This window comes from Hydractinia symbiolongicarpus, chromosome 7 (assembly GCF_029227915.1).
Source record: "Hydractinia symbiolongicarpus strain clone_291-10 chromosome 7, HSymV2.1, whole genome shotgun sequence".
Lineage (NCBI taxonomy): Eukaryota > Metazoa > Cnidaria > Hydrozoa > Anthoathecata > Hydractiniidae > Hydractinia > Hydractinia symbiolongicarpus.
The window spans coordinates 16,754,685-16,898,863 of NC_079881.1; the positions used below are offsets into that span (position 1 = coordinate 16,754,685).

Here is a 144,179-nt window from a genome sequence, read left to right on the forward strand (position 1 = left end):
GTTGAATGAAAAATATTACCTTATAGGGGAAGTAAGCATTTATGCTAACATATTTCCGTACACGCAGCAATTGACTGCTAATATTCACATGGTTTGTTCAGAAGTTAAATTATCTGTTTCAACCATTTCTGTATTGGGTTTAAACGTAGATCAAGAGAATGTATCAGTTTTTGTTCTTAAAGAACATTTGCAGGCATTTTCAGAGTTTTTTTTATGACATTATTAGTTGATTCAGAACCGGGTGGGTTCCTTTGTAATAATTAATTTATTAATTAATGTATAAACATCAAATAGTTATGTTGTCATTTAAAAAGTGTCACAAACAGGCCACAGACAGAAAAAGGCACACTATGCAAGTCTAACTAGAACTTGCATACAAGGTCTTGCAGTTATAATTTGCAGAACAACTGGTTGTAGCAAAGCATAATAATCCGATAAGGTGTCTAAATTGCTCTCTAGAAAGCACACCTATATTGCACATAAATCACCTACCAAATCTTAGTTTTATATAGAAAACACTTTTAACTTTAATTTTAAACATACTAAATGGACCATGTCAGAAGACTTTGAAAGTACACTTTGTTCGGACAGGCTGTGACACATGTTGACCTTATGATTTCATGCTTTTGTCAATGACCGCACTTAGTCTTAATGGCCAGAAAATAATCTTGTATCCAAGTTAAAATATGGCGATATCAAGGTGATATCCTAAAAGTAGCTCTCAATAATCTTTTTATATATGAAATGTGTTTTTTTACCCATTTTGCAACGTGTTACTGTGTGTTTTTGCACATTTTTAATGTCTTTATAATGCAAGATCAAATGTATTTAGTGAGCATTTAATAATTTGAATTTTTACAAAATTGTGTTTGTCCACAATAATGTATATTTATTGTCAACTTTTAATCTTATTGGCTAAAACGATGCATTTTTTCTTTATTTTCGAAAAAAGGTGCAATAAAAAATTTGAATTAAAAATTGTAGAATACGAAGGAACGCATTTTCGAATTTTACAAAAGCAAACGAAATTGTAAACAAATGAAAAGCCAGAGTGGTTAAAATTAAACAATATGGCACGATTTGCATCATTATAAAGTGATGAAAGCATAAAACTTCACAAAAATATGCACGAAACACTACTGAATCGTTATTGCATTGTACTGCAACCCTTTTGAAGCCGTTACTAGTTTGATTGCATTCCGTTAATCAGTAGAAAACACTTGTGGTTTGTCATCACACTAAGATGTCTCCTTCTCTATTTCTATCCTTCTAGATATAGCTTACAGTTTTTTAATTCGTGTGTATACAAATATTTACGAAATCAATTACTTTGCCTATAAGAAACCTCAAGATGGGTTTCCACTAAAATGAATGCGATCGAACTGATTGATACCGGTTACCGCCAAAACTTACATCTAATTATACCTACGTGATATAATTTAACTGATTCATACGGGAAATTGGCAGTGATGATTGGACAAAAAACCCAACCTAATAGCAACCATAATGGTAGCAACTAGTATAGAAAGTGTTGCGGAGAGGTTGCCAAGGCAAAGGCATTAAGCACGGCAAAGTCACGGCAAAGGCAGCCAAGGAAAGAGGAAGAGGAATCAGCAAGGCAGGGGTAGGCAAGGCATGGGAGGCACAGGCAAGGGCATAGTAGGCAGGCACCAGAAAAGGCATGGGAAGGGTAGGCAAAGGCATTAAGCACGGCAAGAAAAGGGCACGGCAATGCACGGCAAAGCAGGCAAGGAAACAGGAAGAGGAATCAGCAAGGCAGGGGTAGGCAAGGCATGGGACGCACAGGCAAGGTCATAGAAGGCAGGCAACAGAAAAGGCATAGGAAGGGTAGGCAATGGCAAGGGGACGGCAAGGCAGGGGCAGGCACGTTAATAGAAACTCTCTCCCCCTACAACTCAAAGATATACTCAATGTAAAGTATTACATTTATATAAGGTCAATATACAGTGAATCATCTTAGCAGAATTATGTGCCAATATAATACAACCTGGTTGTTGTAGGTGCAAGATAATAGTTTTTCATGCCCTGTCCAGGATTCGAACCTGGATCTCTCGTTTGCAAGAGTGTCATAGCCATTAGACCAACAGTGCGTAATAATGATGTAATTTTGTTAATTACATATACTGAAATGTCTAATTAACTAAGCTTTTAAAAAAGATTGGTCATTATCCATCCATTATCCATTATCCAGGTTCACCTTTCGTTTTAACGGATCGTGTATTTCAGGCTTAATCCCAAAACTTGAGGTGAAACTAAGTATGTCTATAGAAAATTTTCCCAATGTAAAGGAACGACTATTATCAGAACAAACTACCTTATTCCATGAAATTAACAAGTCAAGAAACTAACCCGAATTAAATTAACAATAACATTACGGCAACAGTCGAATCCACGGTAGTGAAGCGGTCTCCTCTATTACAATGCGGTTTGGAAATCAAAATAAAAGTTTTTGTTGTTTGGAAAGACAATGTTAAAAATTTTTAAATTTTGGAAGAAGAAGTGGTTTTATCACTTGGATCAGAGTATGAAGATGATACAAAAGCTATTTAAAAAAGATCTCTGAAAAAAAAGAACACTGTTGAGCTATCGTCCAATTACCTTTGGTGTCGGTAACATGTGACCATGTCAATGTCTATATAAACATTGACAGGAAGTATTATATGTGGAAAAATTAGCGATGTTCTTTTGTTGATTTTGCTAAGTTTTTTTAGTCATTCTTTATATACATTTAAAAAATTTGTCAAGAGCCAACACATTTTGTGGAGCTGGATAAAACTACAAAGACAGATTTTTGAGAATTCTCTTATGATGCTATCTTCTAATCATCTAGCATAAGAGAAAACTTAATAGGCATTTTTATGCTAGTTAAATTGGTAGTTTTATGCTAGCTTAGCTGCTACTGTTGTGCTAGATAGCTTTAGGTGTATGTAAGGGGTTTTCACAACCTTTAAAAAACAGTGATCATACCCTCCACTTCTTTCTTGAAAAATCTCATCATTTCGCTTCTAGCTGGCTGACTACGTTTAGCACCATCTTTAAAACACAACAAAAACTCCATCGCCGTGCTAAAAACACGTTGTCTCGCTCAATCAGATATTTACGAAAATTTACCAACAAATGACCAGATAAAATTACTGGGCAACACTGATAAAATGGCAGAATTTTTTTATAAATTTGATGTATAGGGACGAAATCGTATAGAAATCCTATATACTCTCCACCGTGCTTACTTTTCACTTATATTTGGCTTATTTAATGAGGAAATGGGCTTCGCTACGCTCCGTGTGCTAGCGCGCACTCCGCTACTCTCCGCAATAAATGTAAAAAAATAACATTGCCAGAGATTTGTCAAAACATAACTACCTACATCGAAAATCATATTGCAGTAAATTTCGAATCACTTCGCTGAAACGGCTATTTCAATTCTTCTTTACAACGAAGAACATCCAATTCATGGTTCTCAATTAAGTGGTCACAAAAATATGTAAAGTTTAAAATCATATTACACGGCTTCAAAAGTAAACAACAAGATTACTTGTCGTTTTTACCACGGTTGCTCGAACTGATTAAGTATCAGTTCGAGCAACCGTAGTAAAAAAGTCCTCCGCAAAACATTAAAATACTGCAGCAATTTCTAAATGTTGATAATCTTAAATCGACGCACAATGGTGCACACATGAATAACTGCGTTTTTAATATAGACATTCATTAACAAAAGGAGTATCAAGGAAAACGCTTCAAAGTTGTGGGATAACTCTTTTTCTGAAGAAGAACAAATTTTGGTTTCAAAAACGTTTAAAAAATTTCTATATATGGTACTCGAATGTTCTGTTTTTTCTTTGTTCATGTATTCAAAAAATTGATACAATGAAAATCAAATCAAACTTTTTCTTTCGTTATGAAAACTGGTTTTTACAACCTTGTCACAAAAAAATCTAAAAAAAATAATCCTGGTTTCTACAAACCAAAACAAACTTTTGACGTCGAGTAATATTTCTCGGTATAAATAGACAAAACAGTTTATATTGTATATTAATAATCAAAATTATATATTAATAAACCAACTGAAGATTGTAATTGTATGACAAATCATTGATAAAAAGAAGCAATTTTCCCAGTAGTTACATCTTTGTAACAAAATTTTCTACAGAAAACGCAAAAGTGCCTCTCCTTTTCTGTAATTTTATGTTTATGTGACGGATGTACGCAAGATGAAAAACATAATCAAGAATGATGCTTCTTAATTGTAGTCTCAATCCCTCATGGGTGTCTGGTATTCTCTTTTAGTGCAATATTCTTAACTGTATCTACATTTTTTTCTTTATTTTAACCGGTAAATGTTAAAAATGATTCTGGCATTCATGGAAATTTTTTCATCATTTATAAACACAAGTGACGGGGAGGAAAACAATGATATGGTATGTATGTCCTTCACTTGATAATAACTATCACATTTTCTGTTACCATGTTAATCGCACATAAAGGGTTTGAAGTGTGTACTACTACACATTTTGTTGGAAAATGGCAGAACATTTTTTTTGCAGCTGCGACTACATACAACTTCGTGGAACTAATATTTATGTTAAATATTTGAATACTAGTCTATCGATGATTCTGACTTCAACGAAGTCAGAACGAACGAACGAAGTCGAAGCAACAACAGACACAGAAGTTTCATCAGAGAAATATGAAGATGGGGATGACGAGCCAGATACACTTCACCCAAATAAGAAAGCGAAGACATCGACCTCCGAACCTGTTGTTAAATCAAAAAGGTTAGAAAAGAAATATAATTCAACAAAAGCGAAAAAATATTTTCATGAAATGCTTTCCTTTGTTGGTGATTTTTAAAATTGTTTATGTTTGTTGTTTAGACGATTAAAAATGAATTTGATTAATGCCTATTTTGTAAAGTTACCCACACTGTTTTTCCCTTTTTTAGTCAAACTTTAAGAATATTTAAAATTTTCGCCTGGTGGCCTTAGAGTCTCTGCATTTAAAGAGGCTTTAACAATAAGTCTACTAAGAGCACGCACAAAACATGCAAGAAAATAAGGCAATGTGCAAGGTACAATTCCTTTAATCCGAATAAAGGAATGTAAAAAAAGTCTTCGTGACAAACTTTTGTGAGTTGAAAAGACAAACCTTAATTATTTTAATACATATTTATTCGTCAAAAAAAAAAAGTTTGTAGTTGCAAGTCCATTGGTTTCGTCATTTTATTGCTTTAGTTATCACTATACAGACAGTGGCCAAAGGTCTTGATGGAAGTCGTTTTTATGATTGTGTACATTGCTGTTACTTCTGTGGTAAATTAGATACGGAAATCGGAAGGCACTTGTAGATAGTTCACAAAGACGAAGATGAGATTACAGGGTTGCACACTTCCGATGAAAAAGAAAAAGATATAAAGCTTCGTTTCAGAGTTAAAAGAGTTGATTTTATCCAAAATGAAAAAGGATGAAATCTAACAATGTGCTTCCAAAGATGTTTTAATAACTACATACGGTTCCTTCCGAATGAATTCTGTTGCAAAATTGAACGCAATCTTAAACAGAATGAGAGTGTTAGCGAGTATTCGTAAAACTTACAAAGGAGGACTGGTAGTTATCACGTATTATAGCCTTTCTCTGCATTATTTTTATTTTGCTTCGATATTACTATTGCTCATTTTGAAAATATATCTTACATAAAATATGGCGTTTCTATATTTCTATATATAATCTCCTGCATTTTGTGAAGGCTTACCAGCGCAATATTTCGGAATTTGAAGATTGTTTTAGCCGATCTAAGGGGCAAAGCTTGAAAATTTTCTTCGCCCGTCGGCCTCAGCCATGGTCGGGCCTTCTGTAATACTGAATAATTTAGCCCCTCCACTTTCAAAATTGCTTCGGCGCGCCTGCATCAAAAACAAATGGTTTTTATTTAGAAGAGCTTTTTTCGCTTGATCTTGAGACGTCTGCCATGCTTTCCAAAGAAACTGACCCCAGGCGGTTTCACAAAAAGTTGTTTTTACAACGACAAATATGTCCAATTAGTTTTTTTAGTTAAAGTGATATTGTGTGTCGATTTTGATGGCTTAACATGATGTGACACATATGTCCCATCGGACATTAAGGTTTCAAATTTTAAGTTTTGCAGGTCATTCACATTTTCCTGTATAGTTAGTATATAATGCACTTTAAGCAGATGATATAAGGAAATAAAGATGTCAGGGTTCAGACTCGCTATCTTTTATGCTACAATTTTAAACAAAAATATGCTCGCTTGCATTTTTTCATTCTGTTTTCCCGAAGTCTGATTATAGAAGGGTCGATGACATGCATTACTTTGTTATTTCTTTTATTTTGGATGTAGTTCATGTTAGGGGAAAGAGGGGGAGGCAGGTACCCGTGTTTATGGAAGTGGATGTGCTAGCTGCAATGGAAGCATTGGGGAAGTATAATAAAAATGCACTTGGTATTTGCCCTAAAAACAGTTATTTATTTTCAACACCACAAGATCATCTAAACGCCCTTAAAGAGCCATTGATTGCATGAATAACGTGTTAAAATTAATTAAAGACCTTCAGTATGCCGAGCGACTTCGATCAACCGAAATTTGACGTGCGCTGAATATTTTTGTCAAAAGGTACGCGAAAATTAAACTGCGTGAATTAAAAAAAGACAACAAAAAAAAAGGAGTAAAGTGATTTAAAGTCTTTTGATAATTTTTAGATAGTATACAAGGTCGATAAGCTTATAAAAACAAAGCAAAAATTTTAATTTCGTACACTTTAATGTGTAATTATTGATGTGTTGATAAAGCTTCTTTTATAATTTTCTGTTAAGATTGGCAAAAAAGATGCACAATAAACTCGCGCAAAATTGTTATTAATGTCCTCGATAAAATTGGCGCATCTGGATCACGCTCACCCTCAATTTAAAAATGAATTGTCCGATAAATTAATTTCGCATTTTTTAGCCAAATTTGCAAAATTAGGTTCCCGCAAGAAATTAAAGATGTGAAATTCGCGAAATTAGGTTTTCTTAAAAACTAGCCTATTTCGAACCTACTGACAAGAGAATACAAAAAAATTAACAGTTTTCGTTTAGTCTAAAGTCTTAAAAGAAGTTACAAATTTGTTTTGTTTCTTTTCTTGATCATAATAAAATCAAAATGGAAATTAAATATTTTTCCCGCTTTTTGTTTTTTAACCATTTTTGACTTTTAATGCCCCTCTATAACTCCCCCCCCCCTCTGATTCCGCATAAGTCAGTAATGAAGAAGAAAAACTTGGCAGCGGTAGCGACAAAGAAAGTATTGAAATCTCTAGCGTAGCGAAACCAGGTAATTATTTGTGCTTGTGCACAATAATTATTAAAATTGTGCAAAATGTTTAAAAATTTAAATTAAGGTAAATTTACTTTGGCTTATTCTCCAAATTTTTAATCCACCGTAATTTTTCAATTTAGGACATCAGTAGTACCTGTGTCAAACCTTCAAAAGTAAATTACAATTAGTTGCATTATTTAGAATTGTCAGATGCAAGTGAAAACGCGAGAAGGAAATGGTCGTCGGAACAATGCGAGCTTGTTTTAAGAGTATTCCACAAGCACGTTATTGAAAACTCACTGCCCGGAAAAGTCGAATGTTTGAAGTTGCTGTCGAAGAACCCTTGTTTACGTGACAGAAATCACCTACCGCCATTAAACTATCCTCCGTATAGGATACTTTGAAAAAATATAGAATGAAATAGGCCACCTAGTATAAAACAGTTTTACATTTTTTTTTATATTTTCTAATATTGAAACGATATTTATGTTAATTTGACTGGGAAAGCAGGTTTGTTAAGGAGTTCATTTTTGTAATAGATAGCTGAAATGACCTTAGTAGTTCGCAAGAATAACCGCAGTGTTGTGTTCATTTCAATCCTGATACTAAAGTATTATCTAAAGAAATTTTCTTTACGAAGTTTTGTTAAATGTAGTAGGATCTCAACTGGGCGGAAATTGTTATGGCTGAACTTTTTCTGCAGTTAAATGACTGTTGGGCACAATATCTTTCGTCTAGTTAAGAGTCGCGTTTATTGGTTTTGAAAAACAGTACTTTTGTAGCAAGTACAAGGTTTTTTTTCACAGCCACGACGGACCTTTCGTTTACTTTCCTGTTGTTGTGTTTGCAAAAGCTTTTACCTATTGCAGTCAGAAAGCTCGTGTTACTTAAACTTTAAAGGTTGTTCTGCGTACGTATTTTTGCCTCTTCGTGCAGAATTGTTGCACCTTAACAGAACGATTTTTAGTAACTATATATAAGCAATTTTATTAGTTGTGTGTCGGCTTTTGTCTACCTACTTTGTCTACAGACTTACTTCAAAGTCATGTGGGAAAAAATCTTGTATCATATGCTCAACATTTTTTTACTCCAGTGCAGTTGTTAACCCTATTCATACCGTGCCGCGCTGTTGCAGCACATATGGTTTTTAAAAAGCCGCCATTATTTTTTGGGGGCACCGTTCATTGTGAAACCGCCTGACTTTTATTTTTTTTATATTTAGAACCGGTTTCTGGTAAAAAAAAAGAATTTAAATAAAAAATGCTGCTAATTTTAACGGTTTGTCTTGACCGGTCAGAAATTAAATTTTTTGAAGATTTTTGTTGTTTTCGGGCGACTCTTACATACAAAATCTTCAAAAATATTAAGCATATGCTCTTCCAATGTTTCAGTGACTCTTTCTAATATATTTCTAACTGTTTTTATATATATTCATTACAATTTCAGTAATAAATTATAATAATGAAACGGCAAAAAATATCTGCTCAAGATGCAGTAAACAACATCCTGCAATTTGTCTACAACGATGAAGACGCAGACGACACTGATGATGAAGATGATCTAAATGGAAATGAGAATGAAGGTATATCATTAATTAATCAATCTGTCCATATTTACGCTTATTCATTGCAAATTTTTGAATAGAAATAAGTAACCGTGCATGGTCAATATTCGCAGGCCACATTTTCTATATTTCTCACGGTATAACTTTGTATATATATATATATATATATATATATATATATATATATATATATATATATATATATATATATATATATATATATATATATATATATATATATATATATATATATATATATATATATATATATATATATATATATATATATATATATATATATATATATATATATATATATATATATATATATATATATATATATATATATATATATATATATATATATATATATATATATATATATATATATATATATATATATATATATATATATATATATACCAATTATACTTTATTTCCAATTATACTTTTAGACTTACAAATTCCTGAGGAAGGTGAGTCTGATGAGGAGCAAAATATGGTAGTACAGAACAACGACAGCGATATTGATGAAGAACTCAACCCCAACCCACGTTACCCAAAAAGAATGCTAACTTATCAAAGAAAAGTCCATTCCATAGAATCTGCTCTAGATGAGTCCAGCTACCAGCCAATGAATATTCCTGAAAAGGTAAAAAAAATGAAAGGGATCATTGAAAATAAACAAGATAAGAAGAAAACACTTATATATAACTTTTCAAACCAGAAACCAGACATTATCGGTCGACAGAGAAGGGCTGACGTTATAAAAGACAAACCAGGTCCAGTGCCCAAGGCTAGAAATACTTGTGAACCTGTTGATGCATTTCACATGTTTTTTACCAAAGAAATGTTTGAACTAATACTAGAAAATACTAACAGAAAAATTAATAACTTACGTGCATCGCTTTCGGAAGAAAAATTGCAGTCGTTTACGAAAATCACGATAATCGACGAGATTCAAGCTTTTGTCGGATTGATGTTGTATAGGGGACTTTTCAGCCTCAATAATTTCTCACTCCTAAAGCTCTTTTCGGATAAATATGGACCACCAATATTTGCTGCAACCATGTCACGTAACCGATTCTTTTTTCTTTTACGGTGTTTTTGTTTCGATGACGAATCTACACGTGCGGAACGCTGGAAACAAGATCGCTTTGCGGCTGCACGAGAACTTTTTGAAATGTTCAAGTCAACGAGCAATGCATGACATCTATGATGGCAACAGACTTTTTGTCCTTGGATGAAACTCTGTATCCTATGCGAAGCCAGGTCGCCTTCAAACAGTACAATCCAAATAAACCTGCAAAGTACGGGCAACTTTTCAAGTCGTTGAATTCTGCTCGCTACCCGTATACATATGTAACTACACCATATTCAGGCAAACCACAAGCTGGAGATGGTGAATTTTACCGTCCAGGTACAGAAAATGTAACCACGTATCTGATCAATCGACTTGACAGCAATCAAAAGCTCGAAGGTAAAAACATCTCATTTGATCGCCTTTACACAACATTTACCCTTGCGACATGGCTTCTCACTGAAAAACATGTGACTTGCATTGGTACCCTGATTGCAAACAGAAGGGGTTTACCGAAGGATATCAAAAATGTTGATAAGCGGGAAGTCCTTTCGACTGAATTTTATTGGGATGACAAGAACGATCTCATCTTGGGTTCGTATGTTGTTAGTACCTCGACAAAAAAAAAAAGAATGTAATGATCCTTTCTACCTACAGACCCTTTCTTGGCACCACTATTGACGATGGGAAGAACAAAGCTATGCTGTACAAGCTTTATGATTTTACCAAAGGTGGGACAGATATAGTTGACCAACGGATGGGGTTTTACACCAGCAAATTCAAATCGCGAAAATGGTCAATGGTTGCATTCGCATACATTCTCGACATGGCACGCGTAAATTCATCTACTTTATTCGCGCTGAATAATAAAATTAATCCTTTGAAACAGGATTCTTTTGATTTTGGAATGTCCCTTGTTTTCGGTCTTGTTGGTCCTTTCGTCAAGCAACGTGATCCGGCAAACCGAAAGCCAGGCATCAAACAGAAAATTGCATTGAGACTTGCATCAATGGGTATCCCGAATGCCGTGACCCCAACACCGGTCAATGCTAGATTTCCCGCCGTAGGTGAAAGGAGAAGAAGATGCAAAATTCGTATTGAAGGGATGGAACATGGTGTAACTCAAGACAAATTACTAAGTCAAAAATCGTTATGTCAATCGTGCGGTAATAGTACATGTCAGAAACATCTTGTCCGTATTTGCCATAGTTGTATGGACTAACTTTTGAATGCGCAATTGACTTTTTTCATCCAGTTGTCCTGTTTTATTTTATTTTACTACTTTAGGAACTAGTTTTACTAAATTCCTCTGCTTTTTATATATTTTACTGATATATAGTATGGAAATTTACTTCGTTTACCCTGATTTTCCTACTTTTTACGTATAAAATTTTGGAAAATGTTGATTTATTTGATAATTTTTCAGACTAATTTAGCTTTTTCTGATTCTTGTGGTTTCATTAGGTATTGTGAATACTTCATACAAAATTTCAGATCAAGAAAAATATTTTTTATTCAGTTGTAGGCCCAATAGTGATGTACCTCAACCGTGCAATATTCATACTTGACCGTATAAATTTTTTCATATTTCTCGCTTTTTCATGAGAGATTTTGGAGGCCTAAAATCACGTTTTCTTGAATCAAATTTGATTTTAGGGTAATTTAGTATATATTATTTGCCTAGAACCAAGTTATATTATTTTTTCAATTTTTCTCCATCCGTCCCGTTGATTTAGGGACGACATAGATATTTACTGTTTTCGGCTGACCGCGATTACTCCCAGGTCATTTTATGGATAATTTTGTAAGTTTATATGCTTTTTATTATCTCAAAGGATTCATTTTATGTTAAATAAAGTGTATCCAAAATTTCAAATCAAAAGGACTTGTCGTTCCAGAGTTATGGCATCCGTGCTGTTAGAGCGCGGCACGGTACCAGTTAGACCCCGGCGACACGGTATGAATAGGGTTAATTGATTACTGATAAAAACAAAAAATTGAAAAAAAATATCGTAAGTGATATGTGCAAATTTGTCCTTGCAACTAAATTTGTAAAATGTCAGTTTTGTCCCCAAAACTCAACACAACCTCTGAAAAACATTATCCATGGAAAGAAATTATGATGACAATAATGCAGATGAAAATAATAAAGATATTAATAAAATGTACTCTTCTAGTAATCAAAGTGCCATATTTTCATTTTCAAATGCTATCACGAATACATCCACACTTGTAGAAGGTTCATTCTCAGAGAAACTATCCAATCTGAAACAGTTCTTTTCAATAGGCACTGTGCCAATTGCTTTAAATATCCGCCGTCGAAAAGTATATTCAGATACTATACAGAAACTTAAACTTCATTATAAAAATAGCATGACCTCGTTTCAAGTAAACTTTATTGGAGATGACTTGACTGATGGATATGGCCCAACAAGAGAAATTTTTTTCTTTGTTTTTTAAAGATTCTAAGAAACACATTGTGGGCAAACAAACTTAGCAGCGGTTACTGAAAGTGTTTAAAAATGTGTCCTACACTGTCAGCAATGAAGGCGACGAGATTGTTGCTGAAAAAAGATCTACAGAAGACGATATAGTATACAATTTCACAAACTTTGTTGGGAGCTTAGGTGCAGAGGACATGTGCGTAAAAACCATTGCAATCGATTCAGACATTCATGAAAATGCTTCTAACAAAAAAGTTGTTACAAAAAATTTGACAAAAAGAATCTAATTGATTACATACAGTTCTGCTCTGGTTCAAAATTTGTGCTTGAGTCTATAAAAGAAAAAGGAACTGTTACGTTAATGTACTTGGACAATGCTTCTCGTGGTAAAAGAATTGTTATTAGCACTTGTGCCTTAGTGATTTAATTCCCTGTGTCCGCCAGATATTATAGATCACCAGAAGATTTTAATGAGCATTTCTGTGACGATATTGTGTCTTCACTTGCTTTTGGAAAGTTTTTAGTTTTAATCTTATAATTTGTTTAGGAAAATATTAATTTTGTTTTTTACTGATTTATTTAGTTCGAAATGCCGAGAAATCTGTTTTTATTACAAAATAGTTGTATACTGGCTATCAATTGCTAATTTTATATTTTGTTGGAAATATTTTTGTTTCTGTCTTGAGTGTCAACTTTCTAGAGTTTTTGTATTTTTGTTGTATACAAGATAATATGATGATGAAGTGACAAAACAGCTGGCTGTTGTGATATAACTTGTCAAATGACGGCTGGTTAATTATTATAGAGGTTTTAACCCTCCGAAGATTCTGCATAATAGCAAAACCCTCCATGTTAACAGGGATTCTTATAGGAAAAATACATTGACCATTAAACAGGATGCGTAAAACAGTGGTAAAGCACAAAACACAAATAAAAAAACATAAAAAGACTACAAACAAAACACGTAAAATAAATAAAACTTTAAAAAATTTTGACGAAACTATCCTTAAAAGGATTAATCTTAGAATAATTCCTACTGGATAATAAGAATAATGCCTCCCTACTAGACTGGTAACAAGTGGGACCGCCAAACCCAAAGACCAGACAAAAAGTCTAGCTCCATTTCTATGCTTCTTACAGGATCTCAAGAGAGAGAAGGAAGTGAACAAACTCCTATATCACAGTTAACTAACTGGCTAAGGATTAGATGGGGTAAATTGGAAGCACTAGAGAAATTTATTCCCTTCACCAATTTATTTTTATGGCATGAAGTTAAGTCATGCTAAAAATTATTGTGTAACATGATGAATTGTTTAAGAGAGATGAATTGACTTCTGAAACGCAGCGGTCGTTGCACTTGAGCCAAGTGTTTCGCTGATCTTTAATAAACGCCCAGTAATGTCCTGCTTTTAAGGTACCTGAATGATTAATGGTGGCGACTAATCTGTACTTGTTGCTAAAGGAAATTTCATCAGTAGGGTGAGAAAGCACAATTAGGTCGTCGTGTTTCGTTGCAGACAATTCACCGATCTTGTATCTTTGAAAGAGAAACCATTAACTGAAGCACCTAAGTAACTGAACAACAAGGATATCGCCACAACTGGGAATTTTTGTTTTAGTTGTTCTCTTCTGGTGAGATGAACACTGACGGCAAAACCACCTGTCGTCGCCTACAATCTGTTGCGACTGCGAAATTGCCTTGAAAGAGTCCCCTATTGTTTTGCATGTTGGCAAAGTAAGAATTGCCTCCTTTTGTTCTTTAGAAGAGGAACACAAACAAGTGTTACAAGATATTGATGTTGTTAGACTAACAGAGCGGAGATTGCTAACCAAGGAAAAAGATCCAATTAGTTCGTCAATGACTACGTGGAGCGTCTCAGGGACGTCTTGCTGATCATTGTAATGATCCGCAAGACGTATTATTGCTGATCATTGTTTAGAGTATGCATTTTGTTTTGCAAAGCCCGTAGGAAATTGGAACGATCGATAGGTGAACGGGAGAAATGTAAAAGGGGCATATTTAGGACTATTGACTTCACTAGTGGCGATAACAAAGAGGACTTTGATGGCAGTTGAGACTTTGAAGTCTTTGAAGAACAGTTAACACTTTAGGAATGGAATTTGCATAGCATGTGTTATCTTTGTTTATTAAACCGGCGTGGGCGTTGTTAGCTTTTTGCTTGGATTTGGTCTTTAGGTCAACTGCGGGTTTGGGCAATGATGTGGCTGGATACGGACTGTTATCGACAAAAGAGTTTGATGCCAAAGAAGACACTTAAAACATATAATCTTTTGAGGTTGTGGATGTTGTTGGAATCCTTCTTGGGACCATTGCAGAGAATCTCTAGCAAACCAGATGCAAAATGATTTTTTTATGCAAGTGTCTCAAAGTTTGCGTGCAGTTATAAATGCAGATTTGTTGAAAAAACTAAGAGTTTCTAAACAACATACATTGGACCTAGAACAGTAACCTCTAGCACCTAATTGAACAGCGTAGAGATATGGAGAACAATCCTTACTACGTATCACTTCGACTAAAGAGGAGTATTCAGAAAGTTTGGTACAGTGCCAGGACTCCATATTCTCCTCATAAGGACAGGTAAGTTCAACGAAAATGGCAATTTTGGAACAGTTGGAATACATTACAATGTCTGGTCTCAGTGATGTAGCAGCTATACCAGGGGACACAAAGACAGACAGTATCACGCAGTCACTGGCGTGATGGAGTAGACCTGTTTGTTTTGATCATTTTTCCAGAGGGTATGACCTGCTTTAACAAATGATATCTTAAACAATTTACTTTTCTGAGATGGTGTAAGTTCTGACACAAATTTTTCGAGGCTTAGAAGAAGCTCACAAAGAATAGAATCATGTCGGAAAGTAAATCTGCCTTGAGTAAGGGCAACCTTGCAAAAACTAAGACATGTGGTGTGGTGCATAAAAGTTTTCCACACAAGGAACAACTGGATTCAGTGCAAATGTTCCCAGGATTTAAGTTGCTTGGTGATGGTAAAACGTCATAAGTAGAAGCTAGGCAGAATGAAAGCAAGTTTGGTGGCATGGCCAGAAAGGATTTCCAGGACAGGTCATTTCGGATGTAATTCATCCATCTGGTTCATTGCCCTTGTACGTGCAACTGCATGGCTCTACTCATGTTTGCTTCCTCGTTTTTATATCTAGCTGTGTTGGTTATCAACTTTTTGTAAGCGTAACACTGTTTGGAAGTGGGAACCTTCAAACTTTTTTGGATGCCTAGGTCAGCTCTACCCAGTTGGGGAGTACCTATCATGGATGGAACTGTCACTTCTGTCTCTGCCGTCATAACTACGTCCTTAACCTTACATTTACCCGATTTTAAAGAGTGGACACTATATGAGACTAGTGGGTCTTTAGAGTCCTTTAAAAGCATATGGCAGCTGATTTTGTAGCACTTCAGTAGTGATGTCAGACTTTTGATTGGTAGGGGACAAGGCGAACAGGATCTGTACAGACAACATCTGTCTGTACAGCTCCTGTTCGCCTTGTGGATGGTTAAATTGAAAGCCATTTTGTGATAAAAGCAGATGTCTTTTGTGCCAACCTTGAAACCCGAGATATGGGAACGTCGTAAATAAGCAGTGGCCATTGGATTCTAGGGAGAAGTAAATTTTGTAGAATTCAGAGTTTGCCTTTGAAACAAGAACTATTAATTATTGTTAGCCCAGTTGTTAACTTATTCTGTAGTTCCCGGATTGATTTTGCGTCAATAATGCGACCAAAGTCAGTGGTGTAGATGGAGGGATAAAGAAAACGGGTTAGTGTTATAAGTATTATGCTTCTTGACTTGCGGGGACAGAAACTCATCCTGGCCCATATCAAAGCAGTAGAACATCGGTTTAGGAGTTTTCGAGTTTCTGAAACAAAGGATGACATGAGGTTGATATCGTCCATAAAAGCTTTAATTACTGGTAGAGATACCTTCTTAGAAGTAACAAAATTGGATGCATCAGATAGGGGAGTGTATTCAAGGATGATGTTTATGCCAGCGAGAAACAAGGTGATGGAAAGAGTGCACCCCGCAAAAATGGCACACACGTGCCTGTGCCAGTTGCTTGGTGAGGACAAACTAAAGATTTGCTATAAATACCGATATAATAAATCTTGATGAACGATATCCAGCTTGGAGCAACTCCATATCTGATAACTGTTTATCTATATTTTTTGGATTTTGAGCAAGTTATTATGTTGTATATATTTATCTTATAATATAAATAGGTTTATAGGATGATTTTTCACCAGAATTGCTTAAAGATTGCCCTCAAATGCAAAAATCCTACTATTTTGACGTGAAAATTATCTTTTCGGCGATGTCCCGGAAATGAGGTTTTTGAGCTTTGAGAAAAGATTGTGACTGTTGTAGTCATCCTTTTGAGCTGAAACTTTCAGGAGAGGTTCAGATCAATGTTTAGATTGTTCTAAATGAAGGAAATTCCATTTAGCAACCGTTGCTAAGGAAAATTTTTCCCTCATTCAGAACAGAGAACTATCGATAGATACATAACACTTAGTATATATGTAGATATAACTTAAGAAACATTTTCTTGACCAAAATCTATTGTTTCTATTGTCATCACCCTATTGTCATATTGGCATGGCATGTCAAGTCAATTTTTTACTTTTTGAAAAGCCAAAAGGTCATTCTATCATCATGTGAAGTTTCAAGTAGCAAACTTTTTTCTTCATTGAGTTATGTTAATTTATGTGAAAATTGAGGGTTTTTTTGAAAAAGGTATAGAGCCACCCTAAAATCGTGTTTTCTAGCTAGCTGTTTACATGTGCGCTAGTTCGAGTTAGACACGCGTGGCCTGGATAAGAAATTAGACACGTATCATTAGATACCACAGAAATCAAGAACATCTTAAAATACAAAACATAAACTTTGCATATAAGAATATAAAAAATCAAAATGATTACACAGCCAGTTATTATAGTATTTTTATCTTACTTGTTCAGAGCAACAACAGGATAATAAAGCTATACCCTTAAACATCGGTAAACCACGACGACGACCAACGGTAAGGAATCAACAAGTTACAAGAATAAGTTGAGCTGTTGTTGGTCCATTATTAAAAAGGGTAAAACACGTTTATTAAATTAGGGTTGGCAAAATTTCAACGAAAAAAAAAGTATGCAACTGTCAAAAGAGCCGGCGGAGCTCAAAGTTTAAAAATGCAGAAGGATGCCAGTGTGTTTGATGTTATTATTGTTGCCAAGAAACACTTCTTTCTAAATGGAACAAGTGTCCTTGGACCTTAGATAGAATTTGTGTTCAAATTAGGCAATTTCAGCTGTGACATAATTAACGATGTCAATGAAAATTCTTAGCAACAGTTTGCACTATATTGAAAAACACAAACTGACACATACGACTGTATTTACTTTCAAAGAAAAAAACATTAGTGACTTAGTTGGTATCCGTGATGATGGAGACGAGATGCTCCTTTGATGAAGAGATGACCTTTTGTAAGTGTGGCCGAACCATGGAAGATGGATATTGCTTGCTGTGTCAACAGGATTTAGAATTTCAACGCTCATTGGAAATTGATCAAGCTAAAGTGAAGACTTAATTTCCGCCAATGTGGTTGAATTTGAAGACTCCAGTGATGAAAATAATCCCGAACTTACAGATGCCGATCCCCAAAATGCAAACGTTCGCAGTTAGATATAGACGCTCAATTTGATCATCTGATACGCCGTCAGCTGACACAACACCACCAGAACCATCAGGATTGGCTCTTTCTACACCATCAGTAGTGTCAAACCGCCCGGGAACGCGAACTATGACAAGAATGAACATAAATTTGGGGATGAGTAAATCAATAGGAGTACACAGTACCAAAAGACCTCTCTGAACCTGAGCAAGCAGGTGAGAGTTTTTTATTAGAGGCACGAGCATTGTATAAAGAGGACCAAGATAAACAACAGAGAGTTGTAGTTGTTTAACGTGAATAACGGAGTTTCATACCGCGCCGGTCTGGGCGCTAGCGAAGCGCTTTGTAGGGACAAATTTTTGGCTTGTTTACATTTGTCTCGATAGCCCAAATAATTTTCATGGTCAGTTTTTCACAACTATTCTGGTTAGTGCTGCGAAAAGAGGCAGAAATGCAAAATCCTGCCTGATGTTTCTTCAACTATTTACTTTAACTGACGTTTTGCTTTTTAATAACACGTTTAAATGGTTTTGCTAACCCTCTTCGTGGTATATTGACATGGGTAAGATGTTGGAATTGAAAAAAACCTAATAAAATTAATGACTTTTATAGAGAGGCAAGAGAAGACATATTGTTGATGTTAGTTTTAGGGGTTAGCTTCCTGAAGTTGCAAGCTACATATACCATACATTTTGTGTTGTGAGGAATAGAGTAATGGTTAAAAAGAAACATCATTATCAGTGCACTTTGGCAAGAAGAAATAAAAATTACAGCTAGCTATAGAAAGACTTAAAGGAAGTTTTTTTACAGTAAGCTATAGCTAGCTAGCTATATATAGATCTGCAAGTTTGACATGGATTAACGTGGAAGAGCATTTAATAAAGGATTTATTTGCAAATTATAGCCAACTATTTATATAAAAAAGAGCACAGATGAAATCGACTGAAAATAAAATGCACACTTCAATGATATAATGACTAGCTTTGACTTTTCCTTCGAAATTATTGATATAAATATTACATAACTAGCTAGGAAGGGATATATATAATAGCATGTTACACTGTATTACTGTGTTTTTAATTTTGGTAAAATGCAAGAATAAATTTAGGCAAGGTCCACTTTTACAATTTCGTGATAGCTATAGTAATTTTGGTACATTGCCATAAGAAAAATTTGGCAACCGAAAATATTTGACGGAAAAAGTTAAAGTCACTAAATTTGTTTAAAAAGTTATTTTCCATTAAATTTGTTTATTTTAACGAAATGTTATTTTATTTTATCTTTCGCAGCAGTCGAAACTTTGTACTTTACAGATTAAAATTATTCCAATGCAAAATTGAGGCGTAGCAATTTTTAAGGCTAAGTTGGTGTTTGAACTGCACTGTTAAGTTGAGTGATATTAGAATTGAGTTTTTATGATCCTATTTTTAGCATCTGGGCACTTATCCACCCATATATCTGATTACTGCATGAATAAGGCTACGATATATAGGAGTGACCCAGTGTGACCCCTAGCTAACAAGAACTACAACGGGACAGATACAGCCAGCTTTTTGACAATTTTTAATTTGGTGTATAAAAAATGTAGGTAGCTCCGCCCTGGTTAATAATGACATGCTAGCAATCCCTCTTTGATCAGCACTGTGATATTTTTAAGACAATATTAAAACTTGTGATGTAACTAACTACTAAAATAAGGTTTCTTTCTCTTTTGACTGCCAACTTTTCATGATGAGTGTACCCCACAACTTGAGGCAATTAAATTAATATCCAAGTTTAGGCCTTGAACCTTCATAATATACAATCTTATGTCAATACTGAGTATCCTTCCTTTAAATAATTGTAAAATCAATATATCGCACCAGTTTAAAAAGTAAAAATACAAAGAAAAAAGTGAATAATTCTCTTCGTACTGCATGCTTTTCTTAGCAAATGCCTTACGCTCTGCGGGGGTTATAAAATTTGTCCCTACAAGCACTTCGCCAGTGCCCAGGCCTGCGCGGTATGAAACTCCGTAATAGGGATGTTTTTTGAGCATTTTGTTTCAAAGCTTTAATTTATCATTACGTCAATTACTGGTTAGATTCGCCGGAGTTACTGCTGCCGATACAGGTGTACCTTTTCATGAATTTTTAATCTTATGCATCTTTTTGTGATTCGATATGTATTGGATTTACAGCTGACCATGATGATGTTATTCAAAAAACCTACTTTAAACGTGGACAATTATGTGGACTTTCAATTATCGAGATTGGACGCTGTCCAAAATGTGTACATCCTGTATTGATAACATTGATCAACCAGATGAAATTGAACATTGCGATGATCAAGTTTTAAAAAGGGTTCTTGCGCAAGTAAATTATAACAACTACGATATGCTGCTACATTACAACATTATTCCTGCTGGACACAATCGCTTACATTATAAATCAAAGCTTTTTGGCAATAGATCACTTCAAGAGAGGTTTACATTCGATTGTGCCATCGCTTGTTTCAAGTACAAAATTTACAGTAAAGAAAAAGTAATAATAATATAGCATATTCGTTTGGTGACATGGTGAATATTTTGTCTTACCCACAAAGAGTCGAATGAATGGAGGTGATCGGAAAAAAATTATATTGAGATTGAAAATATGTCTTTACCAAAAGTTTGGTTTTGTGGTTGAAGTGTTCAAGTATCCTAGGAAAACATAAAACAAAAGTTTGTAATTGCTAATCAGTTTGGGTCAGGATTTGTAAAAATTTAGACTGTATATTACCTGACATTTTTCTTGAAGAATTATTCAAAAAGAGATATTCCTTTTGATTCGGTATTTGGAAAGATTTCAATTATTATGTTGTTATTAAGAACAATACTACTGTATGAAAAACATATAAAGACCTTGATCGCGGAGGTCTAGGAGATAATTTTTCCAGCAACCCAGTGTGTCTTGTTTCAAAATTGACAACCATTCTACAATTCTCTGGTTACTTGTCGAACGGCTATAATGTCTCTCTCCACCAAACGGCGTATATATTTTCGCACCCATTTTTTGTTCCACGAAAAGTTAAAAATATTCTTCAAAGTGTTTTCCAAAGGAGTTAATAAGTGCCACTCTTGATACTGAAGAAAAATATCATACCTCTTACATACTTTGGAATTAATTTCATGTCTTTAGCAAACGTCGACGTATATAAGTATATAAGATATTGACGATAACGGTATTATTGAGGGCGGACGCATGAATATGAGTTTATAATCGGAAGTGAAATATTTATTTAGAAATGCAGCGACGTGACGTTAAAACGGAAAGAAACACAGCGCAAGATTACTAGACTTTGTTGCTGACATATTATACTTAAACTGTTCTTTCATTATATACCAAATAAAAAAAATTATTGTAGAAGAACTACTTTGTTCATCACTAACATACTGCCTGGCAGTGAGCGGGATTCGATCCGCGGTCCCCAGAACTGGGAGCCGCAGACGAACCCACTACACTGTGTGCAGCTATATGTCAGTAATGAACTCAGATAGTTTATCTGGATGGTGTGTATACATATTTATCATTGCACATCCGTATTTCATTCTTAACAGAGAATACTTCACACCGATCAGACCTCTGATCATGACGGGCGAGTATAATGCGTGTAAGTGAGTATAACGCGAGTATAATCCCTACAGAACTGACGTATAAGTGCGGTCGTTACACCCAAAGACAAGGCAATTGCCAAGCCCCCTTGCTAAGCTTCTTATAAGTGCTTTCTAGGAAAGCGGCGAGTGAGCAAACTCGTGAATAACGGTAAACTGTATCCAAAACTCACAGCAGGGGTAATTTCAAACCGCTAGGAAAAAAAGATCCCTCCCCCTTTTGACAAATGTGCTCCCGTTTTAGTGCGAATTCACACTATTTAAATTTTGACAAAAAACAAACAATTTGCATCAGATTCAGATTACATATTTTATGCATTATCAGTAGTTCAACAAAAAAGATTCAAAGTCGATTACCATTGCAATGAAAATTGTGATTGATAATGATGTGACAAAACAGCAAGATGTAATGATACTACTTGTCTAAAGACAGGTGGTTGTGGCTACGTAGAGGTTCTACCCTCTAAAGATTCCGAAATAATCCAAAATCTTCCTTGTTGCAAGGATTTGTCAAATTATACGATGATCACTTTGACTAACATTAAAATAACACAGAACACAGGAACAAAGAAGAGCAACCTTCGAATACAACAGAAAACATTAAACAAAACAATGATGAACAGCTACAGTTTAGAGACAATAAAAACAAGCATTCATTGTATAAAATAAATAAAACTTTTTAAAGTGAATATCCTTTAACGGATAAATTTCAAGGGAATTCGTTACGAATTCGTAGATAAGAAAAAGCAGGCAACGATCTGTGCGCCAGAACTTATGACTCTGGCAGTGACTTTACACGTGTTAATGAGCCCAACACTCACCCTTACACAGATCATTGCTGCAATGGGTATGTTATCTAGCAATTTTCCAGAAACTGTAAAGTCTTTTTTTTCAAAGATAATGCCTATCAGTTCATGAGTACTGTTAAAGGAACTCCAGCTTATTGGAAAACTTTCCTCTTTGAAGTTTTAGCTATGGCGAAACAACTCGGTTTACCAACTTTTTTCATTACATTTAGTTGTGCAGATTTACGTTGGAATGAACTCATCTCTATAATAGTTGAGTTAATGAGTGAAAGTTTAACTGATGATGATATAATTAATATGGATTTCTTCAAGCGTTGTAGATATGTTGATTTTTTCTTTCAAACCATCTTAGTTCGCGGTCTACTTGGTAAAGTTCAGTACCATGTAATTAGAGTAGAATATCAAGACAGAGGTAGTCCACATATCCATTCCTTTCTTTGGGTTATTGATGTACCTGTTCTAACAGAGAGAACCATTGATGAATATGTTGCTTTTGTTGACAGTCTAGTAAAGGCAACTTTGCCGAATATGTCTGCTGACAAGGATTTATTTAATTTAGTGACTTCTTACCAAATTCATTCACACTCAAAGTCATGTCGGAAATATAAAACCCAGGCATGCCGATATAACTTTGGAAAGTTTTTTACAGATCGTACAATCGTTGCAAAGCCTTTGCCAGAACAAATGACTGACGAAAAAAACAAGTTGTGCTACAAAAACGAGAAGCAATTCTTTCGAATGTTAAGGAATGAAAAAGGTTTACAATACAGCAAGCTGCACTGAAGTATCTTGTCTACAGGGACGGTGGTTATCAAAACTGGGATTCGGCTCCTAGAAGAAGGTGCTGAATACACTTTATTGCTTCTTACAAGCATGAGTACTGTCCAACTTGGACCTAAAACTATTTTTTAAGAAGATCGTAAAGAGAAAAACAATCTTTCTATCACAAACAATACTACACAAGACAGAGCTATATGTCAAAAATATATAGAGACGTACTTAAACCCTCACAAAAGGAATATTATTGATTCTTCAAAAGAAATTTTCGAAGTTATTCCTTGCATTTCAAAAGTTTAGAGTTATCTGAGGCAGATTATTACAATGCACATAGCATTTCAAGTGATTCTGATTTTCAAATACATCTAAAACGACTGCCTAATTCCTATTTCGTATATAATCACTTTGATGAAGGATTAGGATATTGGAAAGCAAATATTAATATTCAACAAGTTTTTAATCACTACAAAGCTGTAACATACATGTGTTCATTTTTTCAAAGCGGCAGATAAAACCTCTCAAACCATGAAGCAAGTTGCAACACAACCTCATCAGTGCAACAAAAGCCATTTCGAACAAATGAAAGCAATACCTAGAGCGAATGTTACAAAACGCGAATGCTCAGTTCAAGAAGCTGTCTAGTTACTCATGTCGGAGTTGTGGCTCAGAAAAACCTTTCCTTGTATAATATACGCAAATAATAATTTATCTGAAAAGCGCCACAGAATATGTCGTTACAAGGAGGAAATTGATGAGCTGCCAGAACACAGTACTGACATATTTAAACGCAATATGATTGATCGTTACATGGATAGGCCAAACCCCTTTTTTAAAAAAGGTAAACATAGAGTCCTTGATAGTTTTTGTTTTGCCCAATTTCAGTCTTATTATTATGTTACAAATAAAACAATTGAAGAAAGTGAAAATGATTTTTAACCTGTAGTGTTAAATGATAATTTATTAGAGTTCAACCATGCCGATTGTAGTTATCCCAAACTAATTCCTTTAATGTCTTCAAAAGAAACATTACAATGCAGAAAAGTAAAAGCAGTTTTGCGATACCATGTACCTAACAAAAATAAAAAAACAAAATAATATGCTCATCACTTGCTCTTCATGTTTTTTCCTTTTTGAAACGAAAATGCATTGAAATCTGTTAATGGTTCGTACGTTGAAAAGTTACAGGAGCTTGGAGTTAAGATGTAGTTGATCATAATAAGACAATACTTGAACCACTTAGTGATTTAGTGGACGGTACTTTGGTGAACTTACAAGGTGATCTTCATAGCAACACTGATGCTTATTTACAACAGGAAAATGACTCTGTTGAGCAAGAATAATTAAATACTCTTGATGAATTAGTTGACGAAAATCCTTCTAAAGATGCAGTAGTATTTGACGAAGCAGTGGACATGTCTCGTGCAGACCCAATTCTTCTTTCTGATGACGAACTGAATTGCAAAATTAGATCTTTGAATTATGAACAAAGAAAAATATTTGATGTAATCTATAATTGGGCTGTAAACAAACTAAAATACTTAAACACATTATCACCTATAAATATAGCCCCTCTCCCTTGCATATTTTTTTTAACTGGCAATGCTGGATGTGAAAAGTCTTCCTTACACGAGTAATTTATTATTCCTTATCGAAACTATTTTCTTACAAAACTAAAAATTTTAAAAATCCGAACGTCCTACTAAAAAATTGAGGAAATTTTGAATCGTAAACAATCAGAAACGGCTGGCCTTGCTACAACTTTGAAAATCAAAGTAGATACCCGTGTCATGTTTACAGTAAACATCGATATTCAGGATAGATAAAACAAATCCTTACAGACAATGGAACTGTTACCAAAGTTTACATAAAATTTGATGATCCCAAAGCTGGCAAAAAAAAAATAAATGCCGATCGACTTGCAAGACAACATTCTGCTGTTTCCATTGAAAAGGAGGAAGCTGATAAAAAGAGTAAGGAATCATCTCCAGTGATCAAGGGAACACAATTTCCTTTAGCCTTGAGTTATGCCTGTACATGTCACATTGTCCAGGGCTTGAGTTTTAATGAAGCTGTCATAAGTTTTGATCTAGTAAGGCAGAGAAATTTCAATTATACGCAAATGTATGTAGCTCTCAGTAGGGTTAGATCGTTAGAAGGACTGTACCTTATTGGAAAATTTGATGTGAATGCCATTAGATCTAATCCTAGAGCCAATACAGAGTATGACCGTATGCGTGCAGAGTGGCCCCTTGAATTTCCAGATGAAGAGAATTTAGCTTAAACAAAGCTTTGCCTAGGTCTTTTGAATATAAGGTCGTTTAATAAGCATTTACCAGATGTTTCTCTGTGGGCTAATTTTATATCATCTGATGTTTTATGCTTCACTGAAATTCAACTTTTATCTAACCAGACACCACAGAATGCTGCTAATTTTTTGCATTACTTTAACAGTTGTCATAATGCTTGTAGTGATAGATATCAAGGTTTAACTTTTTGCCACTGAGAAAGCATTAATGTAGTGGAACACTATTTTGGCACAGGTTCAGTTATACTCAAGTTCACTAAGCAATTGCTTTCAAGCAGTCTGTTTAGTGTATTGTTACTTTACAGAAAAAAGACCGTCAGTTTAGCTCAATTTCTCAGTAATCTGTCAAATTTAGTGGCTCCTGAACAGTTTGAAATTTTTCTATAATAACCACACAAAATCATTCCGTCATATTAAGAACAGAAATGAAACGGCGTTATTTAAATTAATTTGGAGCCTAAGTATGAAAATAAAGCAATGATCTACGGTGGAGTATAGCTACATGTGCTTCCCCATACCAAAATGATTCGAAATCATGTGATTTATGTTTAACGGAAAAGATAATCATCGTACGTGCTGAACATATGGGATTACTAAATAAACAAAATGAACTTATAAGTAAATGCCGTCATAAAAATAAATTCCCACTGAAAGTTTATATATCCAAAACTTCTCTCTGCGAAGAGGTGCTGACGCGTCTGTGTAATCGATCAACGTAACTTCACAATCATTGAGGAGTCCCGAGTGACCCTCGCTAAAAAAGTGTCAATGAAAAAACGTTTGCATCTTCTTTGAGCTGCTTTTCCATTTGTTCCATCGTATATATGTACTTGTATAATATTTGTATATGTATAAGACATATGTAAATCTTCTATGCAGTAGTAATTCCGTAAAAAGTATGAATAGTACTCTCTACATACTCTTTAGGGATATTGCTAGTGCACTCTTGTGATTTTTAATTACACACATACGTAAATTTGCTTGTACAGTTGCTCAATGTGTGCTACAACAGATGGGTACATTGTTGCATATAGTATCAGTAATTTTCAAAACCAAAACCATTTCAATCGGACACAAAAAAGAATTTTAACTAACTAGTATGTCACAAAGTGCATTAACTGTACTGTCTGCATGTTCTTTCTTACCCTTTCTAGATGCAATTTCTTTACTTTAGAGAATTTTTAACTTACTTCAATAACGACTTCCAAGGAAACTCCTGCAACCCCGGAAAACAAAGAAGATAGTAAGTCTACTTTGTATTATATTGCTCTGATAATTTACTATAAACTATCAGATTTTTTTCAACATAACCTTATGTGATATTTGGACACCTAAGAAACAGTTTTAGGGAGGGTGTGCTTAGATAATTATTTTTATGAAAACTTCTTATTCGAGGAATCTGCTTCTTCAAGAAGGACGCTTATTCTGGGATTTCCGGTAGTTGTAAACCAATCTCAAGTGAAATTTAAGCTGTCTAAAATTTTGGGTAGAGAAAGGTGTAGAAAAACTGAAATTTAAATTTAATAATATTCCTTTTTTTAACTCTCATTTGTGGTTATGTGTCGGACGTGTCACCTATAAGAAGAAGCATTTGGGTTTCACCAGAAAAACATGGATCCATTTCCCATATGGCCAACACAATATCAGCCTGTGAAATTAAAAAATTCACGGAAAATGGTTCATACGAGCTTCTTATTGACTCTTATTGACTTCTTATTGACTACTCTTTAGTAAAGAAGACCAAACTCGATTTTGAAATGAAAGTTGAGGAAGGTGATATTAATTGAAAATATCATTAACGAATGTTCACTGTTTCAAATTATCAACACTTCAGGTCTTATCATCAATTTGTCAAACCAGTTCTCCCGTCAGAGTAATGGTGATGAAATCGTATTACGCACTGCTATGTTAAAGGATAGCACCAACAGTTTACCAATTACATTTTTTGGCAGCATGGGAGAAACATTCAGCACGGATGCTGTGATGCGCAACATAAGTTTCAAATCAGTCGCTATCTCCAACAGCCGCAATTACAGTCCACAGCATCTTCGACTGTTCAGCTCCAACTGGAACATGAAATCGTTGTACAAGAAGAAGATAAAGAAAAACTTTTGAAAAACGTTTGTGGTACAATAGTTTATGTAAATATAAAGTCTTTCCAGGCGATTCACTTCTGTAGACGGTGCAAGGGCGTGGTGAAAAGAGATGAAGATGTGGCAGAAACATTGTGAAAATATGTGCGTGGTAGAAAACTGCATCACCGTGGCAAGTGTCCTGTTTGCTGTCAAATGTCTGAATTGAGTTTAAGGCAAGTCACACAATCGTTAAAGATTGTTTTGGAATCGATGTGACAGAAAACGCAAGATTGGCAAAGGCGATGTTGAAATATGTGGTTAATGTAGTATATGATGATGTTGACTTTTCGGTGATTAGCATCAACATGGATATGTAGTCATTTAGTTTTTATTTTCGATTCTGTTCATGTTTTTTATGAAAGCTGTAGTGAAACAGTTTTTTGTTATCTGATGTTTTTCAGCTTCTTCTGTTTTTACACAAATGGTGGTTTTTCTATGAACCAAAAAATGTTGTTATTCCAGTTTTTGTACCAATGATGTATTTTTTTTGCAAATGATTAGATTTTTTGGTCTTTGTCCCCGACTTCGAAATGAGCATGTCAGGCTTAGTGGTGTCCATGCGCAAAGATCCGCGTATAGTTTACCGCTTTTTATTTTTTAAGCCTATCAGGATGCTTTTAGAAAACTTTTTTTTATTTATTTTGAAGGTATTTATTTTTTATCTTTCCGGTTGACGTCAAAATGTACATAGTTTTTAATTTTTAAATATCAAAACTGAAGAATTCATTGTTTGTTCTACGATAGCAGCATCAACTGTAAACATGTAGGCTACTGTAAACCAATCTGTTATACTTAATGAGCGATGACAATTCTGCCATATTGTAAATGCTTACGCGTTTTTCCATTATACCCACCTAGATAAAAAACAAATTTTGTGTCTGTTCATGTGGAAAATGTTTCAGTGCCAAGTAGGGGCACATGTCGGCATGTTAATTAAATAATTTTAATCTATTATAATGGTCAATTAAAGCGTGTACGAAATATTAGGAAAAATGTGCCCTTATCCAAATGTCAGGAAAGGTGAGTTTGATTATGTTTCTAAATCTGATAATTTCAATGGTTGGAGTAAACAGTAAATAATGTCCAGGAAATTCAAGACCAAATTTTGGCTCGAAACTCTGACTTGATATGAACTAACAGAATGTGTTTGCGTTCATACCGTCATCACGAATATGTTCAACGGGATCTCTATGGGCGGGAAAACCTTCATAAACAGAACAAAATTATAGTAACTGTCTTCCATCCGCCGAGACCTCGCCTAGAAACCTTTTTATCGAGTTATATCACGGACAAATTGACGGCTGCCAGACAAGTCCCCACTGGTACTTTCGCCGTGATATAACGTCATACTTTTCTCTTTGCTACTTTCAGCATTCACGCAACCAGTGAAAGAACACTGGCACGCGATTTGTTTATATGCGCAGCATTTCTTGTTACGTTTGTCCTGAACCATTTTTTGCACTTTTTCCTACATGTTCGCTTTCCGAAGTGCGGGTAACCATATTTCTGGAAATTGATAGAAAATATTATTGATATGAGTATTTCTGTCTATAAAATTTATGGTTTCTTTTACTTTTCTTGCTGTCCAACCAGACTCTCGATCTATGATCTTTTTATTGTCCCTGTCAATAACATGATCATTTAACCAGCTTTGGTCCGCAATCTCATTTTTGTCTGCATCTGCGTTGCGTACGGCTCTTTTGTGCTCTTGCACACATTGTGTAAACATTCGTTTTGTTTCACCGACATAAACAGCATCACAATCCTACACGGGATTTAGTAGACAATTTAACGTTGACTCCCTAGACATGTTTTGTCTTTCGGATGTGACAGTATACTACGTAACGTGTTTTTAGATTGAAGCACTGACTTTATTTTATAATCTTTCAATACTCGATTAAGTATGTTACTTGTCCCTGGCATATATGGCATACACACTGTAGCTACTGGTTCATTTTCCGCATCTTCCCCGTCACTACTCTTGTCAGTTCTATTACTGATTTTCCTCTCAACCTTTTTGCTGGTCTGTCTCGAGTACCCATTTGCAAGTAAGGCGTTGTTTATATGAGATAACTCTTTCTTTGGGCCATTCTCTCCACTGACTACATTGACTGCTCTGTCCAGTAATAAGGACACTACACTTTCTTTGCAGGACATTTATTGATTAGATGCGTATTTGAGATATTGATTAGTATGAGTTTGTTTGTGATACACTGACTCTGATAAGTTATCATCGTTACGAGACACTAGAGTGTCGAAGAAAGGAAGCGTACCGTTTTCTCCTGGTTTTAATATATATTTATTTATTTTTAATTTTCTTTTTAATTATTTTACGCTGCCTGGAAGAAAAAGACATAGGACAGACTGCTGTTAAGTTCCTTCCGAAGGTCACATTGTGTCACAGCCCTGTGATTGCAGTGAAGTCACTAGTCTCTCTTTTAGTCTTGAACAATGGATGTATAGTGCCCATTATCAAGAGAACCAGAGTGGTTTATAACCGCTCTAATCTTAAAGTGCTTACGGCTTCTTACCTCAAAGTCGTGGGAACAGGAATGGATAAGTCTGGGGAACAAGAAACTGGCGACACTTGTTTAAGATATGAACATTTGACACGATGAATCGTTTTAACTGAACTATACTGTTCACAATTTCCGTCTCTCGTGTTGCTGTTTGATGGGAATTACACAGAGGGCAAAACCATTTATCATTCCCTGTCAAAACCTATGGTTGTAAGAAGAGGTTCAAGAACTCTTGAATTGTGGCACTTGGTTGGAATTCAAGAAATAGAGACATTTCATCAGTACAAGGCGATTGGAAACATGTGTCACATGTTTTTGTATTTCTGGTCCAAAACTAGAACATGCTGGTAGTAAAACACCAGTCTTTAGCAAGTTCACTTAGCAAATAACTTAGGATCTCAGGCACATTATGTTGTGTAAAAATATCAAAATTACCTTTTACTTTACTTATGGAATTTTTAGGTCTGCAAGGCAAGCGGATCGATCAACAGGGACTTTTGAAGATACCAATTGATGGAAAACATTCGAGCAAGCTAAAGCAAGAGGTGACAAGGAAGGATTTTCTGTCGAGAGGGCTGCATGGAATTGTGGTGGGGAGTTTAAACATTGCGGAATAGAATTTGCATAGCAAGTGTTACCCTTATTTTGTATGCCACTGTTTGTAGGCATTAACTCTTTTGTTGACCCTGAGGATGTCATTTTCCTCTCAGTTATGTGGACAGGTGATTTGCTTTTGGCAAATTTGTGTGAAAATCAGTGTGTTATTCCCTCTCACTTTTCCCATCGTACATTGAACAATCAAATTGGTTTAGTTTCAGTTTGTTTGAACGAACATGTTGTTGTAGTTTGCTCTGGTTTTTTACCAATATATAAGTGTTGATATTGGCAATATGTGTTTCGTTCTTTTTAAAAACTAACTGAATAATGAGATGATCACTTGATTTCTACCGTCATTGGAGTTTTCGGTCCCGTCCTAGCACGGACTAATCAATAACTCCTCGTGATAGTGGACCATATCTTGGTTTAGGTATTCTCATTAGTTAATAAAAACAATTTTCTTTTTTCAACTTACCGTTCTTATTGTCGTGCAGCTAAAACAAATTCAAAGGATCGTTTTGATCCATGATGCGTATGTATATCTTGCGTGTGTATGTCTTGCTACGACAGCTACTCGAGTGAAAAGAGGTCGATTATAAGACATGTGTAACCATATATAGTTAAAGGGCAACAGGGAAACTTGATATACACCGTTGTAAAACACAACATCACAATACCCTTAATAAAAAGATACTAACTTGTTCCGTCCTAAACCAATTTGATTGTTCAATGTACGATGGGAAAAGCGAGAGGAAATAACACACTGATTTCCACACACGAACTTCCCGTCTCAAAATGAAGTACTAAAGACACCTCTAAACACACTATCTACATCAACTAAAACAACAACCTCAACAACAATGGCAAACAAAAAAATAGAACCTGTAAAGCCGTCATTGATAAATAATATTGGACCTGGCGACAACCTTGGCAATTTGACAAGAAAACCTAAAGGTGGAGATGAGATCGAACGTTTTATTTCAATGTCGATTTCAAAAGTTTCATCAACAACCAACCGTGAAGCACGAGAAAAGTACATTAAATCCACAAACAAACAACTGGATCATTTGCGACAAATTCAGCTGCTAGAGGCACACGTCACCAATAAAACAATGCCATCTGGGCTTAAAGTGAATATACGCTCTACCGTGAACTTGCCGGAAGAGCTTAAAGACAAATGGAATACCACCTGCAGTGAAACCCTGCAAATACTGTTGGAAAACCACCAACAGAAAATCAACATTTATCAAAACGAGCGTAAAAAACTCAATCAGGAACTCCCAGAGGAAAAATTAAGTACCCTGAATAAAACTTTAATTCAGGAACACAATCAAAACGTGGTAACTCGAGAAAATAGAAAACATTCCCATGACCACTTTAAAACAAATAACGAACACATACATCGCAAACAACCACGTTTTTGACAACAACAAACACCTTGGTTTCATCAACAACAGCAAAAACGATTACAACGACAACAACGCTCTCAACAAACACCAAGATTCTAACAACCACAACAACAAGGACAGTACCCTTCAAAAAACTTGTCAAACTGGAATCGAGAAAAATACCGATAATTAATTACCCGTCAAATACAACGGGTCACATTTCATGTATAAAATATAACACTGAACACTTTGTGATCCAGACCCCTTCTTCAAAGAGAAAAAACTCTGTTAAACAATAATTTTATAAGAAAATAAAACATAAACAAACAAATAACCTTGTTGTCAATCTCTCAAATATTACTTTAACCAACCATGACCACTCAATTCTAAATAAAGGGCTCAAATTTGTTCCAACACCTACATATATTACCTCCCGCGGACACTTTACGTTAGCGCTCAATGAATTACGAAACCACAGTAGGTCTTCACCGTCGGTCTGACTAGATGGCACCTAAACCTAAAAACACAACACTCCTAAAATATATCAACTCCATCCATGCTGATATTGAAATGTTCATCAACGACCACCCCCCCCCCCCCCCCCCCACTCCTGAAAGATAAATACAACTGCACTCCCGAAGAATACAAAAGTCTAAAAAACCTTTCAAAAAACAAAGACAAAGTAACTGAAAAAGCCGATGAAAGTGGCTCAATCGTCATCATGAACAAATATGATTACGTTGACAAAGTACGCAAGCACCTGGACAATAAAACGTACTATTTAAAGATCTTGGCTGATCAGACAAAGGATCTTATTACAAACATACACAGCTTTATTGAAAATTTACTCTATCATCACAAAATAGATAAAAACACACTAAAATTCATAACACCTACCACCCTCATCCGAATGCAACTTTTTCATATGTTACCTAAAATTCACAAGGATGGAACCCTGGTAGATCAATTGTATCAGCTGTGAATTCACCTACGGAAAATATATCAGAATTTTTAAACCTTTGTTTACAACCACTCCTACCCAAGCTGAAATCCTATATAAAGGATACGAAACACTTTATCACACGCATAAAAAGCCTACCAAAAATAAAGAAAATTGCTATTTTAGTGTCGGCAGACGTTACGTCGCTTTATACCAACATACAACACAAAGAAGGTGTGGACGCGTGTATACACTTCATGAACATTTTTCCGCATCAACTACCAAACTTTACACCAAGCAAACAAGTTACAAGCGTACTGTTCTCCCTTATTTTGGAAAAGAACTATTTTCAGTTCCCTCAGGAAAATTTTCTGCAACTAATAGGAACTGCTATGTGAACGAAGGTTGCACCACCATATGCATCTCTTTTTCTCGGCTTGTTCGAAGAAACACACATTTAAAAAGTTTACAGGCCTTCTTACGATTTACCTTTGCTTCTTGGATGACATTGAGCATGGAAAAAACAAACTCAAGAAGTTGTTTACGTACCTCAATTCAGTACACCCAACAATAAAGTTTACTTATAAATTTTCAATCGAGGAAATAGATTTTCACGATGCCACTGTCTATCTTGATCCAGAAACGAGAGACCTCAAAACAAAGCTATACATCATCCCTTATCATAGAGCATCTATTCCCGTAAAAAATATTTTCAAGAAACATTGGTCAATCATTATAAACGACAGAGAACTGCATAAAGTTTTTCCAAAAAAACCATTTATTGCATCCAAAGACACAAAAACATCCAGGACCACATTGTCCGGACGAAATTGGGTGACTAACTCTCTGGCGGCTGAATCGTGCTTGTAATTTGAATATGAACTTTTTTAGAAGTACGAAGGAAATACCATCATTGATATAAACTGTGTTTATTTAAAAGCCTAACTTTCTTTATATAAGAGCAACTTTCTTCCACCATTACCAACTCTATTATAACAGGGAAATTTGATACACACCGTTATAAAACACAACATCAAAATACCCTTAATGAAAAGATACTGGGAACTAACTTGTTTCGTCCTTTTATGAAGAAGTGTAACGAACAAAGGTACCGTTAATTCTGAAACACAAAATACAACAACGTCGTGACATGAACTACCATATACCAGCTCTCTCAAAAAAAAGAAGAGAAATCCATATCACCATAGCAACTCATTGTACTCATGATATGAAAAAAATATTTACAATTCGTCGAATCGAACATTTATTAACGGTCTGTTACCACAGCCATCCAACAACATAGAGACACGTAATTATGTGCCCAAATCAACTTATAAACGACACTTGACACCTAAATTGTTTTTTAAACCAACTAAAATTCATATTACCATAGCAACAATAAGCACCTACATTGTGCCTCAAAATATCAAACAAAAATATACAAATCTTCAACAAAACGTAACGCTTAGACACCTTTAGCCGTGTCCAACTCTGAAATTAGCCGTACTAAAATCCTAAATTGTGTTTTACTTATAAAAGAGACCTGAGTACAAAGTTGCAATGCGTCTCTTAAAAACCCATATCACTATGGCAACAACTAATACTCTTTTGAGTACGCTTTTTTGAAAAACACGAACAACAGTCGAAAACAGCCCGTTTAAACGGCCCTTCAACTATATATGGCTGCACATGTCTTACAATCGACCTCTTTTCACTTGAGTGGCTGTCGTAGCAAGACATACATACGCAAGATATACACATGCAAGATATACATACGCATCATGAATCAAAACGATCCTTTGAATTTGTTTCAGTTGAACGACAATAAGAACGGTAATTTGAAAAAAAAAATTGCTTTTACTAACTGATGAGAATACCTAAACCAAGGTATGGCCCACTATCACGAGGATATTGATTAGTCCGTGCTAGAACGGGGCCGAAAACTCCAATGACGATAGAAATCAACTGATGATCTCATTATTCAGTTAGTTTTTTAAAAAGAACGAAACACAAATTGCCAATATCAACACTTATATATTGGTAAAAAACCAGAGCAAACTACAACAACATGTTCGCTCGAACAAACTGAAAGTAAACCAATTTGATTGTTCAATGTACGATGGGGCAAGCGAGAGGGAATAACACACTGATTTTCACACAAGGTTTTGAATCTCTGGCCAACCAAATATGGAAGGAACATTTTATTGCAATAGAACCAAGTAATTTGAGAGTGCAACGAATTAACTTGGGTGAAAAACTTAGACGACTTAAAAAAGTACACACAGAATCTGAACAGTTTCAAAAAATTGTTGTGTTGTTCTATGTCTTTCTCTTCCATTTTTAATTCCGTTTCAAATCAAGGTTCCTCGCTTCATATGCGAATATTCAAGATGGCTGACATGCCGGCCTTGACATTCTAAGAGAAAGAAAGACCAAAACATGTCTTTGTTCTGGTGATCGAATATTTCTGTGCACAAAATAAGTTATGACTCACGTTTACTGAAAGAAATCTGAACTTTGCGTTGAGATAAATGCACTTTTGATTTACACAATATTTACGCTTAAGATTTGAGATATAAACGGGACAAAAAGCTTTGGGAATGGGATGAAATATATAATTTAGCATTTCATCATTTTTTATTATCTCGTGCAGATGACTTCGAAATCGTCAAATTATCTTAACAATCTATTCAAGCAAAAATAAACAACGAAAATTTGAAGCAGAGAAACGAAGTGTGCTAAAAGAGTAAACTTACACAGGGAGTAGCAAAGTTGGGGAGTTAGCGAGTTTTTTAATTCACTGGTTTGCTGAGAAAAAGAAGGCCAATTCTAGCTTTGATTAATCTAGTGTCTACAATCTAGCGTAGAGCAAATTAATCTCCTCCCCGGGGTCTTTTTACTTTTTAAGTCACAAATTGGTCATGTCAGGTTGGTAAGATCTAGGAAACTAAATTGCATTGGAAAAGCTCTGATTTAAATCATCCAGACATACGATTAGTAAGATGTAAACAGCTGGCAAACAAAACTGCATAGACATCCCTGCTTCAAAAAAAGAAAATAATTTACGAAGAGGTGGTTAGCCACCGCAATGATGAACTCAACCTGTTAGGTCTTTGGAAATAAGCTGGAGGTTGTACTCCTCTAGAGAAAATGCCTCTAAAAGCACAATTCTCCCTTTTTACAAGGAATTAATTAAAAATATATATAGATAAAAAAAAGACACAACACATTTAAAAAGATGAACAGAACTTTAACCAAGGGCAGTTAAGTTTCGACCGATATTTCTGAACCTATCCAGTCAGTGCTTTTGAAGTTAAATTCCTTTAAGCCTAGCTTGCCCGTAAACTATTTCTCTGGTACTGGTCTATAAGTAGGCTGGGCAGGTAGGTTTCGACCCATATTTCTCAACCTAAGTACCCTGGATGTCTAGCTGGGTGACCTCGGTCATCAGCAGAAACTAGACATCCCTGTCTTCCTAAGGTAAACTTTGATCACTTTCTGTTCAACTGTGCTATTCTTTCTTTTTAACTCAGGTAATAAGTGGAGTCGTTACTCTCCAAAGACAAGATCATGTGTGATCAAACCCTCCTGCTATTTTTTTATTTTAAACTGGGGTAATAATCAAGACAGTTACAGCCATCTGTTAAAACATTTGTTAAATAACTATCAAAATTATGGAATATGTGAACAAGAGATAAATAACTTATCCTAAGATTACTAAAATGACCATTGTATCATAAACCACAAAACATATCAAACCTTGACATTACACAAACCCTACCACACTTTGTGCACTTGTGTAGAGCGCCACCTACTACACCAACAAACATTGGCGGAGCGCAACCAACCGCCACAGTAAAAATATCTGATAATGCAACGACTAATCCCAAAATACAATGTTCGAAATGACATAACCATGTAGAAATATCCAGCAATGTATTGATACACATGAACCTAGCACAACTCTGCCACAGTTTATGCTCTAGTGAAGAGTGCCAAACTACACTTCCAACGAACTAACGGAGCGCTACCAACCGTCACAATCTTAACTATCAATACAACGACATACATTTCAAGCGACACATTTCAGAAAAGAGAATATATTTTTATTTTTACTATTTTTATTTTTTATATTTTTAAAAACACTTTAATTATATCAACACTCCCAATCCTATCCAACCTAGTATATCAGCAGTTTCAAACCCTTTCACTGAACTAGCTGATATACTTAGAAGCAGAGCGGGTTCACCTTAACTAAGGTCCCTGTAAGGGTCATCAGTAGTGACTCAGCCTCTCTTTCTTCCACTTAAACCTGGGTGTAATATTACCTTTTTGTACATTCAGTGGACTTTAGTGGAGTCGTCACTCTCCAAAGACAAGACCTAGTATGATCAAACCCCCTTACTAACTTAATTCTTATTGCACATGTCGCAGAAATGTAATTTTTAAACCAATGGGATAGTTTACAGAGGTTCGTCTTAAACTGTAGCCAGACATGGCCACCTGCAATAGGCTTGTTTTCATTAATTGCTATAAGATGTCATATAGACCTACTAAACAGGGATGGAATGAATTGAGAACGACTAATAATGCATTGCTGGATCGAAGAACAAAATGCATCTTCTCCCCTTGTGTTTTTCCTTTTCGATAGACTTCTTGAGGGGTTAAGACGTCCAGACGAAATCGCAGTTTAATAATTTACACATCGACTAATCAATATGTCACTTTTTATTGACTTAACAAACGAGGAGAGCAACGTTAGCTTGCTATTGTCAGCCTAATGAAACGATAAGCCAATGGAATGTACTTAGCTAAAGTTTTGATAGAACCCTTTGATGAACATACTATTTTGCGATTACATTTAGCATACCTGGATCATTTTGTAGATCCCGTCGAGCCACCACAGAAAAAGAACAAAATTGAAACGTAAGAAATATTGTATTGTGTAGGATTTGTACGTACATATTGTTTTATAAGAAACTTGAGTTTACGTACAGTATATCGCCGAAAGCTGTAATATAGCGGTTAATTAACAAGGTTGGGATTACTTTTAGACAAATTGCCTTTTAGTTAGCCAAGGCTAAGTTTCTTATAAAAACATGTCTTCGTTTTCTATAAAAAAATTGCACGTCAAGTAAAAGTTGAATAAATGTAGAAAAAATCAACACACTGTTGCGAAATATACAAGATGTTATTAACGTTGCTTTTAGTGAAAATTAACACGTTGCTGAAAAAAAACACATCACATACAGAAAAAAATAAACATCAGTTTGTATACACTTAGGTTTTGTTTAGATTTGAGATAAAAAAAATGTTTTTAGACAAAATGACAACGCAGTTAATTATTGAATGCATATATCCAGTAAGTCAATTGCAACAACAAGACTGTTATTTACAGGAACGTAATTTTCCGAATTAGATTGTGTAACCAAGTCCACTTTACGTTTTTTTGTTTAGATTTTGCCTTACTACAAGCAGTAGTGGCGTCGTTTATGATATACAAACAATAAGTTTGATAAACAACAACAGAAAACACAGTCCAACATATTTTAATACTTCGCCACATCATCCGAGAACCACTACACCAAGGTAAAATTAAGTTATTGTTTTTATTAAATATTTTTAATCCCTAGTAACTTCCAGGACGAATCAAGCAACAATTTAAAAAAATGTTTCATTGAATGGCTTTTTAAAAACAATTTCCAGGTCTTTTTGTGTAAGCTAAAAAATTTGTTCAAGTAACATATAAAACATTTTTTATTTGATTTAGATCTGAAATACAAGAATTTCCAAACTTGAAAGTCAACCAAGATCAATAGGCAAGAGAGGTATTGTTATTTAAATTTTAAATTATTCAAATCGATTTTATAAAGAAGCCACGGTGCTAACTGGTACACAATTCTTTTTTTAAGTTTATATCCTGAGATGCTTACACATGAAGTTCCACTAAAAGTTGAGAAGGAGAATATAGATGCATTTGACAGGTAACGTTTTTTTCTGTGTTATTGTAAAAACCTTCAGCAGATTTTGGAGAAAAAAAATTGGGGTACTTTTGTTTCAATCATCGTATTTAAAACAAGTATATTAAATTAACTTACAGGACTATGGCAGACAGTTTCAAAATTACGCGCAACGTATACCTACCGATTAAAATTTGGGATGACATACCAACCAATGATTTCCAATTTCTGCCACTTGTGTTTGCAAGCCTCTGCTGGATACAGCAACAACAAATAACACCATTGATTAAATTAAGTACAATTCCAAATTGAAGCCACAAATCAACTAGCTAGCACAGTTTTTTGTAAATCAATGGAGGATGGGACGTGGGACAAAGTGGATGAAATATCTATGTATTTAGTAGATGTACAAAAAACCAACAATTCAAAAAAAGCATTTAAAGAAATACAACCCCATGGACACTCCTTAGGTTTGCTCTGTTTTTTTTACTATTTTGTAATACAAATTCGCCAGTGGAGTAAATATTTGCAAAACTTAAAACATAATGTTTAAGGTACATAAATTTACTTTTCAATAAAAACTATGTTTATGTTTACCTAGAAGCTGTATCAATTTTTAAACAGCTGCAGACAAAAGGGACTATTTCCTAATATATCAACTAAATGAATAGAGATTTAATGGTGACCAAACCTTTGTATTTAAAACAAGTGAATTCAAATTAAAATTGATCAAAGATATGGACCGTTTTAAAAATAAAGTTTTATCAACTGAGTATGCACACATTGATGGGAAAGAGGAGCGTGTCGCCCACAATACGTTATTTGCGTTTAAAATCAAAGAGGGTGGCATCAAAACGGCGATTATAGCCATCCCCTGAACCAACGAAACCTTGTGGCGTAGTACGATATCTCCATCTTCCGAACAGCGTTATGAGCGTTATGTGCTTATCGGATTTACGTAAGGATACGCTGTGGAACCCATTTCAGGCGTCACTGACAGTCTTCCAGGTATTCAGTGGGTCACGACGAGCTAAGTTAAATGGCGATTCGGAAGCCAAAGTTTCTCTTTGGCAATGTTTGTTTAAGGTGAAAGATTGACAGTCCTACGTGGAGTCCCATCATGCTTTCTCCTTACGATCATGCGATTGCACCATGCTACAGGTTGACCATATGGTACCTGCTCTACGACACCCAAGGATTCGTCTCAGCGAAAGGCCCTTTTGAACTTGTTATTGCCGGTGAACAGGGAGGGGGGAGAATAGGAGTAACTACATCGCAATGCAGATATAACTAGCCTTTTAAGACAGAGATGTTAATGAGAAAAAGGAGGTTTCTCTCCAAAGAATAAGAAGCCACTGGAAAACTTCTGTATTCTCCCCTTAACGGGATGATCGAAAAGCTAATGGATTTCGGTTGTACTGAAACAATCACCAATGAATGTGGAAACATGAGCATTGGTGAAATTCACTCATGCTTGGGATATGGTGCGGGCCCTTGAGTAAGCATCCCCTGCCTCCTGCAAGACACCAGCCACATTCATTGACACCATCCGCCAAAACCAATAACTTTTGTTAAACATTGGAAAAAAAGAGTCGACAATTACAATTCGTATCGTTGTTGCTTTTACCTACTGACAGAGAGCCCAGAGCTAGAAAGGTAGACTTGGAATCCAGCCCTTAGAAAGGTTGTGGCAAAGAATGAAAAGCAACAACCATGGAAACAAAAAAGCTTTCTGACCTTAGACATGAACACTTGAGAAATCGTATCGTAATGCTTGGGCTGACCAAGAAACCGCCCCTTAGAAAGGTAGACTTGGAACCCAGCGGCGGCAACCCAGAAAGCCATTTCATATGGTCTCGAACTTAAACAAGTAATTCACTTCGCCACCCAGTCAACTTTGCAGGAGTGTGTACCGCTTTAGGGACAGCATCGGATTTAAAATGAATCTCAACTGGAGGACCAGTCATGTGAGGTAAGGGCCGATGGAGACATGTGTTGAACGTCAACACAGGGAAGTATTCGATAAGCTATTCCTTTATGCGAGTGTTGTTTTTAGGACAGCATTCAAATGGAAATTCCTTAGGAAGTTCCGGTACCATGGTGCGAGGTCGGCACGAACATGTTTTTCCAGGCAGTTCAGAAGGTTTCGAACAGCCAACATTTATTGTCCGTTGAAAGTCACTTCGTATTTCAGTTGGCACAGTATCTGGTGAAGATGATGCAACATTCAGGAAGTCTTTCGACAGGATATCAAGGTCCTTCTGCAGCGGTCCAGCGCAATATTATCGGGATACTTCCCTCAATCGATATTGGTGATTCGCTAGCCGCAACCAGATCAATGGGCATAGGGATCAGATCCTCTGTGAAAAACCCAGCTTTGATAAACTGATGCAACGACCATAAGCATGCTTGTGCGCCACAATCGACAGAGACTGTGATCGTTGTACCGCTTCCATTAGGACATTTGCGTTTGAAGAGTATCTAGCTCTAATAGTATAGTTGGGTCGGAATCTACGCCATTGTCCTTTAGTAAAAATGCTATGACCGAGTGCAAGATTTATGGAACGCATTGAAGATACTTGTGCAAAGATGCCTCCAGTCTCTCCTGGATTATTTGTTAATGTTGTTGCGATTTGGGTGACGTTTGTTTCGTTTGAGCCTGTAGCAGTCAATGCCGTGACGATGTGGTTTTGAATTCCACCCCGATCATCCCTCTGGAACAATGAAAAAGTCTTACCGCACTCTGGGCATGGGATGGACTGGTTCCGTTGGGATGCGTTACCTCCCTCCATGGTTCTGATGCTTGAAGGATGAAAAGCTAACAAAAGATGTGATGGGTGGAAGCGATGGAAGGGCATTTCTAGCCATCTCTTTGGAATCAACTAATGAAATGATGTCGTTAACTGGTTATCCAGGATACCTTGTGTACCAAGCATCCCAAGTCGGATGTCTGTATAAGCAATTCCCGAGAGTAGTACGTCCCTAGCAATGGAGTAAGCAAAGTCGATAATGTTTGTACATATACATTGTGTTGTGTACTTACATGTTTCAGATTTACCACTTACCCTGGCTGCAAAAGCCCTAAATTGTTCGTCACGACACTGCTTCAAACTCAAGAGCTCTGTTCTCGTGCCACCTGTTGCAACAGCAATCACGGCTAGAATTCTCATGGCTTGGAAACAATCGTGGTGTCTGACATGAAGAGACTGTCACCAAATGTCTCACTGGCCCATTGAAAAGTTGGGTAGAACATGCTGCAGGACCCAATGCACAACCATGGACAAAAACATCCCAGCAAAGATTGAAGATGTTCTATTCTTTCTGATTTATGCTAACGTGAAACTAGCAACGCTCGAGTTTGTGCCCACAGCAGCTTTCGTGCCTTTCATGTGTACGGTAGCATGAGCATTCAGAAGCGTGCACGCGACTTGTTCCGAAACATTTGTGGTGCGATACGTGCATCCATCAACTGGAAGTTCCAACTCAATTGTTGCCATTTCTTCTGAGTTTTATAAGGTTAACATGGAGAAAAGTCATTCATTTTACTTGTAAATATATATCTTATGAATGTTAACCTAAAGGCCGGTTCACACTTCATTCGCTGTAGTCACCATCACCATCACCATCATCATCCACCTAACCATTCTCATCTCATTCCTTTCTAAACGTTCAAGATCTTCTTTCTTCACTGCCCATGTCTCACTACCGTACAACATAACACTTCTTACACAGGCCTCATACAACCTACCTTTTAATTCAATTGACAAGACTCTGCTAGTCAACAAAGGAAGTAACTCTCTGAACTTTTTCCAAGCAGAACAAATATAGAACATCTGGAATATACTAGAACATTCTAGAATATCTTATCTTTAATATATAAATAGGAGAACGTCTTGTAAATTTTAGAGTCATAGAGTCATAAAGTTATTGGAGCAGTCGAAGCAACTCTGCAAATATATAAAGTTTACATTTCAACAGGTTATGGGCCCAGTCTATGCCCAAGAAGATTGAATATTTACAGAAATAATATTCAAGAAGAAGAAGCCATCTTGTGTGTCCGACGAGTTTGTTTTGATTTTGGTTTGGATTGGTGTAAAGTTCGCACGAAAAATCGTATTGTGGAAACCCGAAACGGATTATCCGGATTAGTTGAATACGGAACAAATGGCGATGGAAAGCACCAAAGTATTGATAAAACCATTGAATGGAACAAACTATGCTATCTGGAAGGTACAGTGTAGAATGGCGTTAATCAAAGATGGACTTTGGGGAATTGTTGATGGAAGAGAAAATGCTTCAACTGAAGAGAAAATAATTCCGAAATTTAATTTGCGTAGAGATCGTGCGTTAGCAACGATTGTTTTGTCGATGGAACCAACGCTGGTATACCTGCTTGGACCAGATCCAGAAGATCCTACTGAGGTTTGGAAGAAGTTGGCAGACCAGTTCCAAAAGAAGACATGGAGTAATAAATTGACACTACGCAGGAAGTTGTATGACTTGAAGTTGAAAGATGGGCAATCTGTTCAAAAGCACGTTAAAGCTTTGACAGAAATTTTCGATGAGCTTGCAATTATTGGAGACCCGTTGGATGATGAAAGTAAAGTTGTTCATTTGTTAGCAAGCTTACCAGACTCGTATGATATGCTAGTTACAGCTCTGGAGGCTAGTGCTGAAGTACCCAAGCTTGAAGTCGTAACTGAACGATTTTTACACGAGGAAAGCAAGCGGAAAGATAAGGACACTTTGGAAACGAATGTCAGAGCAATGACATCGAATCATGGAAATCCAAGAAAGGGACCCAGATGTTCTCATTGTGGAAAGATTGGTCATGTGAAACGATATTGCAAAGAATTAACGAAGAAGTTCGAAAGACAGACTCCTTCGACGTACGGTAAAAATCGAATGAAGCCGCAAAATGTGTGTACGGCTGAAGAAGAAGATGATGACGAAGAAATCATCAGTTTAGTTGCTGAAAATACTTTGGCAGTCAATAGAAAAAGTAACTGGATAGTTGATTCAGGCGCAACATGTCACATGTGTAACGAAGAGAAATTGTTCGAAGAAATTTCGTCACTTGAAATACCACAAGATATCACTGTCAGTGATGGATATTTAGTACAAGCAATTGGAAAAGGAACAGTAACCTTGGAAATGAACATTTCAGAAAACAGAAACGTTGTATGCAAGTTATCTGATGTCTTATTTGTACCACAACTTTCGTACAATTTACTTAGTGTATCAAAAGCTGCAACAAATGGAAAGAAGTTTCAGTTTAAAGATTTCAAATGTGACATCGTGGATGCGAAACACGGAATCATTGGTACAGCAACAAAGCATGGCAACCTTTACCATCTCAACTGTAATGGATTGAGAAATAAAAAGAATCACACAGTTATGAAATGTGATAATAACGCTACAACAAAGGAAGAAATTTGGCATAGAAGATACGGTCATCTCGGTGTGCAGAATCTTAAACGATTGGCAAGGGACAAACTTGTTGAAGGGTTTGATTATGATGCAACAAAGAAACCGACATTTTGTGAACCGTGCATTGATGGGAAACAAAGCAAAATACCGTTTCCGAAGACAGGAGGAGATCGATCAAAAAATCTCCTTGGTATAATCCATAGCGACGTTTGTGGAAAGATAGAAACAAAATCACTTAGTGGTGCAGAATATTTTATTACATTCATTGACGATAAATCAAGATACGTATTGGTATATGTCATGAAACACAAAAGTGAAGTGTTTGAGAAATTCAAAGAATGGAAAGCAACTGTGGAAAAATCGACTGGAATTCAGATAAAAACGTTTAGAACTGACAATGGTGGAGAATATACATCCAAAGAGTTCGAAGACTATTTGAAGAAAGAAGGTATTCATCATGAGTTGACAATTCCGAAAACACCACAACAAAATGGAGTTGCAGAAAGGATGAACAGAACACTCGTGGAATATGTAAGATCAATGTTAGCAGATTCAAAGTTACCAAAACGATTTTGGGCCGAAGCCTTGGCTACAGCAACGTACCTTCGTAACCGATGTCCAACAACAGCAGTTAAAGGGAAGACACCCTTTGAAGTATTAACTGAAAATAAACCAAATGTCGAAAATCTACGAATTTTCGGATGTGATGCGTATCCTCACGTACCAAAAGATGAAAGAAAGAAACTTGATTCAAAAACCAAGAAGAGTGTATTTCTTGGATACGGTGATGGAATCAAGGGATATCGTCTATATGACAACGACAAGAAGAGAGTCTTTTACAGCCGAAATGTGACATTCAATGAAATCTGTGGTGAATTGTAAGACGACCGTGACATAGACGAACCAAAAGTAGAGATCGAATTACAACCTCGTGAAGAAAACACAGATAATCAAATACAGGAGGAGCAAGAGCGCCAAGTAAGAGAACGACGGCCTCCTGATCGTTACGGAGAATGGGTATACATCACTCAAGAAGAAGATCCAAATGCATTTTCTAAAGCAATCAAAGGACATGATGCAGACAAGTGGATGCAAGCAATGGAAGCCGAATTGGATTCTCTACGCAAAAACGAAATATGGGAGTTGACTGAATTACCTCCAACCAGAAAAGTTGTTGGTAGCAAATGGGTATACAAAAAGAAACAAGACGCTGATGGGAATGTGGAACGATACAAAGCAAGATTGGTTGCACAAGGATACAATCAAAGATATGGAGAAGATTATGACGAAACAAAAGCTTGGCCAGTACTCATGCTTATTATTATATTTTTACTGGACAATACCTTTTTTAATTTTGAAGATTTGCGGAAAACTTCATCTTATGACTAGACTCTTGGCAGCGTTAATAATCACTGCCATGCAGAAGTAAACATAGAAAGAATGGGTGCAAAAACACAACCCTATTGTAATAACAATTCAAGCAACCTCGATCCCAGGGCCTATAGCGTTCTTTGATATGAGAATAAAACGTGACACGAAAATAAATTAAAATAGATTAATATAAGAAAGGAAAATAGAAAAAAAAGAAAGAAAGAAAGAAGAATCAACAACGCGCGCAGAACAAAATAAAATCCCATAAATCCCCTGCCTAGTGTACCACAGAGAGAAAATAATTTACAAAGAGGTGGCAAGCTACCACAATGATAAACTCAACCTGTTAGGTCTTTGGAAATAAGCTAGAGGTTGTACTCCTCTAGAGAAAATGCCTCTAAAAGCACAATTCTTCCTTAACAGAAAAGAATAGAAACACGACGCAGAAGAGCGAGCACCTATACCAGAATTTTCAGATGGCCTAATGCAAGTAGACAGAGATTCAGAATTGCCAAAGCATTTTTTGCAAATGTTGATCAAAACATTCTAGTGATTAAAACTCTACTTTGAAAGGGTATCGACTCTGTTAATAAGTACACGCAGCTCGTTTTTTCTTGCCTGTTGGAAGACTGCCAAAGGAATGCTTTCCAGCGCTACTTCTATTATTCTTATTGCAAAAAGCCATAGCACAAAAAAACATTTTATAATTATTACCAAAATTAATCTTTGTTGCAATAATTTACTCTTCTTCTTTATCTCTAAGTTATCGTGTTGCGGCAACATGTTCAGGAGGCCTTTTTTGTCATCCGGGAGATGACGTCAAACTGGGTTTAATCCGAAAAAATTTATCGAAAAAGGCGGCTTTCGAGAAGGAAGTATGAAGTAAGAATAAGAAAATGTGGCTTTATATTAGCTTTATTATTTCGAATTTTACTTAATAAACTAGACAGTGGCCCGTGGAAAATCCACGGCTTCGCCTGTTCTTTTTATACATTGCGTGACTCTCACTACTTGCCGCACCATTTTGTGTGACAGACAGACGTATACGGGTATTATAATATAGACTAGTTATATAAAGCCTTGGAATAATCCACTTAAAATTTATTTTATTCATTCGTTTTAAGCGAAATCTCGTGGAGATATCCACTCAAAAACATTAAAAATTTATTCCATGTTTCTGATCACAAAATCATTTGTTGTCAGTTTCATTTCAAAGACGCAAACAATTAAAAATTTTGAACGAAATTGACAACTATAATAACAACGTTAATTGCCTGTGACTTTACTCGTGTAACAATTTATAACAAAGCTCCCGTCACGGTAAATTTAAATTCGCATGCAATAAAATTCCTAACTAATCACTTTATTTTGTCACATGATTTGTTTTAGCCAAAAAGCGAAATTCTTTGTTCTTTTCTTCAAAACGTTTTGTTTCGTTCGTTTAATATCATTCAAGCGGGAATAAATAAAACCAATATGTTTTTCATATAACAGTAGACAATAGACAAGTGCTTTAGGGAATAATAAAAATTAACTACCCGTGACTTTTGTGTAATAAAGTTTACATCATTACAGAAAGGTTTTTACGCGAACAATAAAATAAATTAACCATGACTTTTTTAAAACAAAAATTTTATATCAATACACAACTTTCCGGTTTCAAAAAATCATGCGCGCGCATCTTCATAAATGACGAAATTCATAATGGTAGAATTTTGGTAGGTAAACACTGCATTTTACCAGAAGACCAAACTTTAAAACCCTGTCAAAAACATTTAGCAATATTGGAAAATTGATACTCTAATCGAAAGTTCATCAAATTAGCTGTAATGTCTCGACACTGTGCCGTAACAGGATGTAATAATGGCGATTATTTATTAACAAAATGGCGTAAATCAATATGCAACGTTCATAAAGTATGTCATAGTGAAAGTCAATGTTCTTGCGAACCACCTTTTACGTAAGCATTTTTTACATACATTTTTAGTATTTTATTGAAAGAAACTGATTGAAGTTGAAGGAAAAGGAGTGTTTTATTTCTATTCTAGCTACAGCCAATGTATAGCAGCTAGCTAGAGCTACTAAAGCTGCATAGCCATAATGCATATAAACTTTTATTTTTAATAGATTGTTTCCATTTCCAACTGAGAAGAAGGATTGTATGATGAGGAAAATCTGGCTACAGATGATAAATCGTATGGATGCAGTAAAAAGGAACAAGTTGCGGTTTCCAGGAAAGTCTTCTAGAGTATGTTCCAAACACTTTGTTTCACAAAGTCCTACTGATAGTCACCCATTTCCATCATTGCATATGGGTTACAATTGTAAGCAAAAAGCTGAGACAGTTATGCGTCAGATAAAATCTTCACATAAAATGGAATCCCCTTTACAAGTTGCTGTTTCCACATTAAAAAATGCAAAGGAGAAATACGTTACAGAGTTACAGATTGCATCACTAATAGAATTCACCAAGAAGGAAGCACATTTAATAAATTCTGTTTATAGTCTTCCAATTATTTCACATAGTTATTTCTACCTGTTCAAAATGTTCCTGTTTTTGAGTAGTTATTTACCATTTTTCTGTATTTTTGCAAAATGTCGCACTGTTTAAAATGCCCCGTCACAACATAAACAGGAAAAGTTACTGTTGCAGCTGACTATTAAAGCTCTTCTTAACAAAGTCAACATTCTCAACAGGCTTAATAAACAGCTGGAAGAGAAAGTAAAAAACTGTACATGCAAGAAACCTGTTAATGAGCTGCTATTACTTTCTGATGAAGATGTTATGTTTTATACTGGAATTACTTCCAGAATATTATTCGATAAACTATGTTCGTATATTACACCATATGTCAAACGTAAATGGAGAGGACTTAAAGAAACCAATATTACCCTAGTTAGAAAATATAAAAGGACACCAAATAAATCTGGTCCTAAATCAAAGTTATGTGTCAAAGATGAGTTCCTGATAATGCTAATGAAAATTAGGCTTGGATTATTAGGGCAAGATTTAGCTCAAAGATTTGGTATTTCTGCTACTATATCTAGTCGCATATTTGCAACTTGGGTAAAAGCAACAGCAAGTGTATTGAAATCATTTGTTTACTTTCCTGATTATGGACATATTGCTGCTACAAGACCTCCAAGATTCAGAGATGTTCAAAATCTTCATTCAATAGCTGATGGTACTGAAATATTCATTCAGACCCCCAAAAATCATATAGCACAACGGCAAACCTGGTCTAGTTACAAGCACCATAACACTGCTAAAATATTGGTTGTAGTTTTACCTAATTCTCATATAGCATTTATATCCAAAGCATATAGTGGTTGCATTTCTGACAAAGAATTAACAATACAATCTGGATACTTAGACTTTGTTGAACCATATACAGATGTAATGGTTGATAAAGGATTCAATATTGCTGATGAATGTGCAGCTCGCTGTATCAATATAATTGTTCCACCAGGTAAAAGAGGTCAGAGCCAAATGTCACAAGCAGATGTTAGAAAAACCACTAAAATTGCAAGGTTGCGAATTCTGGTTGAACAAGTTATTTCTCGTTTGAAAAAGTTTCACCTCATTGCAAAAGAAGTTCCTATAACTCTTTTATGTCACTTAGATGACATCATTATAATTTGTGCAGCCTTATGTAACCTCAAAAAGCCGATATATGGAAAGTAAATATATAATAAATAACCTAGCTATATAACGTATATATATACACATTGTTTTAGAATTTATTTACAATTTGGACAAAACCACTCTTCATCTTTAGGTGGAACATTCTCTGATTTTATTTGAACATAGAAAAAGTGATACCATAGTGGACATTTATCACAACCAATACTGTTTTCGTCAAATGATTTTGGTGCATATGGGAGTTCTTTTTTGCACAATCCACAGTAATATTTATTTTCCACTTTAGGTGCCTTGCTGGTGATTTTGTTGTCACAGTTATCTTTGTTCTTTCTTTTCTTTGTGCACTGCTCATCTGTTACATTTACAATTTTTGTTGGTAATAGTTTAGTGAGATTCTTTTTAATCGTTTTTTTGTTGTTTACATTTATGACACTTGTATTAGTTGATATTGTTTCTTTTGCTGCAATAACAAAATCCACTGGTGATGTTAACATTGTATTAGTTTTTACTTTTGAATTAGGAGGTTCTACTTTTATTTTATTGCAATCCACTGTTATTTTATTGTTAACATGCGTTTGAAATGTAGGCTCTGATTTTTTCATTTTTCTTTTTGGAGTTTCTCCAATAATTAAGTTAGATGTTGAAGATGCTATAGGAATGATATTTACATTATTTATGGAAGTGATGTACTCATTTTTCTTTTGGTTTTCGTCATCTTCACTATTTTTCGAAGTAGAACATATAGTTGAACCTTTATTGATAATATTTTTATGTAATAATTCAGGTGCTATGTAGTGCGTCCAGAAAAAATCTAGTTTTTCTAATAAAGCAGTCCAAAAGTCTTCAACAAATGGAATTCTCTCTTGAAAATATCCATGGTGGGTATAAACAAAAAAGTCACAGTAGCCGGCCTGTTATACCCATTTGCCCTTCAATTTGAAAATAGTAACTAGTGTTCTTTTTTAATGTCACCCTAGCTCCTAATTCGTCTGTAACTTCATGTAAATAAGAGAGATTATTGCTAGTGGGAATTTGATCTTTGATTGAAAACGGGCATTTTATTTCTACTAACCCTGCTCCACAGCATTCACATTCTACAAGCAAATCAGGAGATGCACCTATATAAGGATATTGCTTCAATACAACAAGACCACAGTCTTGTGTTTTAAATTTTTTATGTTTTTTTTTATTTAAAAGTTGATATTTTCTTTTTGCATGTGGCTCTAAAGATGTTCCATGTTTTAATGCATGTGTTGTAGGATTGTCTTTATACCCCATGAGGTCCGAAATTAAAGCATCAGCGGAAACTGTTTTTTTTGTTGATTGAAGTGTGGTAGTTTTTGTAAATACTCTGTGGAAATTCGATGCAGTGATTCGACCCTTTCTATGACTGTGCCATTCTGAACTTTGATTTTGATTTTTTGTTGCCTCATTGAGATATCTAATATGTTCATCAGTATAAACAAGGCTTTTTTTGAATGAAGTAATATTTTGGTCGCTGTCTATTTTCCTATTTTCTAAAAACGTTTCTGCTTCGGCAGGTAAAGTTAACAAAGTTGTTTTGTTTGAGTTCATTTTCTCTACCTCTCTAGATATGCTAATGCCTTCCATACATTCCCACAAGGTACTGCCCTTGATGTCGTCTTTAATAACTGCGAATAGTTCTGTTCTGATGTTATCTTTATTTTGAAGCTTTTTTAGACGACTGGGATCAGATGGTGAAAATAACTTAAACTTTGCTTTAGTTTCGATAATTTTTTGACTAGCCTCGTGATCTTTCATGTAGTGTGGTTTATCAAAATGTATTTCACTAATCTCTTCAGCTTTTGTATTTACTTTCGTTTTTGAAGGGACGTTCCATGTACATAATGTACTGGTCTTGCTAGGATTAGTCATGCCCGCTCTTACTGCGTATTCAATGCGGAAACACATAGCTGTTATATGATTGCATGCACCATAAAGCCCAGCGGTACACGAGCAATAAGCACTTATGATTTGTCCACCAGGTCGACTTGGAGTATCTTTTACAATTATTGCCCAAACAAAGTAGGGTTTGTTGTTGACTCTTTGCGAAGGAACTACGCGACATTTCAACATACAATATTTTGAGTCTTCGCTTATTGTATTTATAAATATCTCACGAACAAACTGACATGCGAAATATGTGAACGATTTCCCTTGCTTGTAATCACTTTGCATACGCCTTAGAAAATCAGGCTGTTTCAAGCCGATGTAGTTTGCTATGTCAAGATAATTTAACGAAGGCCACGAGTTAATGCCACTTTTACTGTGCTCTCCAATCCACCCGTCTTTTAAAACAAGGGGGTCGTCAAATACGGTATCTTTCAACGTCAGTTTACTACGATACTCCTCCAAAACGTCTCTCTCAATCTGTTCAAGTTCAGGGTCAACATCAATGTTATCACACCAAGCTGCATAAGCTCTGAAATCGTTTAAAATACGCTGATAAGAAAGTGAAAGAAAATTTTTTACTGAGTTTGTAAATAGACGAAAAAATACCTGGCAGAAAATTACCTGGCAGTTAGTTCTTCAAAGGATCCATCAGTGATTTTGTTTCTTACATGTAGAAAAGATTTTAAGGCGTTTGTACTCCACAGTTTAAATTTATCTAGGGACATATCCAAATTTATATCATCAGTCATGTCGCAAGTGTTTATAGCTAACACGTGAATTCTCAAAAGAGTCACACGTGTGTTATAGATCCGCCATTTATGTTTACATTTTGTTCTCTGATTGGTTACACTTTAAAACCATGTGTTTGTGTTTTCCGCTTATATTTTTGCGAGATTTGTACATGTGATTTTATTATAAAGATGGCGGTCTAAGAAGTGGTATATACATTTTCTGTCTGTCTGTTTTTCCCCATCTTTCTGAAGTTATAATAAGTGGCGACGAGGATATATTACCGAAATGGCTACCTACGGAAAAATTGGAGAGTTTGATCCGGCAACGGAACTCTGGAACAATTACATCGAGAGAGTGAATCAGTTCTACATAGCAAATGACATTGCAGATGCCACCAAGAAGAGAGCAATCCTGCTGAGCTCATGTGGAGCCAAAGCCTACCAGCTGTTGAGAGGTTTGTCAAATAACGATCCTGCTTCCAAATCTTATGACCAGCTAGTACAATTAATGAAAGATCATTTATATCCCACTCCCAATTCGATAGCTGAGAGATTCAGATTCAACACTCGTGATAGGCAACCTTCTGAAACAATTTCCCAGTACTTGGCAGTTTTGCGTCGACTCAGTGAACATTGTGAGTATGGAGAAACACTGGACGACATGTTAAGAGATAGACTTGTTTGTGGTATTAAGGAGGAAAAAATACAACAAAAGCTCCTGAGTGAGAAAGACTTCACCTTAGCCAAAGCCCTACGAATTGCATGTTCTATGGAATCAGCAGCAAGCTACTCCAAAAGCATTCTCCAACATCAAGCGACAGGCAACATTCCAGAGAGTGTCCACGCTTTGGAGAGAGCCCGAGACAACCCAGGGAGGGATTGCTATCGATGTGGAGGGACAAAACATACAGCAGAGGCATGTCCATTCAAGGATGCTGAATGTTATTATTGCCACAAAAAAGGACACACCGTTAAAAAATGTCGTCAAAAGAAACGAAATGATGAGAAATCCAGACCACCCCGGAAACCAATAAACCAACTGGAGTCCGAACATGAAGGAAATGTTTACAAAGAAACTGTTGAACAGTCCGATATGTTTAACCTGTATAAATTAGAAGGGAGCAGAGTTGAACCGCTTTTTGTAAATGTCAGTATTGAAGGAAAAACCATCAAGATGGAGGTCGATACCGGTGCATCGATGTCGGTGATAAGTGAAAAAACATTACGGAAATGCATTCCAGAGTTGACCATCCAGCCTAGTAACTTAAAGTTAAAAACTTTTACAGGGGAAATCATAACACCCTTGGGATCAGCTGCTGTAAACGTTGAACACCAAAAACAGAAATACACACTGTCATTGACTATCGTACCCGGGGAATCTCCTTCATTGTTAGGTCGAGATTGGCTAAAAGTAATCAAGTTAGATTGGCCCAGTTTGTTCCAGGTCAAGCATTCTAGCAATACCAATCTACAGCAAATATTAGTACAGCATGCCGCCGTGTTTACGGAAAGTATGGGATTGCTGAAGGACTTTAGAGTCCATATTCCTGTGGACTCCTCTGTCGCACCAAAGTTTTGCAAAGCACGACCAGTCCCGTATGCCTTAAAAGACAGGATCGACACTGAACTTGATAGACTTGTACAAGATGGCATATATGAACCAGTTGAATATTCAAGATGGGCAGCCCCTATCGTACCGGTAAAGAAAGAGGACGGTACTATCAGAATATGCGGCGATTACAAACAGACAATAAACCAGGCTGCACCTTGTGACTCTTATCCAATTCCGCGAACTGAAGATCTTTTCGCCTCAATGTCAGGGGGTGAAAAGTTCACAAAGCTGGATTTGAGTCATGCATACCAGCAATTGGAGTTGGACGAGGAAACAAGAGAATACCTCACAATCAACACACACCGTGGCTTGTACCGCCCCACAAGACTTCAGTATGGAGTACATTCCGCCACCGGCATTTTTCAGAGGGAAATGGACAGGCGACTCCGCCATATACCACGTACCAAAGTGCGAGTAGACGATATTTTAATATCTGGTAAGGATGATGAGGAACATTTGAGAAATTTATCGTCAGTCCTGCAAGTGATTGAAAGCTCTGGATTGCGACTGAAGGAAGTCAAATGCGTATTTCTAGCAGAAGAGGTGACTTATCTGGGTTACAACATTACCAAGGAAGGAATATCGCCTTCACCAGAGAAGGTCAAAGCTATAAGGAATGCAGCCCCTCCAGAGAATGTTACACAGTTAAAGGCTTATCTCGGAATGCTCAACTATTATAATCGTTATCTACCAAACCTTTCTGCAATGATTGAACCACTGCATCGTCTGCTGAGAAAGGGGACAACCTTTCACTGGAAAACCGAACAAGAAAAAGCGTTTACCGAATCGAAAGCTCTACTATATAAAGCACCGTTGCTGACGCATTTTGACCCCCAACGTTCGATCCTTGTGTCCTGTGACGCCTCTCCTTATGGGATAGGTGCTGTTCTCGCCCATGTAATGGATGATGGTTCCGAGAAGCCCGTATGTTATATTTCACGGACTCTTTCTCCAGCAGAGAGGAATTATGCCCACATTGAGAAAGAGGGTTTAGCCATAGTATTCGCTGTCAAAAAGCTTCATCAATATCTTTATGGACAGTCTTTCAGAATTATAACTGATCACAAACCTCTTTTGGGACTATTCGGACAAAACAAACCAATTCCACCGCTTGCAGCTGCTCGTGTTCAGAGATGGGCCCTCCTGCTGTCTGCTTATAGCTACGTCTTGGAGTACAAACCAGGTGTCAATCACGCCAACGCTGACTGTCTAAGCCGCCTTCCACTTCAAGCAGACAGTTCTGATTACTCGAACAATGAAAGTGCAATTCACATGATGGACCTAGTGCAAGCACCACTAACCTCCGCTGATGTTAAGCTACATACAAGTCGTGACCCAGTCCTGAGCAAAGTGTTGGACTTGATATCCAACGGTTGGAAAGTAAACCGAGAAATAGAATTACAACCGTACTTTTCAAGGAAGGATCAACTCAGCATCGACAACCAATGCTTGCTGTGGGGTTCTCGTGTCATTATACCAAGCTCGTTACGACCACAACTGCTTGGACAACTTCACCAGTCTCACCCAGGGATCACTCGCATGAAAAGTTTGTCGAGAAGTTTTGTGTGGTGGCCAAAGATGGATTCTGAGATTGAGTTAACCGTCAAAAATTGCAAAACCTGTGAAATCCACCAAAAAATGCCAGCTGCAGCACCAATACATTCCTGGGAATACCCAAGCCAACCCTGGGAGCGGATCCACATGGATTATGCGGGACCGTTTTTGAACAAAAAGTTTTTGATAGTTGTTGATGCTTTTTCAAAATGGGTGGAAGTAATAGTCATGAATAGCTCCACCTCCACTGCGACTATTGAGTAACTGCGCAAAATCTTTGCCACGCATGGCCTGCCTGGAGTTTGTATTAGTGATAATGGACCGTGTTTCGCAAGCACTGAATTTGAGCAATTTATGAAACGAAATAACATCAGACACATTTTTTCTGCACCATACCATCCTGCTTCAAATGGACAAGCAGAGAGAACCGTCCAAACTGTGAAAAACAGTCTTAAAAAGATAGAATTGAATGGTCAATCCATTGAGACCAGAGTAAGCCGTTTGCTGTTCACGTACCGCATCACACCACACACCACCACGGGCAGGTCACCTGCAGAACTACTGTTCAATCGTCAATTAAGGAGTGCCCTCCATTTCGTTAAACCAGATCTGAAACAGACAGTCAAGGGGAAACAGATGGATTCTGAGAATCGAAGTCATCGATTGAAACCGCTGCGGCAATTTCTAGACCAAGAGGAGGTACTGATTAGAAATTTTGGTCAAGGACCACGGTGGGTGAGAGGAAACATTTCGAGAAAGAGAGGACCTGTGACATACGATGTTGAAGTGGGAGAGAAAATCGTTCAACGCCACATCGATCAAATGCGAGCTGCAACCGGCGAGAGATTAGCTGATTCAGCAATGGTAGAGACAGATCCACCTCTGGCTGTGCTACCACAGTTTGAACCGTCAGAAGTTGACGAAACCGTTACTGAAATCGAGCCAAGGGTCCAGTTACCTGTTCCTGAGACATCTGAGCCGTTTGAAGACGTTGCAGAAGATGTGAACAAGGACACCAATTCTCGACCTGAACGATCTCGCCGTTTACCAAAGCATTTCGAGGACTATGACTTGAACCGCATTGTATACGTTTAAACTGTGGACTATTGGTGGAGGATTGTTATAGATCCGCCATTTATGTTTACATTTTGTTCTCTGATTGGTTACACTTTAAAACCATGTGTTTGTGTTTTCCGCTTATATCTTTCCGAGATTTGTACATGTGATTTTATTATAAAGATGGCGGTCTAAGAAGTGGTATATACATTTTCTGTCTGTCTGTTTTTCCCCATCTTTCTGAAGTTATAATAACGTGAAGTTTGTTTTGAAAATTTTCATTTCTCTTTTCGGCATAACTTTGGTTATGTAAAATGCGCAATCGAAATCTTATTTTGTTTTAAAAAGCGACAGCCGCAAAGGTTAAAAATCATTGATACGCCAGTGTAAAGTAAGAGAGATTTTTGATACTTGCATTGGTCTTTAACAAAAAAAAAATATATGGGCTAAAGCACCATTAGTTCCTTTCACGTTATAATTAAGTAGAACAAGATTTATATGAGTGAGAAAATAAAAAAAATGGATAAATATCACATGTAAACATAATTTTTAGCGGTTACAATCAAGATTTTTCCTTCAAAAACGCACAAAAATAATATTTCTTAGTGTTTTTTTATTGAAATACCAAGTTCAATCTTTCCTTTGTCGATATTTGTATAGGTTTTATATAGTTGTTGACAAGTTTAACTCTTTTTTTAAGATTTTCATAGTTATGTAAAATTCACCGTTTTTCGTGTTTACCTTCCAAAAAGCTACCATTATGATTTTTTTTTATTTTCCGAAACCGGAAAGTTGTGTATTTGAAAAAGCACACAAAAGACAAAATAAAAATAAAAGTTTAGCAATAGTGACATGTTACTGCGGCTGTTTTTTTTAGAAAAAACAACACATCCACTTTGCCTGTTACAGAGACACAGAACTGGCTTATTATTATATAGATGTTAAAATACAAATTCTCAACTTAATATAAACAAAATAAGATGAACTTTTTTTGAAGTGGCAGAAGCCTCAGGCTCACTATTGTTGCATAGAAGAAATCGTGTAGCAAAGCTGCATGAATTGACAAATGTCATATCAGACCATTCGCCAACAGACCATCGTCTGTTCATCGCAAAAACAAGTTCACAGACAAACTTTACAATACCACCTCCAAATAACTGTTAAGGTTAAATGGAGCAATTATAGAATCCCCCCCTGACGTTATTTTTTTTTGGTGGTTTACTTTGACATACGCAACAATTGTCCTAACACCTAAACACTAGTGTGTCATATCACTCAGTCCGGGAAATCATGAGATAGAGGGATCCCTCAGTTGAGGCATAGGGATCCCGCAGTTGCACGATACGTGAGCACCAATTATTTCTGCCAAGTTAGGCAACAAACTTGCCATAATAATCTACATTCTTCAATTATGTGCCAACGAGGTTTATCGTAAATGTCAACATGCGATGTAAACACGTAAAGGCTATGTTTCAAGGGATCAGGGAACATTACATGTTTCAGAAATGTGTGAAAGCAAAAATAATGTTTTGCACTGGTTTTGAGGCAAGAGTGTAACTATCTAGATTTTTCTTTTTTAAAATAACTGACAAATAATAGAACTAGAAATTAGAACAAAAAGGTTGCAAGCATTACGCAAGTTGCAAGCAAAATTGAAACTAACCAATAGTTGACCTTAGTGCTTTTGTTTCTCTTTAATGTAATACGGTGAGGTGCTAATGCGACGTACGGTGTGTGGTTTCTATACGTAGTAATACTCCGTATAGCTGCTATACGGAGTTTGGTTTAGCTATACGAAGTCTGCCAACAAATGTTCTTAAAGTGGAAATATTGCAATATATGACTGTTTAAAACTATTTCCGAAAAAAAGTAGAAAATAATCACCATTAAGAACAACTTAAAAAGACAAGCACGTCATTTTCCTACTTTTCATCCATCGTAAACATGCAAGGTATATTGTAGTTATACGGAGTGTGGGAACACTAGTTTGATTTCAAAAAAAGGATTATGGCATACAGATTGTGAGATACCGAGAGTATGTTATGCAGAATTCGCTATGGGGAGTATGCAGAATTTGCTATAAGGAGTATGCCATGCTCAGTATGCTATACGGACTATGCCATACAGAGTATTCTATATGTTGTATGCCATACAGACTGCTGTGACATGCTTCATATACAAAGTATTCCATACAGAGTGTGACATGCTTACTATACTGAGTGTGACAGGCTTAGTATATGGAATGTGAGATTTTTAGTATAGTATATATGGAGTATGACATGCTTAATATACAAAGTATGCTATATGGAGTGTGACAGGCTTAGAGGGTTTAAACTCTACCACTTAAAATAAGAGTCATTAGACTAGTCGAATCACTACAGCTTGCTGTTTTGTTATCTCATAATCAATTTAGTGCAAAAATCCATGCAAAGTTAAACTTTTATAAAGTTAAAACCCTTATTTTGAAAGAAATGCAATACATTGAGTTGTACAATCTGTAGTGTGGGAAAATGTCCCGAATTAAGGGGATGCGCGTCGTAAGGTACACTCTTTCAACCGGAAAATAATACTTGGAACTCAGATAATAATAGAGACTTTCGGAGACAAGAAAGCGAACGAAGCAGCTTGTGGGGTTTTTTTCACGTAAAAATAACGGCACTAGTTATAAAAACCGATTTCTTGAAGCCAATAAATCTGCTGCAAATTCACGGCAAACAGTAAACAAAAACAAACAATCTACAGAAACGAAAACAAGTTATTAACTTTATCAAGATTTATAAAACAGCTTCATATTTTTCACAGAAAAACAATAACAGCGGGGTGTGAGGTTCCGCTTTCTTTTTATCTCACGTATTGAAAAATAACATCTCTCGCTTTAATTGTACGCAATCTAAATAGAAACAGAAAACATTTTTATATAGTATATTATATATAGCAAGGTCTCTGAATACATGAAAATCCAGTGCCTTTGAGGGCCGAGATCTAGAGCTTAATTTCTGAACTAAAAATATATATCATTTTTTGGGACAGAGTGCTTAAAAAGTGTTTACTAGATACATTATGCTTAATATAATTAATAAAGTCATGCAACTCTGTTCACTTTGAGAGTTGTCTTCTTTTGGGGATTGGTAGTTCAGTCAGTAGAGCGTTCACATGATATTCATATGGGTTCAATCCCATGTAACAGTTGCTGCTTATTAAACAGAAATTTAAAAGGTTTGTGTAGCTGAAATGGAAGCTTTTCCACTCTCTAGAACCGTCTATGTTGTCCCTTCTGGAAAAAAATTGACAGGGTAAATTTATTGGAATTAATGAGGCCAACCACATAAAATATAGATCACTACTTTTTGTGGCCAAGACAACAGAATTAAAAGCACTGTTTTTTAATTGGAAAGTACAAATTGTATTTAAAAATTTGCCCAAGCTTGCCCACATACTTATGGCTGTTTTGGCCAGTTGACACGCATACTAATCTACCATACTGAACACAAAAGTTACGAAAAACACGAAATTTGATTAAGGTCTATTATGTGGTTTCACATTCAAAGGGTCATTCAAGAGTAGTTTTTTACGTATCATAACTTAGCTATACCACATTATTGTAAGCTCATGAAACACAATGCAATAAGGTTGTAAAGAAAATGATGAAGCCCTAAATATTTTTTTATCTTTTTTGAATACTTTTATAAATGTCCAAACTTAATGTCCCAAAAACAATAATTACATTAGCGGTCGCCACCGCTATTGAAAAAAAGTTCACTTGGTCATTCGTGACTTCGCACGTCTCACTTCTTGAAAAATTTATTGCGAGGTTCGAATGTTGAAGAATTTAACATGCGAAAGTAGGTAAACAAAGTAGAACTTCCAAGTAAAGGCACCGTATGATAAAATAGTTCAGATTTAGAACATGTAGCAGTAAAAAGACGTTAGTAGCAACAGTACAAAAGTTTTTAACCACAAAGGAGTAAATACCTTAAAGAATGAAGAGGTATATTTTCCCCTGTTAGTTTTGGATTGGTGACTTAAATTTATTTCCACGATACAACAACAACAAAAAAGAAGCACCTTGAGTTTCAGGAAATATTTAAAAATTGTATAATAAAATTTAAAAAGAAAGAGTTTTGTTTAATACTTTTTGATACTTTATGGATTGATTTTCTTCCTCTCACTGTAGCTAGAGGTAGCTACCTAATGATTCCATTGAAAGATGACAGCGAAAAATATTTTCCATGGTGGCCACAGTCACCTCAAAGTAATTTAGTTCAATTTTTTGCGTGCTATGAAACATCATATCTAAGCTGCGAAGGGAATTGCATTTAATATCTCTGCTCAGCACGACGTCCCCGAGGTTCTGGAATATTTCCTACCTGGTCTGTCATTAGACTTTCGATTTCTTGGAAGTCTTTTTAGTATTGGCATCCAGACATCAACCACTTGCAATTCATGTAATATTACCAGCTCCTCAGAAGTTATAGCACCATGCATCCAACTTTCTCTGCACCCTACGTTACAATCTTCCTTAGATAATTTCTTTGAAAGCGAGGAGTTATCAGACACCAACGCCTACTTCTGCCATGTTTGCAACGCTCATGAAACTGCTCTAGTTAAAAAGAGGAAGTGTCGTGTGGTTCCCATCTCATTTTGCAGCTAAAACGTTTTGCCAGTGCCAACGGCCTTGTGTCAAAAATTGCCTCTCGTATTACTGCTTACCCTGGTACCTTTCCCATACCTTTTACCGTAGACGGAAAAGTTAAATTTCGTAAAAAATTTTCGAGTAAGGGCTATTATCAACCATTGCGGCAACTTAAATAATGGTCACTACACAACCATAGCCTTCGACCAAATGGTTCACAGGTGGATACATTGCAACGATAGAGCAGTAATTTTCTATGATGACTGCCTTCTTAACAGTCACAGTCATATGTTTTCTTTTTAGAAGAGCTGAGGTAAGAATATATTAACCAGAATGAGTCAACAAGGGGGCTTGACTACACTCAGTCTTGTCTTTGGAGAATGACAACTCCACTTATTACCGAAGTCAAAAATAAAAATAAAAACAAAATCAAATAAAAATTAAGTTAGCAAGGGGGTTTGATCATACTAGGTCTTGTCTTTGGAGAGTGACGACTTCACTTATTACCTCAGTTAAAAACAAAAAAAAAGCACAGTTGAACGGAAAGTAGTCAAAGTTTACTTTAGGAAGATAGGGATATCTAGTTTCTGTTGATGACCTTCCGCGGACCTCTTCGAGGTGACCCAGCTAGACATCCAGGGTACTTATGTTCAGATATTTAGGTCGAAACCTACCTGCCCTTGGTTAAAGTTCTGTTCAACTTTTCAAATGTGTTGTGTCCTTTTTTTTAATTTTAACAACTGTTTCAAAGAAATTATCCAAGCCACAAGCAACTTCGACCGCTAGCTTTAAGGACACGAATCCCTAGGGCATAACAAAGAGCTCCACTACCTTGCCTGCACAAGAATCATTAGGCAGCAACAGCGGCTTGCTAAATTTGGGCAACACATGTTACATCAATTCCATCTTGCAATGTTTTTATGTGTTACCCGCAGTCGCCACAGCCATCTCTACAAATGATTCCAATATGCCGATCGGTGAAAGTTTTGTAAGTATTCTACGTAAACCATCCTCCTCCAAGGTTCCAGTGAACACTTCTTCATTTCTAAATGCATTAAAAGGCCATGTTTCTAATGCAAGGGGTACTGCTTTTAATCCATTCTCTCAGCAAGATGCCTTGGAGATTCTTGAGTATCTCAAACCAGAGTTGTCCTTAGCCTTTCCTTTCTTTGATAGATTATTCAACACTCGTGTTAAAATCTGCACTACTTGCAGCGCTTGCAATAATATTAGCACCTCTGAGCAAGTAAGTCACTTTCTTCAACTGCCCTTGACATCGACTGTACAATCTTCAATAGATAACTTTCTGGAGAGCGAAGAATTATCAGGTGTCAACTTGTACTTCTGTCACTACTGCAATAGTAGTGACCTTAAAAAATAAGGACGGGAAGTTTTAAGGACGGGAATTTCCTAGAATTACGTAATTTTTAAACACTGCGCATGTTTAGAACAAAGGTGATTCCACCTATTCAGCCGTCTAGCGAAAGTTCACAACGTGAAGACACATGGTTTCACGTCGTGAAATAAAGGTGACAACAAAGTTTTTCTTTTTCGCTTTACTTGATAAAAATGGATGAAGAAATTGCAAACAGTGTCAAAAAAGGTAAAAATCATCATTATGGATATACTTTTCTCCAAATTTGTTACATAAGTGCAATATAAGTGTATAGCTAATCTGTGAAAAAAGAAAATTGTGAGTACGAAATTGAAAGCTACTTTTTCTACTATTTTTTAAAATTTTCAAGGTCACATATGGTTTGGAACGATCGTAAAGACGAACTGTTGTTAAAGAAGTGCTTCTTTTTGAACCCTACAAATATAAAGCACGAACAAAAGAGAGCGGGAATGCTTGGAAAGTTATTGCTGAAAACTTAAATCAGCTGGATTCGGAACAATTTAAAGCGGATCAAAGTTCTGTTCGTGAAAGATTTGGAATTTTAAAAACACGTTACGAAAATAAAACTTGAGAAGAATTGAAAGCTAGTGGTATTGCTCCTGAGTTTGATGAAATTATGGATGCGATGGAAGATATTTCAGAGAAAATAAAGGAGTATGAAAAGGTACATGCTGAACAAGATAGCCAGCAATCAGAGAAAAATAAAAAAGAAGCTAATGCAGCATCCGACATGAGAATGAAGGCTTTAGAAACGTTCAGTGAAAGTAAGAAAAGAAAGGACCTAACCACAGAGGCTGGAGGTAAAGATACTGAGAAAAAAGCAAAAAAAACTAGAAGTTCTGGAACTGATACCATACAATACTTGAGGGAAAAAGGTGAGAGAGAACAAAGTTTGAGAAAAGATGAGTTGGAATTGAAAAAACAAAAATATGAAATGCAAGCAGCACAGCAAACATCTGCTGAAAATCAACAACGGGAGATGATCTAAGTTATTAGAGAACAGATGGAGTCACAGCGACAACAGACACATAAGTTTTGTTTAACACTAAAAGTTTTATTGATTTGATTGCTTCTAACAAACCTTTTTAAACTCAGCAGAGAATATTCAGCATATATTTCTAAGAAAAACTGTTTTTTTTTATTATTTTCAATAGAAATCCAAGAAACAACATTGATGGAAATAATTTTCTCAGAATTTATTTTGTTTATGTATATATATTTTGTTGAGTATGTTTTTACAAAGATATCACAAAAATGTCTAGACAACTGTATTTATTCAAAACAACTGTTGTTCACAAAAAATAATCCTCCAAATGTGGTGGCTCTATTCCAAAATACGTTGAGGTCATAGATTTATACAAGCAGGTGTGAGCATTTGCTAGCAATGCACAAGTGATATACATTTTCCCAACAGCGCTGAGTTGTATCTTCAAATTTTTTTTGAAGTCAATAAAAGCAAAATATTTTGAAATATCTCCAAATACCCATTCAACGGAGGTGCGAACTTGGCTCATTGCTTTGTTGTAATCTTTTTGGTGTTGGTTCAAGTTACATTTAAATGGACCTTGCAGCTGTACTCGCAATGGATATGCAGGATCCCCATATACACAAAGTGGATTACCATTGGGCGATCGTGAGTGTAACTGAAGTTGTTGCAGGAGTCCAGACATTGCTAGCATTCCACTATCATGCCTTCTTCCTTCAACTGGACCATATAAGTTTGCTATCATTCCATTCGGTGCAACTATGGACTGAAACTTGATAGCATGTACTCTTTTGTGGCCATTATACAAAAAACGTTGATTTCTACCTGGGCGACACACAGGTCTGACGGTTCCGTCGATGAATCCCCAACAGTGATCCAATGGTGCTCCTTTATTCGAAATAGCAGCTGCAAAAATTTCCAGTTGCTGTGGTGCCAACCAGGGTTGATTAAATGTATGTAGAAGCGTTCCATATGTGTTGTATAAAAAATCCACCATATAATTACTCATGAGTGATAGCTCTGGTACAGGTCGACCAAAGATGGGAAACATATCTGCATACCTACATGTTTAAGCAAATCGTTTGAGAAGCGCACAAAATGCTTCTAAACCACTGAACACTGAGCCATTGTAACACGTTATTTCTTCAGGTATATGTAACTTTTCGTTCAATAAATAGACATCGTTTCTGTAAAATCGGAAATATGTTCGACACTCGTCGTCACTCAATAAATTTAAATCAAAAGGCTGATACTTCCAGTAAGGATAATCCAAATTCTTACTACTGTTCAAATCAAACAACAACAGAAATTCTTCGTCGTTTATGAGGTTATCGTCATAAGCGAAAAGCAAACTTTCTCGAACGTCTCGGAAATACACCATGTTTGCTGTCTTGTTTCACCCCATCTGACATTGTTTTTCTTAAGGTGATTATTCACGTACTAGATTAGTGTACTCGATCCAGTCTTTCTTCATTTTGTCTCGTCCTCAAAACTTCCCGTCCTTATTTCTTAAGGTGCCTAGTAACCAAACTGCAACAGTTAAAAAAGAGGTCGCAGAGCGCAGTTCAATTTTGGTTCTGCAATTAAGACGCTTTGCCTATAACAAAGGTCTTGTGTCTAAGGTTTGTTCTCCTGTCACATCTTACCCGGGCACTGTTTCTATACCTATCACTGTAGACAGTGAAGTCTCTTGTCGCAAGCACTACAACTTAAGGGCTGTAATTAACCACTCCGGAAATTTGAACAATGGCTATTACACCCCTGTTGCTTATAACCAAGTGCATGGTAAGAGGTTTCATTGCAACGGCAGAGCAGTGGTCCCTTGCAAACGAAGCTTGCTTAATGGTGTACAACCTTACATCCTTTTTCTTGAATAGGTAAATTGCAGTCAGCACCGCAACTTCCGGCTTGTGTCAGCAAGGGGGTTTGACTATTCTTTTTTTTTTTTTTTTTTTTTTTTTTTTTTTTTTTTCCATTATTATTATTATTATTATTATTATTTTAATTTTTTTTATTTATAGTCTTGTCTTTGGAGAGTGGCGACTCCACTTATTACAAGGATAGCTGCTACTGGTGCTGACACGGTGTCGTATAGCTAATGGCGTTCCCGAACCAACTCATCTTTATTATAGGTAGATTTCAATTAGCGCAGTCTGAGCCTTCAGTAAGGAATACCATTACTCAATTGCGTATGCTCAAGATTTTGTTGATGTCAGCATTATTACTATCGGCGTGTGCGCGTGCGCAAGAATTATCGGAATCGGATTTGTTTTCGGATGCCGTCAGATTTTCCGATTTTGGGAGGTTGGAGGCTGGGGGTGGGGGTGGAGGTGGTGGAGGCTGGGGTTTTATGGGTGAAAGGTGTCAAAGGAGCGAAATCCTGTATATGTTCACTGCGGGGTGGGGGTGGAGGCGGGGGTTTGATGTGGTGAAGGTGTGAAAGGAGGCTAGGGTGGGTGTGGTGCTGGAGGGGGTTGAGGCATGGGTTTGAGGGGGTGGAGGCGGGGGTTTGAGGGGGTAAAGGTGTCAAAGAAGGCTGGGGTGAGGGTGGAGGTGGTGCTGGAGGTGGTAGAGGCGGGGGTTTTAGGGGGTAAAGGTGTCAAAGGAGGTCAAAACCACGTATGTTGACTCTTTGCTACTACTGCTTAGGCCTTTTTAAAAGCATAGGTTGCTGTATAAAGAACAATTCGTGTGGCCGTGGCTAGTGCTTTGGATTTTCCATGTATCTCCCTACGTGACAGTGCGAATATTTTGACGTCAACTTCCAAGCCACATTCTGAGGTAACCTGTAAAGGAACATGTAATTTTTAGTTTGTAATACTAAATTTGATCATTCTAGTTATGAAAAATGTAAGTTTGGGTGCTGGAATGCTGTAGTTTATTTTTCTTAATTTGTGTGACCACTTTTCAATTTGGGCCTTTACGTGATGAACTTAGGTTCACAGTCTTTTCTACTGGAACGGGACAAATTGATCTCATCTTTCATTTGTTTAATTGCTAGTATTAAAGTAGAAGATCAGACAAAACCTTTTTGCTTCGCTGTGACTGTGGAAAATTTCTGCAGAATCAAAATGTATTATTGCCACACTGTTTTATGATGAACGTGGTACAATCTTTCGTCTCTAGGTCTAAAATTGTCTCAGTGGTATATGGTAAAGCAGCTCCCGGTGCCAGTTACACTACATACATTGCATAAATTGCAGCTAGAGGAGCCAAAAAAATTGAAACTCCTTCCAAAATAGATTTGATCACATATTTTGATGATATGGGGAAATACATTGTGAAGGACTGCAGAGTGTTATCATAACGAAAGTTTGATGCCTGGTAAACTACAAGCTGTGTACAGCACTTTTGAACTGCAATCACGCATGAAAGCCATCATTGAGAAAGCCAACGTAGCATTCAGAACTTTGAGAGTAAGGTTCATTGAAAAAATTTAAAAAAATGTTTCTTTCGAGAATGGCAATGTTAAAAAGAAAGTTTTATCACAATCATCTGCCAGAAGAAAATGTACCAACTCCCTATGCGGAAAAGAGTTCGAGTCAATGAAGAAGAAATGTGATCTATGTTTCTTCAAAGTTATGAAGGAAGTGAATGAAAATGTTCGATTTACTACTTCAGGTTTACCAGTAACATCAAAAAAGCAGACGTTAGATGAGAACGTTACTACTAACGAAGTAAGGTTACAGATAGGGGAACCAGTAATGGTTAACCCAAATAGCCACGAAATGGTTGCGTTTGCTTTAAATGAGCTCAAACAGCAACTTATTGACACTGATAGGCCTTGGGTTATCCTTGGAAGTGACGGACCTCCTTATTGTTACACAAATCGCGTCAAAGATAGCAACAATGATTATTACCATTGGCTAAGCACCGTCCCAAGACTTGGGCATTTGCACATGAAGCAGGTGAAGTGCGTGTCTAAAATTCTTGATCAAATACTGCTAGATGCTTTGGGAAATAAGTTCTAGGATTTAAGACACCAAAATCTTACAATTATTTTCAAAGTGCCAAGGACACCCAAAAGTCTTATCAACACTTGCTCGTATTATTAGAGGGAACAGAGAGTGAGATGTGTCACTTGTTCCTAACAGATTCAGCTAACAAAGAGCCTAAAAATGCTCAAGGGTTTTTGAATTGGGGCAGTAGTATAAGTAACGAAACTATTGCATTCGTGTATCAAATGATCATCAACTTGGTCTTAGCTGTTTACGTCCAAAAAATTGGAGTTCACATAAATAATTGGAAGGAAGTTGATGCTGATCGGATGAAATTTCTTCCTTTTTTTTACGCTTTCAACCACCCGATTTATCAAGAGGTGGAATACCGTGATTTGTCGCATAGAGCAATGTATCCAGATTGCATCATCCAGATTGATTTGCTGAAGACCCAAAGCTGCTATAATACGTCAGATCTAGACATAAATTACCAAGATGGAGAATTTTGCCTCAAAAGTAAAATTAAAGGCACAAGGCAGTTGCACCTACAGGAATAATATCTCATGAAATGTGGCGTACAATTGGATTAGATCAAGTTGAGTTGGTACACAACAGAGCAGCGGAAATGCTGGAAATCCTAGAAGAAGTCAGTTATATAGATGTAGATCTCTATAATGAAATCATAGCTTGGCGTGTTGTGCTTCGTTCTTCAAACATGTAGGAAAAAGGACCAGAATTGATGATAAGAAACATTTACGGTGAACCTTTGTCACTGGACCTTGATGACATATCATTGATTGTCACCGATAAAATAAACAGATTTTGGGAACTAGTTGCTGATGGCCATCCTATTAACACAGTATCAACTCAGTACCCCCAAATTAGAATATTAGACATGATTAAATATGATGAGGACTCAGCTGAAGACGATAACAATTATTCATAACAGATCTTTTGCGTCTAAGAGCGTTCCAGATTTAAAGGCAGGAAATTGGAAAGTTAGTGAGGCACTTCGTTCAGCGGATAGTCAGCTCAATTTAAAAAAGATTTAAGGTTTGCATCAGAGTAGTCTAGCTAGCGTAGGGCTCTTAGACCACAAAAATATACCACCAAAAGGCAATTATGCTTCTGAAAACCTTGTTTCTAATATCATTGAAAAAAATGAAAAAGATATTTACCATGCCAGAGCTGTACAGTTGCATTTTCAAGGCAATTGGAGAAAGTGGTGCTTTTATGTGAAAAACGATCTATCGTGGAGAACAATTCTTTCATTGCCACAATGTCTAACTTCCTTTTGTATAGGGCAACCTTAGACACCCTTCCCTCTCCAACCAATCTTGTGAGATGGGGAATTGAGAAAGAAAAGTTGCTTTCTGTGCAAGAAACCATCTTCAAATGTCTCTCACATATTGGGTGCCTGTAGGACCTCTAGTTATTCCATGCATTGCAATAACACAACTACGCCCAGGCGTGTTATTAATATCGAGTTCTTTCAAAACTGTAATTATGTTAGAACTGACTTGTCCATGTGAAGAGAACACGGAATATTAGCACGAACGAAAGGTTAACAAATATTCTTACCTTTGTTATGCTATGAAAAACAATGGATGGATCGTGCATTTCTTTGCCATTGAAGTGGGTACAAGGGGTTTCTGTTCAGAATCAGTAAGGACCTGTTTTCGTCGCCTTGGTTTCCCTAACAAGCCTTTACGTTCCCTATTAAAATCCCTAACTTTTATCTCCATTAGTGCTTCTTTTTACATCTGGATGTATCGAAATTCTACCACTTGGGTTGAGCTTGAAAAGGTCCCAATCATTCCTGAAGTTTCTTCTGTTACAAATATGGAATGTAAGAAACCAAAACCCCCTGAGAAATCTTCCGCGAGTCACACAAAATCTTGTAAAATCAAAAAACCCGAAAAACTTGCTACAAGGTCTATTAAAACAACAGTCGCATTGCCATCTAACATTGACTTTAGGAATAGCAGTCTAAAAAACTTGGGAAACACATGTTATGCAAACTCAATCTTATAATCCTTTTATAACCGTGTTACCCGCAGTCGCCACAGCCTCTCTGCAAATGATTCCAGCATGCCGATAGGTAAAAGTTTTGTAAGTATTCTACACAAACTATCCTCCTCCAAGGTTCCAGTGAACACTTCTTCATTTCTAAATGCATTAAAAGGCCATATTTCTAATGCAAGGGGTGCTGCTTTTAATCCGTTCTCTCAGCAAGATGCCCTAGAGATTCTTGAGTATCTCATACCAGAGTTGTCCTTAGCCTTTCCTTTCTTTCGTAGATTATTCAACACTCGTGTGAAAATCTGCACTACTTGCAGCGCTTGCAGCAAGTAAGTCCATTTCTTCAACTGCCCTTGACATCGACTGTACAATCATAGATAACTTTTTGGAGAGTGAAGAATTGTCAGGTGTCAACTCGTACTTCTGTCACTACCCTAATGGTTACCAAACTGCAACAGTTAAAAAAGAGGTCGCAGAGCGCAGTTCAATTTTGGTTCTGCAATTAAGACGCTTTGCCTATAACAAAGGTCTTGTGTCTAAGGTTTGTTCTCCTGTCACATCTTACCCGGGCACTGTTTCTATACCTATCACTGTAGACAGTGAAGTCTCTTGTCGCAAGCACTACAACTTAAGGGCTGTAATTAACCACTCCGGAAATTTAAACAATGGCTATTACACCCCTGTTGCTTATAACCAAGTGCATGGTAAGAGGTTTCATTGCAACGGCAGAGCAGTGGTCCCTTGCAAACGAAGCTTGCTTAATGGTGTACAACCTTACATCCTTTTTCTTGAAGAGGTTAGGTAAATTGCAGTCAGCACCGCAACTTCCGGCTTGTGTCAGCAAGGGGGTTTGACTATTCTTTTTTTTTTGTATTTTTTTTTTTTTTTTAACATTATTATTATTATTATTATTATTATTATTATTATTTTTTTTTTTTATTTTTTTAAATTTTTTTTTTTGTAGTCTTGTCTTTGGAGAGTGACGACTCCACTTATAACCCCAGTCAAAATAAAAGTGAAAAACAAAAAAAAAATTACACCAGCAAGGGGGTATGACTGTACCAGGTCCTATCTTTGGAGAGTGACGACTCCACTTATTACCCCAGTCAAAAAGGAAAAAACAAAAAACAAAAAAAAACAAAAAAAAAATAAAAATGATGTCAGCAATGGGGTTTGACTGCACTGGTCTTATTTTTGGAGAGTGACGACTCCACTTCTTATCCCAGTCATACAAGATCGTACAGAGTAGGACAGATGAAAAGTTATGGATGAAAGAAATGTCTGCTGAAGATTGTTCGCAGACCTCTTTTGAGGTGGGTCAGCTAGACATTTTGGGTACCTTAGTTCAGGAATATTAGTCGAAACCCTTGTACCCTTTACAGAAGTCCTGTCCTACTCTCTCTGTCTGTTTGTTTGTTTAATTTTTTTGTGCCAATTACCTCCTTGGAAAAAGGAAGAATTGTGTTCCTTTATATGAGCATATTCTTTAGAGGAGCAAAACCTCTAGAATTTAAATTTTAAGACTTAACTGGTCGAGTTTATCATTGTGTGTGCACTTTGTAATTTGCATTCATTCTTCTTCCAAAAGTTAAAAAAGACATTTCTATCAGACAAGCAACCTCAAAGTTAGGCGAAGCATTTGTAGGTGTTCTTCAAAGTTTGGCTGTTCTAGAAGTCCAGTTGATCCCTCCCATTTTTGTATGCTATGAGACATCATATCTCAGCTGCGAAGGGAAGTGCGTTTAATATCTCTGCTGAGCACGACGTCACCGAGGTTTTTTAATATCTCATACCTGGTCTGTCATTAGACTTTCCATTTCTTGGAAGTGTTTTTAGTATTGGCATCAAGACAAACACCACTTGAAATTCATGTCATATTACCAGCTCCTCAGAAGTTATAGCACCATGCATCCAACTCTTTCTGCACTCTACGTTACAATCTTCCTTAGATAATTTCTTTGAAAGCGAGGAGTTGTCAGACACTAAGGCCTTCCATTTTTGCAACGCTCATAAAACTGCTCTAGTTAAAAAAGAGATAGTGTCGTGCAATCTCATTTTACAGCCATAATGTTTTGCCTGTGGCAACGGCCTTGTGTCAAAAATTGCCTCTCGTATTACTGCTTACCCTGGTACCATTTCCATACTTTTAACCGTAGATGGAGAAGTAAAATTTCGTAAAAATTTTCTGTTGCTATTATCAACCATTGTGGCAACTTAAATATTGGTCACTACACAACCATAGCCTTCCACCAAATGGCTCACAGGTGGATACATTGCAACGATAGAGCAGTAATTTTCTGTGATGACCGCCTTATTAACAGTTACGAGTCATATGTTGTCTTTTTAGGAGAGCTGAGATAAGAATATTTTCACCAGAATGATTCAGCAAGAGGGCTTAACTACACTCAGTCTTGTCTTTGAAGACTGACGACTCCACTTATTACCCCAGTCAAAAATAAAAACAAAATCAAATAAAAATTAAGTTAGCAAGGGGGGTTGATGGTACTAGATCTTGTCTTTGGAGAGTGACGACTCCACTTATTACCCCAGTAAAAAAAAAATAATATTAGCAGGGGGGCTTTTAGAGGCATTTTCTCTAGAGGAGTACAACCTCTACCTTATTTCCAAAGACCTAACAGGTTGAATTCATCCTTGTGGTGGCTAGCCACCTCTTTGTAATTTTTTTTCTTTTTTTCTAAATAACAAATAGAATAAAACTTTTTTCTTTTTACTTTACTTAGAGACCTAACACAAAGGTCAACTTCAATGTTGACTGGATGGTGTAGTGAATTACTTCTTTAAGTTCGAGACAATATGTAATGGTTTTCTGGGTTGCTGCCGCTGGGTTCCAAGTTTACCTTTCTAAGGGTCAGTTTCTTGGTCAGCCCAAGCAATACGATACGATTTCTCAAGTGTTCATTTCTAAGGTCATTAACCTTTTCTGTTTCCAGGTTTGCTGGTTTTCATTCTTTGTCACAACCTTTTTAAGGGATGGGTTCCAAGTCTACCTTTCTTAGCCCTGGGCTCTGTGTCAGTAGGTGAAAGCAACAACAATACGATTTATAGTTGTCGTCTGTCGTTTTTCCAACATTTAACAAAACTTATTAGTTTTGGCGGATGGTGTCACTGAATGCGGTCGGTGTCTTGCAGGAGGCAGACTCAAGGGCCCGCACCAGATCCCAAGCATGAGTGAATTTCACCAATCCTCATGTTTCCGCATTCATAGATGTTTCTTTCAGAACAGCCGAAATCCATTAGCATTTTGATCATCCCTGTAAGGGGGAGAATACAGAAGTTCTCCAGTTGCTTCTTATTCTTTGGAGAGAAACCTCCTTTTTTCATTAACATTTATGTCTACAAAGGCTAGTTACATCTGCATTTCGGTGTAGTTACTCCTATTCTCATATATAAATATATATACTGGTAAACATTTAACATATTATACATGCATTTTTCGGCAACATCAACGGAAAATGAAGACATCCACTTTGCCTGTCACAGACAGACAGACACACCTAGCGTAGTATTTTTTTAGATAGTAACAATATATAAATAGTTAAAAAACTATAAGCTAATGTAAAACGAAATGTGAAATGTGAACCTGTTTGTTCATTTCCTGTTACTTGCGGAACTTTTTTAGGGTTGTAACTTGGAAAAAATATTTAAATAAGGTCGAAATTATCTGTACACTTTCTGATTTCACAAATATCCCCAAGCATTTAGCATGAATCCTATGGACACACCGGCGGCGACAGTTGATTCACATTGAATCAAATTTGCTGGCCATGCGACTGCCATGGACAATAAAGCATTTAGAACAGGTGTTTCTGTCTACTGTCCTATGTCTTTTTCTTCAGCCAACCGATGGTGTAGACGTAACAGGTTGTTGAGATATCTCTGTTTCGTTTCCTGGCACATCGGTACACTTACACTAGCACTAGCTTCAGAAGTTGAAGTGCTTACTAAGGAGGAAATAATGCGCTCTTGATGTGGCAAATCTTGTTATTTCCTTGAATTTTTTGTTCAGATGTAATTCTACAAAGGCATCATTGCCAGTTACAGTTTTGTATTCGCTGATCTTTCTCTGGAAACCTTTAATGTGATTATACCGTTTTCCAGCCCTCCTTTTTGAGCATTCTTCATACTTACCACTTTAATGTACAAGAAAAGAGAGAACGAAACAGATGCAATGATATACAAAATTTATTTAAAGTTTGTGTACTTACCTCTATTTCCTCTGATTTTTTCAAAAGGAATATTACTGGTTACGTCAACGCGTCTCTTCGTTTTATTTGCTTGTAAATTTACAGGTTGCAAATTTTCATCATAAACTATAACCTCTTCTTTTGTAGTTTCGTCATTTGATTCTAGGTCATTTAACTCTTGTTCGGAAGAGGAAAGGGTGATGGCGTCCTCCTTAAAGTTTGGCCCGCACCAGATCTATAATACAGAAGTTTTCCAGTTGCTTCTTATTCTTTGGAGAGAAACCTCCTTTTTTCATTAACATCTCTGTCTTAAAAGGATAGTTATATCTGCATTGCAATGTAGATACTCCTATTCTCCCATGATTTTATTACACATTTACATGTAAATATACATCAGTTGGTTTTGATTTAGCTAGAATGAGGCTAATCTTCAATTGATAGAGTCTCTGTTCCCTTGAAATTATCAAAAAATTTGTTAAGTCGTTCCTTAACATAATCGACCTTTCCAGTGGCTACCTCCATTTTATAGTAGCAAGGAATAATAGCACTACCACCACGTTTATTAAAACCCCAAGGGTTCTATCGGTATATTGTGTTAGCTGCAGGCTATTTGCTAACTTCAGGCTCCCCAGTTGCAATGCTAAAAAATAATGCAATACATACTAATTATCATCCCTTATTCAGTAGTAGCAAACAAAGACCCTAACGAAATCAAAAATACTGCCAAGATTAGCAGGTACTAGACCAACCAACCTGCCTGCAATTTGATGTTAGGGTTGATGTGACAGTTTGTTCCTTATGGCTCTCCCTTCCAGGGCGAGTAAATTTTTGGTATGTTTTTCGGTTCAGGTCTCACATCCATAGCTCTATCCAAGTGTGGACGGAGTGGTATATGTTGAGAAATTCTCCAGTGGCTTTTTAAATATGACATAAAAAATAAGGCATTTATCCCAGTCAAGAAAAAAATAATATTAGCAGGGGGGTTTGATCACACATGATCTTGTCTTTGGAAAGTAACGACTCCACTTATTACTTGAGTTAAAAACAAAGAATAACACAGTTAAACAAAAAGAAGTTAAGGTTTACTTTACCAAGATAGGGATATCTACTTTCTGCTGATGACCGTCCGCGGATCTCTTCGAGGTGACCCAGCTAGACATCCAGGGTACGTAGGTTCAGAAATATGGGTCGAAACCTACCTGCCCTTGGTTAAAGTTCTGTTTAGCTTTTCAAATGTGTTTCCTTTTTATTTTTTAAAATTAATTCCTTGAAAAAAGAGAGAATTGTCCTTTTAGAGGCATTTTCTCTAGAGGAGTACAACCGCAGCTTATTTCCAAAGACCTAACAGGTTGAGTTCATCATTGCGGTGGCTAGCCATCTTTTTGTAAATTATTTTCTTATATCTGTGTGTAACCTGGAAAATTGAGAGTTTATTATTTTCTTAACTGCTCTTTACAGAGGCAAACCAATAGAAATAGCTATGAAACCCTTGGCGTGGAGGATAGCGTGTAATCCGCCAATTCCGTAAAAAACAAACAAATTTAACCTCTTTATATCCATATCGTCGATATATTGGTTATTTCAAACTTTTATTATCGTAGCGCTATCTGTTGGGGTACACTCAGGGGATATGACGAAGAAAAAAAATAGTGGACTAATTAACCAGACCGGCATGTACTATCATCCAATAAAGCTCTGATGCTTGCTTCAACTCGTGCAATTTAAAAAACACGTTATCTTGCTTTCTGATGACTCTAATGGAACTAGAGTGACCTTTTTTATTAAACTACCTATTTTTACATTTCGTCATCACAGCTTGCTGTCTTATCTCATGATCAACTAGAATCCACCCATTTAAAATAGATAGGATGACGCAAATCAGGAGGAGTGAAATCTTATTCCTGCATCTCAAAACGTTTTTGAAACATGGTGAATATCTGGTGAAAGACAACAAAGTTGTTGAATGTGTTTCTTTACGTGATTCTCTCCTGCAACTACCTCTCGTCAGTGATACGGATACAATGTTTAATCAGAACGATTCATTGTTAGCAGCAATTAATCACTCCGGTACGTTGACCGCAGGTCAGTATTGGGCTTATGTTAAGGATCCTGCCACAAATTCTTGGTACCCCTGCAACGATAGAGCGGTTTGCAAATGCTCTCCACCTATTCTCAACAACAATTCATGTTATATTCTTTGTTACGTTCGCTGTTGATCCGCTTTTTCTTTCTTTCCTTTATATTTATTATTACTTTTGTAAGACCTGTACTTCCAGGGTCATGGGGGAGGAAAAGGTAAATCCGAGCGATTTTGTATTACCCCAGCTAGTTTATTCGAACCAGTTTACCGTCAACACCCAAAGGGTAAAGAGTTCAGCTCACTCTTCTCTGGTAACTTAAAGAAGCTTAGCAAGGGGTTTGTTTTCAGCTTGTCTTTGGGTGTAACGACCCCACTTATTACCCCAGTTCAGTAAGGTGTCCAAGTTTACTAACTTGGTCTTCAGGCTTGACAACCCTGCTGTCCTTAACAAAAAATATGTACAGGCTGGTCCTGTCATGACAACCTCCTGTGTAAGGCTCAGTGTTGGGCCCTGTAACACATGTGGAAAGCTACAGCCAGAGTCACAAGCTCTGGCGCACAGGAGGGTTTTTATTTAATTCTTTTTTATATTATATATTTTTGAGACATACATTTTTTCTATTTGTGTTTGTTCTGTAACCAGTCCGTTTATGTTATTAGCTCTGTCTTATGTCGTATTGTTTGTGATTGAAGGATTGTTTTGAAGATTTTTTCAGAGAATAGTTATAGGTCCAAGTTGGGCAGTACTCATGCTTGTAATAAGCAAAAAAGTGTATTCAGCACCTTCTTTTGGCAGCCTAATCCCAATTTTATTTACATCCACCGTCCCTGTAGACAAGATACTTCAGTGCAGCTTGCTGTATTGTAAACCTTTTTCATCATTTAAGGTTTCACAGAATTGGAGGACCAAGCAGTTATTTTTAATTTTGTTTGCTCTTTACTTAGCATTTCTTATGACATTTCCCAGAGTTTTATATAGCAATTGTTTAAGTCGAGAAGAGAGTAGAAAAACTTTTTTGAAGGTTAGTACAGGTTAAGTCTTAGTCAAGGCAGTTTATTTCTAAGCCTAGAAAATTTTGTAACGAAGGCAGAAATGTGACAAGCTTTGCAAATAGTTGATAAAAACCAGAAGCGAATTTTAGGGCTCAACCCTTAGACTTGATTGATTTAGCCCATTGTTTAGCAATGAACCTTGGTGGTAACAATATAGACTGTCAAAATTCAAAGCACCTTTTATGTGTACCCTGTTTTCCAAGGGCTATCCCAGTTTATGTAGAAAACTAGTCAAATCTGTAAGAAATTAGTAAAAATTAAGCATTGGCAAAAAATCAGCTAAGTTTTCATAACAAATGGCATAAAGTTAGAAGTAAGTAATTAGCATAAAATAGCATAAAAATAGGGTGTAAATTGGCATAAAATCATAAATATATGTGTTTTTGCCTGAGAACCCCTGTTACTGCCGGAATCATTGGTATTGGCATAAATAGCAAACATATTTTTTCCGATCCATGCCTCCGGGTGTCGCTTCTTCACATAACGTGAAACCATCGATCGCACATCTCACAAAAAATCCACAGAAAACGTCATCGGCAGATTCGTCCCTTAAGTTATTGTCACTCGAGCTGTCTTGACTTTCTTTAAACACTTCACTGGATGATGTTTCCTTTTCTGCAAGCTTCCTGTAGTCAATCTTTGTGGGTCGTTTTCTTTTGTTGGATCTCTTGTGACGCGGTTTTTGTTGTGCTTCCTTTCCTTTGCTTTATTTCCTTTGCTAAACAAACTTTTTTTTTTTTTGCGTTTAGCAAGAAGCATCTTTTTAGTGTTCATCCGATGTCAAAACTCTAGATTTTGTACATATGTGAGGGTTTCACGGCTTTTTGTTCGGGTCATGGACAGGTAAAATAAAAAAATGAAATTTCATGCTTATTTTCAGATGCCCCCTGGTCGTCGCCACTTAAGCTGGCATAACTTTGGCGGGAGTAATTGTAGATAGCGTAGTAGACAATGGGTTCCCAGTGTTGTAATTGGAGATGGCGTGAACGCGGCGTGAACAACCGAAGCAATGGAGAGGTCAGAAGAGTTTGGTGTAGAAGTTGCTTGATATAATGGTGTTGACATGTCATTAATAAATGGCGAGGAACCGCATCAGAATTGTATGGATACATGCCACACTTCTGAAAGGAATTACTCGTGGTTGCGAAGTGCATTGCGGATTTGAATGCTTCACGAAAGGCAGCGGTGACGTTTGCTTTATAAGGTTCTTACTTAATGTTCCATGTCAGTTTTGCAAAATATTGTTTCACGGGCCGAAAGCCCAACGTCCAAGGTGGTGGTATGTGGTGGAGACAATACAGAATGATATTGTTCTCTCTCGCTATGTCTATCACATCGATTGTTATATGAGAAACATGCCCATCAATAATTAGTAATGTTGGTCTATGTTGTGCTGTATATGGAATAAATAACTTTTTCATCCCTGACAAGAACAGTTCACCATCCATGTATCCATTGGGTGACTTTGCATATAACGCTTCAATAGGACCCCGGGACATATATTCGCGGATATTACCCAAATCCGCGAAATGCGCGAAAATTAATCCCCGCGAAAATTTATCCCATTAAAGACGACTTTAGCAGAGTTAACATTCAGGTTTATTCCGGATTTATCTGCATTGAAAATATGCATGCGTTTGTCAAATATGTTATTGTCATGTTAGACCTTTTTTAGTGACATATAATGTTCCTTCATTGGTCGAGTTTATCATTGTGCGTGCACTTTGTAATTTTCATTCTTCTTGACATTGGCCATCCTCGATCTCCCCCTATCTAAATTGTCTGGCTTCCTAAGCATGATACTTTACGCGTAGTGCTTTCTTAAGGCCCACCGTTGCGTAGTTCCCTTTTTACAGGTTCCTACAAGTCTTGTCTTTGGGTGTGACGACGCCACTTACTACCCCAGTCAACCCTTGTTTTGTATGTCAATAGATTGCACGGATTAAACAACATTTGATGACAGAAGAGGATTCCAGGGCCTCCTGATGACCACTTAGTGGACCTCGGACTAGAGGTGCCCGCCTGGAATCCTGACACCCCTTGGTTGAGGCTTTGGTGCGAAACCGTTTGGTATCAAGGTTGGGATTGTGCAATCTGTGTTGTTGTTGTTTTGTGTGTTTTTTTCTTTCTTTTTTTTTCACTGATATTGTGTATCCTGCGAAAAGCAAGTTTAACTGTCTTTTTGGCAATAACCTTGGAGGAACAAAACCTCTATGATTCAACCCTAAAACTTAACAGGTTGAGTATTTCATTGTGCCTTGCTGCAATGTTCAAAATCTTCTCATCCCTCATTATAATTTACGCATGTTTCATCCTTCACAATTTATTGATTTCATCCTTTAAAATTTCTGTAAAGTTAACAAAAAAACAGATGAGACAATTGCTGCAGCGTTACACGAACACAACAGACATCAAATTAAAGTTATTCCTACTGCCAGGAGTACAAGCAATGATGCTACTGGTAAAAAATGCAGACGTATTTTTAAAAAGTTCTTCGACTGATGTTTAACATTGTTACAAAGTTTTAAAATAAATATGATAAAAACTTATCTTTGTCCTTGAACATAAGTTCCATCAAAATTACAAAAGAAAGTACATGATGCAACTTAGGATTGTGTGTACCATATTTTTTTAAATTTAATACAGTTGCTTAAGAAGAAAGTTTTATATTTCATTAGTAAGAAATCAAAGATTTGAATATGATGGCTGCAAAGCATAATTTAAACATTATGCTTATGTTTGTTTATGAATTTTCGGGTTTTCATATATAAACTATGTACCTTAAGGGCACTTTTTTGGCGAGCAACTAATTTTAGCGAGTTGTCATTTTTTTAATTTTGACAAGCGAATTTGGTTCTAGCCAAAATTAGTTCCCTTAAGGTACATATTTCTAATTATGTGCAATCGTAACCATGTATATTTTCAATGAAAGTGCAAACTAAAGTTCATAACAAAATTTGTCAACAGCAATACGTCTTTAAAAGTTTCTTGAGGGTAGTGGCTGATAAGGCAATAAAAAAAACATTCAATATCTGCTGGTTTTCCCAATGATAACTTCTCAAAGGTTGCTCAAGTATATCATTGACACCTTAATTTGTACCGCGCTCGACCTTCTCCCTTGGTGATCTTCATAATTAACCATTTTTGGAAACATATTGTAATTCATGAGCAGTTTTTTTGGATTAATCATCGCATTTAACAAATTACAAAACCAACACTTTCCTCGGCGACGTTAAGGCGCATTCTGAATGCTGCGGTATTTTTAACTCGCCTCCTACAATTTTACACTATGGCGAGTAATGTTGTTACGCGCTATCTGGTCCGCGTTTTTCAACTAAAATAGTCATGTTGCGCGGCCTCGTGGCATTTTTGAATTTGATATAAAGCTTTGCCCTGACAGTCATCATTGTTGATTGTTGGTTCACATTTAAAGATTTAAAGAGGGGAGAAGAGTTATACAAACAAATAAATGGTAAGTCAGTTCTTTATTAATATTATTGATAAATAAACTTTTGGAATATTACAGTTTTATTGAGTATATAGCTACCTAGCTAGCAAAATGATTTTTATTTGCTGATATTGGCTTTTCCTCATTGTGAAGATTTTTGTTCTAAGAGAGCATTCTAAGATTGGTATTTTAATGTCTTGATTATCCCCTAGAATGAATTATCCAGGAAGATGTGGATTTAAGGTAAAAATTCAATGGATAGTAGCTAGCTAGCTATTATATAAGAAATGTAAAATGGGCCATTTTGTGTAAGCTGTTGACCAGCCTATTCAAAATATTATTTTGAGTCTCTAGCTATATCTATTAATGCTAAAAAAATTATTTCAACCTTTACGCCACTTTTCTCTTTCAAGTGGACAGGTAAACAAATTATAACTATAATAATATATATTTTATTTTTTTGTTTGCAGACAAAAGTTAAATATATTCTTGCGGTCGGAACGTTCTCCTTCGTTGCTCTCCGATGGGGTACAAAGTGGGCTTTTCACAGTCAAACCTTCACAATAGAAATCTTAAGTAAACAGAATTTACAAGCAAAACGGCGTTAAAATGTCACGAAATGGCAAAAATTAAGCAGTATCTAAAACATCTATATTATAATACCCGTATACTTCTGTCTGTCACGCAAAATGGTACCGCAAGTAGCGACACGCGTGCAATGCTGTATAAAAAGGACGGGCGAACCCGTGGATTTTTCCAACGGCCACCGACTAGTATTAAACATTTGACTAAAAAAAAAAAGAATTCCTGGAAAAATCCAGTATTAAAGATTTGACTAAAAAAAAAAAAGAATTCCTGGAAAAATCCAGTATTGTATTTATAAAGGTTTCGCCACAAAAACATTACGATTACGGTATTTATACACCATTTCATAATGGCTGCTTAATGTGAATACTGGCCCATGATTGGTTCAACCAGTACTATGACGCGAATCCGACCGCAAGAATAGAAAGGTGTGACTTTTTACTGAATCCAATAGAAAGTCAGCTATTCTTTTTAAAAAGCATTCATGATCATTTGGATATTTCTCTATCCAAAAGAATGGTATCACGGTCCCTGTTATAAAAATACTACACAATAATATTAAGCAAAGAAACGCATTTTATATTTTTTATAAATAATAGAACTGTTGCTGTTTTCTTCATTAATGTAAATACTTCAGCCATAGCAATCTAAAAATTAGGGCGACGTCAATTTTAATTTCACCATCATTTCATGGCAGTTGATTAGTTGATTGAAAGGACGTTCTGTTCTAATCTTTTTTATATATCAAATCAAAAAACAAAGTATAAAGTCAAAACGCAAAATATCGATAGCACATTGGGTAAAATATAGAACCTACCTGTTGAATGTCTCTGTATTCTTTGGGAAAGTTCCTCAAATGATTTATCTTTGCTCACTGCATTTTGGCCTGCACCTAATTTTATTGCGGCTTGCATTCTGATCAGGGCATTACATATGATGTTTTCTGGATGGTTATTTGATGTAAGTTTAGTTACCGTCTTGATGGAATTAAAACTAGTCTCTTCTTTTTCAGTGTTGGCTGTACGACCAGAAACAAGACGTAGCTGTGTGCCAGAATGTCTGATAATTGAATGGTAATACACACCAAAAAATTTCCTCTGTGTCAGTGATGTTAATTTACCACGGATATGGAGTTTTATCAACATGGCGTGGTGGTGTGTTGCAATTATCAAATGCAGAATACTTGGCATACTTCTTCTATTTGCTAGCAAGTACAATATTTCCTGGATCTTTGAAAGTGAGATCAGCAGTTTCAATGCAAAGTGGCCTAATAACAAGAAAAGACTAGTTTATACATTGGTGTAAGTTATATTTGTAATGTTTATTTTGGTCCCATATTCAGGTGCAACTAAATCTTCAGATAATAATACTGTAGCCCTAATTTAGAAATATAGTAAATATTTACCTTCTAAATTTTTTAATGCTCAATTTGTTACGATCAGCAGGCTTCTTTTGTAATCAGAGGCATTTTTTGCTTCCTTGTTATTAAACGAAGCCTCAATTATTTCTAATAAAGTCTTCTTCTTTGCACCTACATGATGTGGAAGCTCACAGTAGATATTTTTAATGTAGTTTGACACATCATGCAAAGGTTCATTATTTAATATCTCGTATCCCTCAAGGTTGAGCTCACTCAAAGATCTATGGGACTTCCCAAACATGAGGGCTGGCAACCTTTGAATTCCATGCATTTCCTCTTGAAGCAAGTTGTTTAACTTCTTTGTAGGGAGATCACAGGAGAACTTTATTTTTCGTTCATGAAGTTCGTTTATCAGCTCATGCTTCTTCATTCCATTGTGTAACTTTACTGCTCCACTTTTAAGTTTATTACATGATTCGACAGAAGATAAAGCATGACCGACCCGATCTTGCAAGGACAGATGTTGTTGTTTAAAAGTATGTACAAGACTGCTAACACATTCAGCGTGTACAGAGCATGAATGGCAAAAACAATTGCCACCTTTTTGCTGCCCAGCTTCAAATGCCGCTGCGGGACTGTCACCCTTAAAAAATCTCATTACATCAGTTATACCATGTCCAACACTTTTCCTCATTTCTATGATATCTTTGCAGCGTTCATTTGAATATAAAAGCTGCTGGTCAGTTGCAGGACATCTGGCCAAAATGTAAAACTCCGGCTTTTCAATCACAGCTTGCACATTTATTTTTGTTTTAGTATTTTCCATATACTCGTCATCTGTGAGAAATAAAGCAGGGTCGTACATACATGCAACAAGCATGTGGCTAGCTATAGATGACTCATCATGCCAAAACATCAATTGACGCCTCCTTTCAAAACACTTCAAGGTATGTACATACTCTTCTGAAGGCATTTGTTCACTGAACTCGTTAATTCTTTTTAAGTTAAGAATCAATTCTTCTTCTGTCATGTTTTCATAATCCTTATCAGATCTTAGTCGCATAAATGCCAAATGCTTTTCCAACATGTCCTTTCTTATTTCTGTTAAAGACATTTTCCGTCCACTGACCTCAACAGTTTCATGTATTATCTTGTCTTCTTTTAAAATTGCTTTGGTGACTGTGGCACAATCAGATCTCCAAGTGAGTATTCCCCTGTGGTTATTTTATCTTTTAGTTTTTCATTAACTTCTTTGTTTGTTGTTTCCACTGGAAAGGACATGTTCTTAAAGTTAGGGATGTCCAGTCTAAAAAAATTGTGTCACTTTTAAATAAATTGTTGCTGTGCAAACCTGCTAGATTAAAAAATAGACTACACAAGAACTAGAATTATTGATTTTAGCAGTTTCTAAAAATGTGTGATTCCGATGTATAATAATACTAACTTCCGTTTTTTTCTTCTCACTTTATTAAATTCAGTGCTAAGTTGGTTTGCTGTTACACAGTTTCGAAACCTGGTCAAATTGCATCCATTGTTAATTAGCAGTTCTTTTAAATCTTGCCCACAGTTTTTTGGTTGAATACCTGAATATAGATACTAAATTGGTAAGTTAACTTGCTACATGATAAAAAGATCTTACAAGCATGACGTTCAAAAACATGGAGTTACAAACCACAAATTTTCATGTCTGCTATCAAGACCAATTTATTGAAAAGGAAATAGATAACCACGTTTTTGTATAAGAACATCTGTCTTGTGTCGTATTGTGTGTGATTGAAGGATTGTTTTTTCTCTTTAAGATTTTCTCAGTGAATAGTTATAGGTCCAAGTTGGACAGTACTCATGCTTGTAATAAGCAAGAAAGTGTATTCAGCACCTTCTTCTGGGAGCCTAATCCCAATTTTATTTACATCCACCGTCCCTGTAGACAAGATACTTCAGTGCAGCTTGCTGTATTGTAAACCTTTTTCATGCAAGACCACATCAAGTTTTATAAAATAATTAAAAATCGAAGGGAGACTGACCATTACTATTAACTAATTTATGTCGTCTTGCTAAATCGCTAAAATTAATCTGATGTCCTTCTGGATAATTGTTGATTTCTTCCAAACATTCGCTTTTGCTCCACTCGAAGTTTTCCAGCTGTCCGGTGTGGCTATGAGGTCTTTTAATGCCCTTGAAAATTCAATAAATTTATTGATATTGGTATTATCATTACCTGAACAATATCATTCCGACAATTGAAACAGCATTCTTTACCTGTGTAATTTTTGCGACATTGTCATTTGTCCGTTTTACAGCATCGATTTTGCTTTCAAAGCTTAAATGCAACCGCAGTTTATCTCTGTTTCGTAACGAGATAGGTACTCCATAAGCACTAAAGAACAGGCAAAAAACAAACTTTTTAATGTTGCTTAATTTATATTTTAGATTAAGTATGCCGACTGTTATGTACTTATTGATTTTGGTCTAAATTAACAACAAACTTCATACCGTTCAACAGATGTTTCCGCCCACTGATGCTCAATATCTTTTTTCGCTGTGCGCAAAAGACATCGTTTATCGCTCTCCTTTTTCTCCAGCAACATTGTTTCAAACTGGGATGTAAACGAACTCTCGAATCTTGATGCAAATTCGTCATTAAGTCCGTTTACAGCTTCTGTCATTCGATTCTACGCGTAAAGCAAATAATTCACATATATTTATTTAAATACTTTGTAAATTTGTATAGATTATATATACAAAACGTCTACTTAAAAAATAAAATATAACAGCCAAACCTTCATTTCCTTTTCCCTGAATAAGCTGCTCCTCTCTGCTTTTATTTTAAACGAGTTTTTTTTCGCGGGAAATAACGCCAAAAACTGTTTAAAACTTTCTTGACAACCAAGACAGTTCTGAAGGCTGTGTGTCTTTCTCTTCTCCACTGATAAATTCAGCCAAGTTTTAAGCGAGAAGCATTCTAGCAACTTTTCTCTTAAAGAAGTATGACGTTCGCTAACCCTCGTACATTTTCAACGATTTTAGGGAAGTTGCGTGTAAAAGTGTTGTAGTCCACTCCGCTCAGCAATTCACTATATTTTTCTTTTAGTTCGTTGAACTTGTGTTTGAATACACCAAGGAGGTTTAAAAAGAAGGAGAGAGAACTCGCGGCGTCCCTTTAAATTTTCTATTCAATTTTTTATTGTTTCGGCGCCCCTTTGAACTGATCCGTGTCTCTGATTTGGCTCAATATTTACCTACCGACTCTGAAACGAGTGTTTTAACGAGAAAAGATAAATCTTAAAAATCACACTTACAGCAATGCGGAAGAGCAGGAAAACATGTAGTTTAGTTAAACTACAAGATTCAATGAGGGTGAAGTTTGTTTTTCCACTTCCATAAGGACGCGGAAGGAGTAAAGTGCCTTCAAAGTGCGAAAAGCTGCCTTGGGAGATCGTAAAGTTTTACAACTTATAAACTATTTCGTATGTCCCCTCCTGGGAAAATGTTAGTTAAAGGGTTGATTAACGTTTTTGTGCAGGTCTCGTCAGGAGGGGTTATTTATAAAATTGTTTTTTTTACTCTCGAAGTAGACGAATTCTCGGTAGGGTGTCGCAGCACGTCGCAGCACTCGGTGATGTTTTCCATTGTCATGGAACAAAAGAAAATAATTATTAGTTCTAATTATGTATATTTAGGTAAAAGTTTTAAGCAACTTTTTTTCTTTTTTCCCCAGTGGGAGTAGATTTTCTGTTTATGTATATTCTTTCTTTCTCTCACACCAGCTGTATGTTTTGAATATATATTGAATTGAGTTTATAATTGTTTTTTTATTAGGTGTTACATAACCAGCTGGCAAGTGGTTCACATTTTTTTTTAATTCCCTTGACACCTTTGTGGGTTTTTTATGAAGTTTTTTTGAAAAATAAAGTATTCATATTTGAATTTTGCTGTGTCAACATGTCTGCTTCACATTCAGAGTATATTCAAAAGCTATGTAGATTGTGTGGGAAGAAAATTGTGAAAAGTAAACATTACGTTAATTTTAAATCTTGTGATATTTACAGTGAAGTGTTTCAATCTATATATGGAATAAATTGTGAACAAGAAGATCCTTGTGTATTTCCTAAATTTACTTGTAATGGATGTAGAAGAAAATTAGATGAGATGAAAACGTCAAAAAAAATAATTGGTACTGCTGCATCATTTTACCCTCATGTGGATGAAAATTGTGTGTGCATGAATTATGCTGTAAACAGAAAAGACAGCTTAAAAATACTGGAATTAGATGTGAGTATGAAGAAAGTTGGTTTTAGTATATGTGATAAATCGGATAACTATAAACGTGTCTATACCCTTTGTCAAAATGAAAAAGAATTAAACCATTTGCTTACAATACGTATAGACAACAGCAATGGTTGGGATTTCTCCATATATGGGAAACCTATGGAGAAAGAAACAATACAACTAACAAAAACTCTGCCATGTGTTTTGAAAAATGATGATATTTCAACTTTCTCGTCATTCTGGAAGTCAGTCAGTGTTTGCACGGGGTTACAAGGTTATGAAGATGTAATCAAGTCGAGATGTAATTTCGAACAGCCATTCATGAATCAGAGTGGAACATTTCCAGTAGCTTTTGTTGAAGACGATAAAATGGTCAGATTTGATGAAGACAATTTTAAAACAATACGCCATACCAACTGTCATTTTTTAGCTGAAAAACCTTCATCTGTATGTAGTATGTGCAATTCTTTTAAACCAACAGTTAAAAAAGTTAGAAGTAGACGGAAAAGTGATGATTCTGTGCTTGATTCCTCACATACAAACATTCGATATCTTTCCAGAGAAGAACTAGAGGAAAGATATCGCAATACTCAGGGAGAAAAACAGAGAGCAATAAAGAAAGTTGCCCAATTATCATCTTGCGTAAGAAAAATTACTGAGAAAGAATGCATCCATGTTGATGATGAGCAACACGAATTTATAAAAAATATTGTTTGCAATGAGGAAACATGTCCTGAAATACCCGAAGGCAGTCCCCAGTGGTTGTTATGGGAGCAACAAAAAGAAATGGCTTCCAAAAGTTCACCTAATGGCATGAGATGGCACCCACTAATTATTAGGTGGTGCCTCAGTTTATACCACCATTCACCAGCAGCATATAAACATTTGCGAAATCCGAATTTGAATTTTTTAAAACTCCCACATATTGACACACTTAAAAAATACATAAACTTCACTGATCCAATGTGTGGATTCAATCCAGATGTCATTGAAAGATTAATAGTGGATAGTAAAATTGCAACTCTGGATGATCACCAAAAAAACGTTTCGCTTATTTATGATGAGATGAAAATAAAAGCTGACTTGGTGTTCAGACAGTCAACTGGACAATTGGTTGGTTTCACTGATATGGGGGATATTAACGATGAGTTAGTTGAATTTCAAAAACGTGCTGAGGGATCATCAGAGAATGATCGTCACTTTGCTTCCTATGTGATAGTGTTTATGGTTCGAGGAATTGTTTCATCTCTGGTGTATCCTTTTGGATATTTCGCATCATTGGGATTTACCTCTGATCAGCTCTATCCATGTGTATGGGAGGCGACATATGTATTGGAGGCAATTGGTTTTTATGTTCGAGCATTTATTTCAGATGGTGCTTCTCCCAATAGGAAGTTTTACAAAATTATGGTGACACCTGATATTGGTAACACATATTGGACCAACAACTTATTATCATTGGACAGAAAGATCTTTTTTATATCCGATGTCCCTCATCTCATTAAAACAACGAGAAACTGTTTCGAGAACTCTCATGGAAACAATAATACACGCAATCTTTTTGTAAGTGTTTTTTGTTTGTTTGTTTCAATTTTAAAGTATATCTGTATACATATATCAATTTTCTATTTATTAGCTCGATCACATGGATATCAGCTGGAACCATCTTGTCAATGTTTATGAATGGGATCTGAATTTACATGGAGCAGCACCTGGATTAAGGAAACTTTATAAACTAAAAGAGGATCACATAAAGTTAACTCCAAGGTTGAGGATGCAAGTTAAGTTGGCTACCCAAGTGAGATATTTTTCTTTTCTTTTTTTATTATTTATTTGTCTGCTTGTTTGTATTAGTGTTTTCTGAGTGATAGTGGATTCACAGTTTGATTATTTTGTGGGAGTTGCAAATAATGATATACTTCTGATAATGTGTTTATCATTGCTCATGTAAATTATGATTTTGCATTTAGGTTTTGAGTAAAACAACTGCTGATGCACTTGAGGTTCAGGGGCTGCATTATACGAAAAGTACAATAAAGTTTGTGCGTATGTTTGACCAAGTTTTTGATTGCTTGAATGTATCTTCAATTAATCAAGATCGTGGCGGAAAAATAGCTCTTGCAGCATATAGAGATGTTAACGATTGGCGTTTTGAGGTTAGTAGTATCATTCGAAATACATTCAATTATTTTGTAACGGAATTCAGAAACACAACATTTTTCCCTCAAAAAGCTCAAGTTCATTTTGCATATTTGTAAACCAGTCCTAAAGAACTTGATCTCCATGTAAAAGGGTGTGCAAATATTTCCATTTTCATTTTTCATTTTTTTCACATCAACATGTAAAATTCAGTTTTTAGAGAAAGAATTCCTCGAACATTACCTGGGAAGGTGGGAAGAACAAGCCAATGACACACCTAATTTATCCCAAGATGAAAAAAATAAATTGTTATTGAGCAAACAGACGATAAATGGTTGGAAAATAACAGGTAAAAAATCTACATTTTTCTGCAATTGTGGTTCCAGGCAATGTTTCATGGACAAACGGTGTTGTTCTATAAATGTATATTTTTTTTATCTTTGTCCATAGTGAAATCATTCGTGGAACTGACCAAATTACTTCTCCAGAGTCCAAATGTCAAGATGATTTTGAGCGAGAAATTCTCACAAGATCCATTGGAGGAACATTTCGCTCGTCAAAGACGAAGTGGTGGTACATGTGACAACCCAACACTTTATCAATTTGGCCAACAAGAACTTTCTTTGCTTGTTATGAAATCTGAGTTGATCAGAGATCAACGTGGAAACACTCGACGTGGTAATCAAAATCAGATTCACCTAGACGTAAATGATATGAGGAAACTTCCACAGAAAAGAAAGAGATAGTTATTTATATATTGATACTTTTGGAAACATGATTGTTTGACTATTTTATTTATATTTTTTCTGAGTATGTCAGACATTTTTTCCATTACGCTTTTTCAACATAGAAGTTGTTTTGTTATTAGTGCCTTGTCTTTTGAGTCACATCTTTTGCAAATATTTTTAGTGGAGTACGATTTTGACTTTGATTTGAAACATTTTTTTGAAAACATCAAATCTTAGAAAATAATTGAGATTAAAAAAATTTAGGATTGCTACTTTATTATTGCTATGTAATTTTTATTTATGTCATCGGGAAATTACAACTATTACGGAATTTCTTTTATCTTCATTTCGAATGGATCCGCCATACGTGAATAAATATTACAGTTTTGTTTTGCTTTTTTACATACTCACTTCGCGATATGTAGAACAACCCTGGGGACAAGTTTCATTATATTCCCAACAAGAATTCATGCGAAGGAGTGTCGAAATTAATATTCGCTATTCGGGACTATGTTGATTTAAAAAAAGAACGTGACAAAGGCCTCTTGGTGTAAGGGTGTATACAAACCACAATAAAACATACCCGATACCCGTGTGAGATGTAAAACTTGTTTGCAAAGAGAGTTCGATACCCGTGTGAGATATAAAACTTGTTTGCAAAAAATTTAATCAAATGGAATAATCAAAAAGTGAGTTGATTTCATCAGGCCACAGTCAGGCATAGAGCATCCGATGCGGCAATCCTAGGTCCGAGGTTGCGGTCAGCTTTAAGTAGCGATTCTCGCGTAAGAATATTTGCGTCGGTAATTATGCACGCGCAACTTATTTTTCAGGGTCCCTCCAGCTGATAAAAAGCATGTTGTTTCATACCATCTTGATTAGCCTATCCATCGACCATTTCTCCGCGTTTTTATGATCTATTAAATTTCTAGCAAAGCGCGCAGAGTTTTGATCTCGCAGCATTATTCAGTTTAACGCTTGCCAATGTGCATAACTGAACAAAGAAGTAGCACAAAAAAAAGAAATGAGAGTGAAGTTCACAAATCTTGGCAAAAATTTAGATTTAAAATAAACAGCTTCAGCGAGATTGAATCCTTACTCAATCCGAAAAAAACCCTTAAAATAGTACAAACATAATAAGGGTATGATTATTTTACTAAGAAACACAGTTATATACATGGAAAAGATATATAGAAATTAAAACAAGTTATAGGTAAAAATGTTATGACAATTAGTTAAGTTTTTTTCTCATTGCTGGTTCACCTTTTTTAGATAAGACTACAGTCAACTTCTCTTTTTTCTCCGATGCTAGAGAAGCAAGTTTGCGTCGAACTACTTGTATATATGCAGTGACATATGCTTTTGCTCTGATGTCACACCATTTTTTAATGATCTGAGCTTTGAGAATTTTCGATAACTTCTCATTTCCAAGATACCGTGAAAGTATGACCCAGGCTTGATCAATTAAAGAGTCCTTCATAAGTTCATTTTCGAAAAGTTCCCGTATATCTTCTCCTTTATATTTTTTCAACATGTTCAAATTTAAAACTTTTCTAATAACGTTTTCAATTCTTCTGCAAAAAATAAACATGTCATCATTGACTTTTATCAGGTATCCTCTGCTGACTTGGTCCACCCAAGATCTTGTATAATCCAGAAAACTATATACCTGCAGTTTATCATCACCTGAAACTTTCAATGAGTTCAGAAACTGCAATGCAGCCACAGCAACAACTTTGTTTTTCGAATCTGCTAATCTTTGGTATTTTTTACGTAGCGAGAAAATTATGTATCCTGAAACATAATACAGAACAGTTTGTTCCTCAGTTGTGAGTTTCAAGTCAAGACTTTTTTCGACATGTCGATTTTTGTTTTCATGAGCTACTAGTATTTTTATTAACTCCATAACAAATTTCTGCAACAACATAGAGAATTCTTGACTGTCAATGCAGTATCTTTTAGGTAATACATGTTTCCAATGTTGTCTGAATTTATCGTCTTGTGCAAGTTCATGCACTTTTCTCCAAAGAGATTCTTTTCCTGAACCAGTCAGTAGGTTAGATTTTTGCAATTCTTTAAATATGCGACACACTACATTTTCAGAAATAATGTCCAAAACATCACTCCCAGCATTCAAAATTGAGTTGGCTAATTCTTTGACACGATTTCCAGGTGTTTTGAATCCTTTCACAACAATGTTATTGATTGGGTCTTTTGAAATTTTAACCATAGCATCACGAACAAAATTCATTTTTTCTTGCTGCAGCTCATGATCGGTGATGGATAAAGATTCTAAAAGGGTGCAAAAAAAAAGGTTTATACCACCAGTTCACAATATTTTGCTCTATATATAGCAAAAAAAAATTCCTTATGTTCTCAGAGTTCATGAATGAATACTTACGATTCGATTTTGATTTAACTTGTTTTGTGGAAATTGTTGTAGTTGATTTATTTTTTGAGTCATCAAGAGTTTTTCTTGCCACTGTTGTTGTTTCTGGATCTATTATTGGAATACAGAGTTGACATCAAAACACAGTTGTGATAACAAAACAAGACAACAACAACAAAAAGCATATCAAATGATGATAATACAATAGCTTTTCTATGAAATCTACATGCAGAGTCAAAAAACAAAACATTATAGCTAGCTAGCTAATGGTGTTTTAAAGAAAACATGACTTTATTAAACTGAAGCATTACCTGTTGGCTTTTTACATATCAGAGTATGTTTCTTGTAGTAAGCTTCTTTAAAATACTGTTTTTTGCACTTGCTGCACACAAACTTCACATTTTTGGTACTGTTGTTATCAACCACCATGTCCACATCTTCTTCATCAACGAATACTATTTGAGGAATACCCAAATATCCAGCATCTACTTCATTTTCTTCTTCCAACAGATCTTCCACAAACGATACTTCCACCTCACAACTTTCGTAAACAGTAAAATCTGACAACATTTCTTCCGTCACAAAAAAGTCATCATCCAATTCTATTATATTTTTAACGTCTTCGCCTGCCATTTCGCTTCTTGCTTGTTTATGATATGTAAAAACGACAAATTTATCAACTAACAAGCATTTACCGCTGAGAGAAAAATAGCCGCGGGCTCATAATTTATGCAAATAGTAACAAAAGACAACGGCTAATTTATTAATTTAAGCGCGAGATTTCAAATTTTGATTGACAGAATTCGATGTAAGAACAATAGAGAAAAGTAAACATGAGACACGGATGATTTCAATAGAAATAAAAGAGTTCTCTCTCCTTCTTTTTAAACCTCCTTGAATACACGTCCGTTATATACCTTTTTGTTTTCATTATCTTGTTTTTTTAAAGGCGTGTCTTTTGTCAAAATAACATACGCTCCAATTTTAACAAAGCCACAGCAGAGCGGATCAACGACAGACATTTTATAGTGAACGCCACCAAAACGCTTGTGCACCGCCGTGTTTATTTTCCCGCCTTTACCAAATTATTTATTTTTTGCCGCCCCTGATATTACTGAAACCTTATTGGGTGAAATAGCCGATTCTTATTCGTTGTCCGGCGATTTTATGTCTGCGTTTATTTTTTCGCAACCAATCAAAATGTGCATTGGCTACATTAAAGCTACTTCGTCCCTGTGCAACCTTTGAAAATGGCTGCTAAAAACAATTCAAATCTTGGTAATAAACAACATAAGAAAATTAAAAGTGCAGTACAAATTTAAGTTAACAAATAATTTATTTATTTATTTAATAAAAACGTGATTAGCCTAATAGTAATAAAGCTAGGAGAGCATTAGGTAAAAAAAATTAACTAAAACTTGAAAATAAGTTGCCTGAACATTTAGCAATTTACATCAAAAAAGCGCTTTGTCCTGATAGGTCTTCATCCTTACACCGTAAAAAAATGTGCTAAATTCTTTCATAATTCTTTCATATACTAACTATAAAGTAAAATTTAGAAGCACACCATGCATTGCACTTATCATTAGGCTACTTTTATTTCGTACAGATTAGCTAACTGGATTTAAACCTGCGCCAAGCATAAATAATTGTTATTAATAATAAAATAACAGTAAAAAGAATAATTAATAATGCTTTGCTCTACCATTGAGCTATCCTTTTATGTAAAGGAACTGGATTTGAACCAGCATCAAGCATGTTAAAAATACATCCTTTAAAAAGCAGAAATTTTCAGAAAGGTAATTGTTGCAGTTCTACAAGAATTGTACTTTGATATAAAATATCTGCAGCATACTGTAAAAAAATAATAAATTTTCGCACTAAAATATGCGGAACACATTTAAGCTTGGTTCCCACTGTGGTTTAACTTGGGTTTAAATATAAAACCTAAAAAGTTTTAAATGTGTTTTAAAAATTAAAATAAAACCTGAGCATTCCCACTGTTTTAAAAGCAAAATCATGTAGCATTTCTCTCTTTGTAGCCTTTGTGATTTATCAAAAAATCACTGGATATTTGCGAATAAGTTCGCTAAGATTCTCTTCCTGTACCAAACTTAGTTTTTTTTCTGCCATTTTTTATTCTCTTTTCTGTCTTTAACGTGAAAATGCGCAAAATGTGCCCTAAAATCGTTGAAAACTTCTTCGGCATTTGTCGGCGCCTTTGAACTTTAAACCACAGTATCAAAATTTTTTGATCTAAGGTTTTATTTTATCTGTGGATTAAGCAGGTTTTATGCCGAAAATTTTAAAACACGAACACGTTCACATTATGCTTTAACTTTAAAATCTTATTTTAAACATACTTAAAACACACTTAAACCACAGTGGGAACCGAGCTTTACAAAACATTTTCTTAAAGGAAAAAATCTATATACTGCTCAACCTGTTTTATTCGTACACTGTATTTTGATATTTTATAAAAAAGCAACAACTCTGAATAAAAGTTAGTTTCGGACGGAAAATGTTGCCTAAAGCCGCTTTACCACGATCAAATTTTATATGACGTAATATATGATCATTATAAACCACCTGCTCGTCTCATCATATGGACTGGTATTACACGATCATATATTGTGCATCAAATTTTACTTTCACTTCTTTTTCTTTATCAACTTGAGTGACAAGGACTTGCACAACTGCTGTAATAACTGCAGTTGTCTCAAAAAAAGTAAAAAAGTAAAAAAAGAAAGTATATATTTGGTTAGGCGGAGGCGGAGTAGGCGGTCACAACTCCATCTTTATGAGACTTGGATCTCTGTTTTGCGTTTAGAAAAGCAGAAAGACTAAGAATTACTTGCAAATAACGGCAGAAAGTTTTGACGAAATCTTTGCGCTTGTTGAAAAAATTTGTCTGTGTCGATTTTAGATTTTACTTTTAGGTGAAAAAATCAAAATAACTAAAGCAGATTCTCATAAAATTACAATAATTAATTCAATTATTGCTGACGTAACAAATAATTTGCCTGTTTCATGTCTGTTGTGTTTCACGTTAACAATTTTTATTTTGTATTGGCAGGGTTAAAATTGGATAAGTTATTAACACTGAACTAGAAAACAAAAAAGTGGTTAAAAATTTAACAAATGGATTTCCTTGAAAATGATAAAAAGTGGCATAAAATCTTTATAAGATTTTCTAGTCACTTCCCCTTGTTACATAACAATCAAAATAGCTAACCCTATGTATATATACCCTGCAATTTTATGTGTATATATATATGTTAAATTATGTTCATTTTTTTTACCAATGAAAGAACTAGTACTGGGAAATCCTCATTCTTTATGCATAATCGAAGCCTAAAAGGTTAAAATTATATTATTACAAAGGACGACAAACCCCAATAACTTGAACACAGACAAAAAATGATAAAACTTTAACAAATGTGAAGCTTTTGTTATAATCATTCCACTGTCACAGTAGAGAATCAACTAAATTACTAGTAAGAAACTTCTATCTCAACAGAAGAAAATAAACCTAAAAATATAGAAATAATATCAAATAAATGATAAAAAACTAACAACTAGAAGGAACCTTCACATTGTCTTCAGTGCACAATTTTTCGCTTGCGAACATAGGAGACTCTGCCCCCTGCTTCGCAACCCTTTCTATATTGATTCAGGCACACTGATTTTTTTAGTATCTATAATTTAATGACTCTCGTTTATCATTAATTTCCTTTAAATTATGTTAAAAAACTACTCTAAAATTAATTTCCTAACAACAAAATAAGGTATTAGTATTGCAAATGAGAGATCATAATTAACTTGTATATACCTATAGCTATAGAGGTATTGAGGACATTAGTATAGTGAACCTTTCATAAAGGGGAAAATTGCATACAGCTCTATCTTCAGAACACATATATAGTCATTAATTTTAATAACAGAAATGAGATTCTACACAAAAGCATTTTATTTCATCACAACAAAATGTAGCTAATGTATTTAACCATAATCTGCAATACTCTGGTTATAAAGAGCTTTCGCTTGTGAACCTAGGGGATCCTGTCTAGAGGAAGAGCTATAGCAAAATGTTCTATGATGTTTATTGCTATAACAGTCTATAACTGAACTAACTTTTGGCTAATTTCTTAAAAATAAAATTATACACAGCTGGCGATATAGCTTTGACTGATTTTTCAATTAGCTAGGACAAATCCCGCAAAGTTCAATATGGCTACCACGACCTTCTGCTCACCCAGAAAATGCAGACCAGGTAATGGCGGCAATAAACTGGTTTTGGAGAACAGAGGTAAAAAGAGTTGCTTGGGGCTAGCTGAATTTTACTAAATAAGTCAAACAAATTGTTGAAATACTTAGCAAAAACATTACTTTTAACATTTCTTACATGACATATGTCGCAACTAAAATAGAAAACCGTTTATCAGCACGAAAGCAGTCACAACATTAAAAATAACCAAATTTTGGAAGAAAAAACTTTAAAATTTAGGAATTTCTTCTATATGCTCTCTTATGTACCTACATTTTTTGAAGATCGAAGAGTTCTACTGACCAAATATAATTCGAGTTGGGTACAGCGGTTTGTTGAAACAACACAACAAAGCTTCAAGGTCAGCAAAAAATCAATTTAAAAAAGTGTGTATTTTGCAGACCCCGCCTTAACGTCGCCGAGTTCACAATTTCTGTAAAGTTAACAAAAAAACAGATGAGACAATTGCTGCAGCGTTACACGAACACAACAGACATCAAATTGAAGTTATTCCTACTGCCAGGAGTGAAGCAATGATGCTACAAGCAATGATGCTACTGGTAAAAAATGCAGACGTATTTTTAAAAAGTTCTTCGACTGATGTTTAACATTGTTACAAAGTTTTAAAATAAATATGATAAAAACTTATCTTTGTCCTTGAACATAAGTTCCATCAAAATTACAAAAGAAAGTACATGATGCAACTTAGGATTGTGTGTACCATATTATTTTAAATTTAATACAGTTGCTTAAGAAGAAAGTTTTATATTTCATTAGTAAGAAATCAAAGATTTGAATATGATTGCTGCAAAGCATAATTTAAACATTATGCTTATGTTTGTTTATGAATTTTCGGGTTTTCATATATAAACTATGTACCTTAAGGGCACTTTTTTGGCGAGCACTAATTTTAGCGAGTTGTCATTTTTTTAATTTTGACAAGCGAATTTGGTTCTAGCCAAAATTAGTTCCCTTAAGGTACATATTTCTAATTATGTGCAATCGTAACCATGTATATTTTCAATGAAAGTGCAAACTAAAGTTCATAACAAAATTTGTCAACAGCAATACGTCTTTTTAAAAGTTTCTTGAGGGTAGTGGCTGATAAGGCAATAAAAAAAACATTTAATATCTGCTGGTTTTCCCAATGATAACTTCTCAAAGGTTGCTCAAGTATATCATTGACACCTTGATTTGTACCGCGCTCGACCTTCTCCCTTGGTGATCTTCATAATTAACCATATTTGGAAACATATTGTAATTCATGAGCAGTTTTTTTGGATTAATCATCGCATTTAACAAATTACAAAACCAACACTTTCGATACTCTGTGCCATTTTCGACATAGCCTCCTTGGAATCATTATCTGATTTTTCCATTTTTCAACTAATTTCCACCTTAAGTCAAGTTCTTCTTTGGCGGTATGCAATTGCTGTGTTTCAATGGATTGTTTTTAACATAATCTTTTATAGCGTTCATCTTTTAAGAAGTTTCTCATTCTTTAATGTCTTTTATTAAGAGTGGACGTCGGCATAATAAATAAAGGTTATATGTGTTATGCAAACTCTATCCTGCCAGTATTAACAATCTTTTCGAGACTCTAGTCTTAATTGCCATCTGAATCCACCTTTTTATCTCTAATAGTGAAGTCAATTTTTTTAAATATTTTGCTCATTAAATGTTCCAACTCACCAATCCACCCTTCAAATTTTCTACCAACCGATGAGGTATTACTCAATGACAACTACCACTTAATTGCAACCAACAACCATTCTGATACATTGAAGCCGGGCATTAGTGGGCATTTATCACAAACCAGCAAACACCTGGCTTGCACCTTCTTCTTCTTCTTCTTCTTCTTCCCAATTTTATTTACATCCACCGTTCCTGTAGACAAGATACTTCAGTGCAGATTGCTGTATTGTAAACCTTTTTCACGTGACTACGGCTCTATTTTCTTAGCATACATACTTTGTTTTGCTAAAGTTAGCTTGTTCCTATCCACAAATTAAATGGGGAGTGAATCTTTCCCTAGCGGTTTCTATTTATCCCAGCGTTTTCTATTTATCCCAGCGTTTTCTATTTATTCCAACTGAACCTTGTTTGGTCAGTTTTACCGTAATCTTAGAGTTTGCTCATTCCTCGCTTGTTATTGGGAACCTACTAGAAGCATACCAAGGGGCGGGGGGAGAGGATTTACAATTTGTCTTGTCTTTGGGGCTGACATCCCACATGCTACCCCACGCATAGTTTTCTCGCTTTGTCTACAGGATTAAGGGTCCTGCTGCCCTGAATCATTGTTTAAGTAGCCTCATGGGGTTTTCATCTACTCTGCCTGTCTTTTTGCCCTACCAACTGGGACACCACCCCTGTTAGGAAAGGCTGGTACTCTGTTGTGGCTGGCCCATTGTTACAACTATCTGTATAAGGCTGAGTGTTGGGTACCCCTCACACAAGGTAAAAGCTACGGCCAGGTTCACAAGTTCTGTCGCACAGATAGTTAATTACTTCAATTTACATTCGTTAAAAATCATTTCAAATTTTATCTGTTTTAGAATACCTTAGTTTTGATAACTAACCAAAACTAAGGTATTCTAAAACATTATTTTATGTGTACCTATTTGATTCGGTTTGAATCGCTTTTGTCTTGCTGTGTCTATCCTTTTTATAAATGTTCGTATTGTGCTCCTAATGTTGTCCTGCTATAGTTAATGGTTTGCTTAATAAAAATCCTTGTAATAGGGAGATTTTGCTTAGATGCAAAACGTTTAGAGGGTTGGACCTCTACATTTTAATACTTTTTATCATTATTATTACAGTATTATCATTACAGCCAACTGTTTTTCGCCTCATTATCAGGACAAAAAACAGAATGGAGGGTTTAACCTCTACCACTTAAAATAAGAGTCATTAGATTAGTCGAATCACTACAGCTTTGTTTTCTCATAATCATATTTTATATATGATAAATCACAAGCCGCTACAATAATAATGTCATCGAAGCATAAATTTAAACATTGTGCACACGCATAGTCGGATTTACCATCTGCTTTTTTAGTAGACATAATAACGCCAAATATGTGATTCCGTTTAAAGCAAGCAGCGCACACAATCCAAACAGGGTTGTCGATCAGCACCGATCGAACATGGTGTGTGTTGCGTCACATGCAGATTGTGAATTGTCATCTTCTTCGCTGCTATTATTATCTTTGTTGCTGTTAAATCGCGCTTGTCTTACTGCTTTTATTAGCAAACGTTTAGCTTTCTGCTTAGTGGCTTTTCTTTTGATTGGTTCATTTCGTTCTCATTGGACCCGCGAAAAATGGCCAGCGTGTTTTTTATGGTGTTTCAATGACGATAAGCCGGAAAAAGATATGTACCAGGTCCTATCTTTGGAGAGTGACGACTCCACGTATTACCTCAGTCAAAAGGGAAAACGACTCCACTTCTTACCAGTCACATAAGATTGTACAGAGTATCTCTCTCAGAATTTAAGACTTAACTGGTCGAGTTTATCGTTGTGCATGCACTTTGTAACTTGTATGAGTTTTAGTTCCGATTATTAATGCACTGACAAGTAACGGATTTCTTACCATATGCAGTTGTATTAAAAGATGGTGAATTCATTTTGTTTTTGCAGATTCTGGTTTAATGGTTGTAGGATTTTCCTTGAAAAAAGGAAGAATTGTGTCATTTTGGGAGCACATTCTTCAAAGGAGCAATACCTTTAGGACTTTAAATGTAGGTTTTTCCTTATGCTTGCTACAGTCATTGGAGTTTTCCCCCATGCGCAACGTGAGTATTAGTTGTTGCCATAGCGATATGGGTTGTAATTAATTTAAGAGATCGTTGCAATTTTGTATTCAGGTCTCTTTAAAAAGTAAATCGCAATTTCGAATATTAGTATAGCTAATTTCAGAATTGGACCGGGTAAAGGTGTGCATCTGTTACGTTTTGTTGAAGAATGTGTAAACAGGTCGTTCTACAGTGTATTATGGTTTGAGATTTTAAGGCACAATGTAGGTACATATTGTTGCTATGGTAACATAAATTTTGGTTGGGTTGAAAAGCCGTTTAGGTGTCAAATGTCGTTTAGCAGCATATAATTACGTGTTTTTGCTCCGTTTATTTTTGTTATTAATTTTTCTCCTGTTGGCGTTGGTGTTGTAGTTGTTTTACTTTCTTTGTGTTTCTTTGTGTTTTTGCTAAAAACGTCCTCCTGGTTCACATTCAAAATTTGTTTAAGTATTAAGATGACTATATTGAAGTTATAGCTCCTTAATATTAATTTGCTTTTAAGCTGGTCTTACTCTTTTTGCAGTAGTTCATTGCGATTTGTTATCATACGATAATGCATGGCTTGTGACTAAACAATATGTTTTGTGTGGTATGGATGGTAGAAGTTGTAGTGCAATAACGTTCGTTATCAGTAGGTTTGATGTATAGTTAGTTTTGTTTTGAGGTTTTCCCGTTTCTGGATTAAGATAGACAGTCCATTTCCTCAGCAGAAACTTTGTAAGTGAACTTTATTGTTTGGTGTACTGAATTGAGATTTGTAAAGAACTCCTTCACTTTGTTTTCTCCATGCGCCCATATGAAGAAAATGTCATCTAAGAAGCGTAGGTAAATTGTAAGAAGGCCTGGAAACATTTTAATAATGTGTGTTTCTTTAAACAGCCCAAAAGAAGAGATGCAGATGGTGGTGCAACCTTCGTTTCCATAGCAGTTCCTATTAGTTGTAGAAAAAATTCGTTAAGAAATTAAAAATAGTTGTTTTCCAAATTGAAGGAGAACAGGCTTGTAACTTGTTTATTTGGTGCAAAATGTAGCAGTTGATGTTGAAAAATTCCATGAAAGTTTATACACGCGTCCACATCTTCTTTGTGTGGTGTGTTAATATAGAGCAACGTAATGTCTGTCAACACTAACATAGTAACATAGTATTTTTCTTTATTTTCTATAGGTCATTTATGCTTGTGATAAAGTGTTTCGTATCCTTTATATCGGACCTTAGCTTGGACAGAAGTGATTTTGCTTTCTATGTCTCTGTTGTGTAAATCCACCTCAGTTGTAGACCCTTCCGCCTTTCTCCGAGCGTTACAACGTAAGATGTCGAACGCTAGGAACAACCATTCAATATTACTAAACAATATTAGTAAAAGAAAGAAAATTACAAACAAGGAGGACGACCAATCTGCTAAAACTGAGTTATGGAAGACGTTAGCTAATTCTTTGAAATCTATCGATTCCTCAGCATGTTCCCAAAAGAAAACAAAACAAATGCAGCTAATTTGACAGATCGTGCAACTTTTTTGATCCTAACGAAAACTAAAAACATAATTAAGAAAGAAAAAACAAACATTGTTCATATGTCCATGAGTTTAAAATAAAGTCTCTTTAAATGTCCACTTGTAAAGGAAAACGCCATTGCCAAGGCACACACCCTTCATTCATTAAATACTGCGTAAACTCCTCTCTTACCATATTTGCTTGCTTACTGCTATGACTACTTTTTGCACACGCTAATGAGTGCCATTAACTTGAGGGTGGGTCGTTTCTCCAATAACATTCTAATACTTCGCCTGTTTCATGATCTTCGATATCAGCTACACCACTTTTCACTTTTTCATGGTCTAATTGAAAAGGCCGTCTGAAAACACGCCAACGGCTTGATAAAATCCCGAAGCCGTTTTCCAAGATTCTTCTCATTCTCGATAGTCGTAATCAAAGACTCTTTTTTCAACGGTGAAATTTCTTTGTGGGTATGGCCTTATCATGTAAATTGTAAGAGGAAAAGCATCATCACCAGTACATACATACAGTACCTTTTTCACTCTTCCATGTACTTTAGGTGTACAAACTCTCGCGAATTTAGGCCTCTTTCGCGAAAGTTTATCCTCGCCAAATGTTTCAAATGTAGCCATTCTCGAAAGTTTATCTTTAAAAAAAGTTTCAAATTTAGTCATTCGCGAAAGTTTATTTTGCAAAAAAAGATGCCAAAATACGGTAACGGTGGAACTCTCTGTTTGTGAAATGAAGTAAAGAAAAGTCATGGGAGAATTACCCCGGCTGTTATTTTCACCGGCAGCCAACCGTAATTCAGGAGTTTCCTCACTCTCCACTCTCTTACAGAGCAATTAAAATAAGCTAAGCAAGGGGGTTGACAATCTGACTTGTCTTTGGGTGTGACGGCCCCACTTTTAACCCCAGTTCATTAGGGAGGCCAAGTTTGTTCACTTTGTCTACAGGGTTAACGATCCTGATGTACCCACAGTTATTGTTATAAAAAGCTTTGCAAGGCGGTTTGAAATTTCTTTTTCGGGCCTTCGTGGATTTACGCCCACGCATTTTACCCCAGTAACTTCAGGCTGGTCCTGACATAGGGCTGGTCCCAAGCGTCAATTACCTGTGTGAGGCTGAGTGTTGGGATTCCGTAACACATGTGGAAATCTACTGCCAGGTTCACAAGCCCTGACGCATGGGTGGTTGTCTGCTCTTATTTATAGTTTTATATTTATATTTATTTGTTTCTTTCTTTGTTGTATAGCAATTTGTAACTGTCAGTAGGTGTTTGTGATGTAATGTTTATAGAGGGTCTTTAGTTCAATTTGATTCTGCATACTATCCTTGTAAAAAGGAAGATCTTGCACTGAATATAGATCTCTAGGGGGTGTAACCTCTACAATTCAAAAACAAAAGAGTCAATAGACTAGTTCCATCATTACAGCTTGCTGTTTTGTTATCTCACAATCAATTATCGCATCAATTAATTTCAATACAACTTATAACTTTTGTGGGCGGTCTTTCTTTGTTTCGAAACATCGTTCGAATAACCAATTGCTTCGATCTTCTACGTTTCGGCGTATTTTTTTTCTCCCTCGGACCAAGCAAAGCGTTTTTTCATTTTAAATATCATTCACGAAGGAACCAAGTATATCTTCTTCTTCGGGTTCCACGTATTTTTTATTCACAATTTCCAGATATTTCTCAACAAGCTGTGTGTTTTTCAATGTTGCAGCCATTTTGATTGAAATAAGACAAGGTATTCTCATCCCACCTTGAAGAGGTGAACGACCATTTTGTCTTGATGTTATTACAGCTTCCATAGATGCGCCGCGGTCGAGAAAAAAATTGGTAAATCTTGATGTATTTTTAGAAGATGTCCCACGATGCTTCTATTTTTTGCCAATGTCTTGATTACAAACTGAGGATTGTTTTTCTCATAGATCCATTTTAAATTTTCTCTTTCTGTTGAATTCCAAAACTTTCTGTAATAATGAAAGCCACGCACCGCAGCGGTAAAAGAATCGACATTCTTCATTTTTCTCCAAAAACTTTCAAAACTACAACGTCCGTGTCTAAGTACGTATAAAACAACAGAAAAGAAACTCCATCGCAGAACCTAAGTCTAGAGAAGTTGCCTTCAATCGATCCATTTGAAGAAATCATTCCAATGATGGGTGACAACAGGGATACCAGTGTACGAAATACCTTAATGCTGACAGCCATAGCCAGTTTGACAACGGAGGACCTCAAAAGCGATATCAGTGACGAAGAAAGTAGCAGTGAAAAAGAATGGTACGATCGCAATGAGGAGGATACTTGTACTGAAAGAAACGCTTTCGATATAACAAACAAAGAAATGAATACTATGTAAATCCATGCTGTGAAGTATAGTTGATAAAGTGTTTCAAACTGATAAAATTCTTTTTTGATTTGAAAAATGATTAATCCTGGAAATTTTACCATTCGCAAAAGTTTATCCCCGTGAAATGTTTCAAATGTAGCCATTCACAAAAGCTTATACACGCGAAATTTTTAAAAGTTAGCCATTCGCGAAAATTTATACACGTGAAATATAAAAATTTCGCGAATTTTTGTCTTCGCGAAAGTTTGTACACCTAAAGTAAAGTAAAGCACATGCTCACCATCTACGTCACCCAGTCCGTTTGGAAAATTTCATCTTTTCCAGATTCCATTTCTTACTTATGGCTTGCCATTGTTCTACGGTATTAGGAGTTTTAAGATATTCTTTTTCAAACGATTTTAATGTAGCAAGACAAACCTCAGCAATAATGTAGGAATTTGCTTTTCTGATAATTCTAAATGGATATTCCAGGGATCTATATGACTCGCCACTGGCAAGATACCTGAGCGTCAAGCAACACATTTCCTCAGGTTTAATACATTGACGCATTATTGTGACGTTTAACAAATTCATCATATTGAGCTTTATCAATTCTTATGTATTCTCAGAAACCTTTAGAATCTAACCCGCATTAGTTCCTGGAAAATTTTATGACATACTCCCCCTTCATTTCTTCGTTGCATCCACGGTCTTATCCATTTGCGTTTATTTCCGCTTTTTTTCTTACCTTTTGTATATTCCACATTGTCATCTTCAGGAAGAAGTGAAATAATTGCCAATAATATTTGTCTTTCCATTTTTATGTTTTCAGAAAAAGTTGCCATGTTGCCATGAAAATTTGAAAAATGTTTTCGTTTTTTTTTTTATAGAGATTTTGCATTTACACAGATGTGGCGATAAAATAAAATTTTCGGGCGATTGTAACAAAATTAAATTTGTTACTATCGCCTGAAAATATTATCTCGTGCCCCCGTGGCTTTAATGTTGAAATTTCTATAATGTTTTTACCGAAAAGACTATATATATGTCTTTCGTTACACCTTCGCTAACGCCGCTTTCACCGTCAATAAAACGATGTTTTCATTCAATCGTCTGAATAAATGTCCAATATATGTCCAATATGTCATTGAATATCGTCTGAACAATTTCCAAATACCACGTGTTGCAATAAAACCTTGCTTAACTTGATAGGGAACTGTCCATATTGAATGAAATCATGTGTGATAATCTTTCCAATAATAGTAAGCTCGTTTGGATCAACAGTTGGCGATGGAACACGCTGACGACTACTGATGAATAAAAATTGGCATATATGTCTTTCAACACTCATCCATAAAGTGGACCAATGTATTTATTTTGTTTGGAAATATCGAAAATTAAACTTTCATCATCAGGTCTTAAAACAAGATAAAAACAGTTAAAAACTAGTGTGGTTATGATGAACCACACTAGTGGGGTTAATCATAACCACCTTCGCTAACTCATCAGATAACAATTTTTCCTATTTCTTTTTATTTTTTGTTTTCTTTTGTTTGACTCTTCGTATGCTTTATCAATTTCAGTACGCAATTCTTGTCTCACTTCTAACGTTGTAATTAGTTGGGAGTTCTATAAAAGTCAAGTGGTAAATACTTTCTTGTCACGTTACATATGCACAGATGACACCGAGACTGTATTGTGATTTAAATTCTTTCCTTTAATTATATAACCCTTAGAGAACGCAACTTTTTTCTTAATTGTACTTACTTGGACACGATCATTAGATTCATCCTGTTTTCCTCTCGGGGTTCACGTTGTAAATAACATCTGCTCAAAATCTTCACTGTCATCGCCGTCAATATAGCTTCAGGTAAGGTACAAAATGTTCTTCTTGATTTGGTGATAAGATGGAACCTAAAAGGTGCTTTCAACCTGCAGGTTTTCGTATACAGCTCTACGGAAAATGGCTTTTCTTCATCATGATAGTAATATTTTCTTCCAAATCATTCATAACCAGCCAAACTGAAAATAAACTTGCTTTCTTGGCCTTTGCAACTTTTTTTATTTGGCAAATATAGGACCTTTGTTATGGCCATCAACTCAGACAATGATGTATCGTTGTTTACTGATTTGCCTGCCACCACCGCCGACCTCGCGTACTTGTGAATACCTCTCTTTGCTTGCATCGAAATTGATGCCAGCTGTATTGTAATGTAAGCTCGTTTTTTTTTTTCGTTTTGCATGGAGATCATTGCTGCTATTCGGTTTGGCTGTATGCACTAAATTTTGCAATAGCTCGGAGTTCGTTGTTTTCTTCGACTGGGAAATTTGTCAATCAGCAAGTACATTTCACCGAGAGCCAGTTTCATTCACAAAGAATGAAACTGGCTTTCTCGATTTCCATTTCGTTACCTGAAAAATTCCATTGTCGAACTAACTTTTTTTAGAACGAAAGCTGCGAAAGACATTAACTTGGAAAGAAAACAAAACACCGAAAATATCCACCTTTGCAGTCTTTGCATTCCTTGTTGTGGCTGCTTCAACATCCTCTTTAAAAGGACAAAAACTCCGAAAATATAAATTCTTTTAAGTATAAGCACTAATTCATGCCCACTAACTATATTTTGTAGTTGAATACACCGATAAATAACCTGGGGAACTAACCTCTGGATCTGTCGTATTTTCCGCCATCTTCAATAGTTGTTTAAATCGTGAAAAGCAGAACTTTCGTTTCTATTCAGTCATTATTTTTTTGAACTTAACAATAAACAATGATGTCAATCTAATAAAGCGCCACTTTTTTTATTACTCATCAAATATTTTTATCAAGTGTCATTTTTAATCGAAAAAAACAACACTTAAAAATAGAAGCTTACAGCAACATTTAAGGCAAAATTTCGATGTGTCGGGCAGAAATTTGTCCAGATAAGATCATACAATGCACCCAGTGATATAACTACATAAACAAGCTTTAAACAAAAAGCATTCTTCTTATAGCAAGTAAATATTCCAGGCTTACTATTATAAAATTCAATAAGCACAAACGAAATATTTCCTTTGAAAAACAATAGATTTAATCTTGACTAGTACTGGCTTATATCAGTATGTAAAAATGTAAAGCGTCATAGGATTCCTTCTAAAACAATCAAACCTCCTGGAAAATGTATTATATCTCTTATATAATACCTTAAGGGAAGAACTCATTTGCGGAAAAAATTTTGTGCGGAATTTATTTTTGCAGATGAGTGACCAAAAATGGCATATTTTGCTAAATAACTACCTCAAAAGAGATATTGCGGAATAAATTTTATCAAAGAAATATCAAAAATATTTCTACATGGATTCTCCTCCACAGATCACTTCTCTTCGTCACTATCATCTTCGCTATTGTAGGTAACAAAACTTGCCTTCTCTACAGGATCGAATTTGTCTTGTCCAATCAGCAATGAATATGCTTCAGTGTTCTCCAATGGATCGATTGCATCAAAAGGATCAAGGTTCGGTAGACCCCTTGACCCTTCTTCTATAGATTTTGTTATGCCAGATGCTTTTTATCCATTTGAAATGATGTCTTGACCTTTTTGAGAGCTTAGACAATCGCAAAGCATCACAATCCATCTTGCTTGTAAATGTGTCAGAATCGACAGTTTCAACTTTTAGGCAAAGTCCGCAAAAAAAGGTCTTTAAATGTAAAGCGAAGTCAACATATTGATTCTTTACGCATGATGTTTTTTGAAAAATTTGCGGAAATTATATTTTCGGGTGAAAAATTTCAAACATTCTGCGAAATTTATTTTTGCGGAACACCAAAATTTCTTCACTTCTGCGGGTTTAAATTTCGCGGTTTGGGAAAATCCGTAAAAGTTCCCTACAAAATTTCTGCCGCAAATAATTTCTTCCCTTTAGGTACAAACGAAATGCAGTCTCATTCAAACAACGCATTGATGAATTGTAATTAAACTACAAATGAAGATTGATATCGGAAAAACTTGAATACACAACACTTTCTCGATAAGGTTTTCTTGAACGAAATCAGCTTGTATTTTCTGGTTGAACCAACCACCAGCAACACGTGAAAGTGCCCTTTCAGACATCTTTGACCAGCACCAACTGTCACACCATATTTATCATAAATATCTACAGTTGCACCAAATTCTTTCACAATTTCGAAAAACCAAACTGTGTCAACAGACGTTCTGTCAGATGAAATAGCACAACCTGTTCCAGGGAGAAGAAAAATCCTTACCTTCTACACTCACTTCATCACTAGAAAATTCTTTATTATCTGAACGAATGTGGCTTCCAGCGAGTGTAGACACATTCAGAAGGTACTCTTCAAATACAGAGCATTGACCATGCTCTTCTCGGCACAATCCACAAACGCACAATCTAGGAGCAGCTTTAATAGTAGAAGAAAAAGGTGAAAATAGTATCACTTGAAACTTGCTGGAACCTTGGATAGTATTGAAGATCTTTGTTTTGTTCTTTCTTTTTTCAACTCGCCTGCCTTATTTTTTCGATGATATATTTCGTATTGTCTTTATGTGAATATTTTTCATCCAAAAAGTTGACCATATCTTTGCATTTGTTAATAGTGATCCAGCAGCAATTTCTCTCCTTACAATTACTTTGGCTAATCCCCCAACGTGGTGGACTTTTTCTGTTCCGTGGCCAGTCACACCATAAAATAATAACACGAATAATTTTGATTTCATTTTTGTCAGCAATTCCCTGCCTGTCAGTAAAGTGCTGTGCACCCGAGTTTAAGTTGTACCCATCAAGAATCTTTTCAATAGCAACTTTAACAAACTTCTGGTCATGTTTCTTATCGTCTGAGAAATATGGATATTACTGATTTAATCCACAATGTTTCAGGATACCTGAATGAACTGTTACTTGATCGTGGCATGATTGAGGCTCATACTGAATCAGGACAGCATAGTTTTCAGAGATGTCAATGTCCAAAAAAAATTCATATTGTTCCCTTAAGATTTTAATGACGCAACGGTAATGTATCAAATGGCTCCTATGGTTGATGTACTTCGGAAGCAAGTTAGACAGGAAGTTGATGATGAAGTTTGGAGTAGCAGGTGTTACAACAGACTTAAGACGACTGACAACTTTACCAGCACGGGTGGTAATATCAATTTTCTTAAAATGCATAAAGCTTACAGTAACTTTATCATGATCTTGACTGCTAATTTTTGAAAGGAAGTCATCCCAGTTTTGTTGTATGTATTCACAAAGTTGACATGTTGATGTAACGCTTTACCAATCAATGTAGGTACCAAATCAATGTTCTGCATCTTGCTTCACTCGATAAGTGCTTTTAAAGCCAAATGAGAATGAAGGTGCAATTTTATCACCACATTTCATGTCATTTGTTGTTGCACTGTGAACATAGAATGGCTTCTGTAAATAAAATGTTCTGAAGGAGAATTTATTGATTTCAAAGGTGTTTATAAAGGAATAGTAAAACTCTCAAAAGGTGATATTAATGATTCCCCCTGATAATTAATTTTTACGATGTCAAAAAACTTTAAACAAGACTGAATCTTAGCTTTGTTACGCATTTTTACCTTAGCTGGACGTGATGTAAGCGATGATAGTGTACTTTTAACATGCCGGTAGTCCCAAGTTGCTTGCCTTGTTTCAAAATAAACCATTGTCCTGCCACTCTTGCTCGGCTTCACATAATCCACATTTGTTATTTCCAACTGCTGGGTAGACAAGTTAAGAATATCAATTTGACCATCCTTCTGAAAGTTGAAGGTTTTGATTGATTGGCATACTTTGGCGTCAGTGCACATTTGGATCTTCGTTTGTGGTGTGTTTGACGATATTATTTCAGGAAGAAGTGGTTTTCGGTGGGGTCATAGAAATTAAAGTGTTTGGAGTTTTATAAATACAAAATCCTTGGTTCTTTATTAAGACATGCAAATGTTTTATTCTTACTGCAATAATGTCTAATATGTCCAGTGAAACAAGACAGGTGCAAATCTTTACCTGTGTACGAAATCTAGGTGTCTTTAGTTTGAAGGAAGGGGTAAAGATTTTTTAAAGGAATTTCCAATACAATAGAATTTGGAGTGGAAATATTGAAATCAATGTCTAAGTTAAATGGCTACAATAGCGAAACATATTATCTGGGCACTTTCTATTTTAAAATAAAACACACACTTGTTACAACACTAAAACTTATTTAAACACTAAAAATTCACCTTGTTGAGCAACAGTTCTTTCGGTGATACTATAGTTAGAAGAGGGGCTTTTTATCTTCTCCAAAGTAAAGAAAATTTAGTGGTACAGATTATTGAAATGTTTTTTTTGCATCTACTAGTTCTCCAGAACTGCCACTAGATACATTATTCATAAACTCCTCAAGCATATCATTTCATGTTTCTTGAGGTGATCCTCTCTTCTATACTAAAATGCACTGTAAACACTTGAAAAACGTTTTTTTTCTTCTGTATGACTTTCCTTTATATGTCTCTGCAAGAAGGTCTTAGGTATTTTGACCTTTGCAGGTCAAAATATTGCTTTACTTTAAAACGACTTTATTTTCACAGTTAAATATTTCTAGGATCACGACACTATGTATCAGACTCGAATGTAACACACAGTATCAAAACATTGTTAGGAAACTTGCTTACAATAGAAAAATATAAAACATAAATGGAAAATCCCGTCACTCGTGATATTGTAAAAAAATGGATATAATGAACATAATGAGGTGGATATACAATTGATTTGAAGGTCTATGTCTTTCTTAAGGATATCTCATAGTTTATTTCAGTAGGAAGTTGTGAAAGATTATATTTCTCAATAACATTAGTGTGTCCTATAACTTCTTCAATTCGTTTCGGTATTATACTACTACCTTCAATCAAAGGCGCTCCAATCGTACGCAATGTTTGCAAATCTTGAGCATTCCAGAGATTTCTTATTGCATTTGCATTTCCAAACAATAGCTTTGCGTTGTGCTGAAAAAATGTACAACAAAACGTTATTTCAAGAATGAAACAGTGAGGACGCCACTTAAACAGAACAATTGGTGGTTCTTTCAGGCGTTATGAAATTTTAATTAAATTAACGCGCAATAGTATTTAACTGCTAAGTCAACTCGTAGACCGACAGCTAACTTAAACTTTTTTAGAAAATCTCTTTTAAAGTTAAGAAACAGCCAGGATGAATGCTAAAAGTAGGTTACTTATGAAAAGACGAAAAGAAGAAAAATATACTTGTATACAAATTCTTTACTTTATTGTATCTCGCCATGTTTCAAACTTTTTCATAGATTTCTCTAGGTGACGCATCTATGTCACTTAACAAGGGCGAAATCTCTCTGATAGAAGTAATATTAATTTCAGGAGAAATCCGATCTCCCAACACGTCCTTAAGCATGTTTGATTCAAAAGGGGAATCTGGTACTTCTTGTACAGATGAGGCTGTTGGAGCATCTTTCTGAATCACTTGTTAGTGGCTTACTGGCGGATCTTTGCAGCGGTAAAAATAATTCAAAGAGCCTGACTGTTTTTTTGCTGTGCATCATTGTATGAGCTGCTTCTCTTGTCTTGGTACTTTTTTTCCCCGCAAACCTGTTAAGCCTTAACCCTATTCGGTCCGGGGGGGGGGGGGGCGGATTCCGCCCCCCCCTGACGGTTTTTTTTTAATAACTCCTGATTGCTTTGTTATATGGCTATGATACTTACTGAGTTTCAACATTTATCTATTAGACACCTGCATGCTAATTTTTTAGGTCCCATACCTTTCAGAGGCTTTGATATTGGCCATTACTCGAAACTACCCCTAAAAATCTCTATGAAATCCTTATAATGGGGAAAATATAATAACTCCTGTTAGGATTATCCTTAGAACTTGAAACTGGCAACACAACTTTGTTTCATCAGGAAGAATCATTTGGAATAATTTGAACACGTGACTAATCCGATTTCCCGATTTTGTCGGATTTTACCCAAAAACGGAAAAAAACGGATTTTCGGGCAATTTTTGGCAATTTTTAATCCGATCCATGTAAAAACCGGAAGATATGTTAAATAACTTTTATATAGCTTTCAGAAACTTCAAACAGAATGTAAAAATTCGCTCTAGAACAAAAGTAATTATATTTTAAGCAGGTAGTGGCATTTTTAACAATTTTCAAGCTTTTGATGACGTCACAGAAAATGTGCTGATGCAAGCAAATTTTTTTTGGCGCCATTTTGTTCCTTTTATGACGTACTATAAGTGTGCCAAGTTTGATTCAATTTGAACAACCCTATGAAAAGTTATTGAGGGGGGGCGGAATCCGCCCCCCCCCCCCCGGTCATAGTATGTTCGAAAAACCCCGGACCGAATAGGGTTAAGATTTTCTAATAACATTAGCTGACAATTCTTTTGGAATGTCCCTGTTGTTAAGCAATCCGGCTTTCTTCCATTGCTCGTGTATCCGATTACTAACGTCACTTGATGTCATCTTTTTCCCACTGGTGCTAAGAAATAAATCGTCAGAGTGAATCTATAATTTGCTTCTGTCAAAATTACCAAACGTTCTTAGCCATTGGTAATGGAGGGACAATAAAATAACAGGCGATGGACCATAATTAGCTACAGTCTTGTGATCCCATATCTAACTTCATATGTGCCATTTGTTAAAAGTGTGCTTTCCTTAAACTCAGTAATTGTCATGTTCGCTGTGACACCAAACCTATGGCAACTACTAAATGCAATAACGGTACACAGATGATCGCGAAGACAACAATATTTGGTTTGAGTTAACTCCATTAAATTATTTTCTTCAAGTTCCGTAAATGTTGTCTTCGCAAGAGAGGTTTGGTTACTGCTTTCGTATTGAGTACTTGCTTAGGAGTAACAAGCATTTCCAAATCTTCTGCAGAACGCATATGTCTCCTGATGGCATCGCTTGTTTTTTACTTTTTTTCTCCACTGCTCTATGTTAAGGAAAGCAGACAGGAGATTTTCTTTTTTTCACCTTAGGAATGTGCTCCTTTTCTGCAAGCAGAAAATTTATAAAATCTTTAAGGAAATACAGATACTTCGGCACACTCCTTGGGTTTTTTTACGTTATACACAGTACCCCATTAGAAATTACATCTTATGGCAGACGTTCGATCATCGAATTTCCCTCTAAATTCTCAGACACTCCAAGGATTCGGGAAATTCTTCTCACATCCCCAACAATACACCTGACGATCCTACTCCTTCTTCCTCTGTCTGTAATTGTAAAATTGTCAAGCAGATCTTCTATGTAATCAGCACACTTGTCTGACGAATCTGGTTCGTATTTCAAGTCAGAATCATCAGAACAAGATTCCATCAATGGTTCGTCTGATTCCTATGGAGCTATATGATTGAGTTTCATTTTTGTAAGAACAGAATCATAATTTCGTGTGTTTGCATGTTTGGCTGCGGCCGACACGTCTGGAGGAGGAGACGCACATTTAACGGCACCCTTCTTCATTGCATGTTTAGGAACTGAAAAAACTAGTGACATTTGTTTTTTTGATTATGCCATACCGAACTTGCTTAGGCATCAGGTCTGTCAAAAAGTAATTACATGTTTTCAGATAATTGAAATATGCTTAAGTTTTGTGAAACTTCTGTAAATGTTTGTTTAAGTAAAGCACTACTCTCATACAAGAAGACAATGGGCATATTCTCTTTCTGTGATAACTTCCACTTTCTCGTTTTTTTCTCATTTCCTGTGCGCTTGCATTTTCATTTTTTCAAGTATTGTTTTCGGTACTTCTTGCTGCCTAGGAAGTATTAATGGCTGATTGCTTTGTCTCCATCCGCATGCCAAGTTGATTCAAGGCTGCTGCAGCGCTTTCAGCAGGCTAATTGTGAACTTTTGCCGTCAAATGTTGTGGCAGGTTTAAAACTTTGACTTTAAAAACTGGATTTGATTTTAAGAAGAACAATTAAAAGTTGAAAAAAAACTTTTCATAGAAGTGATAAAATGCAAACTATTGTATGCGTTGTTTGCCTGGGCTATTTTTTCAACTAGTTTTTATAGCTTGACTGGTTTCTTGGAAAACCTACTTGTCCCAATTTCTATTAGTAAAGTATTTATACAAAGACCAATGCAGATTGCTTTATCAATATCATAGGTTTCATGCGTCATAGACTGTTAACTAATTTGTGGCAGAAGACAAAAACGTAAAGCTTTTTTTAAAGCGTTGATCTGCTGGATAAAGCAAAACATCAATACCAGTCTGCCGTACACGACAATCAAACAGCTACAGCTCAGTTGAGCGTGCAAAATGTTCTTTATACCTTGAAAATTCCTCGGAAATTTCATTAGAAGCGACGGCAATGTACTCTGGTGGTGCGCTAGAAGCAAGGGATTCTGTTAGTTGATATGAAACAACTGGTCGCCTTTTAGTGTCATGCTTCTTGCAAACAGAAACACACAGATGTCGTTCAGTACGGTATAAAAACTTGGCATTATTTGCTTTCCTCCCTAGATTTTATTTTTTTAAGAACTGTTTTTTGCTAAGTTATATAGCCATCGCATTTGCAAAAAGAATTATGTTAATCTATTAGAGACGCGCCTGCTTAATGCTTGTAAAACTCATAAATAATGGTTGATATATGCAACAATAAAAAGCATGTTAAAACTGAGGCAAAAATAAAGCTTGACTGGATATTTTAGATGACAGCATAGACATATTAACTTCCAAAAACTGTAGAAGAAGATTCCAGGATATGAGGGATTGATACCGGGTAGAGTTATTCCCAAATATGACTGTTCTCACTTCAGGTAAGCGTATCGATCCTAGATTACCACAGCTATTTAGACGATTGCAAGTAATTATAAAAGCATTTAGAAGAGTAAGAGGTAGTTTTTTATAAAGAAAAATATTGTTGCACATGTTAATAAAATTCAAAAAGAAGAATTTTAGGATCCAGAAAAAGGGGAGCAGAATGGGAATTAATGTCGGAAAGGTTATTATCCACATAGCTCTTTTATGTAAATTTAAAGCCCATTGGGTTTTATAAGATAAATTCTGACTCCAGATTTGAGAAGTGTAAGACATATGTGAATGAAATAGGGCGAAGTATAAGGACACCAGTATAGACTAAGTATTTTACAACTTTAATGGGATGGGATGCTTTTCAACATCCATGTTAAGCTTCACTTCAAAATCAATATACTTACATTTTTGTCTTAAAAAACTTGCTCTGTTTAAGTAGAATTAAATTTTATTTGCATTAAGCTAATTATATAAACATTTTAAATCAATGTTAATTTTTTTGGACAATGATTTTAAGGATTTGTTGCTGTACAAGAGTTTAGTATCATGAGCAAAAATGTGTACTGTTAAAAATATTATAGAGTTCAAGTCATTAATATATAACAGACAAAAGACCGAACCTTGGGGTACACCATGTATTACCGAGCAAAGTTCACAGGTCACAATATTTTGAAAACGCAGCTATTCTTGGAAGGCTCGGCTAAATAGAGGGTTTAACCGTAACTTTCAGCTCGGAATTGAGGCGCTTAACAAACAGAAATATTTACGAAATTAGGTAATTTGTTCTACCTTTTGCTAAGGAACTTAGGGATGAGAATCATTTTTATATCGACATCCGTAATTGAGTTTGGTATAATTAAGAAATTCGGGAGAGGTCTATTGTTACAAAATTCGTAAAAACATTTTATCAATCGCATAAACAGTAATAAAAAATAGTTGTGGAGAACCACAAATATGTTGTCCAATTACATCGATCAAAGAAAATTTATTTTAATTACAGAAAAACACGAAAAACTCCTGTTTTTCTTACTGAATGAATGTTTCGGGCACGGGCGAGAATTAGTGTTAAATTAATGTTATCACATGCAACCACATACTTTTGTGATGTTATATATGCGTTGAAGTGACACTATATATAAATACAAATAATGCAAATGAATTTTCTCTCCACATGGAAAATTTATTTTAATCGTTCTCAGCGGTTAAAACTTTTAAAAGCGTGATGACTCTAGTATTTTGTCTTGTTCCCTGTCTAGATACTTATTCTTTTTTGTCTACAGAGAGAGAGTTCCAGTTATTCTTTTTTTTCTACAAAGAGAGAGAGTTCCCATAATTTTAGATGACAAACAGTGTTAATCAGTTTCAATTTCTCTGTCCTTAATAGTTGATTTTACGAAAGATAGTGCAACGAACAATCGCGATCGAAACTATTTTTGAATGTGCATTGTAATGTTGGACGTTCATTTTTTAAATGGCTTATAATACCCACACATAACTCATTAAATTAATTCAATTAAATGTTGACATTTCTAATTTTACGAAAGGAGCAAAAAACGTCATGAAACTTCACCACGCATTTACATCTTCTATAAAGCCTGTATAAAGCAAGTGTGTATCTGTAGATTCAATCAAACTTTCATAAGATAAAGTAGGATAGAATCAGAGAAAAGGTTTTTCAAGACAAAATGAAGTTTTTTAACAAATCAGGTAAATATCTATTTATTTTCCGTTCTGAAGTATCATGCAATATGTTATTGTTTACTTTCTTTGTTGCTCACATTTGATAAGTGCAGTTAGGTTATATTAATAATCTTTTCCTCGCTACATTTATTTTTTTCTAACACGTCATATTTAATTTGCATGCTTTGTATCTTTCAGGTTCAACAAAACAAACAAAATCCGCAAAAACCAAACAACAAGCAACAACTAAAGTGAAATGTGTCACAATTGTTAATTCATCAGGAAAGCAATTCAAACTAAAATAAGAAAGATGAATATTGTCCGTGTAATTAACTATGTAATTAAAAGATGAATGGAACACAAAAATATCCAGCTAGACATCAAAAGACATCTGTATAAAATTCTTATTGAATACCAAGAAAAAAGACTGTGGGAAATACGTTGAAGTCGAAGATGCAGAGACGAATAGTTGAAAAACAGCAAATATGATACTGTCAGGCTAAGCACTGTTTATAATATTAATAATAATAATAATTGTAAGCACATTTTAATATTTTAAAAAGAAAATTGTCAAGTCATATTTATTTAAGTGTTATTAATGACCTTAACAAAAGCATTTAAAGTATTATGCGTATCTTTTTATTTAAACTACCTTTTTGATTTACAAGAACAAACAATAACAAATATACGCCCCTAGAGGTCTAGAACTTTAGAAAAACATTAAAGGCTTCGTCAACATAAAAAAGTACTAAGATTCTCCCTTACAAAACAATTAGAGGAGAATTTAAGGATAATTTAAGAACATTTTTGGGCTTCAGAATGAAAAAAATTAAAAAGTTTTAAGTTTTCCTTCAAACTGTGGGTTACTATTAAAACATATATGTGCTATTATTTAAACAAGTATCGGGGCAATAAGGCTCTTATTTTAGAGGCTACAGCCGCTGTCTTGTCTACGTTAAATTTTGTGTAGCATTGTTTGGTTTGGTTTCAAAAACAATGTGTAACTTAATCGATTTTATCCTTGGCGAATCTATACTAATGGAAGCCTCGTTGCCATTTTAGACTGAAAACCATTTTTTATACAACCAAGACGAGGTATATTTGAGTTTCATTTTTGTTAACCTTTCCCTTTTGAAATTCTTTCCACGAGGTCTGTGTTTAAAATATTTCTTTAAATTCAAATCACAATTAAATCAAATATGTTTAATCATCTTTGTTTCGTGATTAGCCGTGTACATTGAGAAAATTCTACTGACAAGTATTATTAAATACTTTCAATAAGGAGGGAAAGACATGGTCTCATCTACACATACGTACCTACTAAAAAGTCCCATATGGAAGTTAGTATTACGTTTGACAATGCGAGCGTTCTAATTGTTCGGTATATAAAGGCTTGGGTGTAATCTGTTTTAAAGAATGATTTAACAGGTCTAACTAAAGTATATTGTTTTTTTCTCAACCCCTAATCTCATTGACTACAGTTAGAAACTGTAAATGATCATATTTGTCGCTGTGGGAAGCAAACTTGACGTATTATTCTCTATAATAATTAACTTTGCAACGCAAAGATGTATGGTGTTACAGAAACACATAATGCAATAAGTAACCAGGGGCAAAACCGTTCATTTATTCATGGGCTACTAACCCCTAGTTCCAAAAAAAAATAGGCCTAAGGCGTGATAATAACATTTGAAACACAACAAGCAACAGCTAGTCGGCATGTGTGACACTTAGAAGTCAGAGCACTGCTAAACTTTTTAATATCCGCAAAGTTGCATGAATGGAAGAGTTGTGCTGGAATATAGTAAGGAATTACCAGGAGCTTACAACTTCCCGTTACCTACTTACTTCCTTACTAAAATTCGTAAAATTGTAAAAGGTTTTGAGTCCAAGAAAATGTATTTCAACTTTTTTTATCAGTCTGATTAACAGTCGTATAAAGTAGTTTCGGAAACCCACAAATGTGTCGCAACATTTTATAAAATTAGAACCAATGATTGTGATTATAAAACATTTATGTCGATTATAAAAAACACGAAACCAGAAATTTCCATCAATGAATGTTTTTAGGGGCACGGGTGCTAATGTACTGCTGTATTAATTTGATCATTTGTGAGCAGGTACTTGTGTAATGCATATTCTCACAAATGACACTTTATATAAATCTTTCAAAATGACAAATTAAATTTTTAATCGTTCTAAGTGGTTGAAGAACTGTATTTAGAAACATGATGACTTTTGGCTGGTTACTTACTCTTTATTGTCTATAGAGAACAAGTTTCTCTAAGCTTAAGTGACCAAACGTTTCTCGTGCATTTTTTTCCTGTTGACAACGGTAATGATTTAAGATTTTGGGCGTCTAGACACAATGTATATCAGTTTCCGTTTATCTGTTCTTAAATCTTATGGGTGACAACACGGAACATAGTGCAACGAAAGTGGCAATAGAAACTATATTTAGTCCTCTGTAATGTTCGACGTACATTGTGATTTTAAATAGCTAAAGAGAACCACACATAAATTTTTCAGACACATTTAATTGAGTTAATTAAATATTGACATTTATAATCTTATGATCACCACGCATTTAAATCTTCTATGAACGGCTATATAAGCAAGAGTGAGTCTGTTGGCTCAATTAAACATACTTAAGATAAAGTAGAAGAATACCAAACACTAACAGAGAAAAACTTTTACAAGAAAAAATGAAGTTATTCAACAAATCAGGTAAATAATTTTTAATTGTTTTTGGTCAAATTTCATCCGATAAATTTTTGTTTACTTTTCTTTGTTGCTCACACATGGTGAGTGCAGCATTGCATGAGTAATCTTTCCCTCGTTACATGTAACTTTTTTTATGATGTCATGTTTAATTTACATGCTTCGTATCTTCTAGGTTTCAATCAAACAAACAAAATCCTCAAAAACCAAACAACAAACAACAACTAAAGTGAAATGTGTCACAATTGTTAATTCATCGGGAAAACAATTTAAACTAAAATAAGAAATATGAATATTGTCCCTGTAATCAACTAAGTAATTAAGAGATTAATGGAACGCAAAAATATCCAGTTAGACATCAAAAGACATCGGTATAAAATTCGTATTGAATACCAAGATAGAAGACTCTGGGAAATACATTTAAGTTCAAATGCAGAGACGAATAGTTTAACAATGATACTGAGAGGTTAAGGCGTTGAGAATTGTATATATTATTTATAATAATAATAATTGTAAATACATTTTAATATTTTGAAAGGAAAAGTTTTTAATATTTATCTAAGTATTATTTATGACCTCAGCTAAAATATTTAAAGTAATATGAGTATCTCGTAACTTAAGTTACACTTTTGATTTACAAGAACAAACTATAAAAGATATACGCCCTTAGAGGTCTAAAACTTTAGAAGAACATTAAAGGCTTTGTTAACTTAAAGAAGTACTAAAATTCTCCTAACTAAATTAGAGGAGAATATAAAAACAATTTTGGAACATTTTTAAGCTTTAGTTTGAAAAAGTTTTAAACAATAAAAGTAATGTACTGTTATTTAAACAAGTATATCAGAGGATTTCACCGCTAATAAAAGTTGAACCTTTGTTTTCTAATTTCTTGTTGCAGGAACCAAACCTAATGTATTATTCCCTATATTTATTAACTTCGTAATGCGAATTTGTTTGCTATTAGGAAAACACGAAATGCAATAAACAAGGACGGGCGAACCCGTGCATTTATCCATGGGCTATCGACTAGCATTTCTATATTTTCGTTTGAGCATAAGACGTGATGTTAACATTTCAAAATGATATACCGCCTGTTGCTTTTTTGTGCATTGTAAGCCCTGAAGTAGATGTTGCATTCGCTCCTTAAGCATTTCGCCCAATGTTTTACAAATATCAAGGCGCGAACCTGCCACCAGAGGTTCATCGACCTCCGGAAAGAATATAGCTTGTCCCGGAACTCGCAAGTAGGCTCAAGGTTGGACAAATGTTCTTGGTAATCGATAACACTCTGTGAAATCTTGAAGTTTTAAAAATTCGAAAAATCACAGTCTAGTTGTCTGTTCTTTTTTACTCGCAAGTAGGCTTAACCTTAACTCACAAGTAGGCTTGAAAGTTAAGTGAATGGCCGTGGTTCCCTCTTTTTTCATTCGTTGCGTTGCAATCATGGCGATAGCAGTAGCAGCTTGGTAAATTTAGGAATACATACTATCTCTATTAGTTACTTCATAAACTATAGGTAACACTGAGATGAGCATGTATAGCTAGTTAGCTAGCTAAACCTATGTTGTCTAGCAGTAGCTAAGGAATAAGAAAGAAAAGGCAAGCTAACTGTATCTAGCTGCTCATTGCTGATTATTAAGTCTCTGATGAAGGTTAAGGTTAAGATAGTTCACAGTTTAAGCTTGCTTAGCTAGGTAAAGAGAATAGCTTGCTAACAATCGATTCGAACAATTTCGTTATGTGAAAACCTGTTTGCACAAGGTTTATCAGATCACGGCTGTCAAGTGTTCACTGATTTAAAGTGTTGTATCACTGCTTTGAAAAAAGAAACTTCGTATACTTCACAAAATTACAGTTGGTCTGCATTCATCTATGATTGAGCTAAAAAAAACTTTGTCTGTATATATACCTCAATCTTCGAATGGAATTAATATAGTTTTGCAATACTTTTCATATGTATATATATAAATGACAGATGAGAGATTAAACAGTCTCTGTGTTGTCATGTTTAACCGCGATGTCAATTTCAACCCAGATCAGTTTGCTAACAAACGTAGAATGACATTCGCGAATATTTTCAGCGTTTAATAGTTCAATAACACCTTTTTGATAACAGGGGCGGCGTCACTAAGGGGCTGGGGGGGGGGGGGCTGAAGAGCCCTCCCCCCTTTTTTGCCAAGTAATAATTTTTTATTTTCTGCCAATAACTGTCTCTATCACTGCATAAAAATTGATGTTATCCAACCAGAGAACCTGCAGGCTATCTCCCTAAATAATGCGATTTTTATGCGGTGACGCATACCAACGCGTATCAAGCAAGGCCGAAATAGCCGTTCTACGTGTTTTAGGACTCTAAAAATGGGTTGACTTTCAGGGGCTTTGCCCCTGGACCCCTCTTGTTCCAACAACTCGCTTTGCTCGTTGATTGTCACTCAAAAGCTCCCACTATGACTAAGCTCTCCCACACTTTGGAAATTGTGGCGCCGCCCCTGGATAGGCAGCTTTATTTTTCACAAATATTTTCTATAGAAATACAAGACAGTTCATACTCTATTCAGTTTAACTGACAAATGTTCTCGATTCAGGCCTTTGATGATTATCTTATAACCTGTGTAAAAGTCTATCAAACTCCAGTAAACATTACTTTTCTTCTTATTATTTAGTTAAAAATTCACAATTGCAAAATAAAATAAATAAATTAGTGGCAACAACAACAACAACGTTGAATGGTAAGTGTCTATTTCTTTATAACTGAAACTCCTGATATGTGTGGGTTCAATTCCCGGCATTGATTACAATCTGTTTTATTTCAAAAAAAATAGATAGAACGAAGACAGAAAAAAGTTTAGCTTAAAATATTGTTTAATGAAAAAGAAAGAAAGTTTGTTCTTTTCAGTTGTTTAGAAGAATGTTACTGGTTTGAACCATTTTTTCTATATTTCTCCGATTATATAGACTTTGCATATAAAAAACAGGAGAGTGTTGTTGTCACATTTCTATCAATTTTAATCCATTTAGAACTCTGAGGCGTCTCTAACAGCGTTGGCTTCCAAGGCTCTTTTTTTCTTGAGCCTACTTACGAAAAAATGCTGCATCTGACCCTGGTCAATTTCAAAAATCACAAAAACAATTTCTTTCATTAATGAAAAATTTTGAGGGGCATAGGTTCGAATTTAGTTCTAAATTAATCTGATCATATGCGACCAGGTACTTCTGTGAGGTACTTAAAATGTCACTTCTGTAAATGCGATTAACGCAAATAAAGTTTCTTTCTACATGGCAAATTAATTTTTTAATCGTTCTAAGTGGTTGAAGAAATGTATTTAGAAACATGATGACTCTACTATTTTTTATTGTGCACAGGCGGGATACTCACTTTTTATTGTCTACAGAGAAAACGTTTCGCTACGCTTAAGTGACGAAACGTTATTTTCCGTTAATGGATTAAGATTTTAGACAGTGTATATCAGTTACAATTCCTCCTTTCTTATGTATTAGATGACAAGACGGAACATAGTGTATCGAAAGCGGCGATCGAAACTATTTTTAAATGCGCTTATTTAATGTACGACGTACATTGTGATTTTAAATAGCTGAAGAGACCTACCTATAACATACTTTTCAGACACATTTAATTAAGGTAATTAAATATTGACATTTATAATCTTATGATCACCACGCATTTAATTATTCTCCGAACAGCTATATAAGCGAGAGTGAATCTGTTGGTTCAATAAAACTTACTTAAGATAAGGTAGAAGAAAGTCAAACACTAACAGAGAAAAAGTTTTTCAAGACAAAATGAAGTTCTTCAACAAAACAGGTAAATATTTTTTAAATTTTTTCTTGTCAAATTTGATCCCATAAATTTTTGTTTACTTTTCTTTGTTGCTCACACATGGTGAGTGCAGCATTGCATGAGTAGTCTTTCCCTCGTTACATCTAGCTATTGTTCATCACGCCATTTTTAATTTCCCTGCTTTGTATCTTTTAGGTTCAACCAAACAAACAAAATCCTCAAAAACCAAACAACAAACAATAACTAAAGTGAAATGTGTCACAATTGTTAATTCATCGGGAAAGCAATTTAAACTAAAATAAAGACATCAAGATTTCGTGTATTTGTGGAGAAGACATGCAGTTATAAAGTTTCCGAAACAAATAAACACAAACTTGCAAAGAGAGTAATCGTTGGTTAAAAGGCGGATTAAACAGACTTCCGTTGTTTCAATGCATGGACAATACTGCAAGAACATTGACTTTAGCTAGTAAAAAGTTATTTTAACAAAATGTAAAATTTAAACGTACAAGAAAAAGATCTCTAAATACGAAAGTTAATTTTTACTCCCACTTGTCATGCTACATACTTTATTTATACACATATTTATCTTTATATCAACAGCACCTGGTGCAAAAGTACGGGCCAGCATTAAACATTACGTTTTTTATTTCCTAAACTGACTAACTTACGAATAAAAGATAAATAATTCCCAAAAACCGATCACATCAAAAGTTTTTTAAAAAACATTATTTCTTTTATCATAAAATCAATCCATTTATGATAACGTGTTAGGTCAATTTTCTACAGATTCAAGGAAATCCTTGCGTTAAGCTAAAAATACCACAAGTGCAAAACTTTCGTTGCAGCGTTTATATAACCTAGGACACCCTTAAGTTTTAAAAAGCAAACGCCTACTTTCTTAGTCTTTCTACCTCGTTCCCAAATTAAAAAAAAAAACAGCTGTCATTCTCTCCGTTCACCTGCCAGCTTCATTTTTTACTAACCTACGTTTTATAGCTATCATATTTGCGAACTTTTTAAATTAATATACTAGACACGCGCTAGGTTAATGCTTAGGTCCCATGCTTCCCAAACTCTTAGATGCATCAAAACCACCCCTTTATTTCTATTAAAGAGTTATAATCAAAAAAAATTAATTTTTGTGAAGATTAAAATTCACAACATGACCTTATTTCATCAAAAAATGTTGACATATGATTACTCTCTCTGATTTATTTGAGATTTTTACTCCGATGTGAAGAAAATCGGATTTTCCGACGATTTTTAACATTTTATTAAAAGAAATATATAAAACCGTAAGATATATTAATAAATTTAAATGGTTCTCAAAATTTTTGAAGAGAATGTTATAATTTATTCAGAACATTTGGACACAACGACAGTGGTTAAGGCGTTTCTTAAAGTTAGCAAAAACCATTCCCTTGTCAATACTCAGCAGTTTCTTGGCTCCAATATAGACAGATGTGGTATTTTGCACAAATTTTGTACGAACTTAGTGGCACGCTCTAACACGTCAGAATTACCGAATAATAACGTCAGGTACAACAAAATTCCAAAGTAGAAGGAAAAAGAGTCATTTTGAAGTCAGCAACAACTGTCACAGTTTAATTGTTTGGAATTTAACAAAGTAACCTAAGATCCTAAGTCAAAAGTGAATTTAAGCCAGTTTAAATTATGTAAGTCTAATGCAGACACAGTCGAAATTACTCCAGGCTTCAAACTTGGTCCTTTGGCAACATTTTTTCTTACTGACCTTGAACTAAAGATTGTGGTATTTTATACAAATCTGAAGATTTTGATGACGTCACAGGAAAAGTGCTGAATTAAGCAAAAAATAGTACTACTATTCTTTTAGAGCATACTGTAACTTTATCAAACTCAATAGCATATGTAAGAGCCTATCAAAGGTTTTACAGATTTCATGCTACTTTCAAAAAACTCTGGAAAGGGCAGGGTTAAAACCGGCAAGAAGTTGAAAATCAGATTATCAATCAACAACTAAATACCTTTATATATTTAAATTGGTAAGGCTTCTTCTAATATACACACATTTGTTTTTCTGTGAAGGAGCCATGAATTGTTTTGTTACGAAGCAGGTAAATGTTAAGCAATATTATATTTCATAACCTTTTCATATCTGCTATCTTAAATCTGCTATTATTAATGAAATAAAAGTTGATAAGCATACTAAAAGGGAATCTTTCTAGCCATTTAATGATAAAACATATTCTCTCACTTTCCGGTTTATAACCGGAAAGAATTTGACATCGAAACAATAGTGGGCAGATCCTTGATTGTAAGATTTTCTGATGAGAAACTGAAATGTTTTTTTCTTTGTTGAAGTATATTCTACTAAATCCGATATCAAGCCTAAATGCAGGTGCTTGTAAAATAAACAAAAAACCGGAACAACACTTGATACCACCGTGTGCAAACGGTAAGGCCATTAAAAGCTACTTTCGGGTATCATAAATACCGCAAGCTTTTATAGCTGCTGATTATAAAGCGCATAATGTGAACTGATCCGAACACTGCACTGTTTACACTTCTAAACGCATATTGTATCAGCTTATTTTTAATAGGTCTCAAGCCTTTGAAAGAGATTTTTTTTATTACATTACATTTAACTTTTTTTGCCTGTTTTCGGATTCGGAAGTATATGATGACGTAATATTTTATCTCATTTTGTGCTAACAAATACTTGGGTCAACTTTTGTGGCAATATGATGTCTACTTTATCACTTTAGGAGAAGGTGGTGGGAGGGTGGGGGAGGGGGGAGATTGCTTTTTCTAATCTCCCTCAACTTCCGGCTTTTTAGAGCCCCGAAAAAGCCAGAAGAAAAAAAATTACAATGCGGACCTGTATGTACAAACCTATTGTTGAGTTTGCGAATGCAACATTTTTATACCGCTGACAATAATCTCAATCTAAAGAACTTTATTTTATGCATGGACAGGAATTGCTGCACTATAGCATATGCATGTCTGAAAATTCTTCACAATCAACTGCTGCGTCATTCCTTACTAAAGGTTCGAAACCAACGCATAACTTTCGAGGCATTTTATATTTTCAATCAAGAAATTACAAGATTAGTTTATTTAATTAATATATTTTCCTGTAGCTATGGACGTCAGGGAAATTATTTTCCGTCGCCCACGTGATTTTTTTTTTTTTTTTTTTTTTTTTTTTTTTTTCGCCAAAAGAAATTTACATACAACTATTTCAAAATTACAGATACAAGTTCTACATACACATAAGTACAAGCATAAATTTCTACATTGGGATATATGCATATACATACATAACTGTATCACGTACGTAGAATAAAATGGCAGGAGTAAGTAGAAGACTATGCAGTCTTATCATCTCACACCTTACATAGCCGTCATTAAAAAGAGCGTCAAATAAAAATTGATAATTAAAAACTTAATAAAATATTAAATGTTATGTTAAATAAAAGAAAGCGTTTAATTATCACACGTAGTGTTGTTTCAGAAGAAGACTTGTTCGTTATTACTTCGTAACAGCTGATTTCTTAGTGCAATTTTAAATTGTTTTGTAGATGGAATGCTTTTTATCTCATCGTTTAGAAGCATGCTCCAGAGTTTTGGGCCTCGGTTTGATATTGAAAATTTTGTTACATTAGATATGATTTTTGGCCGAAGGAAATTATTACCTGAAAATCTAGTTGGATATTTATGTTGAATTTTCTTAAATAATGTAATGAATATATTTGGTGCTATTAAATTTTTAATCTTATACATGAAAATAAGGACTTGAAAAATGTTAAGCTGACATACATTAAGAATACCCAGTTCTTTTAGCAATGGTCTAGAATGGGAACATTTGTTCTGTCGTAATATAATCCTACTGGCATGTTTTTGCTGAATGTGCAGTTTTTTTAATTTTGTTATATTAGTGCTACCCCATGCAATGTTTGCATAGTTTAAATAGCAGTGTATAAAGGAAAAATATATGCTTCTTAAGCAGTTCTTATTCAAAGCGAAACTGGCTTTATATAAGATTCCTAAGCTTTTGGAAACTTTGTTTTCCACTAATTTAATATGTTCTCTCCAAGTTAAATTTTCGTCTAGGAGAACTCCAAGAAATTTCATTGAATATTCTCTTCTTATGTTTACATGATCAATAACTAATCCAGGTAACCTAAGAGGTATTTTATCTTTTTTACTAAGTTTGTGAAAAAGGGTATATCTAGTTTTTGAAGTGTTAAGGGATAATTTATTCGCTTTAAACCAATCAGCCAATTTAGCCAATTCTAGGTTAGTGGTTTCAAAAAGTACGTTTATATCTTTATGAGTAAAGAATAAATTTGTATCATCAGCAAATAAAATTGAATTTAAGACACTAGATGCCCTAAATATATCATTGATATAAATAAGAAACAACAGTGGCCCTAAAATTGACCCTTGAGGTACTCCACATGTTATAATCCTGTAGTTAGTATTTCCTTCGTCATAAGAAATATATTGTTTTCTTTCGAAGAGGTAGTTATTGAACCATGCGAGATATGTATTTCTTATGCCATAATATTTTAGTTTTTCTAATAGAATCTCATGGTTGACTGTATCGAATGCCTTACTGAGATCAATAAAGACCCCAATTGTAAATTTATTCTCATCAAAGGCTTGAAATATTTCCTGACTCAACTGAATGATTGCGTGATCAGTTGAATGACCTGCTTGAAATCCAAATTGCTTATTATACAAAATATCGTTATTGTTCAAGAAAGAATAAACTCTGTTATAAATACTCTTACGGTATGCATATTCCACAGTTAAAGACGAACTCACTTGAAGTGATAACAAACGACAAAGAAAAATTCACAGCTATGAAGTTTTTCAATATATCAGGTAAGTTGGTTATATTTTTTACTTTCTCTGTGATCTAAAAAGTTGGCTTTTCAACGTTGATAAAATCTAATTGTTTTAATCTAAAAAAAAATATAAAAATTAAATAAAAGCTCTCATGTTTTCTTCTTTAGGTTCAACCAAACAAACAAAGTCTTCAACAAAAACAAAACAGCAAACTGCAACAAAAGTGAAATGTGTCACAATTGTTAATTCGTCTGGAAAACAATTCAAGCTAAAATAAGGAATATGAATATTGTCCATGTAATTAACTAAGCAATTAAAGATGATTGGAACGCAAAAATATCCAGCTAGACATCAAAAGAAATAAAGTCCGTATTGAATACCGAGATTCTGAGAAATACGTTGAAGTTGAAGATGGGTTGAGACAGACATGCAGAACAATAGCAAATATGACACTGAGAGGTTAGGGCGTTGAGAATTGTATATCTTGTTTGTAATAATAATACCTTTTAATATTTTAAAAAGAAAATTAGATCATATTTATTTAAGCATTCTTTATGCCCTCAACAAAGATAATTAAAGCACTATGCGTACCTCGTAATTTTAACTGTGCTTTTGATTTACAAGAAAAAACTATAAGAAATACACGGCTTCGAAGATTAGAACCTTGGAACATGTTAAAAGCATTTAAGGCTTTGTCAATACAAAGAAGTAATGAAATGCTCCTTAAACTTAAAGGGGACAATAAGAGGAGAATTTATGAATAACCAAAAAATATTCCGAGGCTTCAAAATGAAAAAGTTAAGACAACTTGAGAAGCACTAATATGCTCCTTTAAAAACTAAACAAGGTGAATTTAAGAACAATTTAGACACATTTTTGGGCTTCAGATTAAACTTTGACTTTATAGTCCTTATAAAAAAGGTGTGTTGCCTTATTTCAAAAGAGTATCACCAAGAGGAAGCGCTTATTTCAGAGGACACAGCAGAGGGACACAGAAAGCCAGAAGGATCTACGTAACATTATGTGAAGCATTGTTTCTGTTCAGCGAAAACAATGTCTAACCTAATTTATATAATAATGGCAAATCTGTACGAATGAAAACCAAGCTGGCAATTATAGACGGAAAACTTTTTCTTTATATAGCTATGATTGACTATAGTTAAGTTTCGGTTTTGAAGTTCCTGCTACAGTGTCTTTGTTTAAAAGTAAAAGCACAACAATTTTGTTTTGTATTCAAGTATAATATTAGTACCAAACTTTTTTTACAAAAAGAGAGAAAAAGAGAAGGAGAAATTTTTGAGCTCGCAATTCTATATTATAATGCCCGTACACGTCTGTCTGTCTGTCTGTCTGTCTGTCTGTCTGTCTGTCTGTCTGTCTGTCTGTCTGTCTGTCTGTCTGTCTGTCTGTCTGTCTGTCTGTCTGACTGTCTGTCTGTCTGTCTGTCTGTCTGTCTGTCTGTCTGTCACGCAAAATGGTAGCTTAGCTGCGTGAGTAGCGAGACGCACGCAATGCGGTATAAAAAGAACGGGCGAACCCGTGGATTTTTCCACAGGCTAACGACTACTATTTCTTAAAACTTATTCACAATAGATTTCTAATGAAAGATAGTATTGTGTTGGGCAATGCCATGCTTCCTGATTTTTCGTTATATAAAGGAATGGGTGTAGTCTGTTTAGAAAATGAGTTTAGCAGGTCTAACTGAAGTATACTGTTATATTTTCCTTCCTAATATTTTTTGACGATAGTTAGAACCTCTTAATGATATTATTTGGTTGCTAATTGCAGTTGAAAATTGTGTTTTAATTTCTTGTTGCGAAAAGCAAACTTATTGTGTTATACTTAATAGTATTAAGACCGTAGTCCATCTATTTATTTGTAACATTTGGGTCGTGTTACAGAAACACGAAATGCAATGTATAAGAACTGGCGATCTCGTGAATTTATCGACGGGCCACCGACTAGCATTTTAATATTTTTCCTCAACATAAAACAACAAGGAACAACAAGTAAGATTGTGTGACACTTGAAAATCAAGTTAACATCAATAAGGTTATACATATAGGTTGTCAGGTACATTAAGAACGAAAATTTTTGAAAGTTTTTTTGTCCGAAAGTTTTGGTTTTTCTAATTTTTTAAAAAAAGACCAGTGCATAGAAATTACATATAAGGGTGATCAGAAAATCAATAGAAAAGATTTTGAACTTATTATTCTCGTTATTTTTACATTTAGCTAAGGCTCTATCCATAAAATTGAATCCTAAAGACCCTTTTTTAGACTTTGATTGAATATATATACACTATAAATGCTTCTAGCTTTCTTTTGTATCATTTCCTGTAATCCTTACTTTTGAAATTTGGCGAAAATTCGTTCAACAATATTACCCATTCATTTTTTGACTTAAGAAATCTTGTCCGAAATTTTTTTACGCTAAAAAAAAAATTATGTTCGAAAGTTTTTCCGCCGAAAATTTTATTTCTTAATGTAGAAGTCAAAAAATGAATTTTCCGGTTTGCTTCTTAAGCGAAACAAAAACACTTTCGTGTAAGCCTAACAGACATTGTTAAATCCAATTAAGGCAGATTGCTTAAAACGCATGACGATTATAATGAGGTGCAATGACTTTGCAAAATTTTTTTAATATCTTTAAAAAACCTTGATTAGAAGGATAAAGACTATATACAGCGATAGATTTGTCAAAACGATGTGCATGTCATTGAAATTAATCTTACCGGAGTGCTTATGTTTTAAAAAGTCATATGATAAGTAGATTGTGCGCTCCTTTGATAAGAACAGTAATCTATAAGAGAGCATCTCAAATATTGTGTTTAAGATTTTCGAAAATTAAAAGTGAGGCACTATTTACCCGTCGTTGAATCCGACTAAAAATGTTTTTACAGCGTCATAATAATAGCCGTATTTTGTATTTCTGTGCGCGAAAAAAGTTCGTGTCACGAAAAAAACACTAGCAATAACGCATTTTTTCATTTTACATAAATCTTACAATTTAAAAATAATTAAAGTAAATTCTTTTAAAATTCTTCTGAAACTGGGCTGGAATTTTTTACATTTTTGATAATTGAAATCTTCCCCCAGTAAATGTTTAAATTGATCTTAATAGCTGCGGTGAGATAAAGCGTTATACACCACTAACCTTTTCTTGTAGTAGGTTTTCTAGAGTGTTTGCTTATTTAAGTAGACAAATTTTACACTGACTCAACAAGATGCACCGGTTAATGAAACCATTTAATTCTGTCACACTATAGCAAAACACACAGTGCAAATACATTTTATCAGATTATTAAAAACTGTAAGTTTAAGTTTCAAATAATAAGTTACGAGAAACATAGACATTTCGCTTTTATGTATAAAAACACAGTCAAACCAACCCTCACGCTAGACAAGAAATCGATTAATTTGCATAATAATTTTTTCTCCGGTATTGCCCGCTACCATGGCAACTGCGAACTGCGTTTAAAGTTTATTTATCGTAGCATAAAATGCAAATACTATGCATTAACAAACGCTTATTTGTAACTACCGGTGAATAATATCATCTTCAAATCTCTTTCTTTGCATAAAAGATATGGTTTCTATCAAGAATAGTTTTTATATTTTGTTTCTACTCTTCTATCCTTTTCTGCAAATACGGTAAATCCGGGTAATAATCCAACTTATTGACTGTTTATATCGGGCAATATCTTCGAATATTGACCTCTTCCAAGTATTGCCCTGACAAGCTCGAACGACTGACGTCTTATATTAAAAAGTGATAGACAACAAACTTTCCTTCATTATGTATTACAACATTTAACTGTCATCATCAGGTCAAATCTAAAATAATGTAAATTAAATTTATACAGATTAAAACCAAAATCAAAATCAATATTTTATATCTTTCGTGAATGCTCTTTAATTGGCGACTTGATTAAACGACGGAGCCCCAGTTACATCGCAGACAACATATTTTGTAGACCACGCCGCTTTTAATGGACATCTCCACTGGTTGTTTTTGTAATAGTAGGACGGTTTTCAATTTTTGTAGAATTAGAATGACTTGGCATGGGCCTTTCATCTTCTTCAAGACTTTCTCAAGTTTATCCGTAAGCTTTTCGCGGTACTGGTGAGTTATCATAGGGTGAAGTAAAGCCCGCCTAACGTCATAGAGACGTTCGAATTATAAACTTGGATGTGGTGACTTTGACTGTAACTATGAACAAGGCTGACAAAAAGTTGTTAAAAATGACACACTGTAAAAAACAATAACACCAATCTTCTACATATAAAATGTATAAAATTGTTTTTGGATTTTCAAACTATTTATTTCGGTTAAAAGTATTAAGGAAATATAGCAGTTTTAATTACAAAGCGTTTGTTGTTGCGGTGATAGAGAAGGTGACTCTGCGTTGGACAACAGGTGGAGCACTTTGTGCAGGTTTTTGCACCGCCAGGTGCAGTTTTTAGTAAAGTAATACGGTGTGTCGTAAATAAAGTGGAACGCCTACAGCAATAAAGCCGTTTGACTTGAAGTGTAGAAGATGTTTTATTTAGACCCTTTCTTGAATATTCTTTTCCTTTTGAAACACTTCTCTTCCAAAGTCTGACGAACTTCTTTTTAATTAACTCAAAACATTGCAGACCGAATTCTGGTACGCAATATTAATTGAGCTGGATTTTGATAACCCATGGTTCTGAATAAAAGACATACCGTCTCCTAGCCTATGCGTATTACTGGACCAAGTATATACTTTAGATAAAACGCGTTGCTGTATTCCGTTAAGGCATTCCTTTATCTCTTTTAATACACACATTTTTTAAAAGTATACTAAATTCTATTTTTTTATTGTTATTTTTTTTAATATGAAGAACATTCTTATAAAAAAAGCATGTGGTTTGTTTGGCGAACATTAGCATGATATTGAGGACTCCGGGCAGCCATTTATTGTGCCATTTATTGCGTCTGTTGATTTACCACTCTGCTGCTGAGCTGAATTCTTATATTGTTTTATTCATGTCTTATGCTTACTGGGACCTGCTACAATAGAAACATGGGACGCGTTATTGAAGCAAGTTTATTTATCACGAAAACTAAGAAAAAATACAGATCATGGGTGCAAAATTGCAGACCAGAGTTTTAACTTTACATGCGAAAAGAATGTTTTTAACCACGTGCAGAGATGTGTTGTTTGAATCACAGAAGGAAAGTGTTTTAAATTAGAAGAGAAGTGAGCCATAAAGGCTGTCGTTAAAACAGGTTTCAAAATAAAAAGAGTTTATTTATATTTCTCTTGGTTTTATCAGACTTTATTACTAAAAGGTTTTTAATATTTTTTTTCAAGTGAAATTGTAAAGTGCATTGTCCTTTGTACTTTTATCATACTTATGCACAGGCTGCAAGAAATAGATAAACATGCCAGTAGCGAAAGCATCATGGCTTCTGTCGTTTATCGGTGAATTCATTTTCACCCATGACAACCTTATTTTTTTTCCTGATAAGTAGTTAAGCAAGGTTGCCACAAAGAAATACGTAACTATTTGAGTAAAGAACTATTCTTTTTCGGTAAAACAATAAAGTCCTAAGATCTAAATAGGGGAAAATAAAGATGAAGTTTGAAAAATTAATTTTTGAGTTTAATTTTTAATTTTTCAAGTTTAAAGTAAATAATCGAATTTGAATTTAGTATTGGAAGCCCTCGATAGTCGAACCATCTCCCCCTCTTGTGAATTTTTTTTTGTATTACAGTTACCGTCATGGAGCGTTTATTGAAAGGAGAGTATAAACGGTTATTAAGAATTTGTGTGTTTATAGCATAAAATAAGCAGCAAAGAACAATAATTGAATTGTAAATTTAAACAATCGCCGAATTCTCAATATTAGATGTTTATGTTTTTAATGATGTTTAACTTGCTTTCATAACATCACAATATTCCAACAATTAATAATGCTGCTTTGTATTCGTTCAACCGCACGGCTTTGAATATATGAAAGCAGGCATTAACGATTATATTATACAATTCGTATGTTTTTGTAACTGTTGCATTGTTGTGTTGTGTGTTATATTCTTGTGGTAGAAACAAGTCAACTTATAGTGTCAATTGAGCTTCATTTGAAGTGCTTTCTAGTGCTTTCTACCCTCTTATTATAATACGAAAGTTTCGGTCTTTCGCTATAACCATATTTTTTAGATATTCACATTTAATTTTAATAATGTCACGATGAGTACTAGAAAATTATATCAGTTGTTCAAGATTGCTTGATAACCTACCTACTATTTCTAGTTTTATCTTGGTGTTTTGTTTTTACTTACTAATAAAGAAGTTCATGTATTGCATAAATAAAGCTATTTGCATTTAATTAAAGAAAAGAAACATTAAAAAATTATAAAAGTGCTATTGCTGTGAGGGAAATGATGAAGTCCATGTGTGTGTATATGTTGGTTTTGGTGTGTGCTGTTAATGCAGACGAGGACGAGGATGGTAAGTATCCCTTAGTTTCGAACATAATCATGCTCATTTTGATCCTTTGCATTGTTTTAGAGATTTTCTTACTCCTAAATTTTGTGTTAACTATATCTCATGTTAGCTTGTGTTTTTGTTTTTGATATTTTTAAGGCATGTAAATCATTTAGACCTGAATAAAATGACTTTTTTATTATTTAGTATTTACGTTACCACTATTTATAAGACAACCAAATAGTGTCTTCATTTGGAAAGGTGATAAAATTATGCTGCCTTGCTTTGCGTTGGGATATCCTCGGCCTGAAGTTACATGGTACAAAGATGGCGTACCTGTCAAACTAATTATTGGGTCTGTATCCTCTTATATTTTGGCTGACGACACGTTAGTTATCAACAAAGCTCGAAATAACGCCAATCATACTGATAGTGGAGATTATTATTGCAACGCGACAAATAGTGCAGGAAGTACACAAAGTAGAATCGCGACAGTCAAAGTTATATGTAAGTTTAATTTGCATACAATCTACTTTTGTCTAACGTTTTTGTGCTTGTTTGCTGGTTTATTTCTCTTTTTATGTATCTGTACTGTACATACGACTTTCACGAGATTTTTTGACTTTTTATCTGTTTAACATGAATAGTTTTAAGTTATAACAAACCAACCGTTTCAGCAGAAAGCTCTACGGCGTATTACTTATTTAGTATTCCCATACGGAAAGTATTTGATTTAGTTGATTGTGCAAAAAATTGCTCATGTTATTAATAATCACTTATTTTTACTGGCACACCAAAAGAAGAATTAAAATATGAACATGGAAATATGAGTTCAAGTTTGTAAACACTTTTTTTATGAAACCTATATAAAACGTAAATATCAATAAAAACAACTATTTTTGATTTATTCTGTTTTAAAAAACGAATTTTAGCCTTTATAACTCGTTGTACGAAATACAAATCTAACTTCGGTAAATTCCATCTCGCTTAAAAGATAACAAACGACCGTTGCAGCTTGGTACTAGTGAAGCCAACTGATCATAAAGAATGTAAAATGATTAATTTGTAAAAATAATAGGTTTTTGTACCTTATTCAACAGGATAGTTTTGTTATAACACTCAAGAACTAATAATTCCCATACCGCTACACTAGACTCGTATCCTGCCGTGCTTCACTAGTCTCGGTAGTAAAAACAGCGACAAAAAGGGAGCCCTATTTAAAGTTCTACCGGCTAAAACCATAAAACAATGAAAAAGCCTGAAGTAAATAAAATTAGGGAATACAACTAACAGGTTCGCGAAAATATTTTTTTTAAAGAAATTACAATTGTCATGTGTTAAAATTTGTGTAATTAACTGATTCGCGAAAACTAGTCTTCGCGAAAGGCATTTTTTTGTCAATTTATCAATTTTACGAATTTGACATGCTCTTTTGTGTTCTTCTCCAGTACTTATAACGTACTTCAAATGTCGTGATCTTATCACGTTTTCCTGATTAAATCAATAATAACCTTAACCTGTGCCATTTTTTTATTCTTTTAGCGGATGTCCCTGTAAAAAGCTATGTTCACAAATTCGATAACCAAAGCGTTCAATTGTCTTGGTCTTCTCCTCCAAATTTGAATATATTGTCTTATAAAGTAAGTTTGGGTAACTGTAAAATCTGCTTATTTTAATTGAATTGAATTTTGCCATAGCTTATGTGCTACTAGCATTAATGAAGAAACCTATCCTTATTGTTTTCTAGATCAGTTGCTTGTATAACCATGGTAGAGCGCCATTTATTCTCATGTATCCCAAAAAGCAAACCACAAGCACTATATTGTCCGGACTCGATCCTTATGAATCGTATTATGTTTTTGTTCAAATCAAAACAAAGAGTGGGTATGGTAAAAGGAGCAATGGCTTTGTCGTTGAGCTAGGTTAGTGAATTTAAAAGCCCCTCCAATTTGTGACTTGTTTTATATACCGTGGATAACAGTTAGAGAGAAAAGAACATTATAAAGCTGTTCCTAAAATGTGGATTTTTATTTTTGTTTACATTGTGCATTGAATGACATTGTTTTCTATTTTTAGCGAGAATGTGAATCTAAACGTCGTATGGTGTTCTATTAAACCTGGAACCTGTTATTATGGATGGTGATTAAGATAGATTTGCGGTAACCACAAAGAAACATGTTTGTTATATTAAAATTCGTTGCTTACACGTTTTATTAATTAACGTGTCTTTATTACACGTCAGAGTTTTTATTTTCGTTATATAAATTTCCTAATATTTTTCGTAGAATATTGTCATAACCTGTCAAATGTTGTACCAATTTTGGTATTTTCTTTTGTTAAAATATAAATTTAAAAGTTAAACATATTCCTTCATGTCACTTTTTGACAACTTGCATTATGCTATGCTACTATTGTAGTCAGAATTAACGAAACTAAGTCATTTAATTCGGCCTTTTTCGAACACTGCTCAAACAGACAAATAGTGAATGTTCTGCAACCAGCAGGCCTCAAAGTCACTTTTTTGCACACGTAGGCAAAATAGGGAGCCTTTACAACATGTTCGTCGCACTCCCGAGAAAAATGATTGTACTGAGGTCAGCAAAAATAGCACGTTTCAAGAGTATTGATTTAACCAAGTAACGTAAGATCAGGAGTCCAATGCGAACATTGAGTAATTCAAAATGCTTGACTCTAACATAGAAACAACCAATGTGACCACTTGCGTCGGAAAACGTTGACTTTAGTTGCTGCATTTGTGTTGTGAACATTTAGGTTTAGTATTCATGTTTTTGCTTGCTCGGCAATATTTCAAGACTTTTTGCGCCAGGACTTGCGTGTTTGTGACGATGCGGTTATGCTAAAAATATATTGATTAAGAATAATAACATTGCTTTCACTTTTGTTCGGTCCCAAAAATAATTCAATCGAAATCATTGGTAGGAAATTTTGTTGCGTGTGCAATCTGATTGACTTATGCAGTGCTGGCCGCGATTAACAGTGCAGTCAGTTTTTTTTGAAGTAGTTACGTACGATACTAATGTCGTTTTAACTTGGCAGGATAGTTTATATAGCTAAGACGTATAAGAAAGTAACAGGGTAACACTTTGCTACCCTTAATGAATGGCTCAATACATCTGCCACCAAAATACCTGTAAGATACAGTAAAAGGTTTAAGAAGGCAAGTTTTGTTTAGTAGTCATCAAGCAGGGACGATGTCTGTGGCTTAAAATATTGGTACATAAATCAATATATAATGGGTTGCGGAGCGGGAAGAGGTCCCTATGTTCGAAAGCAAAATATTAACATCATACTCCATGACAAAATAGAGATAAATTTGTCTGCTTCTATAGACAGTTTAAATAAGATCTTAAAAAAAGTTCCTTGAGAAAATACAATCTCGTCCACAGATCTTTTTTTGACTTTTTTGATATATGCGTGCTGGCGCAGCCCTAGCCACTACTAGATTGAGAAAAAATAAGCCCTGGGAAAAAATATTTACAATATGCATTTGTTTTCAAAGCGTATAAACTTCAAACATAGACATAGATTATCTTTTAGGTTTCTATAATTAAACGCACTTTTCCAATTCCGAGTTTGTTTGTTTTTTGTTTGCTTAACAAAAAATCTAGAAAAATCGGAGAACGATAATCAAAAAATCCGAATACGTGCTTAGTAAAAAACCTTGAAAAAACATTTTTATACAAAGCAGAAATAAAGGTTAACTGAGCAATGTTATGTGTACTCTCATAGAGCATTCTGGCTTTTGGCCTGCATTGCAGTGTCTTCAAATTTGATAAATCGTACAAAACATCGATAAATCGAACCAAAGAAAAACGTAACGAACAACTTTGTTTTTCAGGATCTCTTTTCTTGTTGTACAAACAGTAAAAAACAACATCATTATTTTTCACAGTTTGAATATATTTTATTCTCCGAGTGAAATTACAAAGAAACTGAGTAAACATACAAAAAGAATGTGTTTAACTTTTACAATAACAAATTTGAAGTTCCTCTTCTCCTAACAACTGATGTTGCGGTTTAAATATATTACAAGTACTATTCTTTTTCAAAACAATGGTCAATGTTTTGTTCAGGTTGCGAAAACTGTAAAATAGATACAAAGAAAGAAAAAAGGTAAGTTCAGACGATTCGTTTTTAAAAACGTTCACGTCAATACGCTTTATGGGTAAAGATGATTTTTTTATCTAGCTAATCCATACTTATCAGAAATTACAAAAAGTTGCAGACCAAGTCAAAGTTATCTCTTGCTTGTGTCTTAAGTAGAAAATTTTAGCTAGCGTTGCCTCTGTACAAAGACTAATCAAACTTTATTCGAATTACTAACCTTACTTGACATTCATTTTGACGTGATGCTATATAATCCAACCATTTGTTGTACTTTGTGACGTATTGCATAAGCTGTTGTTCTTATCTAACCTAACACCAACTTAACTTACGCAACTCATAAGAACAACGCAAAAACGCTTTCGTTTTGTTTTATTTTCACAGTTTTATTCGAATGATATTTTCGAATAGGACAGTGTTCTTAAGAATAGCCACCTCGTTTTCAGAGCGTAGAGTAACCAAGAAAAAAATGGGATAACAGAGACTGAGGGAATTTGACTTATCGAGTGAAAAAAGTGACACTTTCGTGAAAAAAGATTTTAAAATTTGATTTTTTACTGCTGTGAAGTAGAAAATAAAAAAATAATAATACGCGCTTAAATGGCAAATGGACTCCGCTACGCTCGTTTCGCTTGTGCCAAGATAGGTGGTTAGACACTCAAAAAATGTCTTTTTGTATGTTTTTACTTAAAATATTTTGATTTTAGTTTTCGTTTCGTGTTGGTACAGCTTTGTTTCTGGATTCAGGGAAGTTAAAAAATATTAGAAATTTTAGCACAATTGACTACAAATGTTAATCTCTGTTAAAAAAGGTTAAACCACAGATGCGGAGGTAAGGGAAATGCCGGAACATATGATAGAAGCCTCTAACAGAATATTCAAGCCATAAATCAAAAGGCTGGTAAAATTTTAATGGAATTTTTGTTTTGCAACAATTAGTGACAATTATTGACGAGTGACCAATTGAACTTGCTATCGTCATATACATGAAAGTGCTGAAAATTTGAAGATTTTGTGATGCTCTATGCTGACATTGGAATAATTTGACAAAACGTATTCATCCTAGAAGAGCAGTTTGGAAGGTAATGGCGTAGACGTAAGTAAAAAAAAGTAATAGTTGGTGGGTAGAGTTGATGAAGAATTTGTACTCGTGTGAAACAGAAGTAATGCAGAATCATTTCCATCCTCAAAAAGAATAACATACGAGATTTTAAAAAGTCAGGCTTTTGGTATGTGATTTTGAAGTTCTAACTGTCTAACACGTTAAGTATTGGCAATGAAGCTCCGTTGCAAGAGTAAGATATAAATTGAAGAACTTTAAAGGATTGCTGTTTCTTGGATGGCAAGTTATAATAACATTTTTCAAAACAAATTTATGACCGATTATAAATCCATAGGGAAATTGAATGCCTAATTTGCTTAGAAATGTAAGCAATTAAAACTAAATTAAGTTGATCTCGTATTTAAATAAAACTAAATTGGAACCGGATCTTTCAATAACATTGGTACAACAGAACATACCTTTTTGATCTGGAAAACAGATGTTAACAATAAGTAATTTCACATTTTTAGCATTCTAACAGTTCTTATTAAAAACGACATAACAAAAGTAAATTTAAGTAAAATTAAATTGATTCATTTAAAAAAAATTTTTTTGAGTTAACAGAGATTGGTAACAAGCTAATTTGCTCCTAGAACAAGCGAGAAAAAAGTTCTTTAACGAGGCGTTTTAACTTTTGTTATTGTAACTCAAAGGTCATTGTTATTGATAAATAATTCTAAAATCTTGCAGGTGGAAAGAATGGTATACAATTGCAGAAATTAGATTCGGTTTATGCTAAAATTATAACCATAGTTTTATTCTTATCTGTGTTAGACTGAAAGAAAATTGTTGTGTTGCCACTTCATGTCTAAAATAAACTGTCTTAATTAAGAAAGCAACCCACCTTATTAAACGAAACTAACATAACTACTTCGGCATCGAAACGATAAACAACTTCATGGGTAATTAAATCGGCGTCAATAGAAACCATAATGAAATAGTTATTGATCATCGCTTATTTATTAGTTCATGTCATCATCTCATTAAGAAGAGTGCAAGACGTCAGATATACAAAACGTTTTTGAAGTTTTCGAAATGGGAAAAGGAAAACTATTTAGTAAATTTCGACCAGGTAAGCGTTGTGTATTCATCTATACTATGTACTTCCATTAATATTTCTATTATTAACAACAGCAAGCTGTAGGGACATGTTTTAATAACTGAAGAAGAAATATGGTAGCACTTTATTTTATAAAAATACAGATTCGATAGCTACATTGTAATTTATTACAGTGAACTTTCTCTATCTCGAACTCTTAAAGGACCAAATTGTTCGAGATATAGAAAGTACGACATAAAGAAAGGAAAATACCTTAGGTGGATCACAAAGGAACTGAGACTTCAGTTTAAGAAAAATAGAAGTACGAGATAGAGAGTAGTTGAGATAGAGAGATTCCACTGTAGTTATATTCAAAAAAATGTTGTTTATTTCAAAATACAAAGCTGTCACAAATGTAACATGCCAAGGTAAAGCATGGAATTTTTATTAAAGCGGAAATTAATATCGATAAACAAATGACCACATAAAATATTTCATCGATTTCATAAGCACACGATGGCGGCTCGCTAATAACGCTTCACCCTTCATTATTGTTAAAACAACTTAAAAGGCATTACGATATGTCGTAAAAAATGTGTAAAAATTTGCAATTTTTTCATATATTTATGGCCTTTGCCAAATTCTTTTTTTCACTGCTTTGACAAATGGCAATGGCGATCTAGCAGTAATTATGTTGATAAACATTTTTATATTTCAAAATTGTTTAGAAAATAAAATGCCAAGGATCTGTTAAAGAAAGACAAGTTTCATTTGCAAGAATACAAACGATTTCCTGCTTTTCTAACTTTTTTTTTATATATAATTAATTAAAAATCTTTTATTTTCAGGTCACATCTCAAAGCAAAAGCACATTGAAGAACATGAAACATCTGAGAAAGCTAGCTCGTCATCAGCATCAAGTCAGGAACCAAAATCACCCACAACAAACAAATTCAAAGTTAAAGGAATCATGATTGTGTGTCCATCTGGTAACAGCTTCGATCTCCACTAAATAGATAAGGATGGCATGTATCTTGTTACAAGCATATAACGAATGAAATGTGCTGCCAAAGAGGTTGTTTGTTGTGGTTATTTATTAAGTCGCGTACAGAAACTAAGGGCGCAACACAAACATCTAACTTAAAAGAAACAGTTTGTTTGATTATGTTGATAAAATGTATTGTTTATTTTTGTAATTATGGATATGTTAATGTAGATAAAAACTTGATCATAAAAATACGTATGTTTTCGTTATCTAAGATCGGCTAATGCTTTTAAAGTTTTTACAAAAGCAAAATCTGTTAGACTTTTTATATTTGAAAATTAAATACGACACGGTAGAAAATTTTCGACGCATAGATGTGTAATTAAAGACAAACGACCTTATAAACAACACTTTTAATAAGTATTGTTTGGGAAAAACGACTCTCGAAGTATTTTAATTATGGCTGGTTGTCATAAAAATTCTTGACACATAACAACTCCTTATGACTGTCATACTTGGAAATGTTGTTTTTGTTCTTTCTAATAGACTTTTAGTTAAGGTTTGTAAAGTACTTTTGTTAGCATCAGCCAAGCATATTCAATATATAGCATTGATTTTTGGGTAAGGAAGAGCTCAAAATGACCTTCAGTAGCAGTAAAATAAAAATGTATTCACATCATTCAAAAAAACGTTGCTAGGTTTTAGTTTTGGGTAACATTTAACATCGGCAATATTTATAACTGTGTTAACTACGATTTTGTAAAATTGTCAGTTAAAAGCTGTAAAGGACAACATTTTGTTGATACATTCTTCAAGCTTGTATGCAAATAACAGCATCCTGAAATTTGCTCATAACTAATCTTGTTTTTATGATATTCTGCATGCGTTTTTCGCGAAACGAAAATGGATGTGGAGATTTTTTATTGGATAAAACCTGATTTATGCAAAAACGTTAAACAAAAAATAACATGAAATATTTTACTCTATTGTTACCGGGTTTGCACTTAAGGATGTCGTCCTTTCTTACTTTGCCATCATATATCAAATCAAACCTATCAAAGAAAACAAATTTAATAACCTTTTTACTTCTTCATTATTTTTATTAGCGTAAAAGTTAAAATCTGGCGCTTACACATTTTCTCACTTTTACCCCTTTAATTACAATCTCGTGAGCTTGTATTAAAACGCAAATGTGTCCTACAAGAATGGAAATTTTTGCCTCTCTGAGCACCGACACGGGAGTCGTCGTGTGTTCGAATCTCATCTTGGTAACTATTTTTACTTTTTTTTTCTTTTTTCTTTTTTAAAAAGATAAGACAAGTGTTCAAAACACTTGTTTAACTAACTAGTAAATAAAGGTGTTTCCACCAAACTTTTAAAAGTGAATGTAGGCAGAATTAACTGAATTAATGAATTTCGCAAATTTTGGGGTTTGTGGGTTTGTGGTTTGTGGGTTTGTGGTCTTTCTTCTTCCTGTCAGTCGGTTCACCCAAGACGGACCCATCGAAAATTAAAAGTTCGAGGAATTTTCCGTTCAGGAAGGTCTCACAAATCAATTTTGAAAAATAAGTGTGTAACAAATATTATTGCGTATCTTAATAGTAAAATATGTCGTGTCTAACTTCGTAACAAAAATCCCAATTTGATAGACAGCTTTTTGTAAACTTTATTCGCGAGGTTGTTTGCGTATATCATACGTCTTGTTGTGTTTGAAAGGCACTCAAAAACGTCCTTGATGTATTACGAAACAAAGAGTTTTTATTACGCTAAGTTGTAACATCTGTATCGTTTGCAGGCTGGCAATGCGCGTTTATCGGTATTTCGATTGGCTTAGCACACATGATAAGAGCCCAGTATAGTAAGAAAAGTGGTAGCTTAAAGTGCAGAAAACACGAAAAGAATAAATTTGAAGAAAATAAAGGACTTGAAACAATTTTATATATCTAAATGCATTTGTTTTATCTTCGGTTCATTTAAACTTATCACATTTACTGTTTAGATGAAAAAGATAAATTTATTTGCAATTGGTAAGATAAAAAAATAATGTAATAGTGGAACAACAATGTTTTGCTACACTTCCTTCGGAAATAGATATTGATGTTTTCATCTCAAAATTTCTGGATACTGAATAAATTCTCCTGAACACGGCAGTCCAGTTTGTGACCGCTAATATAAAATGAATCAAAAATCCTCGGAAGTACTGATAAATTGTTTCTATACTATTAACAGTATCAAGAGTTTAAGCACTGTTGTTTATACAATGAATGTCAATGTTATATAGAGTATAGGATGTTCAATGTATTAGCATTGTTCATGGAAGTTTTAGAGTAGGTTCGAGTAATGTCCATTTTTGCTCGCCATGGAAAAAAACATAACGTCAGTGCCGAATTACAAGCGTGTTACAAGTCAGAAAAAATAAACAAACATGGGGTGGGTAGTAAAACTGTGTCTTCCACTCTTTAGGCAATAAAGGGTTGGTTTAATAGAGCAATGATTAATATTCTTGCTGGTTTTACCAACCATTAGAAAATTAAAACACGTATGTTTGACTATGTATTTTTATTGTCCAAGGTGTTGACCGAAACAACGCTCATTTTCAAGTAAACGTAATGTTTCAGTATATATACATACTTTATCTTGAGAAATAAAACAATATGAAATAAACAATAATGGAAACCAATCTGATGTTATTGTTTAATGGAGGATTTTCGCGCAGTATGAAAAGGCTTTTGTGACCTCCAGTGACCATCGTTTGTTGTGAATGACATTGTGTCATGTTTTGCAACATTAAAGAAATAAGCGCCCACTCAAAAAGAGCACTGGTGCGAGTATTTCTGAAATTTAATAAAGCGCCTAATTAAATAATTAACGTTAAGATCATATCCAAGATTAACCATAACTGCCTTCTGTTTTTGAAGTTTCTATGATTATTATTTCCTATTATATGTCCATTTATACCACTAACACCTCCATCTTCTGTCTTATTATTGCTATGAAATCTCTTATTTTGTTGCAACATCTTCTGTGATAGATTCTTGAGACTTCTAGA

General features: G+C 35.0%; 7 protein-coding genes and 1 long non-coding RNA gene across 8 annotated transcripts; 7 read left to right on the forward strand and 1 right to left on the reverse strand.

Moving 5' to 3' along the window:
* The first annotated feature begins 47,727 nt into the window (after window positions 1–47,727).
* LOC130649381 (uncharacterized) lies at window positions 47,728–48,730 on the forward strand. Its single transcript, XM_057455652.1, has 2 exons — window positions 47,728–47,933; window positions 48,101–48,730. Exons 1-2 carry the CDS (start codon window positions 47,803–47,805, stop codon window positions 48,582–48,584), a joined length of 615 nt encoding a protein of 204 aa, XP_057311635.1. The 5' UTR covers window positions 47,728–47,802; the 3' UTR covers window positions 48,585–48,730.
* A 28-nt stretch (window positions 48,731–48,758) lies between these two features.
* Window positions 48,759–49,658, forward strand: LOC130648550 (uncharacterized). The gene has a single exon (XM_057454603.1). The coding sequence runs from the start codon at window positions 48,759–48,761 to the stop codon at window positions 49,656–49,658; it is 900 nt and encodes a 299-aa protein (XP_057310586.1).
* A 2,889-nt stretch (window positions 49,659–52,547) lies between these two features.
* LOC130648551 (uncharacterized protein K02A2.6-like) lies at window positions 52,548–55,691 on the forward strand. The gene has a single exon (XM_057454604.1). It carries the CDS (start codon window positions 52,548–52,550, stop codon window positions 55,689–55,691), a length of 3,144 nt encoding a protein of 1,047 aa, XP_057310587.1.
* A 90-nt stretch (window positions 55,692–55,781) lies between these two features.
* LOC130648552 (uncharacterized protein K02A2.6-like) lies at window positions 55,782–56,522 on the forward strand. The gene has a single exon (XM_057454605.1). It carries the CDS (start codon window positions 55,782–55,784, stop codon window positions 56,520–56,522), a length of 741 nt encoding a protein of 246 aa, XP_057310588.1.
* Window positions 56,523–85,283: 28,761 nt separating this feature from the next.
* On the forward strand, window positions 85,284–89,819 carry LOC130648703 (uncharacterized). The gene is made up of 5 exons (XM_057454769.1): window positions 85,284–88,020; window positions 88,094–88,255; window positions 88,428–88,613; window positions 88,810–88,945; window positions 89,047–89,819. Exons 1-5 carry the CDS (start codon window positions 86,131–86,133, stop codon window positions 89,340–89,342), a joined length of 2,670 nt encoding a protein of 889 aa, XP_057310752.1. The 5' UTR covers window positions 85,284–86,130; the 3' UTR covers window positions 89,343–89,819.
* Window positions 88,094–92,969, reverse strand: LOC130648704 (uncharacterized). The gene is made up of 3 exons (XM_057454770.1): window positions 92,025–92,969; window positions 91,726–91,824; window positions 88,094–91,616 (listed from the first exon to the last, which is right to left on the reverse strand). The coding sequence occupies exons 1-3, from the start codon at window positions 92,344–92,346 to the stop codon at window positions 90,556–90,558; spliced, it is 1,482 nt and encodes a 493-aa protein (XP_057310753.1). The 5' UTR covers window positions 92,347–92,969; the 3' UTR covers window positions 88,094–90,555.
* A 22,969-nt stretch (window positions 92,970–115,938) lies between these two features.
* On the forward strand, window positions 115,939–116,693 carry LOC130649085 (uncharacterized). Its single transcript, XR_008983000.1, has 2 exons — window positions 115,939–116,092; window positions 116,264–116,693. It is a non-coding gene; the product is annotated as an uncharacterized LOC130649085 (long non-coding RNA).
* Window positions 116,694–133,485: 16,792 nt separating this feature from the next.
* LOC130649229 (contactin-5-like) lies at window positions 133,486–136,806 on the forward strand. The gene is made up of 5 exons (XM_057455481.1): window positions 133,486–133,903; window positions 134,087–134,386; window positions 135,422–135,519; window positions 135,627–135,801; window positions 135,956–136,806. Exons 1-5 carry the CDS (start codon window positions 133,834–133,836, stop codon window positions 135,964–135,966), a joined length of 654 nt encoding a protein of 217 aa, XP_057311464.1. The 5' UTR covers window positions 133,486–133,833; the 3' UTR covers window positions 135,967–136,806.
* The last annotated feature ends 7,373 nt before the right edge of the window (window positions 136,807–144,179 follow it).

Bases quoted from the DNA above. Each gene is read 5' to 3' on its own strand.
- LOC130648551 (XM_057454604.1), top strand. From the start codon at position 52,548: ATGGCTACCTACGGAAAAATTGGAGAGTTTGATCCGGCAACGGAACTC.
- LOC130648704 (XM_057454770.1), bottom strand. From the start codon at position 92,346: ATGGCAGGCGAAGACGTTAAAAATATAATAGAATTGGATGATGACTTT. The intron at 91,825-92,024 runs GTAATGCTTCAG...TTCCAATAATAG, and splicing joins GATATGTAAAAAGCCAACAG to ATCCAGAAACAACAACAGTG. The intron at 91,617-91,725 runs GTAAGTATTCAT...GCACCCTTTTAG, and splicing joins AGTTAAATCAAAATCGAATC to AATCTTTATCCATCACCGAT.
- LOC130649229 (XM_057455481.1), top strand. From the start codon at position 133,834: ATGATGAAGTCCATGTGTGTGTATATGTTGGTTTTGGTGTGTGCTGTT. The intron at 134,387-135,421 runs GTAAGTTTAATT...TTATTCTTTTAG, and splicing joins CGCGACAGTCAAAGTTATAT to CGGATGTCCCTGTAAAAAGC. The intron at 135,520-135,626 runs GTAAGTTTGGGT...ATTGTTTTCTAG, and splicing joins TGAATATATTGTCTTATAAA to ATCAGTTGCTTGTATAACCA.
- LOC130648552 (XM_057454605.1), top strand. From the start codon at position 55,782: ATGAAACGAAATAACATCAGACACATTTTTTCTGCACCATACCATCCT.
- LOC130648703 (XM_057454769.1), top strand. From the start codon at position 86,131: ATGTCTGCTTCACATTCAGAGTATATTCAAAAGCTATGTAGATTGTGT. The intron at 88,021-88,093 runs GTAAGTGTTTTT...TCTATTTATTAG, and splicing joins ATAATACACGCAATCTTTTT to CTCGATCACATGGATATCAG. The intron at 88,946-89,046 runs GTAAAAAATCTA...CTTTGTCCATAG, and splicing joins AAATGGTTGGAAAATAACAG to TGAAATCATTCGTGGAACTG.
- LOC130649381 (XM_057455652.1), top strand. From the start codon at position 47,803: ATGTCTCGACACTGTGCCGTAACAGGATGTAATAATGGCGATTATTTA. The intron at 47,934-48,100 runs GTAAGCATTTTT...TATTTTTAATAG, and splicing joins TCTTGCGAACCACCTTTTAC to ATTGTTTCCATTTCCAACTG.
- LOC130648550 (XM_057454603.1), top strand. From the start codon at position 48,759: ATGTTTTATACTGGAATTACTTCCAGAATATTATTCGATAAACTATGT.